A 130,930-nucleotide genomic window follows, 5' to 3' on the forward strand; every position below is an offset into this window, starting at 1 on the left:
TTGGTTTTGTGTAGCTTCTTTTCTTTCTTTTATTTCTTCTTCTAGTTGTTTTGCGGCTAGGTGGGCTGCCTTTCGTAGTTCTTTCCCTACTTTTGCTTCTTCTCTTTTCTTTCGTTGTTCCGTTTCTTTGCGCCACATGCCGATACTGTCGAGCATAGTGGGCGTGGTCTTATTCTTCTGGAGCGCTATTTCTAATGTTTTTATTTTATTTTCGTTAAAGGAACCTATCAGTGGCCACTGACTTTCAGGGTTCTTTTTCGTATATTTATGCCATAGTCTAGTGTAAGCTATAGCGACTAGTCCATACTTAGTGAACATGTCCTTATTAGGGGTGCCCTCCAGTGGAGCTGGATGGTTCATCTCTAATAAGCGGTCCGGGCTAAACAGGCTACCAACCAGTGGGGAGAAGATAGGCATGACGGTTTACACCGGGGACAAAAGTCTGCACTCCCTATCTTATCACAGCGGGCAAAGACTAGGCAGAATATTTCTATTCTCCGTTGTTTGGCGGCGGTGAATACCTCAAACGAACCAATACCGAATAATCGGCCAATCAAACAATTCAGTGGGGAGAATAAGTGGGCACGAAAAGTTATCGCTACCCACTCTTTCTCTACCTGCAAAGAGAGACCTTGTTCTTCTCTGTTTGCAGACAAAGAATCTCCAGACAATAATCCACGAACGACAGTTCGGGAAACAGTGGGGGAGGAAGATAGGCACGACGGATTACAATGGGGACAAAAGTCTGCGTTACCTATCCTTCACTGTTTGCAAAGAGAGAGCCTGTTTGTTTTTCCCCGTTTGCAGACAGCGAATCTCCAGAGGTTTCAACAAAGCGTAATACTAGTATTATCCAAACAAAAACAATTTTCCTCAATTCGTCGTGTTTACACGACCTTACCCGGACCGTATGGACGGTTTCCTGTCCTCTGGATCCAGCGCCCGATCGTCCTCTCTCCTTCGTGATGTTCGCGGCACTCCTGATGGTTCCCAGTCAGGACCGTAGATCACTCGAGAGAGGTCTGTTCAGAACTAGTGAAGGTCGGATGATCGGCTGTCAGACGAGGGTCTATCGGACATGAGCTCTTCCCGATCGTTGCAGTCGTTCACTCTGTCATCGGGACCTCTCCCACTGGATCCACGTGTCGCTGATGGGCCCCACGTTGGGCGCCAAATTGTAGAAAAAGGTAGGGCTAGGACCTTTCTCAAGATTTGCCCGGCGCTAACCGCCCTTGTACCATTCAAATTTACCAAGCAATGAGGCAGGCGCCGGAGACCAGAAGGCAGGAAACAGAAGTTTATTCCGACGGAGCAGAACACATCAGATCAGACAACAAGGTATCGTCTCGAGGTGCTCTAACAGCCTCTCAGAGGCCTGGCCTCTTATACACCGGTTTATGGCATGTGACCTTCCTTTATTACAATCACAACTTTGTAAGGCAAGGAAAAGGCATCCCCGTAATCCTCGTGTTAATCCCACCCCCATATACATTCACAATGGAGGTCCTCAACCTGCTGATAAGAGGGAGGGTCATCACGCAGCTGAGTGTTTCGTCGAGTCTTAGGATGTGTGCGCCTGATCATGTCACAGGGGGTGGGGAGGCCTGGATCAATAGAGGGCCCTTTGAAGGAGAGCGACCTCATACAATAAGGGCAGTAAATGGTATCTCTCGGCTTAGGCAATGGCCTCGGACCTGTGTGGACAGTCGGACACCGGGTGAGGGGCCATCAATGGAGTGGTATTCATGCTGCGTGGACAATCCAGCGCAGAGGGGAGGTTTATCAACAGAGGGGCATTCATGGGAAGAGAGGAGGTGTTGGTCAGGCGCTGGCGTGACTCCTAAGGACAGGGTCATGCAGATGGGTCATGCTCATAAGGAGGAGGGAGGGGGGGAGCCAGGGCGCGCGGAGGATGCTTGCTGGGTCAGAGGGGCGCGCTGGCGATCGGTCGTGGACAGGGAGACCATGATATCTAAGATGGCTGCCGTGCACGTAATACATAGGTGACCCAGAAGGGCTGCCGTGCGCGTAGTGCATAGGTGACAAGCTGGCGCAGATGATGTTCAGATTGCAAACTAAAATTCCACAAACCAGTTTCTACGAAGTGTACTCTCAGTTCCCCAATCCACCCCAACTTTCTCAACCCAGGGTAGCAGCTATAGGGCACTCCATCGGGTGACTCCGGATCTGCTTACGCAGGCTCTGGTAGATCACCCCATGCCTTGTACGGGCGACTTGGAGAAAGATCTGGAGAGCCTGCAATCCTGGCTTATTGACAGATTAATTGAGCTCGCTCCTTTACAGTCACCCAGGTCTGCTGCCCAACGGGTTTCTGCCCCCTGGTTCACGGAGGAACTGGCCCATGCCCGTAGGCAATGTAAAGTTGCAGAGCGGGCTTGGAGAGCCCAGTATGAACCTGAGGCTAAACAACGGTATAAAATCATGATGAAGTCATATCATGATTTAATTCTTCAGGGCAAGAAATGTTACTTTGCCAAAAGGATTGAAGACGCGGCTAACTCCTGTAAGGAGATTTTTTCAATTGTGCGTGAATTCACCAGCCCCCGGTCAATCTCTACTCAGGACGCTCCGGCGGAGACCTGGGCCAACACTATTGCTGATTTTTTCACCACCAAAATCAGGCAAATCCAGGATTCTTTCCCTTTGAGATCTATAGATGACCTGTCTACTATGCCGACTGAGACAGCTCTCCTGTCGCCTTCTGGCCCTGTTCTGCTAGACTTTCCGCCCCTTCCGGTTGCCGCATCCTTAGCCTTGATGAGGAACCTTAAATCGGGCTCACCGTTAGATCCTTGCCCAGCAAAATTCTTGGCGAGAATGGCAGACGCCGTTAACCCCATAGCTAATCCCATCCTTAATCTCTCCCTGAGTCAGGGATTTCTGCCCCAGACCTGGAAGCAGGCCATGGTCATCCCCCTCATCAAAAAGTCTAATCTTGACCCAGAGGTGCCTTCCAACTATAGGCCAATCTCGCTCCTTCCAGCACTGACCAAGATCCTGGAGAAACACGTGCATAGCGTGCTTTCTAACTTCCTGGAGTCTAATGAGTTACTTCATGAATCCCAATCGGGCTTTCGTTCCAACTTAAGCACCGAGACGGCGCTCCTGGAAGTTTCTGAGATCGTTAAGGAGGTGCTGGATACCGGAGGCAGGGTGATGTTAGTCATGTTAGACCTGTCGGCGGCGTTTGACACCGTCCCCCATGAGGATCTCCTCACTAGACTTCATGACATCGGTCTAGGGGGAACGGTGCTCAACTGGTTTCGTTCCTTTCTTGCCAACCGCCGGCAGACGGTCTGGGTCCCACCTGGGTCCGCCGAGATGCCGCCATTGGGAGTCGGAGTGCCTCAGGGCTCTGTACTGAGCCCTACTCTATTTAACATCCTTATGACCCCTCTGGCGACACTGGCGGAGTCCTATGGGGCCCGGATCGTCTCTTATGCTGACGACACCCAGCTTCTGTTCACCTGCCGTAAGAGCGAAGAGTTCGATGGAGAAAGGATCCGCGAGTGCCTTGGGGCTGTTTTTAACTGGACAAATCCGAAATACTATTCTTCGGATGCCCATCGGAACCAGATTGGCATGGATGGTGGCCTGCTGACATGTTCCCTCCCACTCAGTCCTCTAAGTGGGCTAAGAACCTGGGAGTTAAAATTGACAATGAGCTTTCGCTCAAATCCCAGGTTTCGACTCTTACGGGAACATGCTTTGGGATCCTCAGAATGCTACGCAAGTTCTTTCCCCTTCTCTCGGAGGAACATCGGAGGATCACTGTTCAGGCACTTATAGGATCCAGATTGGACTATGCAAATGTCCTATATCTGGGTCTGCCAGAATATCTCCTCCAGCGTCTGCAGGTCACCCAGAACGCTGCCGCTCGTGCAATTTTTGGCCTGCACCGTCACACCAGCGCCTCTAACCTCCTTGTATCCCTCCACTGGCTTCCGGTGCGGAAGAGGATACTGTTCAAGGCCATGACCCTTGCCCATAAGGCCTTGCATGGCAATGGTGCTAAATATCTTCAGAAGAGGTTGGATTTCTACCGACCTACACGATCCCTCAGGTCAGAAACATTGGCTCTGGCTCGGGTACCACGTATCAAAAGGGCTCGGCTAGGCGGCCGGTCCTTTAGATTCCTTGCTCCTCAGCTATGGAATTCCTTACCGGTGTCTCTGCGGAATACCGCGAACCTGCTTGTCTTCAGGAAAGACTTAAAAACTAAGGCTGTTTTCTGGATAGTCCGTCCCCTCTTTCAGGCCCCTGTTCTTTTACTGTTATGTTTTCCAGCTTTTCTTTGGTCTGGAGCACAAAGCGCCGGGACACTCCTTTGGAGTAGCCGTTGCGCTATAAAAGTCCCATTTTAACATAACATAACATAACATAACATAACACAGAACTGGGACTTGGGTATATTTCTGATCGGATCAAAATCGCACCCTTGATTTACTGGCTAAAAATATGGGTGAATGATGAGATCCCTCTGAATCATTCAATAATTAAGGACTGTCAGACACTGGATAATGCACATAAAATCCCCTGGTTGGCATATATAAGAACTGGATTCCAGAGAATAGGGCGCATTGGTTTATTTACATCCCCAGAAACCATAACTAAAAAAGATATCAGCTTAACGAAGAAAGCCCTCTTGAATCTTTTCTCCTTAGAGCGGGAAGGGATAGAGATGGGAAAAATCAGGGTAAGAGAAAATTATGCACTGGTCACCTGCATAGGGCCGGAACCGTATCTGGTCACAGTAAAAAAACCTTATCATCGGTTTCTTTTGACCAGATTCCGGCTCAACCTAATTCATTATACGCTGGGTGTATATCAAAAATGGTGCTCCCCTGAACAAGCAGCCCCTTGCTCTTGCGACAATTTCTCACCTCAAAATACCCTACATTTCCTGATGTTCTGTGAACATTTTATTGAGTGTAGGAGGAAATATTTGTTGCCAATCCTCCGAGAGGCAGGATTTTTACAAGTTAGACCGGCATTAGTGTACCTAAAACAACTTGGTTCACCAAAAATAATGTTTCATGTTGCCTACTTTTTAGTTGCCCGCTATTTCATGTGCCTCCGTTCCCTCCCTGCATCAGCCTGGCCGTGACGTAGACGATGACTGGCGGACTGGAGACCCCGAGCACTGGTGGCCGACTGCGGACGGAAATGAACCCTGTCTCTTTAAGGAATCGGATGCCGCAGTGGTAGTCCCGCCCCTGCGGAGAGACGCGCCGGCGTCCAAAGAGGCCCGGAACCAGGAAGCGACGGACGGCGTTTCCCTGGAGGCGAGGAGAGAAGGCAGAGAGCGAGTGAGCAGTTACAGCGAGGAGACGGAGACCAACCCGAGGACCGGAGAGGAGACAGAGAAGCCAGGAGGCCAACGGAACTACGAGCCGCCCCGCCACGTTCCCACGGGAGGAGCGTGGCTCCAACAGGTACGGGGTCGTGTGGCGGGTTGGATGGGACAGAGAGTCCCGCCTATTGTATGTTTATGTTTATGTTTATGTTTGAGCCATTTTTAGAGTGCACAAATACCCGGGGGTGTCTCAGCGCTAGAATACAGAACCATCGCTGAGGTGATAAGTTATACTGGGAAGAGCCAGGTTTTTAGCTTCTTCCTGAAACTAAGGAGAGTTGGGGCGGTTTTAATGTGGAGGGGCAGTGTGTTCCAGAGTTTGGATGAAGAGATGGTGAAACACCTGTCACCCCAGTTGACCTTTTTTGTTCGAGGGACTTTCAGCATATGTGCCGACGAGGAACGGAGAGTTCTGGGGTGATCAAGCGGGCGGAAAGCTGCTCTAAGGAACTGTGGGCCTACGTCATTGACTGCCTTGTAAGTGATACATAGGGCTTTAAACATTATTCTGTTCCCGACCGGGAGCCAGTGTAGTTGACGGATGTGAGAGGAGATGGTTTTGGATTTGGGGATGTTTAAAAGAACTCTGGCCGAGGCGTTCTGGACTAATTGGAGTTGATTGATAACTTTTTTCTGAGCGTTCAACAGAAGGGCATTACAGTAATCGGTTTTTGAAAAAAACAATGTGCTAACCAAGGTTTTGCCGGCTGATAATGGAAGATAAGGGAGCAGTTTTTTTATTCTTTTTAGGACGTAAAAAGATGAGGAGACCACTGAATTGACATGATGCTGGAATGTCAATTTGTCATCAAATATGACTCCAAGGTTACGAACCTTGGTAACGGGTTGAGGTGGATCTCCTAGTTCCAATGGCCACCAATGGGAGGACCAAATGGGGTCCAACCTCTCGAATGTCATCACCTCTGTTTTATCAGAGTTTATCTTGAGACAATTTGATGACATCCAGGAGCTGATGGCCTTCATTCCCATTTGAAAATTTGCAGCTACTGATGTCCCATTATTGTGTACCGAGAGCACAAGTTGGGTGTCATCAGCATAGGTTGTCAGGGCAATTCCATAAGATTTTATTACTCTCGCTAAGTCCGAAACATAAATGTTAAAAAGTGTCGGACTTAGCGAGGAGCCCTGAGGGACACCACCTGGAAGAGTGAACGTTTGGGAAGTAAAGTTGTCCATTTTGATTGTTTGATGACGATCAGCTAGGAAGGAAGCCAGAAGGTCTTTTGCTTTGTTCTTGACTCCTATAGCTGAGACACGGTCGATCAAAGTGACATGATCGACCGTGTCGAAAGCTGACGAAAGATCTAGCAGTATGAGTACCGCAGCTCCTCCCTTGTCAAAGGTTGTTCTGATTTCGTCTGCTGCTTTGAGTAGCGCGGTTTCAGTTCCGTGGCCCCGTCTGAAGCCGAATTGGGTCTAGTCTAATAAGTTGTTATCATCTATATAATTAGATAATTGTAGATTCATCGCCTTTTCGAATATCTTTGCTGGAAAGGGGAGGCAGACGATGGGGCGGTAACTGGCAGGGAGAAGGGGGTCGAGGGTCGTTTTTTTTTAGAAGCGGCTTAATAATAGCCTCTTTCCATACTGAGGGGTAAATACCGGTTGTGAACATGGAATTACAGATGACGTTAAAATAGGAGAAATGGCTTCAGGAATTCGATTGAGAATGGCAGGGGGACAAGGATCTAGAGGTGAACCTGATTTTGTACCCACAATGAGTCGGTGAACTTGTTCCTCCGTAACTGCTTCGAAGAACGGGAGGGAAGGTGTATCATTATTAAAAGGGGAATTGGTTGAGGTAATGGGGGGTGCAAGGGAAAAGGCTGAGAAAATATCAGTAACTTTTTTCTTGAAAAAAATTGCGAGAGAATCGCAAAGGGATTGGGTTCCATTGAAGCTGGGGGAAGGTGGGTTGGAGAGATGAGTGACTACCTGAAATAGTTCTTTAGCTGAGTTTTTTGCCTGGGTGATCTGAGAAGTGTAGTAGGATGATTTTTCCATAGTAATAAGGTCTTTATATATCGCGAGAGCGCATTTGTAGGTGGCTTTTTCCGATTCGTTATAGTGACGGCGCCAGCGTCTCTCGAGATTTCTACACTGTTGATGCTGCAGTCGAAGGGATTCTGTGAACCATGGGGCTGAGGGGGAAAGTCTAGTGTGATGGCAGGTTTTAGGGGGAGCTAGGGTATGACAAGCCTTGTTTAGGCTGTTCAAGTAGTTGACGGAAGCTAGAGAGGGATCCTGTTCAGTGGTAGTGATACTGTCAAACAGTAAAGCTGAAAGGTGGGAAGGATCGACATTTTTCCAATTTCTTGTCGTAGTAGGAGAGTGAGATGGTAGGTGTGATGGCAGAGAAGTCAGTTTTAATGAAAAACAGACTGCTGAATGGTCCGTCCATAAGAGAGGGGTCGCATTTGATAAAGTCATATGAGGATTACTATTGTAGAGTCGTAGATCTGTACAGACCCGTGTAAAGTTCTCATCCCTAGAAACCCTTAACTCACGAGCACTACCCCACGAACCTTGCTTTGTAAATACACTTGTCACCGTTTTCCTTCACTCCCGGCCCTACAACGTGTAGTCCCTATAACCCGATCCTAATATGTCCTTTGTCTCTTTCTTTGCATACGGTGACACCTGGTCCTAAGGACGATCTGACGCGGCATCCGAGGCAAGCTGGATCCTCCTCGCACCACGGCTTTTGATCCAGCAGCGTTTGCCAGAGAACGCATTACAAGCAGGAGGAGAAAAGCATATACGCAAATAAAGCCTTCATTGAAAAGTCTTTTTAGGTTCTCTGGCTCTACTTCACTTGAGCGTTCACCCAGGGTAGTTCCTACGGTAGAAGAGGCTAGCCCGATCCCCAAGTCCCCACTCACCCCGGGACAACTGGTGTCAGAAGTGGGATCACAAGACTGGACCATCTGTAACAGCGAGATGGACGCCCTAATCCAACATATCATAAAGGGACAAGAGAAGCTCGAGTGGGCAGTAGAACGACAGTTATCATCGGCACAGGCTGACCGAGAGTTGTTTAAATCCACCATCACTGCTCACATCGAGAGTCTGAAAAATGTATCGCCTCCACCTATAACCCCTCTCGGAGAAGTAAGAGTACACACTCCGAACCCCTCAGGCATAGCGCTTCAAAAATACCTCCACGGGGAAGACCTAGACGCCTTCCTGATGAACTTTGAGAGGGCCGCCAGGGCCTTAGGATGGCCCGAAGAAAAATGGCCCTTCTTCCTTGCCCCATTACTCACGGGAGAGGCGCAATCTGCCTATCAGGCCGCAAATCCCGTAGGGAACACGCCCTAAGGTGTAATCAAAGGAGTGATCCTGGACCACTTAGGACTAGACCAAGAAGCATACCGAATGAGGTTCAGGAAGGAGAGAGGCATCCCCAGAGAGATTCCCAAGACCCTCTTCTTTCGCCTCAAAATGGCCACGGATAAATGGTTGACACCTGAAACCTGTACCAAGGAGGAAATTCTGAACAAGATCTATTTGGAGCAATTCATGGACGCTCTTCCCTATGCCTCCCAGAGATGCCAACAATCCGGATTAGGAATCGAACAAGCCATCGAAATGGAGGCAAACTATGCTAGAGCACAGCCCAAGAACACCTCATGGGAAAACGAGAAAGCTTCCAAACATCCGTTACCTCTAAAGACTGATAGAAAAATCAAACCCAGCGTGGAACCAGTGCGAACCAAACCCCCCGGAATGATCTCTCCAATGTTAAGAGGGCCCCAATGTTTCGAGTGCGGGGAATGGGGCCACATTGCACGGATGTGTCCCAGAAAACAACCCCCGAGGAGCCGATGGAGGTTGGGTACCTTCCCAGGACTGTCTTATACTCTGCAGAAATGGGGGCTTCTTTCTATGTAAGTATGAGGATGAATGGCTATAAGGTGGGGGCCCTCTTAGACTGGGTGTCGACAGTCTGTAGTACAAGAGCGCTTTGTCCTACCCAGCCAGTATGTCCCAAGGGCAATAGTACACATACGATGCGTCCATGGGGACATTAAGCCCTACCCCCTGGCCTCTATCACCCTAATACCCAACGACAAGGGTCCCTGTACTGTAAGATTAGGGGTGGTGGATTAATTTCCCGAGGATGTCATCTTAGGGGTAGATAATTCAGACTTCCTTTCCCTGTTTAGGAACACTCTCACACCATCCCAGCCAGAAGACGGTGATCCCATACCTAACTACCTCACCCGAGCCATGGACCCCAGATCATAGCTTCCGGTTTGCTCAGGCTGAAGACCGAACCCTGTTCAACGCCTGGGAAAGTGCTCATGCCCAGCAGGGAACACAGACCCCGATCTACCCTAGATTCCTCATACAGAACGGCCTACTATACAGGCAAACCCAGGAGAAAAGCCAGCCACAGTTACTGGTGCAGCGATTGTTCAGGGAACAAGTGCTCTTCTTCGCTCATACGCATCTCACCGCTGGACACGCCGGTAAAGAAAAAACCACGGACAGCATCCTGAGATATTTCTTTTGGCCGGGTATATATAAAGAAGTGCAAGAGTACTGTGCCAAATGTGAGATGTGTCAGAGACGGAATACGCATCGCCCTAGTGCCGCCCCATTACAACCACTGCCCATCATTGGAGTCCCCTTTGAAAGTGTGGGCATGGATTTGATAGGTCCCCTACCTAAGTCCTCAAAAGGGCATGTGTATGCATTGGTGCTCGTGGACTACGCCACTAGATTTGTCGAAGCATTTCCCTTAAAAGCCCCCACTACCGGCCATTGCGGATCGGTTCGTGGAGTTGTTCTCTAGAGTGGGGTTTCCCAAAGAAGTGTTGACGGATCAAGGAACGCCGTTTACATCCAAGCTGATGAAGGAAATCTGTAAGACTCTGAGCATACGGCATCTGAAAACATCTGTCTACCACCCCCAGACCGACGGGCTGGTAGAAAGGTACAACCAGTCACTGAAAACGATCCTCAAGAAGATGCTGAAGTCCGAAGGGCCGGACTGGGATCGGCTATTGCCATTGGCCCTTTACGTCCTACGAGCCCAAAAACAAAGCAGTCTAGGGTACTCTTCCTTTGAACTATTGTATGGACGCCTCCCTTGGTCCCTATTGGAAATAACCAAAGACTTGTGGGAGTCTGAGGAGATACAAGAACATAAATCTGTCCTCGATTACACGATGCAACTTCGCTTCCTCCAATCTGGAACAGAAACAAGGACAACAAAAGAGGAATTATGACAAGGGCAAGAGATTGCGGCGTCTCTCCATGGGGAAATGGGCCTTAGTGTTGTTACCCTCCATAAGCGGGAAAAACAAGAGTGAATGACAGGGGCCCTACCAGGTTGTAGAAACAATAGGGGATACCACCTATAGGTTGCGCCTGTCTGCAAGGAAAACACAGTGTTACCACATCAACCTTTTCAAGGAGTGGCTAGCACCAGCTCCTAGAGGGGTACACGTAGCAACTTCTTCCACAATACCACCTTCCACATTGAAGAAATTAGTGGTGAACCCCGAATTGTCCCAACAGAAGGAGGAAGCCCTTCACAGAGTCCTGCTCCCATTTTCAACCATCTTCTCGGATCTTCCCGGAAAGACCGGCCTGTTGCGTAAGGAAGTGAGACCCCGAGAACTACATCACCCCTCCCCGGAGGCTCTGGCGGTATTTTCTGATCTCAAGCACTCCATGACCTCTGCCCCCGTTTTGATATCACCAGAATTTGATAAACCCTTTGTTTTGGCCACTGATGCTTCCAATGTAGGAGTGGGGGCTGTCTTGTCCCAGAGAGGTACCGATGGTCTTGAGCACCCGATAATGTATATAAGTAGGAAGCTGTTTCCCAGGGAGACCAGGTATTCCACCATAGAGCGTGAGTGTTTGGCCATCAAATGGGCGGTAGAGAAGTTACATTATTACTTGGAGGGACGGCCATTCATCCTCCATACTGATCATGCACCGTTACGATGGATGCACCGAAATAGCAGTCACAATCCCCGTGCCCTCCGTTGCTTCCTCTCTTTACAACCTTACTCCTTTTCAGTTCTGCACAAAAAGGGGAAAGACAATGGGAATGCGGACTTCTTTGCCCGGGTGTTTCCTCTCCCCGATCAGGAGAGTCCAGGGGGAGAGGTGTGTGACGGGGTGGGCCCCCGGGGCCCCATAAAGGGGATCAAACTATGTACTGGTGGTCCGACCCTGCTATTTCATGTGCCTCCGTTCCCTCCCTGCAGCAGCCTGGCCGTGAAGTAGACGATGACTGGCGGACTGGAGACCCCGAGTACTGGTGGCCAACCACGGACGGAAATGAACCCTGTCTCTTTAAGGAATCGGATGCCGCAGTGGTAGCCCCGCCCCTGTGGGGAGACGCGCCGGCGTCAAAAGAGGCCCGGAACCAGGAAGTGACGGACGGCGTTTCCCTGGAGGCAAGGAGAGAAGGCGGAGAACGAGTAAGCAGTTACAGCGAGGAGACGGAGACCAACCCGAGGACCGGAGAGGAGACGGAGAAGCCAGAAGGCCAACGGAACTACAAGCCGCCCGCCACGTTCCCACGGGAGGAGCGTGGCTCCAACAGGTACGGGGCAGTGTGGCGGGTTGGATGGGACACAGAGTCCCGCCTATTGTAGAGTCGTAGATCTGTACAGACCCGTGTAAAGTTCTCATCCCTAGAAACCCTTAACTCACGAGCACTACCCCACGAACCTTGCTTTGTAAATACACTTGTCACCGTTTTCCCTCACTCCCGGCCCTACAACGTGTAGTCCCTATAACCCGGTCCTAATACGTCCTTTGTCTCTTTCTTTGCATAAGGTGACACCTGGCCCTAAGGACGATCTGACCCGGTATCCGAGGCAAGCTGGATCCTCCTCGCACCATGGCCTTTGATCCAGCAGCGTTTGCCAGAGAACGCATTACAAGCAGGAGAAGAAAAACATATACGCAAATAAAGCCTTCATTGAAAAGTCTTTTTAAGTTCTCTGGCTCTACTTCACTCGAGCGTTCACCCAGGGTCGTTCCTACGGTAGAAGAGGTTAGCCCGATCCCCAAGTCCCCACTCACCCCGGCACAGTAATATTGAATGCAGTTCATAAGTCTTTAGAAGAAATAGGAAATTGCCGCTCCACAGACGAAAGAGTAACTTTACTTCGGTAAAATCAGTCACGAAACAATATCGTCTTTGAAGAAATGTCTAGGTCCATACATGCAGAGATGGCAGCACTCCAGCAACAATCAGATCCACTGAAGAAATTCAGCTGACATCATGCAGAGGATATTCCAGAGTCGATTGTAGCACAATTCAGTATTCAAACTGAGCAACAAGTGAGCAGACAAAACATTTTTGGATTTTTGCACACCAGCAACCTTTGTATGATGTGTTATTAAAGGAAAGCCCATTTAATTCTTTATGGATACTGGTGCTAGTCAATCAGCCTAAATAACCTCTGAATTTCATACTTGTGTCAAAATAATTGTTGCGGTTCAATCAATCCATCAAGTTACTTGTATAGCGCAACTACTCACCTGTAAGGGTCTCAAGGCGCTAGGGGAGGGCTGCTGATCTGTCGAAGGCACTGTGCTTCAGTCGAAGAGCCAGGTCTTGAGGTCCTTCCTGAATTGGGGCAGTGACTATGATTGCCTGAGATGGAGAGGCAGGTGTTCCAGGTCTTTGCTGCAAGGTGGGAGAAGGGTCTTCCTCCAGCTGTGGTCTTGTGGATACGTGGGACAGCGGCCAGGGCCAGTTGACATTTCTGACTCATGTGTCCCCCACACTGTTAGTGATGCTGTGCCTATTGCCGCCGGTCCAATCACAGACCAGCACGGCTTTCTCCTGAATCCCACCTCTCCCACTAACATGCTGAGGAGGGACTGTCCGTGTAAAGTGAACTGTCCTGTATATTGCACTAGTTGTCGTGTCAGTTTGAAGTGGCGTATTCAAAATAAAGATCCTGTTTTAGCAGTATCGTCATTAGTATTCCTCCAAACCTCAGGGTATTGTCAATATTCAGGCTCAAACCATGAGCAGTATTTTAAGGCAAGTCCCGTCCTCCTTGTGGTCTCAACATGCTGGTGATGTGCATCGTATATTAACAACTTGTAGGAATGTGGGTGTATTGCGGGTGTGAGAGCTCAACAGGTAATAATGTCACAACCTCTATCAGGTCCAGTCAGGTCCTTTAACAAAACCCTGAGCCCAATCCTACGGAGCTGCGGCACAGAGCCGGTAGACCCATTCAACGGAATAACTGTAAAGCATTTCGATGAACCAAAACAGTCAATAAGTGAGAAACACAACAAAATAAAAAAACAACACCAATTAATGAAAATAGATTTTTTGTCTTTCAATGGGCAACAAAACTACAAAAATCTATAGAGCTAAACTGGAGATATGATTTATTTTTCCCTGAAGTTCACTTTTAAGAACTGCAATACATGGTTGCAAGTGGCTTAGCAGCACCTGAGCCAGCGGGTTGGATCGGCTACTATTCTTCCCTTTGATGGTCCTCTCAGGTTGGGGTCAGCCACAGGGACACTGAGCCTTGTGAGGGTCGGAACTCAGTCTCTCAGTATCCAGCTGTGGTCAGGCGGTGCAGGTAGACAGCTGGCTCTTAAAGGGGGCAAGTTTCCTTAACTTTTGGTGGTCCAGAAGCTTAACAGGAGGCTAGCCAGCTAGCTCTTGGAGTCACTTCTGCAGTCCTGGCACAAGTGGAGCTCTTTTCTACAAGTGGGTACGACAAGCACAGTTTTCTTTGTCGGTCCCTCGGGTGCAGCAGGTGCAGTTATGACTTTGGTGCATCCTCTCTTTGCTGGGTTCAGGGAGTAGCAGGGCCATCCTTCTTCTGCTCAGTCCAGTAGTGATCTGAGGACTGATTGCCAGGGTGCACCTTTTATGCCATCTTCTTGTTTGTGAGAAAGGGGCAGACTCACTAGCCAAGGGGCAACGGATCCCACTGGGCAAAACTTCCCACTTTACATCACTTCCTGGGGGGTTGGCTCAAAAACTATCCCAGAGTACCCTTCTCTGTCTGAATCCAAGGTGGCTGAGGTCTTCTTCCCATGTGAGGAGCTCAGGGCAAACCTCTATGGTGTACCTAGCACAGATAGCCACTCTGGAGGAGATGCCAGCCTGTCTGCCTACACAAAGGAGTGGGCAGGCTAAGGTGTGATCGCCATTTGCTTCACTAAGGCGGTAGCCTCTTTGAAGCTGGGCCATTTGAAGTCATTTCCCGGTGATCACCCTGCTGGAAGAGGTCACATGTCTTCCCACCAGCAGTTTTCTGTGTTTCCTGTTCTGAGAGCTCTTCACACTTCCTAGTAAAGGGGCGGAGCGGCCAACTTGTAGTCTCAGGTGACAACTGCTGCAGATAGACAGAAAAGGCTACCTTAGATTTGGGCAACAAAGTGGTGACGTCTTAAAGTCCCCTTACCATTTTTTAATTACCTAAAATACAATCTTAGTAATGAGTTGGGTTGAATGTAATTTGCTTTCCTGAAGTAATATGTTTGTGGTCCCATATGGAAGTTAGCGCGGTGGCTAGTGAAACTCCAAGTTAGTTAATGGGTCTACCAGCCTTGCTACATTGAAAACACAATTTCATATTTTCACTAATTTAGAGGTAGCTTATTTGTATTAATAAGGAAGGTTATGCCCTGTGAAAAGGGGTATTTCCTTATATCAAGTTGGCAGCCTGGAAGCTGCCCAACAAGGCTTGCGTTAGCAAACGTAGAGCCATGTTTTCATTTGGTCCTAACAGTGGTGACACAAATGCTTCAGACCACTTAACGTACTAGCCCCGGATCCCTGGAGTACCATACACTAAGAACTTATAGTAAGTTAAGTATACCAATCAGGAATTAGCCAATCGCACACACACACTTTGAGGGATCAGGGCACCTGCATTGGGACACAGACAGTGGGGCCCAGTGCACTACAGGGCTAAAAACCAACACCTAGGGTCAACAGAAAGTAGGGGCAAAAAGTGAACCTGCACAAAGCCATTGGACAGGTCAAAATCAGGATTAGCCAACTAAAGAAACTCTCTTGCATACCTCTAAACCTATTATATTCCAAGGCGAAAGCAGGGATCAGCCAGGCTATTGGTAAAAACACTGTTACATTCCATATTGTCACCCTGATATAGGGCCAGGTAACATCGTAACCCTTCACCTATATTCTTCCCTACATTACACTTATAATGGTTTACAGGGACTGACCTTTTACCAGATACGACACTGCGCTCAGAACGCGGGTTTTCCCTACTTCGAAATCTCATACATTATGCTTGAGGATTCTTGGAAGCACAGCAGGACTGACATCTCTTGTGTGAAATCTATGTATAAAGTTCATGCCCAACGTCATCCTTAGACAGACACAGTAATACAGCGAGGTAGGACACCTGGGGAGACCTATGGGTATATATACACATCACATCTTGCTAAAAGAGACAGAGGGCGACTAGTCTCTCTCTTGTATAGAGCTTTGAGAGAGGATCTCCCTAGGGAGCCTCTAAGTCTTCAGCAGAAATGGGACGACATCCTGGACGAACCCCTAACGGAGGCGGAGTGGCGAAGGATACATGGTCGGGCACACAAATAAGCACAAATCCTCTATTTAAATTACTTACAACATCATACATCAGGTATATTTAACCCCACGCACATTATGTATAATATACCCCGCCCGGGAGGACTGTTGCCCTAGGTGTTCCACACAAGGGACGGATTTCATTCATATGATTTGGCAATGTCCAACATTGCAGTTTTACTGGCAGAGAGTCCTAGAAAGGTTGGGGAGGGCCACGGAGTGGACTATCCCACTGGATATTAGGACAGTGCTACTGAGCCTACTGCCAGACACCCAAAAATAAGAAATGGAGCAGACGCTTAGTAAGTCTGGGGCTGGTGCAGGCCAAAAGACTAATAGTAATTGCCTGGATGTACCCACGACCCCTGATACATGTATGAGGTGTCACCCCAAAAGTGCATTCGGCTTGATCCACCTAGATTGGACGCATAATAGCCCACAGCGGCATGAGGAGTGTGCCCCTAAAGTACACACTGCTTTTTGTAGGTACTATACCTACACATATAGCCAACCACTATTGTATATGTCACTCGAAGGTGCAAATAAATTCCATATGGCACAAACCAAACCTCCATGCATACCTAGCCAGAGTAGCATGTAATAGTCAAGTAGTCCACAACCCAACATACAACACAAAAGGCTGTATGTCACACACAATTTACACATCAAAACACAGCAGTAGACACTGTTGTAGTTCTGGAAAAGATATCTGGAAACCATCCACGTACTGAATTGCAGATCCAAAATGTACAATTGCACAACGCAGCAGGGAAACAACAACCCACACAAGTGTGATAGTACAAAGAGAAAACATGGCAACTTGTTTTGGGATCCTTTCATTACGGGACTGAGGAAGTTTGCAGCAACTTTCTCAGCCTTAGACAATGCTGAAACAATTAAATCTTTGCAGGGAAGCTCTTCGCAGGGGGCACTCCTCCAGTCATACCTTGCAGTAAGGTTCCCAGAATGGACAGGGCAGGAGGAACAATGTCTGTCAGGATGGAGCCATTCTGGAGCCTTCTTCCTCTTAAGAGGATATTCCAGAGGCAGGGGTGGCAGAGGATCTTTCAGGGGAGGACCAAAAGTCCCAGGAGGGTATGCCGGTAAGCAGTTTACATTTTTCCCTTCTAGAACTGGGGGAGGGTGAGAAGGTTCAAAGAAAAGTGGTAAGAAATAACAAGAGACCCATAGGTCCTGGAAACGGTACAGGGTTTCCACATAGAGTTTTATGGATCCCAACACAACCTCTCGGCGCCTATCACTAAGGTTTTCGACCCAAGAGATGGCCCTCATAGGCAAGGAGGTGTCGTAGATAGTAAACAAAGGAGCGATTTACTGGTCGGTATTACATTCCAGAGGCTTCCTAAGCAATATTTTCTTGGTGAGGAAAAAAGACAAAGGGCTCTGATCAATAATAAACCCAAGTTAATTCAATGAATGGCTGACACCGTCATTTGAAGATGGAAGGTGTCCATTCTCTAAAGGGAGTGCTTCTTAAGAGAGACTGGGTTAATAATAATAATAATAATACTGATATTTGTAGAGCGCGAACAGCTAGCTCACGAGGAGGTGTCCCGGCGCTAAGTGAGCAATTAAGCAAAGCAGGAGGCAAGGAGATTGCTTAGGTTTTCTGCATAAAGAGCCAAGTCTTTAGTATCTTCTTAAAGCTAGATTCTGTCGTGGCAGATTGGATGGCAGAAGGCAGGGTGTTCCAAAGTTTCGCCGTGCCAGCAGAAAAGGACCTGCCCCCAAGTCTGGCTTTTGTAGCTCGTGGGACGAGTAGCTGAAGTAGGGAATTAGATCGCAGGTGCCTCTCCTGATGGTAGCGGGGGAGTCTGAGTTTTAAGTAATTAGGGCAGGTCCCTCTTAGCGCTCTAAACGCCAGGGTAAGAACTTTGAATTTTATTCTGCTTGCCACTGGGAGCCAATGCAGTTTGCGCAGATGCGGAGAGACATGCTGTCTGAAAGGAATGTGCTTTATCAGTCTCGCAGCCGCATTCTGCACGATCTGCAGGCGTTGCACCAGATATTTAGGTAAGCCAAGATAGAGGCCGTTCGCATAGTCCAATCAGCCATTCATTGAATTAACTTGGGTTTATTATTGATCAGAGCCCTTTGTCTTTTTTCTTCACCAAGAAAATATTGCTTAGGAAGCCTCTGGAATGTAATACCGACCAGTAAATCGCTCCTTTGTTTACTATCTACGACACCTCCTTGCCTATGAGTGCCATCTCTTGGGTCGAAAACCTTAGTGATAGGCGTCGAGAGGTTGTGTTGGGATCCATAAAACTCTATGTGGAAACCCTGTACCGTTTCCAGGACCTATGGGTCTCTTGTTATTTCTTACCACTTTTCTTTGAACCTTCTCACCCTCCCCCAGTTCTAGAAGGGAAAAAAGTAAACTGCTTACCGGCATACCCTCCTGGGACTTTTGGTCCTCCCCAGAAAGATCCTCTGCCACCCCTGCCTCTGGAATATCCTCTTAAGAGGAAGAAGGCTCCAGAATGGCTCCATCCTGACAGACATTGTTCCTCCTGCTCTGTCCATTCTGGGAACCTTACTGCAAGGTATGACTGGAGGAGTGCCCCCTGCGAAGAGCTTCCCTGCAAAGATTTAATTGTTTGAGCATTGTCTAAGGCTGAGAAAGTTGCTGCAAACTTCCTCAGTCCCATAATGAAAGGATCCCAAAACAAGTTGCCATGTTTTCTCTTTGTACTATCACACTTGTGTGGGTTGTTGTTTCCTGCTGCGTTGTGCAATTGTACATTTTGGATCTGCAATTCAGTACGTGGATGGTTTCCAGATATCTTTTCCAGAACTACAACAGTGTCTACTGCTGTGTTTTGATGTGTAAATTGTGTGTGACATACAGCCTTTTGTGTTGTATGTTGGGTTGTGGACTACTTGACTATTACATGCTACTCTGGCTAGGTATGCATGGAGGTTTGGTTTGTGCCATATGGAATTTATTTGCACCTTCGGGTGACATATACAATAGTGGTTGGCTATATGTGTAGGTATAGTACCTACAAAAAGCAGTGTGTACTTTAGGGGCACACTCCTCATGCCGCTGTGGGCTATTATGCGTCCAATCTAGGTGGATCAAGCCGAATGCACTTTTGGGGTGACACCTCATACATGTATCAGGGGTCGTGGGTGCATCCAGGCAATTACTATTAGTCTTTTGGCCTGCACCAGCCCCAGACTTACTAAGCCTCTGCTCCATTTCTTATTTTTGGGTGTCTGGCAGTAGGCCTAGTAGCACTGTCCTAATATCCAGTGGGATAGTCCACTCCGTGGCCCTCCCCAACCTTTCTAGGACTCCTTGCCAGTAAAACTGCAATGTTGGACATTGCCAAATCATATGAATGAAATCCGTCCCTTGTGTGGAACACCTAGGGCAACAGTCCTCCCGGGCGGGGTATATTATACATAATGTGCGTGGGGTTAAATATACCTGATGTATGATGTTGTAAGTAATTTAAAGAGAGCATTTGTGCTTATTTGTGTGCCCGACCATGTAACCTTCGCCACTCCGCCTCCGTTAGGGGTTCGTCCAGGATGTCGTCCCATTTCTGCTGAAGACTTAGTGCCTCTCTAGGGAGATCCTCTCTCAAAGCTCTATACAAGAGAGAGACTAGTCGCGCTCTGTCTCTTTTAGCAAGATGTGATGTGTATATATACCCATAGGTCTCCCCAGGTGTCCTACCTCGCTGTATTACTGTGTCTGTCTAAGGATGGCGTTGGGCATGAACTTTATACATAGATTTCACACAAGAGATGTCAGTCCTGCTGTGCTTCCAAGAATCCTCAAGCATAATGTATGAGATTTCGAAGTAGGGAAAACCCGCGTTCTGAGCGCAGTGTCGTATCTGGTAAAAGGTCAGTCCCTGTAAACCATTATAAGTGTAATGTAGGGAAGAATATAGGTGAAGGGTCCAATCTTGTTTCAGAAGTCTACTGAAAACATGGTTTTTCACGCAATAAATCTCATCTCTTTGCACTATGGCTCTCACTGTTCACGCCAGCGCCGGGACACTTCCTACGGAGGTAGCTGTATGCGCTCTATAAAACTCAGTATTATTATTATTATTATTATGTAACGGTCGCATGGACTACCATTTTGCGACACTCTTCTGGTAGAAGAGAAAGGAACTTACGGAGGTTCCTGAGTTTGTGAAGACACCCAGAACTGACCTGCTGTATATGAGAGGAAAAAGAGAGACTCTCGTCCCATCTTACTCCCAAATTCTTCGCATTGGTTCCGGGGGATGGTGGTGGGCCCATTTCAGGAGGCCACCACAGGTCCGAAGGAGGATGAGTGTTTTTACCAAAGAATATCACCTCAGTCTTGCTTGCATTCTGTTTTAATTTATTTGCATTCATCCAGCTGGCCACATCTCGAAGGCAGCTTCTCATTTTGCTTAAAGCTGCCTCCGACACATTCAAATAGGGGAAGACTAATTGCGTATCATCTGCATACGAAATTGCCTTGACCCCCCATTTGGCAATCAGGGTAGAAAGTGGGGCTAAATAAACATTAAAAAGTAGAGGGCTGAGTGCCGACCCCTGAGGAACGCCACACCAAAGGCGTTTTGGCTTGGAGGAGAAGGTGCCCAATGCCACTTTCTGGGAACGATCTGTGAGATAAGAGTGGAGCCAGTCCAGTGCCCTATCTTCCAGACCTATGTCCTTCAACCGTAGCAGCAATCTGCCATGATCCATCGTATCAAATGCGGCTGATAGATCCAGGAGCACAAGCATAGCTGATGCTCCTGAATCTAAGGACCACCTAATCGACTTCGCCACCTCAATAAGGGCGGTCTCGGTTGTCAGGTTCGGTCTGCAGGATGCCTGTCTGTTGGTCGCCATTTTCCCCCACAGCAGAGATTTCTTCAGTTCGTATGGTGGGATCATGTGTACGAATTTCTAGCACAAACGATCGGACTATCACTGGCCCCATGGTGCTTCACTGAGCTACAACAGCTGGTGGTGGAGTATTTCAGACGGGCATCAGACTAATAATTTTTTTTAACAACCTGCTGCTGATGTTAGCTAAATCATTAGTCTCTAACTCCTACCTCCCCAGCTTTCAGCCCAACCCTGCCTCTATCAAACCACCTAAACCTCGTAAAACCATTTGTGCCCCAAAGACTCCATCTAACCTAGTCTGCCTCTATTGCAATGCAAGGTCATTGGTCAAACACGCACTACAAATTTGGGCACTCTTAGACTCTGTGAAACCAGACATATTGTTTGTCACAGAAACTTGGCTCCAGGAATCGTCCGCACCAGACATTGCCATAGCCCTTTCCCCGGCCTATAAAATACATAGACTCGACCGCCCTGGAAACAAAAAAGGGGGGGGGAACGGCAATAATCTATAATGCGGCTATAAAAATCTATATAAATGACCCTCATCTCGAATGCTGGGGAGAGCTGCTCATTGCCACTATAACCGTGAACAACAAAGAAGCATGGAAGGTAGCTCTTATTTACAGACCTCCCGGCTCCAAGACAAATTTCTCTGAGAAATTAGTAGAAGCCATAGCACCTTATGCTCTAACCACAGAGAATTTCATCCTCCTGGGAGATGTAAATTACCACCTTGAACTCACCACTGATCCTTGCACCATAGACTTAACCACCAGTCTAGAAGCCTTACAACTCTGTCAACTCCCCACAGGTCCAACCCACATAGCTGGACACACTCTCAACCTCATTTGTACTAATTCCCCTAAGGTCACGATCACACAGAGTGATTTAGTCTTCTGGACGGACCATTTCATTATAGAATTCGCAATAAGCGGATCTCAGATCCCGGCGATCCGCCCAAGTAAGATGAAAAAAAGCAGACCATGGAATAAAATCACCATGCCAGCCTTTAGCAAATCCTTCTCCCCGCCCTCAATCTCCCAATGCACCAATCCTAGTCTAGCCGCCATGGAATTTGAATCAGCCATCACCATTGCGCTAGATGATATAGCACCTATGCGCACCTCCAAGCCTCCAAAAAATAACTCTCCATGGTTTACGCCAGAACTCAAGCAAATAAAACACTCCACTAGGCTGGCAGAGCAAAAATGGCGACAGACAAAAAGCGCCCAAGACAGGTACTCATATAAAGTGGCTCACAGATAGTATATGCAGGACATTGCTGAGGCCAAAAAAGTTTACCTAGGAAATAGGATCGCCCTAGCAGCTAACTCTCAACGAGAACTGTTTAATATCGTGAAGGAGTTCACTACACCCCCAGGTACACAACAGGCACCCCCTGATTCCAAAAATTGGGTGGAATCCGTAGCCTCCTACTTTCATGAGAAAATAACCGAAATTCATAAACGGTTTCCTCAACAAACGACAGAGGATGAGGCCAGCACCCCTCCTATTACAAGGCAAAACTCCCTCAGCATCCACGCCAACACGCTGAAACTGTTCTCACTCCTGACCGAGAAAGATGTGTACCAAGCGCTGTTGAAAATGAAATCTGGAGCACCGGGTGACCCTGCCTCGCCACAAGTCATACACAAAATCTCCCCAGCTTTGATCCCCACCCTGACCAATATTTTCAACCAATCAATACAACATTGTGCTGTCCCTGACCATTGGAAGGAAGCAATAATTAGGCCCATTTTGAAGAAACCTAATGCTGACCCAGAGCAATTTGTAAATTATAGGCCCATCTCCCTTTTACCACTCTTTGGGAAAGTCATGGAGACCATAATCAACAAACAGCTTGTTGCCCACCTGGAGTCAAATAAACTCCTCGACCCATCCCAATCCGGTTTCAGGGCATTCCATAGCACTAAAACGGCCCTGTTGGAGATTGTGGACAACATAAGGCTATCCCTGGACTCAAAAAAATCAGCCATTCTGATACTATTGGACCTATCTGCGGCCTTCGACACCATCTCGCATCGCATTCTGCTAGAGCATCTTGCTGAGATTGGTGTCGAAGGAAACGCTCTCAAATGGATATCAAGCTACCTTGGAAACAGACGATCAAGGGTCCAACTAGGCCACCACACCTCTATCTCCTATAATAATGATAAAGGTGTCCCACAGGGATCTATTCTAAGCCCGACCCTTTTTAATATTTATGTTTCCCCCTTGGCCAAGATCATCAGAGAAAGCGGTTTTGGGACAATATCCTATGCTGACGACACTCAAATCCTCGTCACCATCAGCCAAAACCATGATGACGTTAAAAATAGGTTCAAAAACTGTATGAACAATATACAAGAGTGGATGACCAGAAATTACTTGATGATGAACGCAGGGAAGACCGAAGTCATGCTCTTTGGCAAAGCTGACCAGATCTGGTCATCGGACTGGTGGCCTGATGCTCTTGGTGCCTGCCCCGCCCCTAAACCATACGTCAGGAACCTGGGAGTAATCCTAGACAACAAGCTTACCATGTCTGAACATATAAAAAAAACAGTGGGAAGTAGCTATGGCCAGATACGTAGCCTGAGGAAGATCTTTAAATGGATCCCACTCTCAGCACGCATGCCCCTAGTCCAGGGACTGGTTGTAAACAGGATTGACTATGGGAACGCCCTGTTCTCGGCCATCAACCAAACGCTACTTAACCGATTACAGGTCCTTCAAAATACAGCTGCGAGGCTGGTATTAGATCTACCTCCCCGCACCCCCTCAGCAGCATGTCTCAGATCACTGCACTGGCTCCCCGTAAAAAACGTATAAAGTTCAAGCTCTGCTGCCTAGTCCATAAGGCAGTAAATGGACATGGACCTGCTTATCTGGAACGGAAACTCAAGGCTCATATCCCTAACAGGACCCTACGCTCCTCCAGTAAAGCCTTTCTCTCCGTTCCCAGAGTTCGAACTGTCAGAAACGGGGACAGAGCTTTCAGCAATACCGCCCCAGAAGCATGGAATTCTCTCCCCATCTCACTGAGAGAAGAGCCAGATCATATGAAATTCCGAAAACTACTAAAAACCTGCCTTTTTAATCCCTAGCTAACTGAACCCTCGACCCCCCTGAATCTGTTGAATTTTAAGGATCCTTGTCTGCTCCCAGCGCTCTGAGACCTTCGGGTGATTTACGCGCTATACAAGTGAAATAAAATGGAAATGGAAAATGATGGATCAATGCCAGCAACAACTGAATGTGTCACTCAGAGAGCTGGCCAGAATAGCAAGACTTCTGTTGTCTTCAATTCAGGCTCTATTCCCAGGCCCTCCACACTACAGGCCCTCCAGAGGTTGAGGGATTCTAACCTCAGGAGGGGAGTGAGATACTCTGAGACAGAACAGGTATCTCAGGAAGCCATAATGGAGATCCAGTGGTGGCTGGATCACATGAAGGCAAGGAACGGGATGGCAATTTTTAGAGCTTCCCATGACATGATAATAGACCCAGATGCTGAAGTGTCTCCACGAGGAGAAGATGGGCGGAAGAAGAATCAAGTTTGTTAGTTACTTAAAGCTCCTTTTGGGCTTCTTTGCTATAAAATCCCTCACCAAGAAAAGTGTCTTGCTGTGTGCTCCTAAAGATTAAGAATGTGTTAGCAGTGAGGTATATTCACCGATGGGGGTTAGGTGGGCAGGGGATACAAGAACTTGGCAGAAGTAGCAAAGCCCTTTCTAACATTTAAGCCTCGAGAAGTAGATCTGAGTGACAGAAAAATACTTTCTAGGCAAGTAGAATGCAGACTGACATACTGATTCAGTGGGGCCTCCAGCAATTGGAAGTTAATCGTGGGGTCTTCGAGGAGATGATGTTCAGATGGGGTCCTCAAAAGATGGGCCTCTTTGCTTCCAGCCTGACTAACAACTACCAGAATATTTCAACTGGAAACCAAACACAGGAGCAAGGGCGGTGGACGCATTCCTGCAGGACTGGTTGGGAACGCAGAATTCCCGCGGTTTGCCATGACTGCCAGGATCTTGGCACAAGGGAGACAACAGACAGTGGGTCTGATTTTGGTGACTCCCTGTTGGTGATTGAAGATGTGGTTCCTGAGTCTGCTGGAGATATAACGGGATGCTCCCAATCGTGTTTTCAGTCATACCAAATATTCTGATGGATTGCAGAGGACCATTTCATCCTCTGGTCCTGGAGGGTCATCTCAGGAGGATGCTGTGGAAGATTTCAGGGAATGTTGGACAAACCAAGGAATTTTGGAGATGACTGCAGGCTTTATCCAACAAGCCTAGGCAGAAGTTCTGCTCAAGAGGTATGATCAGCATAAAGGATATGGTTGAGTTGTTGTATGGAGAAGCACCTGGATCCAGTGGGAGGCAGGAGTTTTCTATGTTTTGAATGTTCTGTTGGAACAGGCAGCAGCTGGATTGGCTTAAAGAACAATGAAACCTTCAGGTCAAAGATTTCTGCAGATCATAGTGAGGTGAACAACACCTCCGGTGAGCAAACACCCACGGGTGTGTATACTATCGTGGAATTAGGCTTTAGAGGCCTCCGAAACCTATATATTTTAGTCTGTGGAATGTGGATAAGGTCTTTAAATTGCTGTTATTGTGGCATGACAACAAGTTTCCATCTAAGAAAAAATGTCTGCAAAATTGGCTCTGCGGTTCATATTGTGTAGATGGGTGTCCGATAGCAGTGATGCATTTCTGTCTCCAATGTCAATGCCAGGAACCAACATGAACACCATATCTATTTAATATCCGGCATTAAAAAATAAACCTAAACTGTGTGTGTTTAGATATGACGAACTACGAGAACATGACAGCGTGAATGAGGCCAGCTGGAGACGAGCAATGCTTGAAAACCCTGAAGAAATCTTTCAAGGCAGTCTCATCTCCTTCCATCGCCAGGTGGGTAAGGCGGATTACGCAGGAAGAGATTTTGATGTGTCACATTTCAGGGGACATTTGACTCCAGGTGTAATGGCCTCCAAAGAAGAAGCAGTGGGATGGTGGCTGGAGGACTTTATGAACGTGGCAGACCCATCATCCGAACTGACCTTCAAGAAATGTTATTTTAGGCTCAAATCGGAGGCAGCTTCCCTGGTGGTGAAGTATGCTTTGAACATACATAATGCCTACCTCTGATCCCAAGATGAAGTGTTAAATGTCCTAGCTATCGAAAAGGAATTTTTCCATTCTATTAAGGACATGGAGGTGAAGTTTATCCCACACAAGAATCTTAGGAGTAAGATTCTATTCTCATGAGTATGCGTTATTATAAGTGAAAAAAAAAATCAGGATAATGGTTATTGATGTACATGGAATTATGCTTCACATGATATAAAGCTTTAAAGTTCATGAGTACAGCCAATATTGTGGTATGTAATGATAAAATGACGTGAAAGAACTTAATAACAGATTTGCATTGCCTTTATTACGTACAGAGCAGGAAAATGACCAGTGAAAGGACAAAAGGATAGGATAACCTAAAGCACAGGAAGAAGAAGAGGAAGAAAAGACAAAGGGCCTTACATCAAACTGAACACTGCGAATGATGGACTATACGCTTATTTTGATACATTTGATACACTTATTGTATGGATTTGAAAGTGCAGGGGTTCTGTGCGGAGGGTGCTTTGCCTGCTCAGCTTCTTCTGGCTCGGGACGACCAGAAACACCATTTTTGTTAGTGCGTGCTCTAGTCGTCCGAAGGGGAGGCCTCATAAGTATGTACTCTGAGAGGACGCGTGTAGCGGGCGCCCCGCTCGCGCGCCTAAGGCAACCCTGTCTGCGCCCGGAAGTGGCCATCGCCAGCCATGCTGTCTGGGCAGGGCTCGAGTCGGGGGTCCACGCGGGTGGACGGCGTCCCCCCACTCTTTTCACAGGGTGGACGCCGTCCCCCCTGCCAAGAAGCTGGGCCCCACGGAAAGACACTGGATCTATCCCGGTGTCATTTTCAGACACCGGGACACGTTCAGTACGTGACGTCATGGGTTAATTTGCATATTGTCAGTCCCCCCACTTCTTTTGATATGACTTGAGCCCTGTGTCTGGGTAAACCCCTCAGTAAGCCTGTCCATCAGCCTCATAGCTGGGAAGAACTGCTCTTGTTTCGCCCTCAGACGTGTAATGTTTTAGATAGATGGGAGGTTTTAGATAACTCGTCCTCCGTCTGCAACCACCTTAAGTTTGATTTGTCCCTAGGGTCTATTGACCTGCCCCTTCCTAGTTTGCGCCCTTGTATCAGTCACAAGGCTCTCACTATTGGAGCGGCTGTGATTAATGCTCGCTCGGTCACTGAACACACACAAGATATCTTTGGCCTAATCTCTGACGAGCCTCTAGATATACTCTTCCTAACCGAGACATGGTTTAACCAGCACTCTAATCCAGCGATTGAGTAGGATATCCAAGTAGGGTATAAATGATCGCGTGCAGACCGCAAATCTGGAAGGGGAGTAGGAGTGGCGTTTGTGTTCAAAGAAAAGTGGAATTTGCAGAGAGGTGAGGTGTTGGAGATCGGGGAGGCCGAAGCTCTGGAATTCTGTGCTACCATCTCCCCCCATTTTTCGCTAGGAGGTAACTTGGCTTAGAGACCCCCTGGCCCAGCAGGACCATTTCTCAAATCCCTTGATGAGTTAATTATCCCACAAACTCTGCGCTTTTTGCATTTTATACTTCTAGGGGATTTTAACATCCATTTGGATGATGGTGAAGAAAGGTCCACCCAAGATTTTCTCGACTCTTTGAGTCTTGCCCAGCTCCAACAAGGGGTCAGCTCTCCTACACACCAGGGTGGTCATCTTCTTGATCCTATCTGTTGTAATTTCCCTATTTCAGTTAAGAATCCTCTTTGTGTGTCACAGTATGACCATTTTTTGATTTATTTTTCATGGCAAATCTACAGTAAACACACATGTGACCCTCACTGTCGGAGGTCACAAGAGAAAATCCCTGGTAAAATGGATCCCTCAGATTTCAGTCTTGTCCTAGTAGAGTAATGCCCGACTCTCTCTAATGATCTGACTGCAACCCTTGACAATTTTACCACCTGGATCTACCAGGCGGTATAGAAACTGTCTCATGACATTTGTCGTAGATGTACCAGGGACTCCCCTTCTAAACCTTAGTTCTCGCCTGCTCTCAAAATCAAGAAACAATTGTGCAAAAAACTTTAACGGAAGTGGAGACAGGAGTACTGTCTGATTGATAAGAGGGCCCTTAGAACGGCTCAAAAAGCCAGTTAAACATTGATCACTCAAGGTAAAAGCCTTTATCACGCAGAGCGTATTGCCCAGTCTAGGAACAATGCTAGAGAAATCTTTAGCATGGTTCAGTGTCCTTTCCCCTAGAGCAAAGTCTATTAAGTATCCCGCCTCATCTGCCTGGTGCGAAGAGCTCTCTAGCTTTTTAATTGGGATGTACGTTGTTACCACGCTATGTATTGCATCGCGGTACTTTACAACGCGTCTTTTACAACGCAAGTCGTTACCACGACTTGCGCTGTAGAGGTGCTGGACTTAGGAATAGTTAAATGTACTATTCCAACACCAGCCTACGTACAGTAGGGAAGGTGTTTGAATAGTAAATCTACTATTCCTTAGCCTAGAGCGCCCTACAGCACAAGTCGTGGTTACGACTTGCGTTGTAAAACACGCGTCGTAACTGCACTGCGGGGTAACATCCGCATTGTAGAGGATGTTCCCCTTTTCATTGACAAGATTAGAGTTCTTCAAGCTTATTTTGATGCCGACTATAGGCTTTCAGCTTTGAACTCGCCCACCAATGGGCTGTCCCGTGCTTCGTCACCTATCTTGGTCTCCTTCACTGATATTGCTCTGCCGGACTCGCTGGCGGTCCTTAAATCGCTTCAATCAGGCTCACCAGCTGATCCCTGCCAGCTAAATTGCTGTCTTTGGCTGCAGAAAAGATCAACCCAGTTGTAAATCAGCTGATTAGCCTTTCTCTTACCACAGCCTGTTACATGGAAACATGCCAAAATAGTCCCTTTTGTTGAAAAAACCTTCTCTTGACTCTACCATCTTCTCCAGTTATCGACCTATCTCCCTCCTTCCTGCCGAGGCCAAAGTTTGTGAAAAAATGGTTACCAAGCAACTGTCAGAGTATGTTGAATGGCATGGCTTTCTCCACCTGGCACAATCTGGCTTTATGTTATGTTATGTTACGTTATAAGGTTTATAGAACGCATGGCTGCCCCAGACAAGGGGCGTCCCAGCGCTAAGCTCAGACAGAAGAAGGTGACATGGCCTCAGAACGCCGCAACCAATTATTTAGTAAAACAATTAGTTTTCATGGCCTTGCGGAAAGCAGCATGGTTATGACTGCTTCTGATGCTCACCGGAAGGGAGTTCCAGAGTTTAGGAGCAAAAGCTCGGAAAGAGCGTCCTCCGGCTCTGGCTCTCGCAACTTGCGGGATGGCTGCCACATCCTGGTTGAAGGAGCACGGGAGACGAGTGGGGGTATGCGGTATGAGAAGGTCTGCAAGGATTTCAGGGGATTGGGCATTACGAATACGGTGGGCAATGCACAGTGCTTTAAAAAGAACACCCTTCTCGACTGGGGGCCAATGAAGTCTATTGATGAAATCTGAGGTGTGGCAGGTCCAGAGGGCCCAGCAAGTAGTCGGCCCGCCGCATTCTGTATTCTCTGGAGGCACTGTGTCTCTGCTCTGTTAACACCTAAGTACAGAGCACTGGCATAATCCAGCCTAGATAGTATGGTGGCCTGGATGATAACCTGCCGGGTATTCGCCTCAAAGATGAGGTACCAAGGGCGGAAGGCCACCATTGATCACTCCACAGATGAGTGTTTTTCCCCGCCAGTAGAATTTCCGATTTAGTGGCATTTCGTTGGAGACAGTTCGATGTCATCCAGTCCGCGACCGCTGTTAAATCCTCTTTGATCACTAACTGTGTATTGTCCACGTAGGAGATCACAGTCAGCCCCCCTATCCTTTGCCACAGCTGCCAAAGGTTGAATGTAGATGTTAAAAAGGGTCGGGCTCAGGGCAGAGCTCTGCGGAACCCCTTGGCCCACACTGTGCATCTGAGAGTAAAACGGGGGGCGGTCACATGAAAGAATCTTTCCGAGAGAAAGGAAGAAAGCAACCCCAAGGCCAGGCCACCGATGCCAATGTCCTCGAGGTGCTGCAAAAGATCTGGTGGGACACAGTGTCAAATGCAGCACTCAAGTCCAATAGGATCAGAGCAGAAGTTCCTCCAGAATCCAGAGAGCGACGCAGATGCTCCGTAACCACCAGACAGGCAGATTCCATACCATGACGTGGGCGGAAGCCATTCTGAGAGGGGTCTAGCAAGTTGTTAGTTTTGATATAGCTGGAGAGGATGGAGTTAATGTGGGCTTCGGTGATCTTGGCTGCCAAAGGGAGGAGGGAGATAGCACGGACATTTGCTGGCTTGGAGTAATCCAGTGTGGGTTTCTTGAGGAGTGGGATCACTTTAGCATGTTTCCATGCTAAGGGGACCACAGCAGAAGATAGGGACACATTTATAAGATTGCAAAACACAGGCGTTAACTGCGGTAAAGAATTGTTAAATTGGTCGGGTTTAAGGGTATCAGCCAGAGATCCAGATTTAAGTTTGTCACAGATAAGCTGCATGGCTTCCTGCGAGAGTACCGGAAAGGCGGAAAGTGATGGACCAGTAACGGCTGAGGGGATAGACCGACCTATTGAGGGCATCGTATGAGGAAATGTTTTATAGATATTGTCCACCTTTTTAATGAAAAAGGAAACAAGGATCTCATATTGCTCGTTAGAAGTGAGAGGGGATGAAATAGGTTGCCCAGAGGTTTTAAGATCCTTAAGTAAGGAGAATATGCATTTAGTGGGATTGCTGCTGTTTTTAATATTCTCTGAAAAAAAGTCTGCTCTCAACTTCAGGATAGACTTGTGATATTGTTTAATGGCTGTTTGGTATTGAACTTTCAGGATGGGGTCATACTGTCTTCTCCATGGCCTTTCCAGGGCTTTGCACGCCCTCCTAGCCTGAGCCAGTGTGTCAATAAACAATGGGCCAGATGGAGTTCTACGGCTGTGGGACATCTTAGCAGAGATCAGAGTGTCAGGAGTATGTGAGAGCCAGTCTGACGGGATACTGTTAGCCCCATCCGGATTGTTAAGGAGGTTGCGCCTATGAGTAAGGAGGGGGTCTCAGAAGCGAACGGCATCAAACTTGTGCCAGGGGCATTTTAAAATGGATTTCTGAGGAGCCTCTTGGAAAGGGCCTATACCATGTGGTATCAATGACACAAGATAGTGATTGGACTAGCTCATCTGGAGGGAATAGCTGGCTGTGAGAGCCAATAAATTCCAGAAAAAAGGGTCTAGAAGATGACCAGCCGAATGAGTACTGTTAGAGATATATTTTATAGGTTGGAAGGCTGCAAGGTCCGCTAAGACATTACTAATCTCCCTATCTTGATTAGCTTCCAAGTGCAGATTAAGGTCCCCAACAATGTTATAGTTGGCCCACCTAGTAGCCAACAGCCCCGATATAGTGACAAGGGCTTCCGTAAAACCTTTAGATGGCCCTAGGGGGCGGTAGATCAGGAGGCCCAAAAGGGTAAAATTACCATTAACACACATTTTGAACAGTGCACATTCAGAGTCTGCAATACTTTCTTTGGTCATGATGCAATGCCCCCACCCCTGCCTTCCCTGTTAAGAGTTTTAATGGCATATCCCTGAGGCAGTGCCAGGTTGGGCTCAGCCTCGGTGTTAGTAGTAAGCCAAGGAATAAAAATATCAGGGGCCTCATCCTGAATTAGGTCAAACACTTCAGCGTAGTACTTGACCGGCGAGCAAAAATTAAGGCTGAGAAGTTTAATAGCAGGCGAGGGGCACGCACGGGATTCGCGATTGCCAAAGATTTAAAAACCACAGGTATTGTAAACAAAAGGACCTACCAACAAAGCATAAGGCTGATAAGTGCAATGATGGATACCCTTGCCGATGTCAATAGGAGTGCTCCATGAATAAAGCTGCTGCTGGGCGACCAAAACGGCAGCATGTCTGGCATCTGGCGACGTCCAGGCACGGACGGGCGCAGACGGGTTTGCCTTAGGCGTGCCTTGCATGGTCTTAAGTAGGCAGGGGAGTCAGACCAACTAGACCGCTGCCTGCCCACCCACCCGGTAGTGCCTGTCCAGGAAGGGGGAGGGGCTTGAGTCCTCTGCTCTCCACTCAATCGGCAGCTAACACCGTGGTGGACCGGAGGAGAGGACTGATCAAGTGCGAGTGGCTGCCCAGATCAGGTAAAGTGCAAAAGCAGATAAAAGCACTACAAAAAGTCAGCAAGATGAAAGCACAAAAAAGTTCTGCAATTAAAAACTTAAATTAACACAGTTAGAAATATGAGCAGAATATACAGGAGGGCAAAATAGCATTAGGTTGAAGAAAGCATGAAAGCATGCGGCGTGCAAGGCACCAGTAGACACAATCACTTTACAGCCACTTATAGTACTGAGACTGCTCTGATGGAAGTTTCTGAATCCATCCGGGAAACTTTGGACTCAGGTGGTCGGACAGCCCTGATCTTGTTAGATCTATCTGCGGTGTTCAACACTGTGCCAGACTTGCTGCTTTTGGACCGTCTGTCAGACATTGGTGTTTCAGGGTGTGCGTGGAGATGGCTTAAATCCTTTGTTGAGGGCAGAACACAACAGATTTGGATTCTCCCTTTTTCTTTCTCTCCCCAGTCTGTGACTGCTTAAGTGCCGCAGGGGTCCATTTTCAGCCCTCTTCCTTTTAACATCTTTGTTACTCCCCTGATACAGCTGGCGGAGGAGCTTGGGGCTGAGATCGTCGCTTATGCTGATGATACCCAGCTCCTCTTCACTTGGAAGAAAAATGATTCTGATACCACACTTGCTAAATCCTGTTTGTCAGCGGTCTTTAGATGGCTATTCACTGCTCAGTTGAAATGTAACAAGGAAAAAACTGAGATCCTCCGTTTTGGGAACTTTCCTCCTGAGTGTCGGAAATCGTTCTGGACAGATGATTCATGATTCCTGACTTCAGAAGGCCTTCCCCTCAGAAAATCTGGGTATTTGGTTTAACGAAAAGTTGAACTTTTATCCACAGATCACGAAGCTCACCGTCAATGCTTTAGGGTTTTGAAATACTTAAAAAAATTCTCCTGTTTCTTCCCAGGTCGGCTAGGGAAACGGTGGTCCCGGCGCTGGTATCCTCACGCCTGGATTACGCCAATACCTCATCTGTAGGTTTGCATATATACCGTCGGAGAAAACTACAGGTGGTTCAGAATGCTGCAGCCTTCTTAATGTCCCGTTACGGACCAACGTGACATCCCTTGCGTGATCTTCACTGGCTGCTGGTACCAGAAAGGATCAAGTTTAAATCCCTGGTCCTGGCACATTCAGCTCTCTATGGACACAGCCCTACTTACCTGAGAAAGCTTTGCAGGTTTTATGTTTCTACCAGGCAGCTGTGCTCTGCGATGCAGCTTCTCGCCTATGTCCCGAGATTTCGCTTCAAGAGAATGGGAGGGGGATCACTTGCTTTCAGGGCATCCTCGGCCTGGAACCTTCTTCCCCTGGATCTCCATAGCATTCAAGATTCCAAGCTTTTTAGGAAAAGGCTCAAGACATTTCTTTCCATCTAGCTGTCCTCTTCTGCTTTTCCTTCCTCCACGCTCGTGCCAGGACACTCTTTGAGTAGCTGCGCGTGTTACAACTTTCATAAATATAAATACATTTGACTTTCCCAGTCTTTTTGGGACATGTAATTCCGCACCACAAGCCTCGTTCCCTCATATATTTTCTGACAGGGGTATACAATGCTCCCTCCTGCTTGAAAACACTCTGCCTCCCTTATTCACAATATACCCTTCCTCACCCACAACCCCACCTATATGTACCAGCGTACATTTACTACCTGCTCAGAGCTCAAAGCATTTGCTCTAAATCTCACTGAATTGGGAATTCGATGTGGTTTTACGACTGGAAAAATTGATCTCACATGATAATTTTCTATTTCATGTAGTCTAAATTGCAGTTGTTAGGTACTGCGGCAGATTTACTGCACAGTAATCAAAATACACTGGATATGTGAAGCATAACACAAACCCTTCACAGCCCATATAATAACAAATCAAGTAAGAGGTATTTCATATGAATTCATTTATCCTAAAATTATCATGAAATAGAGCAAATAGAGCAATACAGCAGAGACTGTACATTTGTAAATATATTTAATCAAAATAATTCATTCAAGTTAAGAATAAAACACTTCATTCAAACACAAAAATGTCTTTGTCGCCTTAAATTAGGTATCCCTCACACATCAAAGGCATACTGCTCGTGAACGAATTGGGTCTAGAAAGTTAAAAACATGGTATCTGTTGTGCAGTACCAGTCCTGGAAACAAGGAGGAAAAACCATAAAGTCATCAATTCCTCAAGTCAAGGCAGATAACAGTGGACAGTTAAAAACATTGATGTTTCGGTGATCCTGATACATGCCACCTTCATCAGGACCAAAGATTAGATCATTGATGATAAGCTCGAACATCTTGAATCATTCAGTATAGAATTTAGGGGTCTAACAAAAGAAAATAATTAATACAATAAACTTTTCAATATTACAAGATGCTACAGTATCATTTAATCATCAATTCAACAACTTACAAAAATGCACAAATGATGTATGTATTCAATTATATGTCACTTCCTTATGTACACTAAACTTCATTTATCATGAAAATGACCTTTAAAACAAGTTTAAGAGAGTTATTATGTGCCTTCACGAATAGGGACATTATACAATTCATTCGCTCACATTAATTGATACTCAATAAGCTCAAATCAGAAATTATACATTTATTTTGCAATACAACTTATTTACAGTAACAATAAAATTGCGCGTGATTTTGCTATGTCTCCAGTACCGTTCAAATTGCAATGAGAAGCTAAAAGTCCTAATATGTAGCATTAAACATACCTCTATGTGCAGGGCCAATTAACAGCAGGTTTTCATACTAAGGAAGTCTTTATTTTAGAAGGAGTTATTTACTGCAAACACTCTGTACTGTGTAAAGTGGATTTTTAGGAGCTAACTTATTGCATTCTGAGTAGGTATAGGCCCATGAAAAGGTGGAGGAAGGGCTGCCAGGCATTAAAGGAAAAAGCAAAAGACACACAAGCATTAAAGGGACATTGCACACTGGCAAAGCCAAGTCAGTCGTTCAACAGCGGCAAGAGAAACTGACTTGCTTTATAAATGTTTACTTTTTTGGGGGGCAGTTTTATATAGCATGAACTTGGCCCAATGCATCAGAGCACTTTACACGAGCACCTCATTGCATTACACAAGGCGTACGTGTCAATGTTTTAGAAGGGATAAGTGGGAGATTTTAAAAAAATTATAATCAGGAGGACATAGTTCCCCATTGACTTCTATTAAAGCAGAGGCAACTTCAGATGGGAGACAGTCAAAATAAATCCATTTCTGGCTTCAGAAATCTGGAGCCTCCCATCTGAATTAGATCTTTTGGCATTAATGTGGGTGAAAACACATTTTTTTCAAAACCTCCCTCTTTGCAGTTTTAACACTTACGTATCTCCACCCCTTGTTGAGGTCGAGCCCAGACAGCACAGCTGTCTCTTCGAGACATGTTGTATTACCTTCGGGGGGCTTAGAGTCCGCCCACTGTCTTTAAAAACCCTTGCTTCTAAGTGGCTATTTTCCAATTTGTCCCTTCTTTTTTCGTTCTTTGCTACCGTCCATGGAGCAGACCCCCATTATTTGTAGGCTTCCACTTGTCCTACGTCATTGACTGCTTTTGAAATTTTTTTACATCTCAAAGAGCATTTCTTCCGAGTGGTCGTGTCTTGACTAGCTAGTGAGTTTTCCTGTAAACAGGGCTGTAAATTGATGTCTTACTTTGCAAATTTGCCGTTCTTTTATTTCAAGCTTTAGATGAAATGCCATAGGCTCTTTTCATGAGTGTGTCTGTTTACTTTCGTTGTTGGACTTCAAACTCAGTTAATCAGTGTTTTGAGCTTATGTTCGTGTTTTTTTATGCTAGCCGATATTGTTGAGAAAAGGCCACACGCCTTTCTTTTATCAGCAATGAGGCTCCACGCCTCATTATCTGCTGCTACAGACTCCTACTTCGCTTTGTCTATTTGCTCCACGTGGTCCTGCCTGTCTGTGAGTGGCTGTGGCAGCTTGGCTATAAAACCTCCATTTTGTGACACTATCAGGTTTTCCTGCCTCGCTGGTAGATTTCTTTCTGAGAGCTGTGTTTGTCAGACGAGCTCTCAGGTGCTCGAGGAGCTAACACCATGAACTCTACTCCTCACAGGGTGAGTGTGAACAGTTCTCACTACCAACATTTTAGTAGACATGAAAAGCTCAGGACTCCAGAATAATTTGAGGAATCACTTTTTTGTAAGGAGCAGTGTGAACACCACAGAAGGTCGCTTGATGTCAGTTCGGGAAGAGCTAGGGACAAGAGGGGGCATTAGAGAGGTTAAATAGCCATTGGTGATGGTGATTCACGGTTGCAAAGCGCCCCTATACCTCACACCTTCTGTGGTGCAGCCTTTTTAACAAACAGAAGATGCATTCCAGGACAGGTAGTTCTGGTGTTATTTATGGCCATTTACTAATAAGCCAGAGCTGACTGGAAATGTGGCACCTCAAGCCAGTTGGCAGCTATGCAAGTGAACACGAATTTACACTACAAAAATGTAGAGTACTTAAGAGTAACTGCTGCTGACCCAACAGGTAATGCAGTGGACAGGGGAACCTAAAAATCATACTCCTGCACTAGAAGTCTTATTTGGATGATGAAGAAAGTAGCACAATTTTAGATTGTGTACTTCTGTTCTATAAAATGCATTTTTAACAAGCTTATTTTCAGAGAATGAGGCCAATCTCTCGAGTAGATTTATTCAATCTTACAGTTGTACTGTGTGGTGTCCTGGTCTAGGCCTACAAGATAGGGACACGGGACACATGCGTTACTGTTGGTGGCTAGTAACTTACTGACCACGCCCAGGGCCCTGGGCTCTTTATTAACATTGTAGCGTGTCCACGCTTACGTCTGGGCTCTACCACAGCCCTTTCACGCTTGAGGGGGAAACAATTAGAAACAGTGGGAGGGGGCTGGTGCTGCAGTGGTACACCCCACTGGCAGCAACACTACATTCCTCCTTTACCTAGGGATGAAATGAAAAACAGGAAACAGATACACAGATGCTCAATAGTCTATCAGGCCAGCAAACCTGCTGTGAAAGTTGTGATTGCTGCTCTCAACCAAAGTTCACCAACTGTCTCTGGTTTAGTCTCTGCTCAACAGGTAAAAACCCATAACATTTCGAATATCAAAACAGAAAAGTCTTACTTTATTCTCGGCGGGGTCAGCCATCTTGATTGGTTCAACGCCATCACTGTGCCACAAAGTCACAATACCTCTGGGAAGGCTTTGGACACGGACGCAGGCTGTATCTTGTTTGGCTTCGGCCTTCCCCCGTGGCTGTGGGTGACTCTTCTGTACTTCTGTTCTCGTTGACGTCGGGTTCTTCCGCTGGTTTCTCCGTCACGTGGACACTCGGGTGGTGCCGTCTGGTTGGCCCGTTGCAGTGTCTGTTCTCACCTGTCCTGATGGTCGGCGTTGAGGAGTCGGGTACCACTCATCCGGGTCGGGGTCTGCACTTCCCTCGGGTACTTGCTTGAAGAACGAGACGTTCCTTGTGACAGATTCTCCGTCTCTGACAGCTGTGACCATGGTCCCGTTTACTACCGTCACAGTCCATGGGACCAGTTCGAAGGGCAGACGGAACTTTCCTCCGGGGTGGCGGTCCTTCACCAGAACTGAGTCCCCGACTTGTATGGCGCTGTCTGTCGCTCTTCTCCGTCGGGACGCTTCTTGGTTGGTTTTGGTGCGCTGCTCTATGGATCGGTTTCTGGGGTTTGGAGCGAGTTCCCACGCAGGGTGGTGCGGGATAGTGTCCGCCATGACTCGATTGAAGGAGAGTCGGCTTGGGGAGACTCCCGTGGTGCAATGCGGGGTCAGGCGGTACTCTCGGAGGAATTGGTACATGGCCAGCTCCAGGCACTGGCCGTCGGCAACTGCAATTTGTATTGTTTTGTTCAAAGTCCTCATTAGTCTCTCGACCTCTCCGTTGGCCTGTGGCCATCTTGGCGTTATCCGTCTGTGCTTGATGCTCTGGCTCTGAAGATACTCCGTGAATTCGCTGCCGTTGAACGGGGGTCCGTTGTCAGTACGGACTTCCTTCATGAGCCCGTGGGTGGCAATTATCTTTTCGAGCTTCGGTATTACTTCTGAGGCTGCTGTTGATGACACAAACTCGACTTCCGGGTAGCGAGAGAAATCGTCCACCACCACGAGCATGTACTTGCCCCCAGGGAGACTGCCAAAGTCTGCACTCACTCGCACCCACGGGGAAGTGGGGCCTTCTTCGGTTACCACTGGCGCCGGAGGGTTTGGGAGGCTCGTCGCAAGACACACTGGACACCTATGGATCACCTCTTCAACTGCTCTGTCGAGCCCAGGGAACCACACCTTGCTCCGGAGCCTGTTTTTGGATTTGAAGATCCCTTGGTGCGACCCGTGTGCTAGTAAGGCAGCATGTTGTGTTAGGCTGCTGGGTAGCACCAGGCGGGGGCCTCTCAGGAGGCAGCCTTCGGTTTAGACTGACAGTTCGTGCCTGACTTGGTACAGGGCTTTCAGGATGGCTTGGGCGTCCGAGGTGCGAAAGGATGCTGGGCTCTGGAGTGCCTTCTAGTCCCCGGACTCTATGGCATGGATTGCGATTTGGAGGCAGTCATCGTCCTTAGTGGCCCATGATACTTCTTCCAGAGACATGGGACGTGGCATTGACAGTTCGACGATTAGTCGGACGTACTCTTCTGTGGCGGCTGCTTCGGCTGCTTCCGCGTCGGTGACTGGACGGGCGTGTCTTGACAGATAGTCTGCAGGATTACGCGTGCCGGGGCGGTATTCCACTGTGAATTGGAACTCTTGCAGCTGCAGCACCCATTTCTCAATCCTCGGGGGCGGGCGAGAGGAGGAGCCTTGGAAGAGTGGTATGAGGGGCTTATGATCGGTAACTACTGAAAAAGGGTGTCCATAGAGGTAAATGTGGAAGTGGCGGCACCCCCACAGAATAGCGATGGCCTCCCGCTCAATTTGGGAGTAGCGTTGTTCGGTAGGCGTGAGAGTGCGGCTGGCGTACGCCACGGGTGCCCATTCCCCGCATGGTTGTCGTTGTGACAGGACGGCTCCCAGGCCAGTGGGACTGGCATCAACCAGCAGTTGTGACTCGTTTTGTGGGTTGAAGTATGCCAGTGTAGTGTCAGCTGACAGGGCTGCTTTCGTGTTCACGAAGGACTCCTGTTGCTCCGGGCCCCACACCCAGGTGGCATTTGACTTCGTGAGGTCGCTAAGTGGTCCAGTTAAGTCTGACAGATCTTTTATGAAACGCCCACAGTATGTCACCATGCCCAAAAAACTGCGGACTGCTGTTATAGAGGTGGGTGCTGGCGCGTTGTGGATGTCTCTCACTTTTTCAGGGTCTGGGCCTACTCCTTGATCGGAGAACCTGTATCCGAAGAAACTTATATCTTTGCGCAGAAACTCGCACTTGTCTTTGTGGAGAGTTAGTCCTTTCTCCTTTAGACGGTTGAATACTGCTTGGAGGCGCCTGATGTGTTCTTCCAGAGTCGGGCATGCACTAGGATATCATCGCTCACGTTTAGTACTCCGTCGAGGCCTTGGAGGACGTTGTGGATGATATTTTGAAACACCTCAGCGGCGCTTGAGATGCCAAAGTTGAGCCTCGTGTATCTCCACAGGCCGGCGTGTGTGGAGAAGGTCGTGATTGGACGTGAGTCTGGGTGAAGCGGGATCTGATGGTATCCCGATCTCAGGTCCATTTTGGAGAACCACTTGGACCCTGCGAGTTCCCCGATGATGTCGTCGATGGTTGGCGTCAGATGGCGTTCTCTTTTAATGGCCAGGTTGGGGAGGCGCATATCCACACATATTCTCACCGCTTCGGGTTGCTTCGGTTTTTTGGCCACGACAATGGGGGATACCCACGGGGTGGGTCCAGTCACCCGTTCGATGATTCCGGCTTGTTCTAACATCCTCAGCTCGGTTTCCACTTTGGGCCAGAGGTGGAATGCAATCCGCCTGTGCCGAAGGGCTACCGGGGCCACTGAACGGTCAATGTGGAGTCGGACGGGGGGGCCTCGTAGGCATCCGATCCCTTCGAACAGCGAGCAATGTTCTGCGACCAGATGATCTAGGCCTTGAGCTTGCACAGTCAGGGCAAAGTGGATGAGTCCGAGTTCTCGTGCGGTCTTGCAACCCAGGAGGAACCCTGAACCTTCTTGAGAGACGTAGATCTTTGCCTGCAGCTGCGTGGAATTGTGAGACACGGTTGCTCGGAATACTCCGCACAGGCGCAATGGGCGTCGGGTCCCGTAGGCGAACACTTGCACTCTGGTGGGGTGAAGCGTGGGGGCGTCTTCCAGGCACTGGTACACACTGGCGGCCATGAGATTTATCGTCGCACCAGTGTCGATGAGGGCTCTGACTGTTTGGCCATGGACATGGACGGTGCACATAGGTTCGTTTGACGACGTGGCCGCTAAGGTGTTAAGCATGTACCGGGAATATTTTATTCAGAAGGGCCACTGCTTTAGTTAAAAGCAATTATTCTCTGAGGAGAGTGGTGGAAAATAATGTTTCCAACTGTCATCTAGAATTTTTTATATAGTCCGGTCTATATATAAAAAATTCTAGATGACAGTTGGAAACATTATTTGTTCACAACATCACGTCTACCCTTTTGTTCTGGCCCCACACCCGCACTTCATCCATACGGCTGTTGGAAAAAGATCTCCGCCAAAGAGCCCCTCTATGAGGTGTTGCCCGTTGGGTATTGCACCGCCGACCCAATGAGGAGCAGGCCCAAACGATGAAGCATGACACCTGAAGGGGTGTGTGAGGGCATTAAATCCAACAAAATGGATTCCCAGGGCTACTGCCTGGTTACCGTGCCATAAATCGCCTGCATCATAGACTGTTATTTTCTTCTCTTCCTTAGGAACAACACGACAATTTTTGTTTAGACATACTATTTGGGCACGTCGTGTCTGGACATCCTACTCTTCTAGAGCAGCAATAGCCCATCACTCCTCTCTTTTGATACCAAATACGCTAATTGTGCCATTGAGGAACTGGACTCAACGTAAAGATGTGTTTGGTGTTTGGGCCTCACACAAGCAGTGCCTTACAAGCACACGGGAATCGCAAGCACTAGGTATGAGTAATGTCCTAGTGGCAACGTGTTTAAATGTGTCTGTTCTGCTGGCCAACAATACGGAATCTGTGTAGTGAACTACATTGACGTTGTGACATTTGTCGTCTTTCATTGTTGGTGTCCCTTGAGCCAACATTGCATCAGTGCCAGTTTAACCACCACCTGCCGCTTCAAAAAAACGGAGGGGTGAGTCACATTTACCACGTGCTCACCTACCAGTGTCTTTCTGCCCTGCACTGCTGCCACGGACTCTAAGTGATGTCTCTTCATTTTTGCGGCACAGTTAGCAGTTGTGCAGCGCTTGGCAGCACGCTGTGACCGCAAGCCTCTCGGCGTGCGTCTCCTGTGCATGCAGCCACAACTATACACAGCAATGTACAAATGATGAAAATTGTCCATAAACCCTGGGATGAATGGTAAAACCACATCACAAGAGGGAATACCGACAAAGAACGAAAGAAGAATAAAAAGAAAAAACTAACACCATCCTCCTCCTTTAATAGAGAACAAAAAGAGAAAAAGAAATAAGTGTAAGAACAGCTCAGATACTGCTAGAGCGTGACTCCAAAAATAATTTCTAAATCAACATCACCATTTCCCTGAAACCTCCGAACACACATTCATTCACCAGTGGGGCCCATAAGACTGCACACTTTTTCTATTCATTCAACTCGATTTCAGGGATTGGTGAAAGAACAAAGGAATCCTACCGTAACATTTGGCGGTGTGTCTAAACCTATTTAACTACTTTTTATTTACACCTTATAGTTAAAACAATTTACCATGGTTTTAATCAAACACCAATTTATTCAGACACATCACCATAGTGGCAATGGATCTGCTAGAATGAAAATCAGGCATAGGAAAAAACACAAGACCAGTTTTTTTTTTTAATTAAAGTTTTTATTGATAACAATACAGGACATTCGGCAATCGAGCGATACAGATCATGGATGTGGAAATTGATTACTATACCAAATTGACATTAGGACTCAGTGCAAAACCAGCAGCCGGATGTATAATATAGACAATACATTATTCGAGCCCTGCCTCCTATCCCTTCATCCTCTAAATCACTACCCGCTTCTATTGTAGGTGGCTCACACAAATTACCCCTAAATTGGTTTCAGGCCCCCCATACTTTCTCTCATTTAAGACCAGCTTTTAATCTTCCATCTTCCTAATTTTATTTAAAGCAAACTTTTAGTATGCCAGACATTTTGGCATTAATTTATTCTTTAGTCAATTAATTTATTCTTTATTCAAAAGTGATCATTTTATTTAAAAGCGCGGAAAATAGACATTTATTTCAGAATTAAGTAAAAATTAGCAAAGAACAGATAGTTCCCAACTCATACTATCCTAACATCCCTAACTAAACTCTCATCTTATCCTTCCAGTCCTGCAAAGAAAAACAAGCAAAATCAAACAGTTCTTACATCCAGGATCCAATCTGAAATCCGGCAGCACTTCGAGAGGAAATCGAAAGGAGCGTTACTTCAACACAAAATCAGGGGTTTTTATACTCTAATATCCTAGCTTAATCTATCTAAAAGTATCTAACATCACCAATTCGGGTTCTGATTGGACAATTTTTGGGGTGGATGAGCTTTTCCTCATCATTACAGCATCATATTCACAGTGAATCAGCAGTTTCATAAAGAACTATTGTTTAGGACAGTCTTTGGCCTGGTCACTTCCTTGTCTTGCAACTTTCAGGTCTGTTCCCACGTTCAGAACATTTGAATGTCCATGTTTTTGGCAATCATCCTGTCTTCCAGGCCAAGGTAGCCTTGAACCTCCCATCCGAGCACGGGCAGTTCACTCTCGCTTGCAGGCTTTTGGCGCACATACGCAGTGCAACACTTGCTCACAGTTTACCCAAGCTGCCATATTTCTGTAGGCCTCAGAGGCCACTTTCGGAACTATCATAGAAACAAACACAAATTCATGTTAAATATGGAACTAAAGCCCTTCTGTTTACATCCCGCCATACTAATGTTTCCCCATTAGTTATTACCTAGCAGGTAATCCACATAAATGCGTTTTATACTCACATATCCGGCGACTTTCTGGCACAAAAACGTGTACAATAAGCACATTTAAACAACATTTATTTTATTTAAGCTATGCATTAGTTGACATCACAATTACAACACATATTAGTTATTTATATTGCTTCATGCAGGCAAAACTAGTATTCCCACGTGTATTTATGTGTGCAACTTATTCGATGGTTGATTATCTTATCACAACACACCATTAGTAAAAGACAACGTTATGGAACATTGATTTCATGGTGGGTACACAAAATGTTGCTTTTGCCACCTCGCTCCATCAATACCAAGTGCGCAAGAACCACATAGAAAGTAAAGGGGGAAACTTGCATGACCCAGTGTGTAGTAAAAGTTTATCTCTTCAATCCGTGGCGGCACAGCACCCAGGATAATGTGCTGCGTGACTTAACACTTACAAGTTCCCAAAGGCGAGACCTGTTGGCTTTGCCAAAGCTTGTAGTTTGTTTACAGCATAAGACTTTTAAACAATAACTAAACGTTGGCTATACATGCAGAGCTACTGTTGACATTGTGCTACGATGCAATATTTATGGTTATTCGGAGGCTCTAGACCATCTCGTAATGCAGAAATTTTCTACAATTTTCTACTTGAACCTCCCACCTTAAAGAAGGAAAGATCGATGGCCCAATCCTTTTCAGGCAACGCAGGGAGAATCTGGAACTCACTTCCGCCTCAGCTCCGGACCACCACCTCCTCCGAGGCCTTCAAAACGGACCTCAAAGTTCTCCTCCTTCAAAGACACTTCCAAATTTAATTCACACCCCCTCTATTATCTGAAGGAAGACCTCCCATTACTGAAAATTCTATTCTCCATGACTATGGAAGTGCCTTCCCAGTGTGTTCTTGTGGTTTGAGAGTCTGCCATTTATTGCAGTATTATCCTTCTACCTGTGGTTGGTACTCTTTTGTAGCCTGCACACGTCACTTTTCTCTGTAACACACTGTTGGCTACCTCTTACATTTTGTTTGCTTTGGATACTTGCTCAAGTGCCACCATTGCCTATGTAACGTTTGTTCTTGTGCTTGAGTGTCTGCCATTTACTGCAGTATTATACCTCTACTTGTACTTTGTACGCTTTTGTAACCTGCACAGATGTCACTTTTTCCTCCTTTAATGCACCATTTGCTACCTCTTGTATTTTGTTTGCTCACAATTGTCACTTTTGCCTCATGTAACTTAACGTTTGCTTTTGTAATTTGTTCACTTGTAATTTTCTCCTCATGTATCATTACTGTTCCTATTGTGAAGCGCTCTGACGCCTTCGGGAAAAGTCCGCGCTATATAAAAACTCATAAAATAATAAATAAATAAATAAAAAAGTGTCACGCTATTGAAAGGCATACCTGTTTACTACTATTCACCTGCCTAATAAACAAAACCCTTCAGAGCCTTTAACAGAATCAGCCTCTGTTCACACCTATATAACGGTGTAAATGTGTTTATTGCCCTTTGACCTCAATGGGACACCCTTTTCAACGCCTGATTGACAGGTGTAGGATTACAGGTCTTTAATTAGAAGGCAGCCCCCGTTATTACAACACTTCGCTACATACGTCATTACGCAACTAACGTCTCCCCATCTCAGCTGGCGCTTGGGCGGGGGCTCGCCTTGGCGTCATCCCGCCACAAGCACCGATCTTCGTTATTGGGCACCAGCCAGTGACGCCAGGGCGTGTGCCTGACGTCCGTCCCTGGTCGTCTGTGTGCGCCGCTAGGCTGTGATGTCATGACGCCGTACGTAGTCAGCCCCTCCTCTTAGTCCCCGTAGCACCGCTGCGGCGCTGCCTGGGTTCGCGGCGCTAGACATGGCGGAGGCGACGGTGGCCGACACCCGGCGCCTCAACTCCAAGCCGCAGGACCTGACAGACGCCTACGGGCCGCCCAGCAACTTCCTGGAGATCGACCTCTTCAGCCCGCAGACCGTGGGTGTGGGCAGGGCCCGTTACACCAGCTACGAGCTGCGCATGCGGGTGAGGGGCATGGCAACCGTCAACGGAGGGGGGGAGGGCCTGTCCCCAGGGGTGAGGGGTAAATGTAGGAAACGGAGGTGAGGGCCAGGGGTTCAGCCGTAGGGAACCGCTGCACCAGATCTGCATTGTCCCTGTGTCTCACAGCGCCCTGGGGGCCTGAGAAGGGCAGGGCTGGGAGTGATGGGAAGAGGCCCTGAGAAGAGCGGGGCTGGGAGTGACGGGAAGAGGCACTGAGAAGAGCGGGGCTGGGAGTGACGGGAAGAGGCACTGAGAAGAGCGGGGCTGGGAGTGATGGGAAGAGGCACTGAGAAGAGCGGGGTTGGGAGTGATGGGAAGAGGCCCTGAGAAGAGCGGGGCTGGGAGTGATGGGAAGAGGCCCTGAGAAGAGCGGGGCTGGGAGTGATGGGAAGAGGCCCTGAGAAGAGCAGGGCTGGGAGTGATGGGAAGAGGCCCTGAGAAGAGCAGGGCTGGAAGTGATGGGAAGATGCCTTAAGAGCATGGCTGGCAGTGATGGGAAGAGGCACTGAGAAGAGCGGGGCTGGGAGTGATGGGAAGAGGCCCTGAGAAGAGCGGGGCTGGGAGTGATGGGAAGAGGCCCTGAGAAGAGCGGGGCTGGGAGTGATGGGAAGAGGCCCTGAGAAGAGCAGGGCTGGAAGTGATGGGAAGATGCCTTAAGAGCATGGCTGGCAGTGATGGGAAGAGGCACTGAGAAGAGCGGGGCTGGGAGTGATGGGAAGAGGCCCTGAGAAGAGCGGGGCTGGGAGTGATGGGAAGAGGCCCTGAGAAGAGCAGGGCTGGAAGTGATGGGAAGATGCCTTAAGAGCATGGCTGGCAGTGATGGGAAGAGGCCCTGAGAAGAGCAGGGCTGGAAGTGATAGGAAGAGGCCCTGAGAAGAGCAGGGGATGGGGGTGAAGCTGACAGGAAGGAGTGGGCGATAGTAACTTAACATGTGAAGGGCAGGGGCTGGGTTGACACTAACGGCAAAGGAGTATGTGATAGTAACGTACCATGAGAAGGGCTGGGGTAAAGCTGACAGCAAGGGAGTGAGTGTTAGTAGGCTGCCCTAAGATGAGCAGGGGATGGGGTGAAACTGTCCTGAGAAGAGCAGGGGCGAAGCGGACACCAAAGGAGTATGTGATAGTAACTTACCATGAGATGGGCTGGGGTGAAGCTGATAGACCCCCTAGCCCTTACGGTCAATTCTGTGAAGATCTTTCTTGCACAGCTATTAACTATGCTAGTACTTCTCCCAATTTTACCATTCTGGGGGATTTTAATATCCATGCAGATGAAGTAGATGCACCGGCTTCTATAAAACTGATTACTGGTCTGGAAGTTCTCCATCTAAAACAACTAGTTACCGACCCAACACATTCCGCAGGACACATCCTTGATCATTGTTATACCAAAGTTGAGTCCCTTAGCTATGACGATGCGATTCGGATCCCCTGGTCTGACCATTCACTATTATTGTTCTCCCTGCCCTCTCAGAATCAACCCGAACATACTAAACTCACGAAACAGTAATGTCGGAGATGGTCCAAACTCCCCATCGAAACTTGGGACACCAAGCTTAAAAATACCCTTCTCAAAATCCCATCGGAGCCGGTGGAAGCCGATATTTCCTTCAATCGATGGGTGGAGGCATCCTTGGATCTTTCCCTTCCTAAGGTGGAACTTTCCCACAGAAGTGGTAAGAACAAGAAGGCCTGGTATACCCAGGACTTGAAACTATTGAAGCTCGCCTGCAAGCAACAAGAAAGGAAGTGGAGAAAACACTACTCCGAAAATGACAGTCAACTATAAACTTGCCCTAAAAAAGTATAAGGAGGAGATTAAAATCCCCCAATCTAATTATTTCCAGACCAAAATTAGCATGTCTGCCAATTCACCTAGAGAAATTTTTTTAATTTTTAATTCTTTGGTCACCCCTCCCACCCCTATTGAAGACCCAGGACTTGCCCAGGCACGTTGTGAGGAACTTGCCAAAGTAGCTACCATATATTCCTCTTTTCAGCCTTCTCCCACTGGACCCCCCCTGGCTTCTCATATGGCCCAAATCCAACTTAATGAATTCCTTCCTATAGACCTCTCCACTACTCAGTCTCCTAAGAAACTTAAAATCAGGCTCTCCGAATGACCCTGCACCCCCTACGAAATTAAATCTGGTGTCAGACACTGTGGCTCCAGTCATTCAGGAAGTGATCAATGCCTCGTTGACCTCAGGCTTGGTGCTGCCAACCTGGAAGCAGGCCTAAGTTAAGGCCCTGTTAAAAAAAACCAACCTTAACCCCAAAGATTGGGCAAACTATCGCCCCATCTCTCTTCTGCCCACTGTTGGTAAACTCACAGAGAAGTATGTAAATTCTCTGCTGGCTACCTTTTCTTGAGGATAGCAATCTCTTTCACACGACGCAGACAGGGTTTAGGAGAAATCAAGGCACCGAAACATCGCTCATTGCAGTAGTTGAGGAGGCAAGGAAGATCGTAGACAGTGGGAATCATGCGGCCATACTACTATTAGATCTTAGCGTGGCCTTCGACACAGTCAACCACTCCATTCTACTTCATAGGGTGGAGGAGGTCGGTGTCTCGGGCCGCGCACTACAGTGGCTGCAATCCTTTCTGGCTGATAGGACCTTTGTGGTATTTGAAAATGAAGCCTCCTCCCCTCAAATGTGTCTTAACTGCGGTGTACCCCAGGGCTCATCCCTCAGCCCCACCTTATTTAATATCTATATGAAGCCGTTGGCTGAGGTGGTGCTTCCCTGGGGAATACAACTTGTTACATACGCAGATGACACACAACTGAGCATCTCACTATCTACCAATGATGCCCCTTTTGAAAGACTCTCCAGCTGCCTTAATAAAGTTCAGGAATGGATGGATGAATCCTTCCTTAAACTAAACGGGTCAAAAACTGAGGTGATGATGCTGGGACATAAAGCACCTACCACAGTGGATGGTTGGTGGCCGAATAATCTGGGCCAACCACCCAAACCTAAGACCCAAATTAAGAGCCTTGGGGTATGGATTGACCCAGCTCTTAATTTTTCTGTCCAGGCCCTGAAGGTATCTGCCACATGCTACGCACTTATTAGGCTTTTGAGGAAAATTATTGTTTTTCTCGCCTTTGAAGCCAGACGGATATTAGTGCAGGCGTTGATTTTGTCACGCCTTAACTATTCTAATGCACTTTATCTGGGCTCCCCCCAAGGGACAATCAGGACACTGCAGACTGTTCAGAATTGTGCTGCACGTTTGTTGCTGAACATTCCACGAAGAACATCTGCCAAACCTGCACTCCGCCCGTTGCACTGGCTTCCAGTGCAACAGAGGATCGAATTTAAAACCTTGGTGACGGTCCACAAAGTAATCCATAAAAAAGCACCCCTATTGATACAATCATTTTTTGTCCCTACCTTTCCCTAGCCGGGAATTAAGATCCTCCAACAAGAACCTTCTCTCAATCCCTAAAACTAAAAAGGTGCGGATGGGTGGACGACGTTTCTCCCTACAGGCTTCAAGACTCTGGAACAATCTGCCACTCGATCTGAGAATGGAAAGTAACCATCTTAGTTTCAGGAAGTCGTTGAAAACCCTGCTGTTTGTCTGAATTTGGTGAATGAACGTTGTCCAAAGCCCTGGGATGCCTTCGGGTCGCCATGCGCGATACAAATACGTAATCATTCATTCATTCATTCATTCATAGCAAAGCAGTGGGTGATAGTAAGATGCCCTGAGAAGGGCTAGGGGTGAAGTTGACAGCAAAGGAGTGAGTGATGGTAAGCTGCTCTGAGAAGAGCAGGGGCTGGGGTGAAGCTGACAGGAAAGGAGTGTGTGATGGTAAGCTGCCCTGAGAAGAGCGGGGGCTGGGGTGAAGCTGACTACAAAGGAGCATGTGATAGGAAGATATCCTGAGAAGAGCAGGGGCTGGGGTGAAGCTGACAGGAAAGGAGCGTGTGATAGGAAGATGCCCTGAGAAGAGCAGGGGCTGGGGTGAAGCTGACTACAAAGGAGCATGTGATAGGAAGATATCCTGAGAAGAGCAGGGGCTGGGGTGAAGCTGACAGGAAAGGAGCGTGTGATAGGAAGATGCCCTGAGAAGAGCAGGGGCTGGGGTGAAGCTGACTACAAAGGAGCATGTGATAGGAAGATATCCTGAGAAGAGCAGGGGCTGGGGTGAAGCTGACGGGAAAGGAGCGTGTGATAGGAAGATGCCCTGAGAAGAGTTGGGGGGTGATGCAGACTGCTAAGGAGTGTGTGGTGGTAAGATGCCCTGAAAAGAGTTGGGGCGAAGCTGGCATCAAAGGAGTGTGTGATGGGAAGATGCCTTGAGAAGAGCAGGGGCGAAGCTGACAGCAAAGGAGAGATCTATAGGAAGGTGTCCTAAGAAGGTCAGGTGGTGGGGATGAAGCTGGCAGTAAAGGAGTGGGTGATGGTGACATGCCCTGAGAAGAGCATGTGCTTGAGGCTGACTGGCATCACTGCAAAGCAGAGAAGGGAAGCAGCAGGTGGGGAGGCTGTGAGGTGGAGGTATGTAGTTGTTCAAATGGGGGGGACAAAGTGCAGGTAGTCGCCAAATTGAGTGATACGGGAGTTAATGAAATTCTGGTTTTCTTGGTGCGCGTCAGTGTGTTATCTTTAAATGTTGTGAGGCGCTGTCTCCAAACTATGTTAAGTGTTTCCTCCCCCTAGAAATACAGTTACAAAATTGGGCCTAATAGCACAAGTAGCAGTACATTTTTTCTTTATAAATTTGCAAAAAATACCTAGGTTCTGAAAGTAAACTGGTGCAGTACCTCTCCAGTAGGGCTATAATTTCACCTGCCTCAAAAATAAAATGGTGCATATTTGGCACGGGTACTCAAACAATTCTCTAAAAAGCCGTATGTACCTCAGGTAGATTAGACTGTTTGCAGTATACTTGATCTCGAGTTGAAATCAAGCACACTCTCCAAACGTTCTCCAAAACTGGTGCTGTGGCATTTGGCTATAATTTACTAGTGCTTCATCATGAAGAATGTTTTTTCGCCGTTTCTATTCTAGAACCATACCAGTTAAGCCAGCCTTGCACTAGCAGTAGATTTTTACAAAATGCAATCGTAACATGGTTTAAAGTTACACTCTTAGAAAGCCCTATATGGACTACTATTCGTGATCGTTGGTGGTTCAGTAATTGTTAAATCAAGCTACTTAATCTAGAGCATGCATTTAATTTGCTGCCCCATGAACGAGAACTCTTCTTTTGTCTAATATTCCTTTTCCTGGTCAAAAACAAGAATCGGGTGATTAATTACAGGTCACAATGTCTTACGCCTCTGTCTTGGTTGCTTTTGATTTCTCGAGTATGTGTATGGCATCCAATTTTGTTGATAAATGCTCTTCTTGGCACACTATTATTTGAAAGAAAATCGATATTTAGTCTGGCTTGGGGCGTGGAGGTAATTTTGTCCTGCATCTTGCTGATTAATTGAGAATAATGAGATTGAAAACGTTGGTCTCTTGTACCCACAGCTGACAAGCAAAACATGAGACCACATTTCTTTCTTTACACCAGACGTTTTTTGGCAGATGTACTTTAAATTCTGAATACATATGCTGTGAGAATCGCAGCATATTCTGACATCCCTGTGCATAGAAAAGGTTCATTGGTAATTTGAATTGTCCAACGACATGTTTTTCTAGAAAGAGCATGGAAATTATTTTTGCTCAATAGTCCACTTGAAATTGAGCACATGATTAGTAAATGTGTTTCATCATTTTGGTGCGATAAATGAATCATAAGGCTTTTCCGAATAGGCTCTTGAAGCATACATTTTAAGGAAGCATCCTGAGACACAAACCCTCCCATAATCGAACTAAGATTTCTCTTCAAACCCCAGGTGAAATGAGTAGAAATTAGAGCTCCTCAGAGCATTAATAACAAAAGAAAGGAGAACTGATATAAAAATAGTCTGCGAGGTGGTATGATTTTTAGCAAAACATGTTGTTTCATACTTTTGGAAGGAAGAACTGAGCCGCTCTTCTCGAAGGGCAAGGTGTGTATTCCAGACCCAGGATACTATGGACTAATTGTGGCTATTGCACTCCATCATGCTGTGTGATCACGGGCAACTCGTGTCCCTGTGCTTCAGCTCCCATGTCTGTTAGCAACGTGAGAGCAAACAGTGTGTTAAATGTCGTTATTAAGTGCTATTTAATTAATTAAAGGTAATGCAGTTAGTGTAAATTAATCATTTAAACATAAAGTTAAATTGGCCTCTGTCTGAAAGTAGTTATTGTTGACATGAAGTATCTTGATTCTTTTCAAGGAAAGACCCACATGTCACATTAGCATTGCGCTTGTGCTGCAAGGGAACTGCTCAGGATTAAGATTCCACAGCAAGTCTCACTCCACATGAAGGAAGCAAGTATCTACTGGGCATATAGGATGATCTTTCAATCCTATGTACTTGGGTTGTAGTGAATGTCCACCATGTATTGGTGAAATATCCAGGCTGCAAATATGCTTTTACCCCGAAAAGATTTCAGGTGCAAATGTTGTTCGTAAGACGAAAATTCACTCAATTTATTTTGGTTGATCTACGAAGGCTAATTTTCAGAGCCACTGACATAAACTTGCAAGTTTACATGCATATTGGTGATAGAGGCCTTGCTGATGTAGTTTCAGGAAGAAAACACAACTTTTTCGTGAAAGTTTCATATCTTTATTTTACTGTTGGTGGGCACACAAGTACAAGCATAAACACCCACACAAAAACAAAATACAAACACACAAAAGGCATGCACACACGTACTTGGTACCTGTGAGGGCCGGCCCAATGAAAGCACTGAAGGTATGCAGAGAAGGGACAGGAGAGAAGATTGCCATCAAGGGAACCCAGTGGGATGGGGCAGATCCCGACAATGTGTAGAGTGCAGCAAGGAATGGTAGCCTGGCAGCAAAAAAACGGAATAACTTCTCATAAGGTCTACCCTCATTAATGTATGTGGGTATGTGAACAGAGAGGGAGCAGTCTGGAATGGATGTTGTAGCTTTTTTAGTGATGAGAAACTTCACCAGAAGAATCTGGTCTTCTCCAACCCACGTTGGGCAGCACTGGGCCCAGCCTAGGTTGCCTGATGTCGAGTGCAAGTGACAGGACCGAGGCAACGCACAGCATAGGAACAGCCCTCTTCAGCAGGCGAGCATCCAGTTTGGGCTCCCTTGCAGAATGATTTCCTAATTATTATTCTTGCCTCTGGATCACTCTCAAAGACAATTTTTAAGCCTGGCCATAAAACAGCATAAGCTTTTTGTGGGTGCATATAACCAAGAAGCTAGTATTACATTTGGGGGATGGCAATCATTTGGATTTGCTAGTTCTTGCTTTGTTTTGTCAGGGCTTTTACAAAAAGTCTTTTTTGGAGGAGCAGTTGAGCCCTCGTAAGTATAAAAAGATGACTAAAAGGAACTAAATTCTTGAAAAGCTCACATTTCCTTCGTATCCTATCTCATTAAAGTGTTTATATTGTAGGTGGATGTGTTCCTCCTGAAAGACCACCATCTTGTCACTCAGTAGTGTTAGCAAGTGGCTGAAGTGGGCTGAACCACGGCTCCAAGCTATACAACCATTTTAACAATACATTTTGTTCCCTGTTAGTCTCGTTTTTAGTATATGTATACTTTTTTGTATTGCAAGGTGGAGTACCTGGAACTGGATATGGATTTCAACAAGAAACAGGTGTTTAAAAAACTAGATTTTGAGGTGTTGTATCTGTGTTTTTTTTTTTGTCTGGGAAGGGGCATTTTTATGTCGAACCTACCAGACCATGCAAGCTTTCTAGATTTAAAAGATCCATTGGACTTACCAAGAACTTGTAGGGTTTACCGCCCACCCACTGCAGGCCTTGAAAAATCATAAAAATGTTACTAGACCTGCAGGTCGAGTAACTTGAAGAATCTACTCGACCTAACTGTAATATTCTTGACCCATAAACTGGTCTCAAATTGTGTGATCATTGGCAAATATTTTATTTTAGTCTCCTTTTTCTTCATTCTCACATGACTGCATCTTCAAATATGTGAGTTCAGCATTTCTGCTGTACCAATCTATTTTGTTTGATTAAATAGGCTGAGCATTTGATCCATGTGTAATAAGAATCTAGCCCACATATTGGGGTACAAATGATCCCTGACTTGCCTCTGTTTACTAACAGCGTTGCCATCATGGTGGGGACAGGAGTGCTTCCCAGTTCTTGTTTAAACACTCACCTTTAACACCTTCGACACTCATGACGAGCTCAGCTCGTCATTCAGTGTGCTGCTGGTACACTGATGACGAGCTGAGCTCGTCATGAAACCATTGTTTTGGATATTCCCCAACACAGCAGGGGAAAATGCCTAGCATCGATGTGGCTAATGAATATATTCCTTTGCTAATCTGCTGAATTGCTGCCAGAATCCTCACCTGTTTGCACTCGCTGTTTGGGGACTGCGCCACGGGGTTCTGCCTGGCCACCTCCCGCCGCCTTGCTCCTGACACCACCGCGGAGTTTGGGCGGAGAGCTGGCGGGGCAGAGGACTACAATCCCTAACAGCCCTAGTGGCATCCTGACACCGCTTTGCGCGCCAGGAGGCGCTTAAAAACAACGCCACCCCGTCTCGCGGGACGCCGGGCGAAGCCCGGGCAAAGGGCGGGCCCTCTGAGGACGAGGAGGTCGGGTCGGGTTCACCCCCATAACAACTTTTTATCTACATCTAGTAGGGTTCTCTTGACTTTGTTACTGCTTACCATCTTTGTGTTGGTACCATATTAAGAGGCTATTAGCCTTGTACAATATTGTGCCGTGTCTATTGGGCCCCTGTAACACTTTGTCCCAACTAATAACATCCATCTTATTTTGTCTACCAGAAGTAGTAGAAGCAAGACAGCTGTGGAAGGGACATCTGTGATTGGACCAATAGACAGTTTCATAACAAGGACTAACGATGCAATTTAACTCAGCATCTCACTCCTTGAGCGTAGGGTCTCGCATGATCTAGAGATTGCCAAACGTTCTTCTCTTGGGAGTATTAAATCAGCAAGAACACCAGTCAGCTCTAAGAACTTACACACAAGTTGTACTTGTGAAACCCGAGCTGACCATCATACTCTACCCAATGAGGTTAACCTATCGGCATCCAATCCCCTAATTGACTCCGATTTGAGCAGTGAACTAGAAAGGACACCAGACCTAAACATAGAATCCACACCAGAATCGAGACAAACGCAACAGTCAGGCGAGAGGGTGCTATTCGAAAGCAAACAAAACAAACGATCCAATCTGTTCCCCCTGCCACTAGAAAACGTAATGCACCAAAAGGACAACACAGGAAAGGCATAACCAAGCATCTAAATTCTAATGGGATAAATCCATCCACAGAGATTCTAAGCAAATACACTCAGGGGATCCCCCATGTGCATACGGATAAGCCTGTTGTAATCACAGCAAACGACCAATTAGTCGAAAGATTTGGCGACCTTCTAAGCATCTTTGTCGCCAATCGAATCTAGGCTTGCCCGCATTGAAAAACAACTAGAAGAACTAACAGCCTACAATAAAAAAGTTTTCAGTGCCGCTCCAAAAACTAATATAGGTGTGAAGACAAGCATTAGTAAATCTACACCCTCTTTACCAAAGGCTATCTCGGCTTCAGACAACGTGGCAAAACCAAAACCCACCATCTCTATAAGTAAAGAAACTGCCACAAATAAATCTGTACCAACTAGTAGTTCTACTCCCGCCACTGAGACGAATACTCGCATCACAAACACGCAGACAGGGAAGACACACATAACATCTCAAAGTGGAAGAAAGACACCTAATCAAACTAGTGACATGATGACAACTTTTCAAAGGCCCCGGATGCCTTATGAACAGATGCCTCATGAACAGCCGTATAACTCAAGGCAGATTCCTCCACGCATTACTCTGCCACCTGAGTGTGGGGCCTACGTGTTGGTTTTGGTTAATGTCCCGAAACTTAGGTTTGATCAAGATGAAACCTCCTCCTCATTGAAAAATAAGACCTTACACTGGTTAATAGCCAACTGTAACTTTCCTATGGAATGCTCAGGGGAAATTCACACCCAGAGAGTAGGATGGATAGGTCCGTTGAAGAAAAAGTTTGAGGGGGATTGTATAACTGTTAATTTTAAGAACCCCCCAATGGGCCGAAAAAACATTGGCTAGGGCGCCTCCCCCCTCTACTTGGGAATTCAATACCACCCTTCTCCCTCTGGGCTATTTTTATAGACATCTGATCACAACCCATCCCACCTTGGTAACCAATCCGATTACTCCTTTCCATGATCAATATCTGACATCTGAAAGCAGCTCTCCTTTCTTTCACCAGAACCCTGAATCCAATTATCTAAATGGTCCAGCACAATGGCATTCACGCCAAACTCACTCACACTTGTTAATTCATCCTTACCTGTCCTCAAATCCACACTATGAGCACAGAGACATTAGATGGCGTCAAGTTGCCGCGGCATCAGCCAATTCCTATAGTATCCCCCCCATAATAGATTTAGCGCATTGTCCGGTTTGGACTTCAATGACTGCATCATGTCCAGTTTAATGGGGTAAATGCATACACACCAAATACGGGGGAACCACTAATATGTCAAACCCCAGACACACTGGAGAAAGATATAACACTTACTCCTGGAAAACATACCACTACAGTTCTCTCGCAAGGTAGGACGGGTGATCTGATTATCCAACCACCAGTCCCTCCCAATCCTAGGATAACGGATAATTCAACGAAGATAGTAATTCCTCTTAGTCCTAATTTACCTAGTTCCCAAGTACATTTTACGTTTTGGAATATCGCCGGCCTGTCTGCCAAACAGTCAAACCCTAATTTCCTGAATCAGGTTAATCTGAGTAACATCATCTGCCTTCAGGAAACTTGGGCTATTGATCCAATACACATAATGGGATACAAGACCTTTATTTCTGCAGCCAAAAAATCACCCTCTGGAAGATGTAGTTGTGGTTTAGTGACCTATATTGCAAACACTCTATATAATGAGGACATCCTCCCCGTAAATTGGAAGAGAATTACCAGCTAATTGTCCTAAAGAGCACTAAACAAAAGATATATGCAATAGTACATTTTTACAATAATCTGAATGTAGTTGACCTGATCAACCTTCTTTCAGAGATTTCCCTAGTCCTTCAAGATCTACGAGCACAGTACATCAAGAAGTCATATACAATAGTGTGGGGTGGTGATTTCAACCTTCATCTAAGTAGAAACAACGATACTGATACGTGTGGAATTAATGAGGATGGTGGCAATAGTATTGCACACTTCTTACACTCGATTGAAGGTGAAAAAATGAACGAGATTATGACTGAATTGGAACTGGGATTCGCCAATGAGTTAAAGACCTCCCCAGTAGCCTTTTCGCCAACATTTAACGGCAGGGGTTTAATGACCCTGATGGATTATATACTGATTTCATCTTGTAAAGGCCCAAATATAGAACTATTTGAAGTAATTAAAGATCCATTGAGCGACCACTTCCCAAATACTGTCGCTTTACGCGAATCAAAACCTAAAAAAAAACGATATAATGAGCATCTTAGATCAGCAAGAGCTCGCAATAGGATCCTTGAATGGTTACACATTAAAATTGGAAACATTGATAAAGTAGCTGCAATTGCAAATATAGTCAAGCAAAGCCAGGCAGACATATTAAACTGTCTTGACCATAGGGTAAAACCTAGAGAAGTTTTGAATAGCTTTAACATCATTTCTCAAAACATAAGGAAAGAACTCACTAGATCTCATAAACAAAAAGGTCAGGCGAAAAAAGGCTGGTTATTCCGGCTTGTACAAAAGCATATTCAAAATTAAAGGAAGCCCTAAGTAAGGGAAAGAGACAGAGGGGAGGTTATCAGACTAAGAAAAGAATACGCCTTAGCTTTAAAAACTAGAAAACAAGAGCTAAAAGCTGACTTATGGGAGCGCCTTAGTAGGAGTTCAGAACTAAAAGACAGCGCAACTTTCTGGCAAGTAATTGGATCCCCTTTCTTAACAGACAGAGATGACCTACCATCCATTGATGTTGCAATCTGCGATCGTGAATGGGTGAATTATTTTTCTGAAGTTTTTAGTGACGGGAATAAACGGGATATGGACTACATAGATCCCCTCTCCCCATGTCACTTACCCAATAACATTGCAGTTTTCACATGACGAGGTACAAAAAGCACTAAAATCCTCAATTAGGCAAAGCCCCAGGCCCAGATGGGGTCCCAGTGGACATGTTTAAATATGAAGCAGATCTTTGGTCCCCGTTACTGACAAACGTTTTAAATGCCACTATAGAAGAGGGCTTAATAGAATCCTGGAAAACGTCGATACTGGTCCCTATATTTAAAAAAGGGGACCGAAATAGCCAGTCTTGTTATAGACCTATCTCCCTCCTGGATTCGCTCGGGAAGATGGCAGGTCGGATTCTTCTCGACTGACTCCAGGAGTGAACAACTAGTCAGAACATCATCTCGGCAATACAATACGGGTTCCGAGAGGGGCTAGGTACAGTAGACCAAGCATTAAACCTGTCCTTATTGGCAGGAAAATACATGGAGGCCAAGGGGACTGCGCTGCATATGGGGTACGTTGATTTATCTGCAGCGTTTGACTGTGTAGTACACTCGAGGCTATGGAATATCTCGATTGTAGATTTCCTTCAGGAATTCTACATGGGAACAACAGGAAGAGTGAGATTTGGGACTAAAGGACAACTCGCGGATAGCTTTAAGGTGGAAAAGGGGGTCAGACAGGGATGTGTGCTGGCCCCCTTTCTATTCACCCTGTATACAAATGGGCTAGAGGCCGCAATGCTAGAAGGAAGTAAAGATCTCCCCTCAATGTGTCGTCTGCAGATACCAGCCCTGTTATATGCCGACAACGCGGTTATCCTAGCAAGAACTCCTGTCGAATTGCAGCGAGCACTAGATAGATATTGTGCCTTCATGTCAAGTCTAAACCTGACCCTGAACGTAAAAAAAAATACACCATGCATGCGGGGAACAAAATTGCAAAGACTAGAAGTTTGTTTGTAAAAGGGGAGGTACTGGACAGAACTGAAACATACCCATACCTGGGAATTGTAATTGATGAAAAGTTTAAGTGGTAGGCAGCGATTAATGCAAGGAAACTGGCTTTCCTAAGAGCAACTACAGCATTAAAATCGTTTGCACAAAGACTGGGCCAGAGACCACCATTGGAACTACTAAAAATATATAATGCCAAATGTGTTAGTACTGCCACGTATGGGGCTGGGAGATGGGGTCTCGTGAATGTGGATGAATTACAAAAAGTAGAAAACTCTTTTTTTAAGATACTTACTTGGTGTACCGAAGAGTTCTTCCACATATGCCTGTCACTTAGAGTTGGGCATAGACTATATATCAGACACCATAAAAACCCAACCAGTAATGCTGTGGCGCCGAATTTGGGTAACTGAACAATGTCATCTAACAAGATCAATTATACAAGATATTCTGACACTTGATCATTGTGGCAAGATAAAATGGTTAACATATGTTAAAGCTTTATTAACAGACTTAGGGTATAACATTTTTTTGTAGATCCGCCAACGTTAACAGATCTCTAAGGCGGATTTAAAAAAGCATGCCTGGCACATTTGGGACAGGTACGCCTGTTAAGAGAGAGAGAGAACCCGTCTGTTCAACAGGGCTTATTAGCTCAGACTGTTTTCCATCGAACCTTATTTGATGTACAGATTAACTCAATTAGAAAAATTGTTGCTGACACGCTTTAGACTTAATACGTTTCATCTAATGGTCTCTTTTCCCACCCAAAACGATTGGTCATCAAAATCAATCCCATGCCCTTGTGATTCTATTTCGATACAATCAACCATACATACAACTCTATTCTGTAAATTTTACACAATACCTCGAAGGCGCTGGTTATTGCCCATACTGAAAAACTGGGGCTTGCCCAATGCCGTCCAGCATATCTGGCGCTCCAGTACCTCGAAGATGAAAAAATAGCAAAAGCGATGGTGCGCTTTTTAAAATTCTGTATTAGAAATCTTAATCTTTGAAAAAGATGAATTTTCTTGTTTGCCTAATCAAGGACTGATGAAGATACTGTAAAAACTGCATGTTAAGGTCATAATTTTATTAATTGAGATTTTTATACAAATTGTTTTTTATTGTATAGTATTAACCATATTTTAAACTCTAATCAATTTTTAAACTGTTAAAAATGTATTACATGAACTTTTATGGTATTTCTACAACTATGAAAAACCGAATAAAGTTGGTTTGATTTGAATATATTACAAAAGCATGATGATGTAGCGCGCTGTCATTTAGAGACAGTATATTTCTATGAAATAGTGAACAATCTTTTCACTACCATGCACCTTTACTGATTTAAACTATATAGTGTATGAGTAGTCTGTGAAAACTGGGTTTGGGAAAACATATTTGTCATTTGCACATCACCAGGTAAAGTGTTCTGATTTGTTTTTCATCCTATTAACATATTTTTTTCATCACACAGATGTGCAAAATGGGTTTTCACATGTGCTGAAATATATTTTGAAATGTTTGTACAGTTGCCTTATTACCTATTTAAATGTTAGAAAAACCGGATACCCTACAGCATTTCATTTGACACTTTATACAGCAGGTCAGACCGTTCACTTAACAAAATCCTGGAACTCTGCAGTCCGCTTAAGGAAAAGTAATTGCAAACGGACTTCTGACCTCTATCTGAACACACCGCAAAGGTGACACGATAAAAACAAGATTTAAAGGCATCTTTATTGTTCCTTCACTTTCTGACTGAACAGAACTCCTGTTCTTTGTCAACTCTCCAGATAGGGCAAGTACGTCCTAAATATAGCTCGATCTGATAAAATCTGACTTTCCATAGCGAGTAGGCAAGTAGATTTTCAGAGACCTGCACTCTTTATCATTGGTTGGCTTTGTGAATCCCTTGCTTCTTAATAGAGGACTATCCTTGTCCATTGTGTCTGTCCCTTCCCTGGAGCAAAGCCTCTTTACCATCTCAGACAGACTTTTGTGCTTCAGCTGCTCGTGTTTAGGAAACCAGTTTGTTTTCGCTAAAGCATTCCTCAAAAGTGCGTTTTTTTATCACTCCTGTATTTCTCTCTCCTACATACACACTTTTGCAGTTTCCTTTGTTTTGCAAGTGTACTCTTGTGTGCTTCTTCACCGCTAAACTCCCTGTCTCTCCCCGCTCTTTTTTTCTCACTCATGCGCTTTTCCCTATCTAAATATTACTCTCCCCCATGAGCTGGGTTTCCCCGCTGTCTACCCCAGGCGCACCTTTATTGCCATTGTCTTTTTGTTTTCCAGGGTTGGGGGAGGCACGCTGCAAATTGCTGCTGATCCCATCCAAAAAGAAGCTTTTTTCACTTATTTTTACAAAGTTTATTTTTAACCAATGCATTTCGGAAAGGTGCCTGCATCATTAGTTCTGAGTGCATGCATAATGGTGCATATGCCTGCTTAAGTCATACATGCACACACCTACAAAATGCTGTAACAATTGCACCTTATTTTTTTTATTTTGTTTAAATTAGTCCATGCAGTGTAGCTTCACTGAAATTCATTGTCAATTCCTACAGGTCCCAAAGGCAAGATCTGTTCGCTTTGACAATGCTTGTTTGATGTGAGTTTCTGCATAAAGGCCAATTTTTAATCACTCTGAAATACTTGTCTTACACCTAATGCGTGGTGCTTTGCAAGGCTGGTATCAATTTCATTTTGGGTTATGGTCTGGGAGTCCTAAGAAAACATTCTATCTTTGTGTTGATGTTCCATCTATTGCTGAATCTGTGCTCGCTGTGATGTAAAATTGTTGATGGACTCAAGGGTTTCTTGTAATACAGTAGTGTATCCTCTGAATGCTGGTAGGAGATGTAGAGTTCACCGAATGAAAAGTAAGTGTTGGTGATAGGATGAAAACATATGAAATTTCACAGGGTTCATGGTTGGTGTCAGAAAAAAACTTCACAATTTGAACACGTTTGGGTGTGTCCTGTAGATGGGATTTGGAGACCTACCGTTCCTTTTTTGTGCAAATTGCTATGAGGATATCGTGGTCTAAAATATCGGAGGGTTCTGTTAGGCACACAAATGAGTAGGCATTGGTAGCTTACTTCAAATTTGAAGCAGTCACACTGCAGGATATTGATAATATATTCAATCATATGCCTGTGTCTGACATGAGAATGGAGTGCAAAAACCACAATTGATTGACAGAATGCAGAACAATGTCATACATTCACCCCAGTACAGAGATCTGGGCCTAAATCCATCGTTTTTTTGCACTCCACACCACCCCAGTTCAGACATGGCTATATGCTAATCAGTCTGACCCTGTGCCTCATGGGAACAGTCCAGCCTGAACTGCCAAGCCATGCCTTCCCTGGACCGGAAACAAGCTTCCGAGGACCGGTTTCTGGCATTCCAGCCGTCTTGAGCCCGGCTTGCTTGAATCCAGTGGTGTGGAGAGCATGGGAGAATGGAGTGGTCCTGATAAGTCATGTTTTCTGGATGTGTTCTTTCAGTTTTGGCGCTACATTTTTCACTGATTTTGTCCTTAATTGTAGAGTTCATTTTCAACCAAGTATGTTTCTTGTTGAATTTTATTTACTTATTTGTTTTTTAAGGAGCGGTTTGATGTGACCTGGTTTCAGACATTCAACGACTAGGCAATGTTGTTATGGGCTATTTGTCATAAAGCGTCAGTGTGTGTGGGTGCAAGGGTAGACCGTTTGTTAGCCAGGGTTAGGGTAAGGGACATGTGATCAACGGATAAAACGGAGGGTTTGTTGTCCAAGATAGAATAAACAATTGAGACCTCAGATGAGGGGGACTTCACTGCAGATGCTTACGCTATCGAAGGAAGTTTTCTGATTTTGTTTTTAAATGACTTATTTTCACATCCCTGGTTTACCATGGAAAAACAAGGGATGGAAGTTATTGCGCTTGGGTTCTAACCGGTCCCTGTGTTTGGTTTCTCGTATTTGATTGATTACTTAACTTTTTTTGATCTATTTTTCGGGTAATTTTTCTGAGTTAAGACATGATCTTTTGGATACTGGGACTTCATTTTTGATTTTTTTTTTCCCTTAAATGTAGGGATGTGGTGGAATTGCGTTTTAAAAACGTTTTCTCAACTTATCTCAAAGGTTTCTGTGTAGGCAAAGGCCAGAAGAGAAACAATCAAAAGCTTTGGTTTTGTCTGTGGTTTTTTAGGTCTCTCCTATTCTATTCTGCAAGGAATGAATTGCGAGTCTAATGCCGCTGAACCACTACTTCAGGCCAAGGGATCTCCTCCAGCGGATTTTGGACAGTTCACGTGAATCATAATCACGTGACCTGCTCTCATGCATGAGCCTTCCCCCTGGCAGCAGCATTTCTCCTTTCACGGCTGCCATGCCACATCAAAGGGTTCCGCTGCCCCGCCCCCTGCTTCACAGCCATCTGTTCCCCAGCTCCAGCACCTCCCCTCTCTCTCCCCGCACACAGCCTTACTTGGATTTTTTTTTTTTTTTTGCCATCGCTGGTACCCTTTAGCAATAGCGGCCACGTCTTTTCTTTTTAACTCTGTCTCCTGATCTCGTAGCTTCTCCTTCCTGCTCTGGCTGGGGTTCCAATTGTCCGGTGGACTCCCGATCGTCACCTGATTTTCTCTTGTCTCTGCATTTGCCGGAAATGTGGTTTGCTTGGTCCTGCTCAGTTTTCCTAGCTTCCTGGTTGCGTGTCACTGAGCATCTCCCGGGCGTTGCACCCTACAATCAGCAAAATCTGAAAGTGAAATCACGCGGGCTCTTCCTTCAATGCTGATTTCGGTTCTGAACATCACGTGTGTTTAGTATAAGACAGAGACATCTGCCCGTTAGCACCCTACATAGTCCTGGTCTCGGAGGTTCAAATAGGAATCCTGGTTCTGGTGCTTGAGTGTTTCTCTGCTGGAATCCGAAAGTGCTACTGAACGTGAGAAAAACACTCACAGCGACAGCTGTCTGTCATGAGACTGCCAAAAGGATGCTTGTGCCAGCCCGGACTTGCACCTCTGCATTTTCACTTCGATGATTTTAGTTTCACTTTTAGTAACGCGCACAAGCTTCAAACTCAACAGCCAGACCTACAAAACTCGCCTGTTTTGTGAAGTTTAACATTTTGGAGTTGGCTGAAGTAAAAACCTTGCCTTTGTAAATTCTGGCCCAGATCTGTATACTGCTGTGGTAAAAAAATATATATTGTACCATTCCTTTGTCTTTTTTTCTGCCTATCAGATGCATGGAATTGTCATCACCCGTAGCACAGCCGTTCCTGTTAAAGCCACTTGCTCCCCCACCATCAGCGCAACCCTGGCTACACACCACTCACTACCTGTCCTCTACCACTTGTAAGAAGACTTCAAGGAGGTTGTACAGAAAGATCCGTGGGCATACTAAGGTGCGCCCGTCTGCGACCACTTTCCACTAAGCATCCTCCCGTGGCAGAGCGCTGCTAAACAGTTAACCGTGGCAAGAAGCGCTTTACAAAAAGTGAAATGGATTACAATTTACTTTTTAGTTTGGCAGACTTCCCAAAAGTTAAAATTGACCATGCATTGCAACTGTGTACACTTCAGTAAAAAACACAAATAGACACTGCACACATGCTGAGGAAAATCTTTTCTACATACGCTTACTTTTTAATTTTAAATAAGCATATTTTTTGTCCTTTTTAGGTCGCGCCTATACCAATCCGCAAGGAATGGTATAGTTAGGTCGAGCCTATACCATTCCGCAAGGAATGGTATAGGATCGCATTTTAGTGGGCAAAATAATTGTCAAACCAACGCGGTGGATTTTCAACAGTTCACGTGAACAAGCACGCGCTTTTCCCCCACAGGCACCATCTGAGCGTCCACATCAAAGCAACAATCAGCCTCCCTCCCACTGGCATCTGAAGCTTCCCCCAGCGTGCACTCGGCCTCAGGCAGGCATTTCTTCTCCCCTAATTATTCACTTCACTTTCACGGCCACCAGGCTATGCATTTCTCTCCCTCCCCCCCCCCCCCCCCCCTCCTCCCCACAGCAATGCCAAGAGCTTGTTTCTTTACTTCAGGCTGTCGGAAGGACTTGCTTTAACATGGCCACTGGCAGCTACACACTTACTGGGCGAAGCGCTTTTTAAAAAAAATTGCTGCCACTTAAAAATGCCCCTCCCCCAACAATGATCACCTTTTAAAGAAAGAGCATTCTCTTAATGGCCTCGTCTGGCCGGGTCACAAGAAACTGCGGTGGTTCGGGGTGCAATTAAATCTCTTCCCGTTCACCGCCTCCTGCCTCTGAGGGTGACACAGCTTAAGAGGCAATAGGGCGCATTACCAAGTTGTACCCACGCATAATCTATAGAACTGCCCTTCCATTCTCTCTCACACAAATGTTAATGCTCCCACTGCTCCCACCCAACTAAGGCCTCTCTAGTCTCTACTCCCACTGACACCTATATCAAAATAACGCACACGTCACAGATTTTAATCACAGCAAGTGTACGGTGTGGGTATAAGAATGTGAAAAAAAACACCTACCCTTCCCTTCAACAGTACCCAGCAGGCTGCCCAGAAACATTTCATATCCCCAGGGTCAAGGCAGATTTCTCTCAAAAATGCTCAACAATCGAAGAGTGTGCTGGGCGTTCGCACGGTTGGCTACCCACTGTGATGATGACACGCTCCAACAATCACGAGGCAGAGCAGGGGCTACACAGTACACGGATGTCTGCTCGTTTAATCTCTCTGCCCGCCCCTTCCGCTCTCCATGAATTATTTTAGTTCATACAAGACACTTACATTGTCTAGCCCTGGATATGCCTTCTGCACAGTACTCCACTGAGCAACACCAAGGTCAGTGCTTTAATACTTCATTTGATTGATTTTTTTTTTTTTTTTTTGTCGCGGGAATTCGTTGTATGTTTGAGTGCCGTGGATATTCGGCACGGCGTCCACTTTTAAAAACATTTATTTAATGGTGCACACAAAACTTGTATATATTCGGGCGCCGCGCTTTATATTTAGCAGAGCGCTCACTGTTATGGGCAGTCACAGGGCAGATTTAGATAAGGCCAGCCGTGTCCAGTCCTGCAGCGAAGCACACACAACTTTGCAGAAGCTGGAAGCTTTGGCCCTCACTTCCTGGCACTTCATATTTTCCCTGCCATACTGTACCATTCAACTTGGCAGGCTGCAGCAACGGGGCATGGGGGCGGTGGTTGAGTGGCTCCCAGACTTGGCTGCTGCTAAACAACAAAAGTGGACATTTTAAGGTAATTCTGTTAGCTTCATTTTCGAAGGCACATGCAGTAACTTTCTCTACGTTCGTATTTTGTGTGATGTAATTATTAGTGAAACAGTTTCAGTTTCTGAATGTTAGCCTTTTTTTCAGGTTAAACATCAATGATGTAGTATGTTAGACTGGTGTTTTGTGCCCTTCTGCCCTGTTAGACTCATTTTTCCCTTGTTTTTCTGCCCTTTGTTAGACTGCTTTGTGTGCCTTTCTGCCCTCTGCATCACCACATCATCACTCAGCGCTACTAGTTTGTAATATCAATACATCTAAGTCACGTAAATACAAAACATGTTGCATTACAAATGCTATAGGTGTCACATTTGCGAAAGTTATAACTATTGGCATTGTAAATGACAAAGCTATTAATTTAGCTATTTTTAAAACCAACACATAAATAAAAAAAATTCTCACTTACAAGACCAATAGCTCAAACTTTCCTAATGCGAGACCTATTGCATTGCAAATGCTTGTCTCCTGAGGGGGGCTGCTACTTAACAAATCTTTGTGGGATTGAGTTGTATTCTTTGAAGAGGGTTTGTGTGTGACTGGAAGTGAGTGTGGAATGCAGGGATGAGCCCATCTGGAACTATTTTAATGTTCTGCAGAACGTATTCCACAACATAAGCTAACTGTGCACTGACCGTGTCAGTTGTGCTCATACAGGAGCATAAGGTATGTAGTAGATGTACTGAACCTGTGCAATACAGGAGAATAAGGTATGTAGTAGATGCACTTAACTGGTGCCCGGTCAGTGGGTTGAGTAGCCTAGAAACAGGGATGAATTTCTGCTGTTTTGAGCAGCTCGCAGAGGAAGGGGCAGTCAGCAATCGGGCTGAATCGTTTTCGTCCTGATCCTTTTGGGGATAGCCAATTTTCAGGCAGTAGGTGCCTGCTGGTAGGAACGCATCACTAATGGGTCGGTGGTTCAAAGGAGCAGCAACAGAAGAATGCCATATCTTTAAGATCTAATAATGTTTTTGACAATAATTCATCCAGTCTTGGGCATCTGTTTTGGTATTTCAGCGTCAGGGTACACTAGTCACGAGGCTTGGCAGGGGCACTGGGTTTGTATTAAGCTTGAGAAGCGTAGTTGACTAAATAAATTCTGCGAAGTTAAAGGAGAGATTTCAAAGACGAATTGTTCATGTACCACCTGTGGACTTGTAGGTCACAAACTAGCTGGGGGTCTTAGCTAGGCAGATTATTCAGTTTGCCACTAGTTATTGACTTGGATCCTCATTAGATTGTGGTTACTAAGCTACGCTTTGTACTGTATATTTAAGGTTTGCTACTTTTACCCACAGACCAACTTGCCTATCTTCAAAACGAAAGATTCCTGTGTGCGGAGACGCTACAGCGACTTTGAATGGTTAAAGAATGAACTGGAAAGGGACAGCAAGGTGAGTGACCTATTGTATACTATGGCTAGTGTACTCTCCATTGTTCCTGAACCACTGCTGTATCAAGTAGTAACAATTCCTCTCCTCAGTCCGATAACGGCAGACCAAATCATATGACCAACACTGTATCCTTTTTTTATTCCACTCCAGTTATCATTTAAAAAAAAATTTACATTGTTCTGTGTGCACTCTGCCCATAACTTGTAGTCGAGCTGATACATACCAGTTGCACCCAGACTATGCTATGAAAGGAAGCGAAAGCCTACCTGTAATAGTCCCTTACTAAAACATCGAACTTAACCATTTCTCATGGTGGCATAATCAGTTGTTTGTTTGGGCTGTGACCTGGTTTAACCTAAGATAACATTTCTGTAGCCTCCAGGCTTTCATATTTCCGTATATCCAGGGATATGAAATGTAATAAAATATCTACTTGTCCATGGGGAAGGTTGCTTTATAGATCTACTTGCCTTGTAACAAATTTCACTTGCCCCTTTCGTGCCATGTAGTGCAGTGACAAATTATAGCAGCAATCTCATTATACAAGAGCTCTGAAATTTGCTTCTGATTATGGCTGGACTCATACCATAGGTCTAATACTAGCAATTCCCTTATTTTGTCACCTTTCCGCAGATCAACATACTGGGGCTGAAGGTAGCGTTAAGCAATAGTTCTAGGACTGGAATGCTTTTTTGAGTCTGTGCAAACCTACTAACTTGCATGTTTTAAGGGTTTTCACCAGCTGTTCCCTAATCTTTTCCCTTAATGAAAAAGGTTAGATATTTTCTCATGACAATTGCAGATGTAAAACTTCTTCTAGGGTTGGGAAAAAAGCAGTTGGAGCGAAAGTGTACTTGCAAACACTCAACGGATTTTCGCATGAGCAGATCTACACCTGCATGTTTGCTCATGCTAAAATGCAATTCACAAATATTCACCTATGCAAGAACATATGCAGTGGGTGCACTTTAGAGATTTCTTTAATAATTGGGCCCCTAACTGGGTCTCGTATTAACCAAGACCTTTTGTGTTTGTTAAAATTCTATCTGTCAGTTGGCTGGCTTCACTGAGTGACAGCATTCTGCTCTTTTACAATGAGCATATTGGCACACAAAGCAGTTTTGTAAAGTGCCGGGAACTAATGTGGCAATATAAGCTTTTTGAGACCCAAAAATATATTTTTTGTCAATGTTTATGATGAGGTCCCAGCAGCTCCCACGCCAATAAGGTTTTACAAAAACCCTGCCAAAACAAAACCAAAAGGCTGACCACCAATTTCAGACCTACTGACGTTGCCAATGATTGTTTATTTCTGTTTCCCATAATTTTGTTGAAACTGGTTACACAGATTTACCATTAGCAATATTTTTTGGAACTGGTTAGCATGCCCCAACACATTTTATAAAAGATGCTGCAAAAAAATAGTACCTCCATTTTCCAGTAGATTAGTAACATGTTTTTTTCCTTGTTGCATTTTTTTGTGAACATTTTTTTTTGGAAGCAAATAGTCGTCCTTCTGGCTTTCAAGCTTCTGCCATATTTACAGCGAATCAGAGAGCATTATACATAGCCTCATACAGCTACATTTTGAAAATAAATGTACACATTTATATTGGAGCCGCTGTCAGAAGTGCAGTTCAAGCTTACATTTCCTTAAAATGCTCAACCTAATAACGGCTTTGCATTGATCAGCCATGAATACAAGTTTGAAAAGCATTAACCTACGAACAAAAAAAATAACCTTAAATGCAGACAGTGCCCTTCCCTGATCCATAATTTAGTGCTGTAAACTGGCAGCCAAAGGGTTTGTGCTACAGGAGGCTTGGCCTACTTGTTCAAGGACAAAATACACATGAAAACTGGTTTCACTTAAATGCTCACCATTAAAACGTCCCAATGCTTGATAATGGCAACCTGTGACAATGTGTTTTTAAAAATATATATTTTTGAGTTTGCAATACGTAAAACATTAGTCAAAGAAACCCCCCTCCCACCAATCTGCCTTTGTTGTTCGGACAGGATTTGCGACCAATGTGACATTCCCCTCTCAGGTGAGTACATTTAGCCAACAACCCATAGCAGGGCAGGCGGCGACTTTAAAATGTCCACTGATGTGAACACCAATTAGTTACACCACACCCCTCATACAATGCGTCACCATATCTCATAGTGAAATATTTATTTCTGCCAAGCCCGCCGATGCACCGTCAACCTCCTCCCGGTGGCAATCTAATGTCCCTGGTCCTCCACTGTGGTGTGAGAATCTTTTTTTACTATTAGGTATGTCTGGTATAACCCCCAAAAGTTTTTAGGACGACTAGTGGGAGGCAGCAACTTGCTGTAATTCTCGGACTGTGTACATCAATATAACATCATGTGCCCAGCGTTTAGGTGTAGGTGCGGGCCTCTCATCCAACAGCATGCCACTACCCTTCGGGCTGTGAGCAGTCCCATGTCCACCAATCGCCGTGTGGCTTTGGGTAGCTACTTAGTGTACCCTAGGAGCGCTAGAGTGGGATCAGGTGTGAGATCTATTTCTACTGTTACTTATGTCAGTGAAGATCTTGTCCCAGAAATCCCATACACCTGGGCATTGCCATACCAGGTGTAGAAAGCCTGCGTCTGGGGCACGACATCTCTCACAGTCCGCAGTGTCACGAAGGCCATACCTGTGCAGTCGTGCCGGTGTATGATACACCCTGTTGAGAAACTTGGAAGTGCACTAGCCTATGTCTGCCGTTCAGTGATAGCTTCCTAGTATTAGTACAGCAGTATCTCCACATGTCGTTATCGATTACTATCTGCAAGTCAGTTTGCCATGCCAGCTGCGCTTTCGTGTACGTGTGCTCCCTATGTGCCGGAGACAGCTTATATAGGTTAGACAGTAGTTTTTAGGTCTCAGCTTTTTTTACATACGTGAGTTCCGGAACTTCAGGCGGTTCTGCCATGTCCTCACCCAGCAGCTCTGTAAGAGCACAGCGCACCCTGTGGAACTGGAAGCGGGGCAATAGGGGAGTATCCTCACTACTTGTTGTTGCTTGCTCCCATGTTTTGGCCACCCCGTCCTGGAACAAGTCTCCTGCGACTTTTTTTTTTTTTTTTTTAATTTTTGGAAAACCTTTATTGTGCATTTATAGAAGTACATATACGGGTCTACAACCCTCAGGCTGGCCACGAAAAACTGTTGAAGCACTGTCGCAAGCAATACGATGACACGGTAGCACATAAGGAGCATAGGCAGACATTAAAGAGTTACACTATTGATTAACGTGATATCGCGTCACAGGAGCTGTAAGGTTAAATTTTTTAAAGGTTTTTTTTTTCTGCAACAATTAAAGTCCAACATTGCTGTTTCAATATAAAATACAAGTTAAGGTTAGAGAAATAAAGAAGCAGGGCCCGTGTAGGTGTAAACGTAACAGTGGCGTTATTTCCACCATACAGATAACAATTCAAAAGTCAAAGTCCCGCAGGCGGCATAGGGGTCAAATACGACCAACAGGGGTATCAGGATCAGTAAACTATCTGGTGTGCACCTCCATCCGCCCGCACACAATCCCAACACTGGCCCAAGACAGGAAGAAAGAGAAAAATCATAAAGAGGAAAAACAAGGCACCATAGAAACTGAAAATAAGAAAACCCATCCCCCAACCCACCACCCTACACGCATGCAGAGGCTACGGCCTACCCCCCCCCAGCAGTGTGTCTGTCGCCCAATAAACCCGAAATTTAGCACAAGAAAGAAAAAGGAAAGAAAAAGGAAACACGATAGTGACTGAAATATGAGAGCAAGAGAAGAAAGTCCAATCCAACTCCCATAGAACAGAAGCCCGGAGGAGGGCCAGAAACACTGTTACCCGGGCTCCCAGCCCACACCTAACCTCCAACCCAACAACCACGACCCACAAGAGACCATACCAGTTGTAGCCCAAAACAGGCAATTATAACAACCATGCAGCCGCCCAGTACATTGAGGGATGATACAGTCCAAAATGCAACCAGCCAAATAAAGAAACCATAGTAGGGACCCCTCCTTCTGCACGTACCCCAGGACCGCCCGCACACCGAACCCCCATCTCCTAAACAGAAATCAGCAGCTGTGCCCACCAGTTACAACCCCATGCTGGGTAAAACAAAACGCATTCGGAAGTTCCAAAGTAGTTTGAGAGTCCCGATATCCGTCAGCCAGGCAAGCAAAGTCAGAACAAAGACCCATCACCCCTGGCCTGAGCGTTGCAATCCTCCCAAAAATGGCCACCGCAGGAAACATGCCGAAGGCAGAACAAAGGGACAAGATGGCCGTCCCCAACGAAGAGAAAGCATGAAAGGAAGAAGTGAATGTCCCCGGTCTACAAGGAGTTGATTGGCAAAAAAGGCTAGCATCCCAGCACTCACAGGAGAAAGTACCACCGACTGGGGAAAGGATGAGGCTCCAGAGGCAAGAACAGCAAGGAAGTCTAGCAGCCGGGGAGTCAGCAGACCATGCAGAAGCAATGATGGTGGAGGCTGAGCCTCGGAGTGCGGAGTGGAGAAAGACATTGTATCCACATCCACGTCGGCGGGCAAGTCAACAACACTGTAGCCAGAAATCGTCAGCTTCATGTCAGGCGCCTGCTGAAACATAGTATCCGGGTCAAGGATAGTTGTAGGCAGCTGGGAACCAGAGCGCCACCGGTGTCCCGGCGCAAGAATCGCCTCGTCAATCTTGCGGCACAAATCACTAGTAATTTGCCGACCTGTAGATCTGAGATCCGCGATAGCCGCCAGGATATCCACACAAGTAGGGGCCCGCTGCAGTCCCACACAAGATGGTATTTGGGTCGACATCCCCGGTCTATAGGAGTGGGTTAGAGCAGGCGAGACAATACGTCCAGGGGACAAAGAAGCAGTCATCTCCCCTTCCTTAGAGACCGCCATCTTTACTTCGGCAATCCGGTGACAATGGGGAGAGAGGGGCGATCAAAAATTCGGGATGCATCAGGCGGGGGCGCCGGCAGGGGAGCGGCTCACAGGACAAAATGGCAAACTGTAAGCGACCCTTCGCCGCTGGTCCGAAGGCAGCTCCCGGCACAGGCGGCTCCGCCAGCCGGAGCCGAGTCAGCCCACCAGTCGCACCACACTAAGAAACGAAGGGGGTAGGGGTCCTGTCCCGCCAGCGCCCACCGCATCCAGGTCCGGAGAGCCACAGGTTCAGAAAGTGACCTCACCGTCCCACTCCACCGGCGGCAATTCTGCTGCGAGCAGCGGCGCCTCCACTAGTAGTCTACCCGGTGCATCGGCATCCCACGGCGGTCATCGGAGCAGGGTCCAGGGGGTGCAATGGCGAATGGCTCACGCGACCGTATCTCCGTCCACACGGCTGATAGAGACCTCGGAGGAACGCGGTTGTGATCAGCGCGTTCATGCAATCGTGGCGCCGCAGCAATAACTCAGGATGAGTGGCAGGATACCGGTGCGGGAATAAGAGGCTCGCGGAGCTGGGAGCCTACACGTCCGCCCTGTCGGCCATCTTGGCTCCTCCCGTCTCCTGCGACTTTAACGTTAACCTTTTGGAGCGCATGGATCACCCCTTTCTCTTTGCTGGAAGACAGCCATCGTGCCCAATCTACCGGCATTATTGGAGTGTATAGTAGTGCACCACCCTGCAGCTGCAAAATACTGTGCCACGCATGATTTGTTGCAGCGATTGCGTCCAGTATGCCAGTCCTTCGATTTACCGGTTGGAAAATTGTGGTCGGGAGCGAGAAAGGGCTAGCAAAGAGTATTTACATGCGGAATACAGCCATCACCGTGGAGCCAGGTGTGCAGATGAGCGACCTGGGCTACTCTGTAATAAAGCTCCAGGTCAGGGGCACCGAGCCCACCCATACTATAAGGCAATGTGAGTAGCGTCCACTTGGCTCGGGGTTGTTTCCCTGCCCATGCCAATTTAACCATGAGTTGCGTTAGTCTAATATATATATATATTTTTTGATAGTGCCGCCGCCCAGCATCTCGAGGTAACTAACGCTTTAAAATAGTTTATAGATTCGGGCTGGAAAAAATCGCCCCTCGGCGAATGGTCAAGAGTAAGATCAGGTCTGCCCCATGGTTCACGGAACAGCTAAAAATCGATTAATCACGAACAAGAACTGCCGGAAAAAAAATGGCGCAACAACAAAAATCCAGCAGATCGTAATGCTTATAAAACTGTGCATACTAATTATATGCGGGATATAAGGACGGCAAAGCGAGCGTATTTAATGGAGCGCATAAATAAAGCAGAAAACTCCTCCAAAGAATTGTACCAAATCTTGAGAGAATTTTCCACCCCCAATAATCCATCATCCACTCCCAATTCTAGAGAATGGACTGAATCGCTCTCCAATTTTTTTGAGGATATATAATCACTATATCCAAGTCCTTTTCTCCGTGTCAAATTCTAGGGCAATCTGAAGGGCCAACATCTACCCCCGACAACGTTTCCCACACCTGGGACGAATTTGAAATGCTGGATGAGGACAAGACCCTGTTAATTGGGCAAAAAATTAAGTCCGGCTCCCCTACGGATCAGGTTTCCCCCAAATTGTTCACTACACTGGCCCCTGCCTTGGTAGAATGCCTAACCAGCCTCCTTAATAAATCTCTTCTAGAGGCTGACTTTCCCATTGTATGTAGGCCAATACTGAAGAAGCCTGGAGCTGACCCCAACATTCTGCTAAATTACCGACCAATCTCTCTGCTACTGTACTTCGGAAAGATATTGGAATCTTTTGTTAATGGACAGTTGGTGAACCATCGAGAGTGAGGGACTGTTAGATCCTTCCCAGTCGGGCTTCCGTGCTGCTCACAGTACTGAGACAGCACTGGTCGAGGTCGCAGATATCAGATTGGCCCTGGATAAACATCAATCAATCCTAATCTTCCTTGATTTGTTTGCGGCCTTTCCTCCTTGATTTGTCTGCGGCCTTTGACACCATCTCCCACCGTATTCTTACTCAACAGTTATGGGAGATTGGTGTCAGAGGGAAGGTCCTGGAATTATTTACCAGCTATCTATCCGACCGTACAACAGTCCAAGTCGGCCGGAACACAGCAAGCACTCAGCCTGTCAAGATGGGTATGTAAATGTAAATGTATAGGCATTTATATAGCGCACTACTTACCCGTAGGGTCCCAAGGCGCTTCGACCGCTGCGAAACCCTTCCTGGCTTCCCTGAGAGATGGTCCCTTAATGGGTATCTCCAGGGTGAGACCAGGCATCCCCGGCGGTCTGGTGGGGCCGTTAGTGAAAATGAGGCAAGCTAATGCCCAGAGTTGCCGAGTGTGATCGCTGATCAGAGTGGGCACCGAGGCGAGAGAATTATCGAGTCCGCTGACCCTGGTCCAGAAACCTGCCGCGCCGGGAATCGAACCCTGGTCCCGGGCCGTCCTCTGCTCTCTGGTCTGCCGCCTCTAACCAGTGAGCCACACTACGTGTTCTACAGGGCTCCATCTTGAGCCCTACGCTTTTTTTGTTGTTGTTGTAAGACTTTATTGGCAGCTGTCAAATACACAATAAAACATTTGCGTGTTCAAACTTCAGTTGTCACGCAATAAGTATTTCGATGCTTGTAATACACAGCTATTTAGCCGACAACCTCCCGGTCCGGCAGCATTCAGGAATATTGTGTTCGAGACATTCCATTAGTAGGTAAAGAAATCAATGGTCTTACTTTTATTATTTTATCTAAACAAAACCACAGACTCATTAGGAATAATAAACAATATAGCAAGATATCCATACACGGTCAATCGTTCATATCAGTGGGTTTTCCCGATTCACTATTCTATTTCGAACGTGTGAGCTTCTTAAAGTATCCCACCCTTGAATGCCTATGCTCCTCCCACTATTCCTTTAACGTGTATGTATCACTCCCCCAACTCTTCCTCTCCTTCAGAACTATCATCTTCCTCTTCCGGTTCACATACGTCACCCCTGTATTTATTCCAAGGTGACCATATCCTGTTCCATTTGCGAGGGTTGGCTCTGCTCTTATAAACCGCGCGCTCGGTCACCATCAACTTATCCATGTTTTTGCACCATTGTGTTTATGTCGGTGTGTCCGCTGCCCCCCATTTCTGAGCTATATCACGCTTGGCCACCATTGTTCCTATCACTACCCACTGCTGGCCCTGTCACGTTAGATCAGACGTTCCCAATACATTCAGTAAGCAGACCCTCTGGTCCGGTGTGAGTGACACTTCTAGCGTTTGAGATATAGTCCTCATGATACGTTTCCAGTACTCACTAATGATCGGGCAACCCCAGAGTGTGTGCAGCAGTGTCCCTTCTTCTCCACAGCCTCTCAAGCAGTTTGGTTGATCAGCCCTATGTATTCTATGTAGGGTGGTTCTGGTGTAATACACTGTGTAATATTTTAAATTGTACCAGTCGGAAGCGGGCCGACACTCCTGCTTCCCGCTGGGATGCCAATGCGGCGTTCCAGTCCGTCTCATCCATTTCCCCCAACTCCTCCTCCCATTTGTCCCGTAGTTTAGTTAGTGGATCGGGTAGATAGTTCAGCAACTTTCTATAAGGGAGTGAAGTGGCCCCTGTTTGCATAAAATCAGTGAGTAGGCGGTCCTCTTATGGTGAGGATTCAGGGACCTTTGTCCCCGGCTCGATGGCTGTCATCAATGCATGCCTTATGTGTATATACCTGTAGGTCCTAGGTCATACTGTTGTTGTAGGAGTGAGAAGGGGATCATGCCAGTGTTCGTCCATAAGTCTCCCACCGTGGAAATTCCTATATTGTCCCATTGGGTAAATCCCTTACTGTGTCTCGGACATCCCAGTGATTTAGTGTCCCACAAAGGTGTAAGTTTAGTTATTACATCCCCCCATTTCAGCCTAGTCTGTGCCTTATGCCAGAGTGCTATTGTGTGTTTCGTCGGGCCCATCAGTTTTGTCAGTAGACTTTTATTGTATAGTGGTGCCAGCAGACTGTGTGTGCCTGTCGGCCAAATAAGCTGGGTCTTCCTGTGGTGCGTGGATCCATTGGTTTATCACCTTGAGTTGGGATGCCCAGTAATACAACTGTATGTTCGGCAGCGCTATCCCACAGTCATACCATCCACGGTTGAGTTTTATATGCGCCAGCCGGGCAGTCTCCCCATAGCAAACCTGAAATTACTGCTGTCACCTCTTTAAAATATGAGGGTGGGACTAGGGTTGGTGTATTCTCCAGTACATACAGAAGATGTGGAAGTGCTTTCATTTTAAACAGTGCCGCTCTACCTAAAAGTGTCAACGGCAAAGTTTTCCAATACCTTGCATCTGCCTTTAGACGAGTGAGTGGAGGTAACAGGTTTTTATAATGGATCGAGTCGTCTCGGGCGATGTGGATTCCCACGTATTTAAACGAGGAGTCTGCAATTGTCAACGGGCAATCGCTGGGTAGATATGTCAGAGGACCCTTTAGTTCAGAAATGACTGATTTCGACCAATTTATGGTGTGTCCAGAGTTGATACCATGTGTGTTGCATAAGTCTAATAAGGTAGGGATGCCAGCGGCTGGGTCGGACAAGTATATTAACATGTCATCAGCGTAGAGGGAGACCCTGTCTTCCTAGTGCTCCCCCCCCCCCCCCCCCCCCCCCAACTCCCTTCAGTAATGGAGTGTCTCTAATGACAGTCGCCAATGGCTCCAGGACTAACGCAAACAGCAAGGGGGAGATCGGGCAACCCTGTCTCGTTCCCCTGGCCAACGGTATTTCTCGTGAAATGTGTCCATTGGCCGCCACATGTGCCACAGGCTGTGTGTATAAAAGTTTAATCCATGCGATAAATTTATGGCCGAAGCCCATGTGCGCCAGGACTGCAGAGAGATATGGCCATCCTGGTGTCTAACGATAGAATGACTGCTGGTTCCGTCAATAGGGGGGCCCGTGCCAGTGCGCCATGTACTCGTCGGAGGTTCAGTGCCATACTCCTATGGGGCATAAAACCGGATTGGTCTGGATGGATCAGGCGTGATAGGTGGGGCATTAATCTGGTAGCCAATGTTTTCGCCAATATTTTGGCTTCCGCATTGAGTAGCGAGATTGGGCGGTATGATGTACACTCGGCGGGCGGCTTACCCGGTTTCGGGATGACCACAACAGTTGCCATCCGTTCCACAGGCAGGATCCCACGCTCCAAACTATCCTTAAGCATGGCCAACAACGGCCCACTTAGTGTGTTTGACATTGTTTGGTACCATTCAATCGGGATACCGTTGGGGCCTAGCGCTTTTCCTGTGTGCAGTGTGTTGACTGCTGCCTGTATATCTTCTATCGTCAGGTCTGCCTCTAGTTCATCCACCGCGTCTTGGGATAGTGTTGGGGTGCTCACCTGAAGGGCCAGCGCCGCAACACTTGCCGTGACTTCCATTTCCGGGGTATATACTCCCTGAAAGTGGTCTGCGAGGATATCAATTATTTCCGATGGGTGCGAGTGCGGTTTTCCACATGGATCTGCCAACTGTAGTATGGTCCTGCTACCCTCTTTCTTTTTATCCAGCCATGCCAGTAGCTTACTGGCCTTGTCACCTATATTGTATATTCTGTTCGCAGTCGCTGTAATATTCTCAATCGTTTGCCGCCGCACATGATCACTGTGCAATTGTTGGCATAAATTAAGTGTGTGTAGTGCGTCCTCTGTTGGGTGTGCCATGTGCGCCGCGTTCGCTGCTTCAAGTGGGGGATGATACCGAGCCAGTATTTTCTGCGAAGTAGTGTCGAGTCGCCTTCTTCAATTCTTTCAGGACATGTGGTACCTTAATATAACCCGGGTAGATGGGGTACATTCTTTTGCGAACCCTTCCCGAGCTCGAGAGGTTTAGTGTTAGGGGGGAATGATCAGAGATACCCCTGGGTCTAATCTGTACATCACTGATTGTAAGGTGACCGTCCCCCAGTGTGAGAAAATAATCTATGCGGGACAGACTATTATGAGTTGCAGAGTAGTAAGTGTACTGGCGACCCCTGGGTTGAGATGTCGCCAGACATCCAACAGTCCCTGCGCCTCGAGGAAGTCGTTAAAACGGGACGGGCCAGGTGAATGTGCTCGGGTCGGGAATCTATCTTGTATGTTGTGTGCCACTGCGTTAAAATCCCCTGCCACTATATGGTCACCTTCCGGGAGATCCAACAGTAATTTCCCCAACTCGGGAAGAGAAGTCGTGTGCAATGCTGGAGGAATATACACAGAGACAACATTGATTGGTTTGCCTTCCCATTGCCCGATTGCCACTGCAAAACGGCCATACTCATCGGTTCTCGTGGAATGCAGTATAAAGCGGGACGCTTTTTTCATTAAGATGCCCGTTCCCCGAGACCCGGAGGTAAAGTCCCAGGACCAACCCTCTCTTTATCTTATCTCCTAGGCCCCTCACATTCCAGGACATCAATTGCAATGGAGTTACCGGTCCTGTGCACGCATTCCCATTAAAAGTGGCTGATTGTATGTTGTGTGCCATTGCATGCCTACTAGGTCTAGTTTGTTTATCTCAGTATCTATTTGCCATAGTGTCCGGTATTTACCCATCCGAGTGTTCGATTCGTCGTTCGATTCGTCGTGTTGCATGTTATTTCCTTGAGTCAAACAAAACAAGAAACCCCCCCCTATATCCCAAACATCCCCCCTCCCTGCCCCCTTGCTATACGGACATAGAACCGCCCGCCCCCCCAACTTAGCAGAGTGCCTGACCCATTCCCCACACAAAATACTTGCTCGCGGGGGTGAATGTTCTCCGCAGCCGGCGGCCCCTCATACACTCCTCGGAAGCCCTCAGCCCAGTGTCCTGTGGCCAACCTTCAGGCAGATCGTTACATTATCGTTCAAGTTATTAATTGTCCTCCAGGAGGTTAGTGTTCCTTACTGGCGTCGTCGACCTCTATATCCCCGTCTTGTGAAAGTTCTTATTCTGTTCTGCGAGATGTTTGTGAGCCCTCCGGAAGTCCCGTATTTTTGTCCTTTTTTGATCTGTTCGATCTGCGGGCTGCGTAGTCTGTCTCCATCTATCGAGCCAGTCTCTCGCTAGTTCAGGAGTGTCAAAGAACCAAGTCCTTTTGTCTGATAACACTCTCAACCTAGCCGGAAATAGCATGGAGTAAGGGATCTCTCTCGCTCTTAGTTCCTTCTTGACCTCCAAGAATGTCTTCCTGCGGCGCGCAACTTCTGCTGTATAATCTGGAAAAAAGGCCAATGTGGAGTTGAGGATCTTGACCGGAGGGGACACTCTAGCCACCTGTAAAATGGCGTCTCTGTCCCGAAAGTTGAAGAGACGGGCCAAGATGGGTCTCGGTGTCGCGCCTTATTTAGGTTTACCCCCCGGTACTCGATCTACCATTTCTACGGAGAAAAAGGCAGACAGTCCCTTTGGTTGGAGCTCTTTTTTTAATCCGATCCTCCACATATAGGTCTGTTGCTCTATTGCCTTCAGATTCCGGTGCACCAAGAATTCTAATGTTATTCCTTCTCGAGCGACCTTCTTGATCGTCCAGTTTCTCACGTAGGGCTTTGTTCTCCACCGCCATTTGTTGCATTGCTGTTTGAAGCTCGGAGACGTCCCCCACAAGGGACTTCGTGACCACCTCCATCGATTTCACTTTTTCAGACATTTTTTGAAAGTCGGCCCAGATCAGTGTGATCTCGGTGGATATTGAGCCCACTGTGGCCTGTACTTGAGTTAGCGCTCTCATGATGTCTTCCATCATTGTTTTCTGAGTGTTTGTTCCGTCCACCATCTTGTTGGTTGCGGCCCTTCCGTCGGACGGGGAGGATGACGCTCCACCACTGGCAAATCTATCAATACGGGTCTGCGTAGTGCCTCCTCTTGTGTTTTTTCCAGCCATCCTCGCCCCTACGTACCACAAGATTCCTGTGGGTTATGTCTCCCGATCTTTCGGAGTTCAGTGGATTCTTGAGTGCAGCTGGTCCTCACCTTTCTCTTCGTACAGACAGTAGGCCCATACCACCCGGTATGCGCAGGTCCTCGCAGTGGATTGCTCTGCAAGTTCCTGAGCAAATTGGGAGCAGCTACTATAAGGCCAGAGGTCCCACAGTCAGAAGGTGAATCTTGGTACCGTGGCGATGGTGTTCAAAAGCGATTGATGCATTGAGCACTATGGGTTAAGATGGCGGACCGATCCTTTGTTCTTCTTTGGTTTCGGTTTCACTTGCCCGTCGTTGGAAAGAATTCTCTTCTGATCGCGTTTAGTTTTTCCTCTTATACACGGCCGAGTCTAAATAAGACTTCCCGATCAGGTCTCGCTGTTGTCGAGCTCATGAACTGCTTGGATCACGGTCGTGCGTTCCCGGTGGGGTCTAAGCAAGTTGCCCTGACTGCTTCCCGGTTGATCATGCAGGATAGGTCCCGGCTCGTTGCGGTCGTTCGGGCCTCAGTCGCCACGACATAAGTCTCGCCTCCGGTGTCGGACAGTTATTAAAGTTGCTGCCCTGGGTTCAGCCCGGTCCTAGGCTTCGGGACCTTTTGTTACAGCATCTGTCCTGCACGGATAAGTAGTCGGATATTAGGAGAGGCCGTCCGATCTAAGGAGCTCTTCTTTTAGGCTGCTGCCATGCTCGGCTGCTAGCCACGCCCCCCCAGCCCTACGCTTTTTAATGTCTATATGACCACTCTGGCCAAAGTGATTACAGAATTTGGCTTTGAGGTCCTATCATACGCGGACGATACCCAGATTCTGGTCACCTTAGGCCCTGACCTCGATGAGACACAACTTTGCTTTAAAAACTGTATGATCGAGGTTAGGAATTGGATGTGTATTAACCATCTGCAGCTTAACGTCAATAAAACGGAGATCATGCTGTTTGGCAAAGCTACTGATTATTAGGCTCATGACTGGTGGCCGGTACAGCTTGGCGACTGTCCGACTCCCAAGGAATCAGTGCGGAATTTGGGCTTCCACATGGCCAATAAATTATCCATGAAGACATAAATCAACCATATTGTCGGAACCTGTTTTGGACTTATGCGCAGTCTGCGCTAAGTTTTTAAGTGGATTCCAGCAGAGGCGCGGAAACCCTTGGTCGGGGTCTAATTTTAAATAGGTTAGGCTACGGAAATTCGCTCCTACTAGCGATAAATGAGCACTACCTGAAAAAACGACAGGTTCTTCAGAACTCCGCAGCACGGCTGGTCTTAGACCTTCCCCGAAGATCAGTCTGCCCCATGCCTCAGAAGCCTTCACTGGCTCCCTGTAAAGAAGCGAATTAAGTTTAAAACGTTGTCTTGTTCACAAACATATGTGTGGTAACTGCCCTAAATATTGGTCCCATAAACTTACTTGGTATGTTCCCAGAAGGCAACTCCGATCTAGCACTGAGTCACGGCTTTCCCCGCTGAGAATACAAACCGCCAGAAATGGGGGTCGTGCTTTTTCCTTTCTTGCCCCTTCCCTCTGGAACACGATGCCCCTGAATTTGCGCACGACCTCAGTACACATGTTTCCGCAAGAGGCTGAAGACCTGGCTTTTTGCAAACTAGCTGTCCGTATCTCGTCAGAACCGTCTGCAAGCGCCATGAGACTCTTTTGATGTGATATGTGCGCGTTACAAATGCCGTTGACTTGACTTAGTCGTTGAAAAAAGGACTTGGGAAGCACTATTGGGGTTGTCATGAATAGGAACAGTAATCTAGGCAGCACAACCATTTTCATTATGGATTTCCGTCCTAGGAGGGAAAGTGGGAGCCTACACCAGGCTTCAACATCGTCCTCCAGCTTGCTGAAGGCAGTGCCATAGTTTGCTCCAAGTAGGATCTCCGTATCAGTATGGCGTTGTATACCCAGGTACCTGACTGTGTCTGTAGTCCACTGCAGTGGATATTCCATTTCGATATTCTGCGTTATAGGGGTTAAGCGGAAGGCCAGTGACTTAGTCCAGTTGATCTTCAGGCCCGATAAGGCTCCGAAACGGACCACCTCTCTCAGTACCAAGGTTAAATTGTTGTCTGGGTTGTGGACGTACAGCAAAGTGTTGTCCGCGTACATGGACATCAATATCTTGTATGTGGGGAAGCCTACACCTTCATTGCCATGGTATTCTCGCAGCGCACAGGCTAATGGTTCAGCAACCAGGGCGTACAGGAGGGGCGATAGCGGGCATCTCTGTCTGGCGCCTCTGCTGATGGGGAAGGAGTCAGTGACTAGGTTACAGAGTCTGAGCCTGGCCCGCGGGCAGTTATACAGGGCCCCTGTCATCTGGAGGAATGGCAGCCCTAGGCCCATCCGCTGTAGTAAGTCGAATAAAAGGCCATTCCACTGAGTCAAAGGCCTTTTCCATGTCAATGAACACTGCTAGTGCCTTCCTATCCTGCCAAACATGTTGTATCGTGCCTTGAACCGTGCGAATGTTGTATACCAAGTTCCTACTGGGGATGAAGCTGGCCTGTTCAGGCGCAACTAACCGAGGTGCCAAAAGCGCCAGGCGGTTAGCCAGAACTTTAGCAAATAGTTTAGTGTTGACCTTTAGTAATGAAAGAGGGCTATATGAGCTACTCTCATCTTGTGGCTTGCCTGGCTTTAGTATCGTGACCAGTAGCGCCTCCCTCCTTGATTGCAGCATACTGCCCTCTACGCAGATGTTATCGAAGAGCGCAGAGAGGTGCAGGAGTAATTTATCCTGAAACGCCTTGTAAAATCCCACTGTGAGGCCATCCGCTCCCGGTGCGCTGCCAGCTCGCATGCTCGCCAGAGCGTCCGCTATTTTGTCCTTCTCTATCGGGAGCATCAGGAATTCCCTGGGTGTGTTAGTCAATGTAGGTATATTGATGTGGTCAAGGTAGTTGGTGATATCGTCCTCAAGGTCCCCACGTTTGGACGAGTATAGATCAGTATAAAAGGCCTTGAAGGCTTGTGCTATGTCTGTTTCTTCCGTTAGTACCACACCGTCCCCCGACTTTATTTCCGTGACTTGTTGTCGTCCCCTCTTCCCGCTTAAGGTTCTGGCCAGGACTGAGCTGGGTCTCTCTCTCCCTCCCCATATGTTCTAGCCGTTGCGTACTTTCCTAGGTGCTTCACTTCCCTTTCCCCTCTTTCATGGTATTCAGCTAGAAGTGACTTGATCTCCTCCCCTATCGTGCTGTCCGTTTGTCTGCTCTGTCTATCCTCTAAGGTCGCCAGTTGACGCTCAAGGTCCGCTAGTCTCTGTCTGATGGACTTGAATACTCCCGAGTGTTTAGACATTGCTATGCCCCTGATATATACTTTGAATGTTTCCCATACAACCTGGAAGCTGTCTACAGAGCCACGTTGGTCTCAAAAAGCCTCCACTAGTTCTCCTCTAAATGCCGAGTCTAGGAGGGAATAAGGAGGGAATCTCCATGTGAAGGGCGGGATGGCCTAACCCGGAATGTCCAGCACCAGTAGCACCGGCGAGTGGTCAGACAAGGTCCTAGGAAGCACCTTACAGTCCCTAATCTGCCCTAACCAGGAGGCGGATGCCAACCAGTAGTCTATTCTGGTATGGATATCATGGTAGGCGGAGTAGTGAGTGAACCCACCCCTCTCTGGGTTTCTGATCCGTCAGACATCCTCCAGACTCATACTGGTGATTACACTCCTCAGTGCCAAGGCATCCATCGAGGGTCTACGGGGTGGGCCAGCAGATCTATCTAGTGTAGGATCCAGAACCAAATCGAAGTCCCCTCCCCACAGTATACGATCAGTGTCATATTGTCTGGCCATGGCAGCTAGGGCTTGAAAGAAATCAGGAGAGTCATAGTTTGGGCCATAGGCGTTAATTATCACAAAGTCTATACCAGGTCCGATGCATTTAGAAATGAGATCTGCCTGCTGTGTCTGTCCGTAGAATTTGTAAGGATAGTTTCGATTTTGGGTTCACCCAGGTGATCACTCCCCTGGCGTGTGACGAGAAGCCTGCTGCTGTTCTATTGCCCTCTAGGCCACTGCTGTGTAGCATTCTACTGGTCGTAGGAAGATGGGTTTCCTGCAGCAGTGCCACGTCTATACGTTCGCGCTGCTGGTAACTAATGACCTTTCTAACTTTCCGGTGGTCATTCGCACCCCGCATGTTCCCATGTAAGTGCCCTGAGTTTGGGTGTGCATGTATTGTTGCCATTGCTAGCTGTGTCAGCTATTGAAATAAACTAAGTGGATCCTAAGAGTGAATGTCCTACTTCTGCCCAAAATCTTTAGCATGCCAAAAGTCAGATACAATAACCCTCCTTTATCCTCGGAATAGTCCTAACCCAACATCCCCTTATCCCCCCCTCCCACTGCAGACCATTCCCAACAAGGGCTAGCATGAGTGACCCCCTTTCACCCCACCCCCCGACTTTATACCAAACTGTTGAACCCCCCATTCCCCCCCCCCCCCCCCCCTCGTCTCCCCCCTAGCTTTTTCCATGGCTAAGAGCATGGTTTTAATGTCCGAATAATCTGAATTGCCCGCTCCATTTGTCGAGACGACTTTATCTGCCTCCTGTGATTCCGGGGTCTTGTTGCGGCGTTGCTCGAATGGGAGCTTGCTCTGGGTCTTGTCACCCTTCCCCATGTTGTCTAAGGGGGAGGAGGGGGGACAATAGCACTGACTGCACTCGGGCGGTATCCCTCCAGATGTTGCCAAGTTGGGCCCATGTTGTATGGCTGGGGACTTTTCAATCACACCCTGTCTAGTTCTATCAAAGTATTGTTGTGCAATCTTCCCGGGTGTCAATTTCCGTAATGGCGCCAAGCAGGCCTGGCATTCAATAGGCGACGCCGTCGCTGTGGGCCCTCAAGACGCAAGGTCTCAACTCACCGCAAGACCACACCTAAGCGCTCCGGGCAGTCTCTGACCCTCAACACTAATGCTTGTCAGCGTGACTCACCCCAGGTTTACAGGCGGCAGTAGCGTCTCCACCGTTGCAGTATTTCTCTGGGTGCGCTATCTCACTAGGCATGCCCTGGGGTCCATGGTGCGAGAACAGCCACAGATCAGCTCGCTGTGGGCACGTGTCCCTCTGTATGTAGCGCCGTTTCCGCCACTGACCCTCAGGCTATACTGCACCCAGTCCGGCAGAGCGTCAAGCCTCTAGGTCGTCACCACGCGAAGGCTGCGGTGGTGGTAGGGTCCTGCACTCGTTTTAGGGCTGAGCGCCTGGGGACAGTGTTGCACAAGAAGAAAACAAGCATTGAAAATGCAATAGGTCTCGCCTTTGATTAAGTTAAAGCCATCTGTTTTGCTAATGGTATTTCATAGCATAGAAAATGCCTTTCACATTCATTTTAGCTAAAATGTACATGTGTTGCAGTCATAGATACTGGGGACATTTCCTGCATGGTACCTGTGTAGTTGTAATCACTTGTAGTTGTACTCCAGGTATAACAGAAATGTCCAGTTTTTAAAGTTCCGCCTGTTAAGCCACAATGAAACGAAGGCTCACGGAGATTAAGTGGTGTGCACTGGGATACGCTTGTGAGGTGGCAAAGAATTATTGTCCTGTAGCTCCTCACGATACATGAGGAGACCTCTTTCCTCAATGGAGGATCATATATATAGTGCTGCGTTCAAATTGAAGGCTTTTCTGTTTTCAGAGACCACTTTTGCGGTTACTGAACAGTGCTCTTTTTATTGACCTTGTCCTAGTCAGCCCTACTGAAATTCAAAGCATCTACAACTTGATTTCTGCTGCAGGAGGAATTAAGTTCTGAGCTATTTTTTCCTTTAAATATTTGACTGCTTCATTCCGCTAGTTTGTTAGTTGTCACCACACATACTCATGCTAATTTACCGAAAACTTTCAAACGTGCACTAGTTTCATATTTGAAAGTTTTAATTTACACACACACATGTCCTTGGGTCGTGTGTGTGTAAATTGCACTTAAAGTTAAATTTCAGGGGTTCTGGGAGGTGTTCTTTAACCCCCCCTCCTCCCTGCACCCTTGAAATTGCATTCACTTTTTGTGATTCGCGAAATGAAATTAGCAAAATGTGAATGCCTTCCCATTCATTCCTAATGGGCCTTTTAGCCCATAGGAATCAATGGGAAGGGTTTTCCTTAACCCCTTCCATGCTCATGACGGAACAGTTCCGTCATGAGCATAAGGTGGCCTGTGCTTATGACGGAACCGTTCCGTCACGGTTCCATAGGCCCAATGGAACGTTCAGCACCGGGGGGAAATTAGCGCAGTACAGAAGGGGTTAATTGCGATTCCCAAATTGTGAATCTCAATTGAGGAGAAATACCGAATCGCAAAAATAAATGCGAATTATTCATGCATTGCCGTTTGCGATTTCTAAATTGCGATTCCTTAATTTTCGCAATTTAGAAATCGCAAACGGCAACAATGATGCATATGGCCGTATGTGTTTTAGCCCATTGCACTGTAAGGTCCCAAAAGATCCTATCACCTGCGGAGGCCCCAGGTTTCCATACTGTCTCATTCATCTTCAGCCCTTACATAGAGCCTCTTCGGATTCTACTCATGAGTAACATTTTCAAGATTTACCAGTATACCAATGAGACAACTCTGCCTGAAAATCTTCTGTGCTCCAGACATCGAATTCCTCACACAGCCTGCACCTCATTGAGACTTGGATGTTCAGTTCCTAAAAGCAATCAATCCAGAATTCCTATTTTTGGCGAAGAACAGCAAGCAAGAAGTAGTACAAACCTGCCTCTGTGTCATTAACCTTGATGGCTTTCAGCTTCCACGTTCTTCGAAGGCAAGTTACTTAGACTCGCCAGAGACACCAACACCACCCTCCAGAAACACATTACCACCCAAAAAAACAAAAAACTGCAAAGACTGCCTGGTACCAGCTCTCTCTTCTAAAGAAAATGAAATTGTTTTTTCCAGAAAGCACCTTCAGCAATGCAGTTCAAGCCTTTGTACTCTCGCATTGGATAATGGTTACTCCATGGCCTCCCAGACTCTGCACTTGCACACGATACAGCACATCTCACTGAGGCCCGGAAGAAATGTGACCACATCAGCAAGGCCTTTCCCAAACCCTCCCCACCCCCTCCCCCCGACTAATGGACCTTCAATGGCTACTCTTGACAGCCTGTGCCCTCTTCAAAACTAGCTGCATCGTTTACAAACCCTTCATGATCAATACACCCAATAATCTAGCGGGCAAGTCAACGCGTCTGATGGCTCTTGGCACACTAGCAGCCAGATCATCAGGCTGGAGACTAAGAAGGGTAAAAACTGAAAAAACCCAAGACAGAAGGCCTTTTCTATCTAGGCACCCGGGATTTGGAACAACCCTCCTTAAGGACGACACCATCACTGTTCCATTTGGGGAAAGTTGAAGACGCAGCTCTTTAAAAAAACACTACATCACAATGCACTGCTAATTTGCCCACCTCTTCTATCACTGTATGCATTCCTTTGGGCTTGTACAGCTCTCCGCTGCTTTTTTGGCTAGGTTAGTGCTGTATAAATATAGTGCTGATGAAACTTGGAAGTCAAGTGACGCCAGTGATGCATTAAGATACTACAGAGGTACTCCTCACCAATGTTTTGCCAGTGCAGCCGTAAATCCGAAAAAAGGCCATTCCTGAAGGAATCGGCTGAAAACTGGATGAAGTATGTCCAGCACTCTTTCTAGCACCCCATTGTCCTTCAAGTCATACGTGGCAATACCCTATATAATCACTTTCTATGAAAATTCATCACTCTTTCCTTCATGTCTACATGTCTGTTGTAAAGTTTAGGTTGGGATATGAATTTAAAAGTACATTTGCCTCTCCTTATCCTACATTCTTCCAGGACAACACAATTGAAAGGGAGGATGTTAAATTCCCCTTTGAGTACATTCTAAAAAGGGCAAAACTAGTCCTCCACAAAACATCGATCACAGGTCACCCTAACTTCAAATAAAATTAAATAATCACAGCGCAACCACAAAGAGGAATTGATGGAACAAAGTGGTTTAAACTTGGTAGATCTCACTAAGAGATATGTTGTGCACAGATTTAAACATAGTTAAAATGAGCCTTCTTGTAAACCTTGGTGTCCTTACTTTAGCCTTCTAATTAGCATTGTTCAGATGTGTCCTGTTAATTTTTTTCCTTTTAAAACCTATTTCACCTTCCTGTGGATTGTAGGCTGTGCGGCGAACCTGTGAATGCTCATCTTAAACTGGTGTGCCCAATCACAGGGCCACACTGTATCAGGTGTTGGAGCGAGGACGCCTCAAGTTAGCCGTAAACCAGTCAAAAGGACCAATTCAGCCTGCACCTGATATGAAATATGTACCGATATATGCCCTTTCAGGGCTGACAGAATTTGGCTCTGCATATGCCCCAGATAGGCATCCTGTTAAGGTGTTAGGGAAACACCCAAACCTGATAAATGGTTGGACCTGTTTAGGGCCAGAAAAAGTGAGCGAAAATATGACAAACTGTAATCCAGTACAGAATTAAAGCTTCCCCTGGATGGATAAGATGGCACCAACACTGTTATTCACTAGCGTATCATGCTCGCTATGCATACACCTTTTGCTCTATCCACTCTATAAAAACATATCAAATATGTACCCCAAAATTGAGATATAGCACAACTGTTTATTTTAGTAAGATGAGGGAGTCTGTAAATCGGGATATTAGATAAAATTATAAAACATATACAACAAATCAATAAAATGCATACATAGCATGAAATAGACGACCTAATACAAGTGTTTTATCATAGCACGTGTAGTTTGTCACACCTTCCAATAGGGCTTTTCAATGGCCTCCATTTTTTTGTAACGCCATCTTTTTTGATTGGCATTCTAGGCAGTATGGTACCAGATTATCATTGTCAGATATCACTCAATATAAATATGGTTGTTTTGCTGTATGTATATAAAATCACAAAATATATGTTTATATATGGTGTCCTGAATAAAGTTAAATAAAACCAGCATTAAAAATGCAATAGGTCTCTCCTATTAAGTTAAAGCCATTTTCTATGCTATGAAATACCATTAGCAAAACAGATGGCTTTAGCTTAATCAAAGACGAGACCTATTGCATTTTCAATGCTTGTTTTCTTCTTGTGTCCTGCCCATTGCCCAGCATCCCGTGGATACATGTTGTTGGAATAATATTCAGAGCAACAAGACCTCCCAGTCCATATTTCTAACCACCTCGATGTCGTTTTCATAGTACATCTGTGTGAAATTAAACTCTGAAACCATCTCTCATTTTCAGCCAAAGACATTTTAAATATGGCCAAGCACTAAGGCTTTTAATTTTTAAACTATGCAAATTTGTGATTCTTACAGTAAGTGATGTCGTTAAATAAATTTACAGATTTATATAGCCCAGCTTATCACCTGTGAAGTTATCTAGGCACTGTCCATGGGCAAATGGAGATTAAGTGATCTGCCCAGAATTGTTGGATCTTGAGCCAGCGCAGACACTCTAACCTGGATTCTCAGCTCTTGGGTCGGCCGCTCTGGCCTCTGCACCACATCCTCTCATTATCCAGGTTATGTCCATATAATACAGTCCTTAGCCTCTTCGCCGCTAATGACAAGGGTAACTCGTCATGGACTTTCCATTGATTTCAATGGAAAAACAATGAAGAGTAAAATATTGCCTTAGCAGCCAAGTGGTTAATCTGCTAACCAATTTGGTCTCCCTGTGTCTCAAAAGTGACCATCTCTTCCCCTTGGATTGAATTTGGACGCATCATTAATAAACCTGTTAAAAGAATTTTCCCACACCTTGCAGCCATAATCTTGGTACTGCCAAAGCAGGCCTGAGGCCCACTTGAATGCGCTTTTATCTTTTTTCATGATTTTAGGAAAAGTAATGGCCAATCAACTACGATATTACTAGACCAAATCATCCGTACCATAAGGTTTCTACTTGGTAGACAAACCTCCCCTCATGTGATGCAGCTCCATGTTGTCTGAGACAATTGAAAATGCAGTGGAGAGAGGAGGAGTATCTGTTGGCTTGGAGAACGTCCTTGATTCCACTTCAGTGCTTTAAGTTGGTTGGGCATCAGAAGATGTTCTCGTTTGAATTAGTTATCTTTGCTCTGACTCCCCCCCCCCCTCCCCCCCCCTCCCCTCTGTGCTAAAGAAGGCAGACTGCTATCTGATTAGTGACTGGTGGGCAAATGCTCTCACCAGAGCTGTCATCCATCATTTCTACCGTTATCCTTGGGCTTGTAACCACTGGCAGATCATGTAATATTACTGGTAGGATTCATGGCATCGCATTGGTGAGGAGGTTCATGTTACCGTTCTGTACACCGACAATGTATTCCTGTACATGCGGTATATAAATGCAAGCCTCAAGCCAATATGGCAACTGGAATCATTTAGCAAAAAATCTATTCTCTTCCCAGTCAGCGACCACTGTAAGAGCTGAGAAATGTGACTGCCTGTGAGCTGTATATCGATCATACTCTCGGAGTGAAAATGTATAAAAGGTCCTAGCTGGAAGCGGATCTAAAGCCATCGAAGCAGCTCCTGCTTCTGGAAGCCCCTCCCCGCTCAACTGTGGATGGGATCGCCAGGTCGAAGATGGCGCTCATTCCTCAGCTTTTGTCATATTTCATTTCCATCCGGCATGGCTTAAACAAGGTCTAGTGATCGACCGTTCCTGTGAACGCTGCAGAAGTAGAGTATGGTTCGACAGGATTTTCTGCTGACCGCAGAGGGAGGCCTCTATGCCAAGTCATGGACCGCTAATTACCTCCGACACTAATGACAGTATTCTATGACCTCATTGATGCCATTGACCGCATCGCCTGAAATTACAACCCCCACGGCCGCCCACCCCCAACCCGGTTGACTGGCGAGGATTTTGCATACCCCAACTATGTTCATAACTAAGAAGGTTTCAGAGTGAGTGGCCATAAACCGGATTTAAAACTAAAGACCGAATTTGTGCTATCTCAATGTATATCCTGTAGCAGAAATGGAGCTACAGGATACAAATCCTTCATCAGCTGACCGTTCAGTGAAGGTTTAATGCTGTAACCAACCCACCCTTCCTTCCTCTTACTTGCTGAGCGCAGTCACCCCTTGCTTCCTGTTCTTCGGAGAAAATAAGAACAAGCAGATTTCTGTCGCTTCCCCTCTTTCACTGACAAATGTACATTTTCATTTCCAAAAGTCGTGCATTTGTCACCTCCCTTGCCCCCTCCCTACACACTGCATATTCATCCAAGCAGAACACGACCTTTGGTAGCTTCTCCTGTATAGTTTTTACTTTACTCTTGCCATGCTCGGCAGCACTGAAGGAGAATAGCCTTTCACCTTACCAGTCACCTGTGTAAATACTTTGAACAGTAGGAAATACCTAAACCATACTGAGGATACGGCCATAACTCCAGAGTACATTTTTCCAAGAGCAGGAAACCGTGCATAGTACCCTTTTTTATTTTGCTCACAGTGCATAACTTCAGCCTAAATTACTTACCCCCTCACCCCTTAATGGATTGAACTTTAATACTGCTTTCAGCTGTTGGATAAACCCCTCCACTAAACTAACATGAAAGTATGGGAGACCTGTTCTTGGGTACTAGATCCATCTGTCGTGGGTGTTGTTTACCTTTGGGGTCCAGGCTGAGTGTTACTGCTTTAGATGGTTTCTTCTACTGAAGTCCACCATTCGAAGCTTACTCAAGGCTGAAGTATGTTTATAAACTCAAACCCGGGATGTATTGGGATTTGTAAATACAACTCGGTTGAAATCGAGGCTCTAAAAAAAACAAAAAAGACACCTGTCCCGGGTTAACCAATGGGAAAGAGATCGTGGAAGATGTTGGGGTCATCAGAAGTATCCGCTTGAATACTATGCATCTACCCATACCTTAATGTCTATCTCGGGATGTAAGGCTCGACAGCTCTGATTGTTCGAGTTCCCAGCACATTCAAAACTGAGTCTGAGCAACATCGAAGAGATCTGGGTACCAACAAAGCTAGTTTGTTTCTATTGTTTGGAGCTTCCCTGTATAACTTTGTAAAACTGTGCTTCCCAGTCGTTAAGCGTAACCTGCTCCACACTGTTTATCCTCGTGTGACTTTAGCTGCTTTGTAAGCCCACTGTTAGTGTTTGGTAGTTTGCTCTGTTGTTGGGGAACCCGTTTTTCCGGTAAGGTTTGCTTCTACCCCCCTCAGCCCAAACAATGAGAAGAGTTTTTTGATTATCCAAAAACTTTATTGGGTTTTTCTTTAATATACAACTGTTTTATAACAATCGTATATTGATTATAACAATTAACAGGACATTACAACAGCATGGCTTTGTGGCCATTAAAAAAACTTCTGAATCAAGAAAGCATATGTCCGCCAGCAGAACCTGACGGCTTTAACAGTCTGTCTCTGGCACACGCGCCACAAAACGGTGGGATGGAAAAACAAGCGGACTCGATCCACCCGCTGTGGGACGCAGCGGCGCTTGACGCTGGGGGATACCCAGGATTTGACAAGTGGGATCTAATAGGCCTGTCCAGTATTGGGTATGTAGGGTCAAGAGGCTCACTGGTCCCCTTTGCTGACCTCCATAAAGAATATAACCTGACCATGAGATATTTTGCTACCTGCAGGTCAGACATACCCAACAACGGGGGTGCTGCCTGGCTCCCCCACTCAATGACTGCTTACTAGGCAAACATGACACACGAAGCAACTTAACTCACTTATCTGAAAATGATGAACAACGTATCTGACACACTTCATGACCTGCATGAGAAGTGGGCTCTTAACTTGAAGGGGTGGGGGGTCTAGGAGACTACGAATGAGCAGAGGCCCTGGCCTCACCTACAGAAATTGTGGTCAAGGCAGGATTCAGGCTGATACACCAAGATACTCACAGGGCCTATTACGCTTGCACCACGCTGATGAAAATATGTTGGGCCCCAAGCGATAACTGTTGCCGAGGCTGCACCCAGAAAGCCACCAACTTTCACATTATATTGGAATGCCCTGCAATACAGACCTATTGGGAGCCAGTGGTTATGCATGAATGACATATAGGGCACAGCAATCCCTCCAAAGCCTAAATGGTGCCTTCCAAACATATGGGAGGAATCCGACTTAATTTTAATGAGACGGACCTGGATGATGCTGGGCCTGGCCGTAGCTAAACGAAATATAACCTGTTTCTGGGGAGTATCCAGGACACCAAGCTTGAGCTAATGAGGAAAAGATATGTACATAAATATGGTAGCAGAAAAAACTGTCTATATCAACCGAGGATGTCCAAAGAAATGGGTTGAGGTCTGGGGCAGATGGAATTACTCTCGTGGGTGCCTTTGTAAACACTGTTCTCCCCCTCCCCTTCCTCCCCCCACTACACTTACTGCTAGGCCCCAGCCTCCTAGTTGATATTTGAGATGAACCAGAGCAGGCTAACACTGACATGGCTATGTAGTTTGAATTGAATATTATTTGGCTGCACGACATTATCGATACTGTGGTGTTATTGTTTTTTTTGCAGTTTCTACTTAATTTTGAATAAAGAGATCTAGAAAGAGAGCATATGTCAATACTACCATTGTTGGAGCTGGTGGATTGAGCAATAAGGAGTTGAGGGCAAAGGAGGGTAGGAGCCAGCTCATTCTGAGCTATGCAAAACGGAAATACTGGGATTCACGATTATTAACTCTTTGCAGTATGCTACTTTCTGGGCAGTGATTGTTATAGAAAGCGGGATGACGTCTCATATTGTGGAATCACAATGGCGAGCGTGCCAGTAGGAAAGCCTATATTGGTGGAAACTGGGATTGCTAAACAAGCACCTCAACATGAAATGACATCTTCACGTCCTCCAAGATGGTATCCCAGTCCCTGGCTCTTGGGCTTTTATGGAGACCTCTGGCTTACTCACTATGGTAGACCTTGCTTTCAGTGTTACTCCAAGCCGAAAAGGAAGGTGAGGTTGCTGCCTTCCAGTTACTGGTGATAACCTGCTTTGCAAGAAGAACAAGGTTGGCTAAACATAATTTTTTTGTTATGCTTCTATTTGTGTAGGCTACCAATGCCCAGACATGGGGGACTGGTTGTACAGCAATTGGGGAAGTCAATTCAGGCACCTTAGTCCAGTAGCTCAAATTAGGGGCAGCCCCAGAGTATGCGTTGGAGTTCCGCCTGTTCCACAGAACAGTGAGGACAGGTATCCTTGGTCTGCAGGAAAATCTGTTAATCTCTAGTGTTGAAGAATGGGCCTGATGCAAACCGAAATTGCACAAGTTTAGGCTTGGCATTGAGCAAAACTGGATTGGGATAGGCCAGGGTGCATGGCTGTTCTGTGGAAAACCCTTCCTGTGTCTGCTTCATAAGTGTCCCGAAGTGGAGATAATGGGATAGTGGTAAGTGTAAGGAGAGGTTAGCAGAAACAGGTGATGTCTTTACCCCAATCTCATGGTGTAGGTTACCTGGGTAAGTGGGTGTGAGTCCAGATCGCCACCTGTTAGTGAAACTAATAGAGCAGGGTGATCTGATCTGATAGCCTCCTCCGAGGTTCCCCAATGTTATAGAGTTAGAATTATGGGACTGTGATAGGCTTCCCCGATAGGGCCACAGGTACCAAGAAGACCGAAGAAGGGAATCTCTGGAGCATATGGGAGAACTCTGTTGGTGAGGCGTAAGGCTCAGGTGTAGGACCACACTGTCAGTCAAAGTAGCCGGGGTTTAGGACACTGGCACAGGGAGTCTGCGACCAGTCGCCCATTTAGGTTGTCTGCACAGTTCGGGCGACCCTCTGCACTCATCGCCTCATTGAGAGTTAAGCCATCCACCGACTCAATCACAGGAGATGGGGAGCAAGTTGAGCAACCTTTCAGTTTCAGCCAGGAGGCTTGGTTTGGCAAGAGATGTCCTGCGACAGTCTGCGTGCCATATGAGCTCTCCCAAGAGCACATCTATCCATTGAAAAAATGTGTCGGGCAGCGGAATAGGTGACTTGGTGAAAGTTTAACAAGCGCACTAAAATCACCATCTTAGAAAGGGTGCTACATCCAACAGGGGCCATTGGCTGTGTCTTCCAAAAAGGCACTTGTACAGTATGGGCTGGCACTGTCCTTGTGTGGTTGCCATTCAACAGATCTTGACCTAATATCAAGATGGCAAAAGGTAGTGCCCTCACCTTATGAGGGTTTTCCCGAGTTGTATCTCCCTAGTTGAAACAGTCTAGAAAAATGGGAAAATCCAAGATTTTGAAAATTTTCGTTACTTTATGGTAGATCAAATCATCATCTTACTATATTACTGAGTTGGTCCCGTTGGAAAGTGTAATTCCTCCTGTCACACCCCCTGCCCCAAGGCATACACCAGGTGGCTCAGTACCTAGTGCAAAAAAGAGGGTCATGAGTATCGGGAAAGGAGGCGCTGCATTTTCCAATATGTACTCTGACTATGGGAGAAGTTGACAACACCTTTCTGACAGGGATGTTGCGGAGAACACAAATCTAGAGCACCTCAAAGTTGGCCCTACTGGAGGGTGTAGAATTCATTCTTGAGGTCCAAACTAAGGGATTCTTCCCAAGTCAAGGTCTGGGAGCTGCTTCAAGAAACCTTAAGCCTGCCTATACAGGCACCTAAGGTTCAGGGTTGTGTTTCTGCAGGTGATCAATTCTGATATGGATGAATCCACTGTAGGGATAATTCGCAAGGTTCAGGAGGCACAGACCTTCACAAGAATCTTCTAGTCTTGAGTTCAGGATGGCTATTGCTATGTAGACTTCTGGAGGGAGAGGCAGCCCAGCTTAGGAATGGGGACTATGTGCCCTCCATGAGGGAGTCTGGAAAGATCCAGTCTCTAATGCAGCCTTGAAAAAAATATAAACCTACCCAACTTCCTCTGATAAAGTAGGGTATAACTCCTATAAAGCAACAATACTTTCGGACAGATCCTTCTTAACAAGAAAAAGTGTCCCTTTTTTGTAATTGTTAGTCTTGATGTTGTTCCTTTTATCATAAATACAATGCGTAAATAACATATTCGCGAGCAACAGTGATTCTAAACATAAAACATAAATAACAAACTTGGCTACCCACTCATCACACTTACCAATCACATAGAAGAACAAACCACTAAAGTAAAAAGCAGTACGGTCTCGTGGCAAAACGGGAGACTCTTTTGGACGCACCCGACGCCTAGATAATTGAATTTTTATTCTTGATATAGCTTCTAAAGCCATCCTTTGACCATGTCAACCTACGTTTGTAGGTCTCAGACTGCATAGCCATTTTCTATGAATTAGCCAAGTCCATATGGATGTTTTTCCCTTACCTTTTCTGGTGCATGTCTGTAGGTTTCACTATTGTTCCTCCATATCTGTTTTCGCGAGCGGGCATGACCATTTTTTTTCTATATTGAAGAGGTAAATGTTGGTGTTGCTTTCACAATCTGTTCAATTGACTGGATACTTTTGACTTGATTTATCTTGGATTGCTACCCCTCTATTCCTGGTTTTTACTTTGTGGTTTGTACTACTTTGCCCTGAGGAAGGTGTCACCATGTTCTTGGTAAGACACCAAAATGCACGTTGGCGTTGCCTCGTTTCAAGTGATGGAACAAGATGGACAATGGAAAGAATATGTATTAACTGACTTAGGTCCACAAATTTCAGTAGAGAATCCAAGACATTCATGTTTATATTTAAGATTTACATCTGTATGCTATATATTATTGAGTTTGACAAACGTGGTGTGCAATTTTATTGGTTTTGGTTGGTATGAGAGAGAACGTAGTATGTGCGATTGGTATGTGTGAGTTGGTAGCTAAGTTTATTAGTTATGTTTAGTATCACTGTTGCAAATGTTATTTATGTATTATATTTATGATAAAAAGAATAACATTAAGACTATAACAATAACAAAGTGACTATTTTATTTAGAAGGTGTTTGGCTCTGTCCAAAAGTATTGTTGCTATATAGCAGTTAAAACCTGCCTTTATCGGAGGGAGTTGGGTATGTTTATATTTTTTGAAGTGTTTTTCCTGGTTCCCATCTTCCCAATCCTTTTCAGGGGACCTCTTCTTGTTGTTCTGATGGAGCCTTGTACATCTCCCGAAGCTTGGGGGCCAGGGTCGCCAAACGCGCATGATAGAAGTCTAGTCTTTGACTACTTGTCTTGGGGCTTCAGTTTCATAACTAGAATCAATGGGAACCTGTGGAAGGTACCACAAGATACCAATGTTCATTGCCCATGTATACAGACTGAGATTAAAATTATGGAAGCCAGTTAGAATTTCCTGCTACATACATACCAGTACACCATTTGTATCTCGGAGCGCAGTGACTGGTATCGAGACTTTGTCCCAGGTGGTCAGCCAGGCAAGAAGTCCACCCAGTTTATCTCACTCCGGTTGGACACGCGCAGTATATGTGGTGTGATCAAGGTGCCGTAGTCTCCCCGCTTAGAAGACTTACGAGCCCAAGCAATGAAGAGAGCCTCTCACAGGCTAGGATCCGAGACAATCTGTTGCTCAGCGTGGCCAGAGGTAGCTACTTCCCTTCTAAGATCTTGCCCTACAATCTTGCGAGCACATGCAAAATGACAGATACACACAGATACCTTAAGGGCGCCCCTGCTCGTTACCTTAGATGATGTAGAACCTTCATTAGTTTCAAAGTAATCTTGGATGTAAAATGCAAGGGAGCTGTGAGAAGGTGGGGTCCTCCAGCGCGGTCACTGTAATCGCCAGTGGGGATAGGCAGATAAGTTTGCACCCATGAAAGAAACGTCCTACGGGTCAATGATCTGCGATCGAGTGGCCAGGTAGTCTGAAGACGTGAACTGTGAATAAAGACCAGCTAAAACCAGTATGCGGTCCAGGCACACATTTTAAATTGTGCAGAGGAGAGCAGTGGAGTATAATCTGTGCCCTGGGTTATGTTGTTGACAGACATTTGTCGGTGTCCAATGCTGTAACAAGGCGGTCAGGAACTTTGTCATTGGCAACTACAGGGGCTTGGGGTAAAACTATGAGGAACCCATCAAGGGGTACGTCTAGGGCCTATTAAAGTCTCCAACCAACACCCAGGGAGATGAGCCCATTTGGTTAGTGTGTGTGTGAGAGGCTGGTCAGGAATGTGGATTGCTCAGAATACTAATCTGCACCAATGAAACTCCATCCAAGGAGACCACCGCAATATCAAACCAGCCTTCCAAGTAAATGATAGTGAACCAGGCAGGGACTGGTTTTGGACTTGAAAATCCCAAATCAGTCCAACGACGCAACCCCTACAGCGAGTCGTAACTACTTGTGTGGTAAAGTAATTCATGGTAACGTCACATGCGGGGTGTTGACTTCATTGTAAAGGCTGGTCGTTGTAAAGACTGCACTGTAAAGGATGTTTCCCGAATAGAAGTATTCATTAATGTGTGGTGCGTATTACTTGACGAAAGTATGGCACATGCAGGGTAGAGCGCCCTCACCAGGTGTTGCAGTGTATAAATGAATCGTTCTATTGATACCCTTCCCTGAGGTTCTTAATAAATGTGGGTGCATAAACTGCACCCTCAAAACAGGCACGTTCCCGGATGACTGGAAATGCGCTAAAGTCAAATCCTTCCTCAAGAAGCCCTCCACTGACTTGACGGACCTCAAGAACTACAGGCCCAGCCCTCTTCTCCCCTACGCTGCCTAAGTCATCGAAAAAATAGTCAACACCCAGCTAACACACTTCATAGAAACGAACAACCTCCTTGACTCCTCTCAATCCAGATTCCGCAGAAATCACAGAACCCAGACTGTCCTCCTAGCTGCCAATGACGACATCCGTACCCTCCTTGATCACGGCCACACTGCAACCCTCATTCTACTAGACCGCTCAGCAGCCTTTGACACTGTCTCCCACCGCACACTAGCCACCAGACTCCACGACACCTGCATACAGGGAACTGTCGCCGAGTATATTTGCTCTTTCCTCTCCTGCAGTACACAAAGAATTTGACTCCCGCCCTTACTCTCCGAACCCACAGAGATCAGATGCAGAGTACCCAAGGATCCACCTTCCGCCCCACGAACTTAATCATCTTCATGGCTCCCCCTTGCAACCATCGTCTGAAAACAGATTCTGCATAATGTCCTACGCCGACGACACCCAGCTCATCCTCTTCCCTCAGCAAGGAACCCAACATCACCAGGCTCCGTTTCCAGGAAGGAATGAAGGATGTCTCATCCTGGATGAGCAGCAGCTACCTGAAGCTCAACTCTGGGAAAACAGAAGTCCTCCTCTTGGATCCACACCAGCCGCCTGGGACACTTCCCCCCTCAGCATCAGAAGAATCCCTACACTGCAAGCCTTTAGAAAAGACCTCAAGACCTGGCTCTTCAGATGACCTCAGAGCTGGCCAACCCCACCCCCCACGCCTCCAGTGCCTTGAGACCCTAACGGGTGAGTAGTGCTCTCTATGAATACCTGACGGATTGATTGTGCATAGTCCAGTGATAGGGAAGGATCTCCAGGTAGGGCGAGGAAAGACAAGGGAAGGGAAGGGAGAACCAAACTGAACTGCCAGCAAACCATTGTATCTGCTTCTTGAGCAACCATAGACAGTTTGCACTATACCTTAAGCTGAACTGGTTAATCAGAAGACCCAACATGGTGAGTCAGACTCCTGGCTCGGAGTTGATGCCACCCAGAAAGTCTAGAAAGCAGGGAAGTTAGCAAAAGCATTGCTCATTGCACTTCATGTGGGAACTAAAGTTCGGGCCGCTGGACGGGGAGCACCCCTAGGCTGTGAGATGGCTGATAATGGTGGCAGTGTGATCCTAGTGCAGAGGCATTTTTACCTGTATTTCTGTGGGTAAAGTGCCTATTGGCTCTCCATGGTTGACATCCATCCAGGATCCTTTGCATGAATAACCTCTAGCACATGAAGGAATGATATAGGTTGAGTGGAGGATGTGCACTCTATGGGTGGGCAAGTTATTTGTGTGGTCCATTTGGGCTGGTTTTGTATGCTGCACTAGGCAGTGCGTCTCCTTTGTGCTGACGTGCCCGCTTACACACCTCTTCTCCAAACCTGGTTGATCAGATGGTCTTCAGCACATCTGCTTTGTACAGAGGATATTTCCCCTGCCTGGAGTGAAACTTTCCCTTCTCCCTTGCAAATGGGGACAGTCTCTCAGCACACAGAACACCCAGGTTGGTCATAAGTGTTTCATTGGCGACTCTAGGCACAGACCCTTTGATTAGTTCTACCTTGACCACAAGATGGATATACGTGCCTTCCCCAGGGTTCATTGCCTCTTTGTAATCGGCTACAAAGTAGAGCAGCAGAGAAGCCACTGGACAGGAATACAACCTCTTCAGTTTCTATTCTCCATACAAAGTAGGCCTTGATCTGGGAAGCCTGTGGAATGGCCTTGCCGCTGTGACCTGTTTAGAGAGGTAGAGCCTACTTAACCCAGTATGTCAGCAGGGTCGAGGTAGCTGGTCCATGGATAGATGACCTCCAAGGATACATAGACTCTCCAGGTAGATGGAGTTGCAGGGCCAACAGCAATATAATAAATAAAATCTGGTACTTTAAGGTGGTATAAACTTTGTGACAATAAGGTCCAAGAATTGTTTTGCTTGGTTAATGAATTGTTGTAATTTTAAGATGCTGGATGTTTTTAAATGGCTTTGCACACTGCCTACATTGTTTGTCGTCCAAAGCATTGTTTTCCTGCCATCTAGAGCAATTTTCTTCTATCCGTGCATCTCACCAGGACTGAAAATTTGAAAACTTGTACGGATCCCTTTTGGTCTGAACGCTTAATGACACTTTTAATGTTGTGACCATGACCTAATTCTATCATAGATCAATGTATTTGCCCTCTGTTTTTATTTACTAGTTAAATCGTGTTGGCTGTTTATTCATTTTTTAATTTTTTTATTTTATACAGATTGTAGTACCGCCGCTACCTGGAAAAGCATTAAAGAGACAACTTCCATTCCGAGGCGATGAGGGCATTTTTGAGGATGCCTTTATTGAAGAGAGAAGACAAGGACTAGAACAGTTTATTAACAAGTAAATATTCGACTATTTGTGTTTTTAAATGTCCTTTCTTTAAACTTCATTCACTGTCGGCAGTAGTTCAGTGCCAGTGACTGGAGAGGGACCAGCAGCCATCACGTGCATTACCTTTCAGATGTATAGTTTTCTAGACGTTAATTTGATTTATTTTTATTTAGAACGTTTTATAGAGCGTGAACATGACCCTTGGGGTATCAGAGCACTGTACATACGGCGAAAGCATGAATACACGTCATACAATAGAAGTCAGAAAAGTAACATCAAGGATTACTCAGTCAAGATAGGAACCTGGTAGTGGCCCACATTAGATCCATCTCTCCTAGGGCGTAAAATATTTCCTGTAACAATTATCAAAACAAACAAACAAAAGTGAACTTGACGGTGAAGACGTGATTAAAACTTCATACAGCAGAAGTCCATAAAGTGACAACACAAGGAGTACACAGTCAAGATCAGGGACCTGGTAGTGGGCCACACTAGATCCATTTCTCCTGTGGTGTAACATGAAACCTGTAACATGTAGCAAAACAGGCAAAAGTGAACTTTACCCAACATAGTACAATAATTAACAACCCTGATGGTTGAGGGCCCTCGGAGAAAAAATAACAATTAACAACCAAACCTAAAATAAATTTAGAACAATAAGTTGGGAGAGATGTCGGTCAGCAAGGGGACATGTAAAAAAAGGGCATGATGATGCAGCAGCTAACGAACATTCAGGAAAAACGATTTGGCCTATTTCTTGAAAAAGGCCGTGGAGGGATTGGCTCTCAACTCCGAAGGAAGAGTGTTCCTTCGGAGATGTTAAGCGTCCTGATCTGAGCAGGAATGCTAGAATTGGAGTGTTCTGAGTGGCAGGATGCTTCTTCATGCTGGGTGGTCCTGCTCTATCCCCGGTGGGCAGAGTTAAGTCCCTAGGAGTTTTGAGCTGTGATTATCTGGAAGATGCTGCTTTGCCAACTGCACCGTTGATCCTTTCTGAACATGCATGTCCAAGTTCTCTTCGCGTATAGGAAGTAGTGCTGATGTGGACCCTCTCTTACTCCTGCTTCTATGCAAGGGTCGGAGATCAGGACCTTCCCACAGCTTTCCATCTAGGTTTGAGGACAGCAGCACTATTATCTAACTACATTTATGAAACTCGCCTTACTCTGAGCATCTCAAGCCTGCTGCTAAAAAAAACTGACAGGGACACAGTGGCCCACCTCTTGCCTGGACAAACCCTTTAATGGTTTCACTAATGGCTTATTCGTGCATGTCTACTGGTGGCATTTGAATGTTGTACCTTTACTTCGTGGGAAGAAAAAAAAGTGAAAAAAGCAAGCAGATGGGGACCAAGAACTGCAGGATGAAAGTGTCTTACTGAAGCAGGTGAATCTGCCCGTTTCTTTTGTTTTGAATGTATTGTATTTTCTGTGGGTCATATTGGGGTTATTCCAGAGATGGCTGGATTTTACTGTTAATGTACTAGCCACACCTCCCTTTCCCATTCATGTAAGCTAACGGGAGGCAGTAGTAAAAGTTGAGACCGTATAGCTGTTCCCAAAATGCCAAGAAGGTGGCTAAACCATGCAGCCATTTAAACGCGAACAGAATGAGTTTAAAAATACCCTGGGATATGATTAACTCGTGTGATTAAATGTGAAATAGACCTGTAACTATTAAAGTCAAAACCTATTATTTACATTGGCACACCCTACACCTAAACTGTCCCGGACAAAGAAAGGTTGTCTAGTTTATATTGCTAGTCTCACATAAATAACTAAATATAAAGTCCTATAAGAAATCCTGCAGAGCTGGAGGCTAGAAATGTTCTTCAACCCCTTGAAGAGGAAGCCCCTTTAACCGTAGTCCGCAACTAGGCAAACTGCAGGAGTCTGTGCAGTTGTTTTTTATTGTGGTGAATGTTGAAAATCCCCAAATGTTGTACCACGAGATTAAAATGTTTAGTATCTCCTTGCCAACCCAGTGGCTAGTGACCAGAAAGTACTTTCATCATGGATGGTAGCCAGTATGTACACATCCCTCCGATCTGCAAATTTCACGGCTAGCAGTTCATCACTAAGCAAGGCACTGCACTGTCCCCTCAACCTTTTTACAAGAAAGCTCCTTTGCCTAACCTTTACGGTTGCAGCGGATTGTGCCACAAGCAGCGGTGTCCGCTTTAAACAATTCCCTAAACAATTACACAAAAGTTTAGAAGTTATCTAGGTACAAACGGTGACCTTTGTATAGAAGGCCTCTACCAAGTTCCCACAATTTTCTCACTAACTCCGAAAGTGGACTGTCAACCAGGGGCAGTTCATTAGTGGAATCCCCAGTGTACAGCCACAAATTCTAGACCTATCCTGTACTACTCTCAGACAACATATGCATCTGAATTCCATAACCTGCTCTCTTGCTAAGACCAAAGTGATCAAGGACAGGACGAATCTTAAAAAGACTGTCACAATCTGGGTGATCAGCGTTGCCACGAGAAGTATTATCAACAAAATGCAGCATCTGAAGTAAAAGTAAATACCTATTATGACTCATGATTGCAGGAAATGTGGCCATTGCCATCAATGGATTGATACACCAATATGAAGACAGGGCCACTCCTTATCAAGCCCATCAAAAAAAGCAAAACCCCAAAACTTCATCTTATCCAGGTTTGTGGGAGTCCTCTGGATCGCTCTAGAGCAGTGCCCACGTCTGGCACTGTTATCCCTCAAATACAGTTCATCAGTCTGCTTAACCATCCCATCCAAAAATACATTGTCCATCAAAATCTGAAAAAATTACATAGGCAAAAAATGTTTACACATCTCACTGCACCCTGCAACGCTACTAAAGGCAGGCAACACTGACTGCACCGTGTTTGGGTCAACCCAGAGTCCAGCACTTCCAATGCGAAGCCTTGCAACCCCATGCTGCAATCCATATCCCTCTTGCTGCACTATAAGTATTGAGTGATGTAGGTATCACTGGGACCGCTCTGAACTGGCTTAGCTCTTTCCTTTCCAATCGGACCTTTTCAGTGTTTGAGGATGATATAGTTTCAACCCCAATACAGCTCCAATGTGGTGTTCCCCAGGGGTCATCCCTCAGCCCTACTCTATTTAATATTTACATGAGACCTTTGGCTGAGGTGGTGCAACCTTGGGGAGTACAATTGGTAACATATGCTGATGATACTCAGCTTATCTCCTTGTCTGGGCAGGAGACGACTTATAACAATCTCTCCTCCTGTCTTAGCAAAGTCCAGGAATGGATGAATGACTCTTTTTTGAAGCTTAATGGAGCTAAAACAGAGGTCATGATGCTAGGACATAAACCACCTACCTCTGTGGATATGTGGTGGCCAGACTCCCTGGGGCAGCCTCCAACCCCCAAGGAGCAAATTAAAAGCCTGGGAGTGTGGCTGGATCCAGCCCTTAACTTTCAGGTCCAAGCCCGGAAGGTAGCAGGGACTGGTTATGCCCTCATGAGAGCACTCAGAAAGATCCTAGGACTACTTCCCTTTGAGGCTAGAAGGATCCTAGTACAATCCCTTATACTATCACGATTAGACTATTCCAACGCAGTCTATCTAGGGGCCCCTAAAGGGACAATCAAGATCCTTCAGACCATCCAAAACTGTGCTGCCCGAATGCTACTAAATATCCCACGCAGAACCTCTGCCAAACCAGCATTGAAGCAACTACACTGGTTGCCTGTGCAACAACAAATCGTATTTAAAGCAATGACTATTGCTCATAAAGCCCTGCATAACTCCGGACCAGACATTCTTGCACCCTTGTTTACTCCTTATCAAACATGCAGAACCCTGAGATCCAGTAATCAGAATCTACTGGCAATCCCCAGGATCAGGAGATCGCGCCCCGGGGGCAGACGTTTCTTGGAATAATCTTCCAGACGCTATCCGCTTGGAGGAGAACCATCTCAGGTTTAGAAAAATGCTGAAAACCTTCCTATTCTGCTAAAATTAATGGAGATGACTGGTCCACGTAAGCGCTGGGATGCCTCCGGGTAGCCATGCGCTATAGAAATGTGTAATCATTCATTCATTCATTCATAAGCACATCCGTGTCCTCTACAACAGGCACTACATCCACACTGAGAGTAGCTTCATCCACACTGAGTAGCTTAATCGTCAGATGATTCCTCTTGGACAGAAAATTCACTGCTAGAATCTTGCACTTTCTCATCTGCCTCGGAAGCAGAGTCAGTCTTATTGTCCTGGTCAGAGAAATATTCAGAAAGCATACCAACAACGTGCTGAGAGGTAATCCTGCTGCAACCCATAATCCTTACTAATGAAAGTAACTTTACCAACAAGTCAACAACAACAAACACTTTGTAAAATAAGAAATATAAATAAAATGTGGCTTTATCACAAAAAGCTGCATACTCAAACTATACCACTCACCAGAGACCGCTAGACTTACCACCACCAACTCTGCACAGACAGGACAAGGACCAACTATATCTCACTAAAAAAGAAAGGAAAAAAATACACATCAGTCAACACACTACACATTGTGCATAAATTGAAAAATTTTACACACAATTAAACATAAGCTAAATATGCTGCTATTTTGACACCATTTACAAAAACTCATTCATGCATGACAGTGATACTCCATTTAAAGTAAACAGGACAAACGTTTTTACCAAATACATGCCACTACGCAAAATGCAGATCAACCACTGCCGAAACAGGAAACACGTCAACTGAGTTGAAGCTTTACAGTAGAATAAAAAGGAGAAATAAAACATTACATTCACATGCAAATAATGCGCCAGTCCACACACAATCCACCAGTCCACACACAATCCACCAGCCAAGCTTAGGGATTTGAGGGGGGCAGATGGCCCTTAAAATAGAGCCAAAACATTCACTCCTAGAAGGGGAGCGACCCTTGCCCAAGGGGCCGCACCCTACAACAATATTGCCCAAAAATAGTCACTGGTGTCCAGTTTTTTCACCTCCCTCCTCTTCCTCTTAGAACAGGTGGGCCCTAAAAGCATAAGGCCGATCTGCCCCCAAGGGTGGCAGAAACGGCCAAAATAATCACCCCCCCCCCCCCAAAGGGGAATGACCAGTGCCCAAAGGGCCGCTCCCCACAGTAAAAATATTACCTAAATATAAAATCGCTGGTGTCCAGTGGCTTTTGATGGATCTAAAATAGTATAAGGCAGATCGGTTAGCCCCTCTCTGGGGGCGGGGCAGAAATGGCTAAAATAATCAGCCCCTAAAGGGGAGCGACCCTTGCCTAAGGGCTGCTCACCAACAACTACTTACTGAAAGAAACCTCTCTGGTGTCTAGTGGCTTCTGCCTCCCTTGGGGGCAGGTGGGCCTAAAAGCAGTAGGCCGATCTGACCGCTAAGGGAGCTGAAACTACCAAAATAATTAACCCCTAAAGGGGAGCAACCCGTGCGGAAGGAGCCGCTCCCCAACAACGCAAAAAGTAAAAGTATCCCTGGTGGCCTAGTGGTGCAGACGGGCCTGAAAAAAATAAGCTGATCTTCCCCAGGGGGTGCAGAAACTGCTAAAATACTTGCTCCCTGAAGGGTAGCAACCCTCACCCAACGGCCTGCTCCCCGACATTGCCAAAAACAATAAAATCCCTGGTGTCTTGTGTGCTTTCATGCTGCCTGGACAACATAGCTCCCCGAAACACCAGGGACTCCCAGATGCATATGCTTACGCAAGGAAACCCCCAAATGGATCTTAAAACTATCAGTTGCATCTTACTTAATACAAGATCCATGATGAAACACAAGTATGAGCTTGAGTGTCTGATTCAAGTTGAAAACCTAGAGCTGCTGTTTCTAACAAACATGGGCTAATAACCTCAGAGCCAGACTAGGGAGCTGCAGTGCCGGTGGGATACCTTGTAGCTCATGTAGATAGGTTAGGAGCAAAAGGGTGAGCGTTATCACTGATTCACCAGTCCCACTATATGGTGAAGATTGTACCAGAGCCTGTGCTGGAAGCTGAGGCAATGTCGTTCAGTGTTAAAAGCAAGAACTGTGAACTCTTTCCAGGGCTACTCCTATACAGACCTCCAGGTACGAGAGCTGCTTTTATGAACGCACTGCAGTCTTTTTTAGAACCCTTCTTAGATACGGATACCTTTACAGTCCATGGCGATTTTAATTTAGAAACAAAGGCACTGACACATCATGCCTGACAGACAACCTGGCAGGATATGGCATGAGTCAGTTAATACTAGAGCCTACGCACCAAGCCGGCCATACGTTAGACAGTATTTTTTCCAGTATTCCCCATATTGAAGTAAAGAGTTAACAGTTCACTTCAGTGTCCAGACAGCAGTAACTAGCCGTCGTAGGACTAGTTACTCCTTGACGAAATCACACCCTTTGAAATCAATTCAAAAACACAATCTGATTTCAGCTTTAGTGAAGAATCTCCCAGATATAAGGGACTGTAACCTGGCAGCCATGAATTATGAAAACTGGATAAATCAGGCAGAAAATAAGTTGGTGCCGGAAGAGAAGAGAGGCACCTTAGGAGAAGACCAACTTCATCACCCTGGTATTCCACCAAGCTTAGACAATTAAAAATCAAGTGCAGACGCCAGGAGCGAATCTAGAGATCCAACTATAGCACATAATATAGGACTGGCTAAAACGCAGCATTAGAGGAATACACGTCTGCTATAAAACAAGCCAAAACAGATTACTTCACCGCCAAAATCCAGAAGGCTACTAACTCCTCCAAGGAATTGTTTAAAACTATTACCGTCTTACCTAAATGTCCTCGGATACTGTGTTCACACCGGACCAACAGTTTGTGGACCTAATGGCTGGCTTTTTTTTTTTAAAACAAAGTCCAGTCTGTGTATAACGAAAATAGAAAATAGTACCAAAGCCAGAGGCGAACGGTACTGATGGACTGGAAGATATTGTCCCCCAGTGTAGCCTATCACGGTTTTCAATATTAGGTGAGAAATAAGTGGCAGATTACTTGTGCAAACCAAGTCAGGGTCTCCCTTTGACCTTTGCCCCCGTACATTTTACATCTAGTCCTGGAGGAGATCAGTGCTTCCCTGGCCCCCTTATTAAATAAGATCCCAAATTCGGGTGTCTTTCCAATGTGTTGGAAAAAGGTCTGCATCCGACCCATAAAAAAAACACTTGATCCACTGGAAACTAAAAACTATCGACCAATATCTTGCCTCCCGTTTCCCTCAAAGATACTTGAGAAAGCTCTGAGTAGAGAGCTGACGGAATATCTGAATAAGAAAAACATCCTTGATCCCAATGAAGAGATCAGAAAGGGGATGATGGATGGATGGATGGATGGATGGATGGGGCAGGGCAGGGCCACCCTGATATTGCTCGACCTAAACGCAGCATTCGACACCGTAAATCATGCGGTGTTGCAAAGGTTGAATGTGGCTGGTATCTGGGACAAGGCTCTTGCCCTCTTAGCTTCATACTTGGCCTGCAGGTAACATGTAATCCACTGGGAAGGACTTCAGTCTGGAAAGTTTAATGTGTATGTGGGTCCGTTGGCAAGACTGATAAAAAGCCATGGTCTCACGCTCGTGTCGTATGCAGATGACACCCAATTAGTGGTGTCAGTTATGCTAAGCGTGGACTTGGCGGAAAGGTTACGTAACTATCTAATGGCCTGGATGCATAGAGTTCGGTCAGAAACCCAGTATATGGAGCGAATTGTGATTGCCACCCGAAGCCGGAAAGTGTCCTGCTCCTGTGCCGAAAGCTAGAAATCTAGGTTTCCTGGTTGACAAAGGCCTAACGCTCTCCTCCCAAATAAACCAAGTGTTATCTGCCTGCTTCTTTGCCCTGAAAGTTCTGCGTAAGATTCTTCCGTTTATTCCATCTTCATTAAGCAAAATGGTAGTTGGAGCACTAGTCTTGTCGAGTAGATTACGGAGTATAATCAAGGAGGAGGGAAGGAAAAGCAATGGTCCATTCGGCTTCTAGACGAAGATACAAATAATCAAAGGGGGGAGAATGGACCACTTGTCCTGCGTACCAGGGTCATGGTCATCTTTCTGTAAAAAAAACCCTCATTCACGTACACAAGGCGGGGGTCGGTATATCTTGGTTCTCCGCCTTTGTTTAACGTGACCGCATCATCATATGGTTTATTCTGAAAATTTGCTGACCTCCACCCGGAGGAAGACCAAGAGAGAGGGTCCAGAGATTGAGAGTGAAAGGGAGGAAGGTGTCCTCGTGAGGTGAGTATAAAATTCCCTACACCACCTTGTCTGTAGATACTTTAATGAATTAGGTGGTTTGAGAAAGTAACCGTACTCTGTTCACGGCGTCGTGAACAGACAAAGCACAAGTCTAAGCACGCATCAGTCATCACAGCCGTTCGGCCCCTCGAGGAAACCCGAATCAGGGATAACAGAGGCACAGGTACAATTCACCTGACTCTTCAAAAATGGAGTGGTAAGTTAACCACCCATGGTAGTAGCCACTACGAATCCACCGGTCCTGAAGAAAGCCTCTAGATGAAACACAAGGCTGAAACATGTCAACCACCATCAGTGCGGTAGATTAGTAACTTTATCTACGCAAGCCCTTTTTGTTTTTACTTTCTCAAACGACCTAATTTATTAAAGTATCTACCGACAAGGAGAACCAAGATATACCGCCCCCACCTTGTGTACATGAATGAGTGTTTTTTTTTACAGAAAGTTGAACATGACCCTGGTACGCAGGACAAGTGTTCCATTCTCCCCCCTTTGATTATTTGCAAGAGTAGATTACTGCAATGCTCTATATTTGGGTGCAGGTGCAAGGCAGCTCTCCAAACTTCAATCACTACAAAACGCGGCTGCACGAGTACTGCTTGATCTACCAAAGCATCATCCAACGTCCGCGAGCCTGAAGCACCTTCACTGGCTCCCTGTTCGGAGAGTAATCTTTAAGGCCCTTTACCTAGTGCATAAAGCTCTCTATGGAGGAGGTGCGGAGGACATACAACCCTTACTCCCTCCCTACATTCCTTCACACTGCCTTAGGTCGGCAAACACTGGACTGGTTCTTCCTCCCAGAATAAGAAGAGTCTGGTGGGGTGGAAAGGTATTCTCCTTCCAAGCGGACAAACTGAGGAACTCCCTCCCCACTCACATAAGACTTCAGTCCAGTAGGACTTTCTTTAGAAAAATAATCAAAACCTGGCCCAAGCCTTAGACCCGCTAACTCTCTCTGTTTGCATCTACCTCAGCACCAAGACGCCTCGGCAATGGTGTGCTTTACAAATAGTCAGTCAGTCACGATCGCGGCCCCATGTGTGGTCCAGCAGAAGGAATACTCCGAAGGGACATCGGAGGAAAGGAAACCCCTTTTCTTTCCCTGGTGCTTTTATTGCTACCCCTGAGGAGAAACACTACTTACTCCTCGACGTGTTGGAAGCAAATGGCAGCCTTTAAGAATGTCTGTGCGTGCTGACCTCATTAGATGCCGTGGTGGGTGTGGGCAGCGACCTGGTGGGGGTGTAAATAAGGGCGGCACACGGGGGGAGCCCCAGCTCTTCCCCCATGGGTGGGTGCCAGGATGGCCAGGAGCTGTCCACACGCGCCCACCATGGCGTCAGGCGGTTCCCGACCATCCAATGCACAAAACTGTAATAGAGTGAGGCTACTAAAAATCCTACATGCACACATGTAAAGGGACTTTGGGTACAAGCGGAAGCTGCTCATTTTATCTGAACTTAAATTATTGTACTTGTAATGAGCCAAAAATGTTTTGGTGAGAATGGTGGTTTTGCATTTGCCTTATATTTTTTAATTGTATAGTAACGTCAGAACTGTAGTGGGAGTGCAGATACCTCGATTGTAAACACAGAATTATTAGTAGGTAAAAACCAAGAAGTCCGTTATTTTCCACCAAGTGTTTCTACATTTATTTATTTATTTATTTATGTTGAAAGTTTTATTTAGTGCGCACAAGATCTTTGCAGATATCAGAGCGCTTTTCATAGAAGGGGTACATGAGGGAGCATAGTCAAACAGATAAATCAATCGAGCCAACAGTACAAATAGGTGGATGCGAAGCCAATCATATGAATCAATAAGACAACTAATACAAAATAAGCAAAGGGGTCAAACATGTAGTACAGATCGGTGCAGAGTCTTTAAAGAGTTCGAGATAATAGTTCAAGTGTATTTAGCCATGAGGATAGCTTTTACTTCTTTCTTAAAGAGTGTAGTGGAAGAGATAAGCCTGGTTTCTGGAGGGAGTGAGTTCCAGATCCTAGGCGCCATTCCTGAGAAGGAGCGCTTATAGGTTTTTTCCTTCCGGAATCTTCGAGGTTTCAGCAGAAGATTGATTGTGCCTCTAGTGTTTCTAGCTCCGCCAGAGATTGTCAGCTTCTGAGCGAGGTAGCCGGGTGAGTTCAGGTGTACCGCCTTGTGTGTCATGCAGGCGATTTTCAGATGTATTCTGGCTTCAAAAGGCAGCCAGTTCAGGGATTTCAAGTCGGGGGAAATATGGGAGTGCTTTTTTGACCCAGTGATGAGTCTCGCTGCAGCGTTTAGAGAAGCTCTTAGGGGTGCGGTAGTAGTTAGGGGGAGTCCGCAGAGGGCGATGCTGCCGTATTCTATTCGAGGGATGACTAGTGCTTGTACTGCGGTTTGGAAGTCTTTGGCTGGGAGGAAGGGTTTAAGTTTCCTCAGAGTATTGATTTGGAAGTTCGCTCCCTTGGTTGCCTTGCTGATATGTTGCTACATGTTGAGATTGGTGTTGAGTGTTATACCTAAAGATTTTGCTGATTCCACGATGGTGGGTTGGACATTGAGTGCGGTTCGGTGTTTAAGCCAAATTTGCTTGGTGGAGATCTTCGCTGGGGGTGAGATCAGCAGGAACTCTGTTTTCAGGGCAATGAGTTTGAGATGATTATCGGCAAGCCAGGATTGGGTGCCTCTGATCGTTGAGTTCAGGAGCAAAATGTCTTTGAGGATTGTAATTTGAGATAAAGTTGGGTGCCATCGGCGTACATGTGAAAGTGTACATTGGATGCTTGTAGCAAGGTAGTGAGAGGTTCCATAACTAGGTTGAACAGAGTTGGGGATAGAGGATCCTTGGGGGGGGACGCCTAGCGTGGACATCAGGTTGTTGCTCTTGAATTTCTGCGACCTGTTGTGAAGAAAGGAAGTGAACCACTTGAGAACAGTTCCAGATAAACCCATTCTTGTGTTTAATAGTTCTAGTAAATTCTCATGTTTAACAGTGTCGAATGCTGAAGAGAGATCAAGAAGGATGAGGAGGCAGGTGTCGTTTTGGTCTAGCATTTGAAGTGCGTCGTCAATTATGTGGGTCATAGCAGTTTCTGTACTGTCCTGCTCGGAAGCCTGACTGATGAGGGTTGAGGAGATCAAATTGTTCAATGTGTTTAGTCAATTGTAGTTGTGTGCATTTTTCCAGCAGTTTGGCGAGAGTGGGAATATTGGTAATGGGACGGTAATTGTTGAGATCAGAGGGGTCGGCTGTAGGTTTCTTTAGTAAAGGTGTGACTTGTCCAACTTTGAGGGAGTCAGGTATGCTTCCTTGTTGGAGAGAGCTGTTGATGATTTTAGTCCAGAGTGGGAGAAGCAAAGGGGTAAAGTCTTTTACAGCGGTAGCAGGAAGGGGGTCCGTGAGGTGATTGGATGGTTTCAAGGTGCTGAGCAGTTTGCCAATTTCTTCTTCCGAGTATGTGCCAAAGGTTGACCATGTAGCATTGTTTTTTGGTTCAGTGGGTGCTATGCAGTGGGGTTTGGAGAAGAGGCTTGCGTCAATGAGGAGATCGCTCTTTATGCTGTCAATTTTTTGGATAAAGAAAGCGGAGAAGTCTTCACAGGAGGGTGCTTCACGCACAGTGCTGAGTGGTTGGGGGTTGTTCCTTGGATTGTGATCTGATTAGCTCAAACAGTTTTCTCGGGCGGTTTTTTGCTTGGTCGAGCTGGAGGCTGAAGAATTCTGATTTTGAGCGTTTTATTTTCCTGAAATGGGCGTTTCTCTTTTTCTTCAGAGCTTTTAGGTGCAGTGCAGAGGGAGCTGATCTCCAGGTGCGCTCTGCCATTCGCATGTCTCGTCTATCCTCATTGAGACTCCCGTCGTACCATGGATTGGAGATTTTAGTAGAGACTCTTTTTAGCTTCATAGGTACAGCCTCATTAATTATTGAGGTCATAGCGTTGAGATAGTGGTCAGTCAGGGTTTGAACGTCCGTGGCGCCGGTCGGTGGGAGTAGGAGATTGCATCTGTTAGGAGGCAGAGAGCCTGGTTGAGTTTTTTCATGTCTCTTTTCCAGACTTTGGGCTTGGAAGATTGAGCCGGGTTAAATTTAACTTTTTCATTGATGACGAATGTGACAATATGATGATCTGACCAGTCACAGGGTTGGATGGACTCGAGTTGGATAGAGTCCTCTTTTGAGATGATCAGGTCGAGGATAGAGCCTTTCTCGTGGGTCGGGCTGTTGCATATTTGGGTGAGGTCAAGGGCATCGAGGACATTTTTAAGACTATTTACCAGCGCGTCATTGCGATCGTTCCAATGGAGGTTGAAGTCGCCAAGGTATATTTGGGTGAGCTGCCGACCGGAATTGGTTGAGATCATATCCATGATTTGTTGGGAAATGGTGAGGTTGTCCCTGGGTGGGTGGTAAATGCTGTGAAGAGAGCATATCGGTTTGCCCTCACTAATAATGTCGAGGCAGATGTATTCACAGGATGTTGGGGATGGTAGGGAGGTGGAATTGACTTTCAGAACAGAGAGTTTGTTCCTGTAGATGCATGCGATTCCACCACCTATTTTGCCTGATCTGTCAAGTCTGATGATGTGGTAGTAGGGAGGAACCAGAATGTCCATTATAGGTGACGAAGATTCAGTTAGCCAGGTTTCAGTCAGGATGATTAGGTCAAGGTCCAGCGCTAAGATGAGATCCGCGATGGCGGCGGAATGTTTCGAGGCCGATCTGCAGTTGAGGAGAGTGCATTTGAGACTGGGTGTGTTGAGGGTGGTAGAGGGTTCTAGAGATAGAGGGACTTTTCTAAGGTTATTGGGGATGGAGAATATGCTGTTTAGTGTGGGGGGTCTAAGGGGATTTGAGTGTATCGTGGGAATGGTGAGGTGTGAGGTGGTTGTGTGATTTTGGGGGGCTGGGTCATAGGAGCGGAGAAGGGTGAGTGTGTCGAGGTCCGAAGTAGGGTTGTAGGTGCGACGAGGGCGGTTGTTGCGATTGCGAGCTGGGATTGAGGTCCAGTGTGGGGAGAGTTGAGTGAGAGTCAATCGGAAGGGTGGGGGACAAGTTGGAAGGGGAGGTGTAGTTGGGAGAGGGGTTGCAGGGGCGACGAGGGCGGTTGCTGCGATTTATGAGCAGGGATTGACGCCCGGTGAGGGGTGTGTTGAGTGAGGGAGTCAACCGGAGGGGTAGGGGACAAGTTGCGAGGGGAGGTGGAGGTGGGTGAGGGGTGTATGGGGTGTGTGGAGAGTAGTTCTTTGATGATGTGCATGTCTTCTTTGATCTGAATGAGGGTGGCCATGATGTTGTCCAGCGTGGTGGAGGTGGGGGAGGCAATCGGAGGTAAATGACTGACCATAGAATTCGCGTGCAGGTGGGGGAGTGGGCTGGTATTCGTGCACGGCTGTGTTGTGTTAGTGTACGGGATGGTGTTGGGGAGGAGAGAGGTTTTGGGCGGGAGGGGTGTGGATGAGGTAGGGAGGAGGTTGGTGGTATGAGTGAGGGCATTGATGGTGGTAGGCGGGGAGATCAAGGTGAAGGCTGGGTGTCTGAAAGTATTGGTGGGGGTGCAGGAAGGGTAATGGGGGCTGAGAGTGGGGGGGAAATGGGATTGGAGATGGTCCTGTTGTGGGGAGGGGGAGTTTAACTAACTATGCAGAACACACCTCTCTTAATTTGAGGGTAATGGGGACTGAGAATGTGGGGGGATAAAGGGTGGGATTTGTCGATGTGCGTGTCGTTCTGGTGCTGAACTAGGTTAGATGTGTTCTGGGTGGGAGCTGTGCTGTCAGGGGTGAGAGGAGTGTTAATGGTATGTGTGGAGGTCCGAGGGTTGGTAGGAGGGGTGGGGGTGTGAGTGGTGTATGAGGGGGATCGATCTGTGTCTGTGTTTGAGGCGTGTGTGGCAGCTGTCTGATGCTGAACTGGGATAGAGGGGTTGTGGGTGGGAGATGAGAAGTCAGGGGAGGTAGGTGTGTCTCTGATTGAGGAGTGTGTAGTAGCTACCTGGCACTGAAATAGGTTAGAAGGGTTGTGGGTGGTGGGAGCTGTGAGGTCGTGGGTGGTAGGACTGGAGGAGATATGAGTGTTGGTCCGCGAATTGGAGAGGTGCTCTTTGAAAGTGGGGAACAAGTTGTCTAGTAGTTCCAGGTTCCTGTCTGTGGATTGAGATAGGACAATCCCGTTATTGTAGATAGTGATGGTGGCTCTGCCGGGGAAGAGTTGGGATGGCGTGATGGAGAGAGTTAGGCTGTGAGCGGATTTCGTGGTGGTGGAGACGGTGAGTAAGGTGAGGGACGCTTTTCTCCATTGAGCTCTGCGTGTGGTGTGGAAGATGATATCGTGTTCAGGGATCCATTGACCGGTGAGAAGTAGGTGTCGGCAAAGGGGGTTTCAGGGTGTGACCTAAGGAAGTTGTGTTTAAAGCGTTTAGCGGCTTTTTTAGTGAGTGTGGATGGGTAGTTGATTTTATGTGTGAGATTGCCGATAGGATCCATGTTGGGATGGTGGTTTAGGTGGGTATGGGAGAATGCACTATAGTGGTACACATGTGCAGAAAAACGAATACATACAGTAAATTACAGAGAACAAAAGTGGCACTAGTGATCAACCAGCATAACCAAAATATAAGAGGTAGCAGTTGGTATAATCCAGGAATAAAAAGTGAAATGGGTGCAGCTTACAAATAAATGTACATAAATATGTGAGGTAGCGATCAGTGCAATACAAGAATAAAAAGTGAGATGTGTGCAGCTTATAATAATGTACAGTATACACATAGAAGTATAATATTAATGATATATCTGACCAAAATACAGGTGCAAACAAAAGGCAGCATGAGTCAAAAAATGGCACAAGTGAGCAGCCAGAAATATATGAGGTAGCGGTCGGTGCATTAAATAAAAGTAGAAGTACAATACTGCAATAAAAGGCAGACACTCGGTAGTCGAGATTAGTCTAAAGAGGCCAGTTCTTAGGCATGGTCATATATTGAGAAAGACTAGTCCATGATGGACACCAAAGAGAGAGCGAGACCACTCTAAAATGGCCGCCAAAATAGGGGAGATAGATACGATAGTCCTCTGTTAGTTGCTGTTGCTTTAGGAACAGGGAAGGGCAGATTCAGTTTCTATTTGAGCAAGCCCAGTTCCTATCTTGCTGGGAGGGAGTCTTATCTCTATTTTGGTGGTCTTGTGTGGAGGAGTCAGGCCGGGGAGCATCGTGGGCCTCGTAGATACAGGAGGGGATTTATTGCTACAGTTCATGACCTCAGATGATGATAGAAATGGAAAGCCCCAGATAATTGTCTAATACCAATCTACATTTGACACCTATTCTTCCTCCTTCCCCCAAATCTAATTTTATTACCCCAAAGAGTAGTGCAGAGGAGACGCACCACCACCTTAAAAGTACATGGTTGTCTTCCACTCCATCATCCTAAGGAGAACCTTCCCCGCCACCACCCTGTTAAAAAAAAAAAAAAAGCTTGCTGTGCACTCACCTTGGTAATACCCTCTCTTTAGCTTATCCCTCCTTTGAAGCAAAAAACTGGTGTCTTGACATCAACCTTTCGGCACACCTGCACGCTTCCCCATCAATTCCGAAATGTAGTTGGTTTCCTGTGTCTCACACAACCCTCTGAGCATTGCTGCCTCCTCCCCCCCAACCCCCCCCCCCCCCCCCCCAATATATATCATATTCATTTTGGGAAGAAATGCCACTGGCCTCTATTATGACTCTTGTACTGGCGCCTTGACACCTTCGGGTTTAGTTTGCGCGATACAAATTGCATAATAAATAAATAAATTGTACTGTGCATGTGTACACCACCTCTCACGGTCCATGTTGAAAAGCTAACAAGTGTCAAGTATATAAAGTTTTAGCTAGCCATTTGCCTAGCAGCTGTGCCCAAGATCCTTGGGCACAAGTAGTGAATGACCTTGCCGACCAAGTTTATCCAGTCATCGCTCGCAGTTTAAAGACTCAGCGAAAAGGCCTATCATTTATTTGGATTTATAGCTATGGCATTATATCTCCACCAATGTGGGCTCTATTACCTTTCTTACTTCTCTGACCTTTTCACTACCTTGGTTACTGTATTATTCCGGAGCAAACTTAGTGTGCATGTAAAGTACACTAGCCTTTCCATCGCAAAAATGGCGGTGGTGCTTTCTGGGATAGAATTAGTGATGTAGGTCAATGCTTTCCACCTGTTATTTTGGCTGTTAGCTGTTAAATATTTGGGTGGGTTTATGTAGTTAGAAAGTTGAATGAGAGCTGTACTTTGATGGCTGCACAGTGTCTCTGCTGAATGATGGCTGCGCGGTGTCTCTGCTGAATGATGGCTGCGCGGTCTCTCTGCTGTGTGATGGCTGCGCGGTCTCTCTGCTGTGTGATGGCTGCGCGGTCTCTCTGCTGTGTGATGGCTGCGCGGTCTCTCTGCTGTGTGATGGCTGCGCGGTCTCTCTGCTGTGTGATGGCTGCGCCGTCTCTCTGCTGTGTGATGGCTGCGCCGTCTCTGCTGTGTGATGGCTGCGCCGTCTCTGCTGTGTGATGGCTGCGCGGTCTCTCTGCTGTGTGATGGCTGCGCGGTCTCTCTGCTGTGTGATGGCTGCGCGGTCTCTCTGCTGTGTGATGGCTGCGCGGTCTCTCTGCTGTGTGATGGCTGCGCGGTCTCTCTGCTGTGTGATGGCTGCGCGGTCTCTCTGCTGTGTGGTGGCTGCGCGGTCTCTCTGCTGTGTGGTGGCTGCGCGGTCTCTCTGCTGTGTGGTGGCTGCGCGGTCTCTCTGCTGTGTGGTGGCTGCGCGGTCTCTCTGCTGTGTGGTGGCTGCGTGGTCTCTCTGCTGTGTGGTGGCTGCGTGGTCTCTCTGCTGTGTGGTGGCTGCGCGGTCTCTCTGCTGTGTGATGGCTGCGCGGTCTCTCTGTTGTGTGATGGCTACGCGTTCTCTCTGCGTTCAGTGCTTCTCTTCACACTCTAACTGAGTAGGCTGACCCTCTGCTTTGCTTTCCTTACAGAATCGCAGGGCACCCACTGGCACAGAATGAACGCTGCTTACATATGTTCCTGCAGGACGAGACCATCGATCGGAACTACGTCCCTGGCAAAGTGCGCCAGTAGGCAGTGGCCTGGCACGAGTCTTCCTATACGCCACCTCCTACTCAGCAAAAATGACATTTATTTTTACACTAGGTCTCGATCACCCTGAGCAGGCTTTCATTCCTTCAACTTTTTAATTGTCTACAGCTTTTCTTTTTGTTTTTATAATTTGCCATCAGTATTTTATCGGGGTGTCTCTTCCCTTATGCACGTAAGTCAGGAGAGCTCTGGTCTGAATTGAAGTGTCTGCAGTCTCGCATTCTTGGTGTCTGCTGCTATTTGTGTCCAGGATCAATCAGTTGTTATAGCAGAGTGTCAAAGCTGTAGGACTCCTCCTTCATGAAGGAAAAGCTATGAGGAACTGTAGCTCACTGTTAGGCAATCAAACGTCAATTCTGTATGCTGTGGGACTCGCCAGTAAAGATCATGGAATGCATTGTGTGTTGCAGCCAGGGCTTGATTGGATGCTGTGCTTAGCTTTAACAGTCCCTGGTCCTGACTGTTGTGAGTTACTGGGGGGCACATGCCCTAGACTTCAACATTGGGGTGCCTTATACCTTGCACCGGTCATGTAATGCAGCAACGGCTAGTGGGACTCTTCTCTGCAGAGTGCTGGTGTGTTCTAATCTTTGGGATGTCTTGTGATTCTGGGTTATAGCATTTGGCGTACTAGATTACACAACATTTGTGTCTTCAAGTGGCTCACTCACCTGTTGTATATCTGCTGTGGGGATACGGGGTCATAGCGGGAGCTAGCGGGGTATGTGGCTTAGTATGGCTCAGTTAGGTTGCAAGAGGCAGGTGGAGCAAACTGCATTACAAATTGATTTCAGATTTGCCTCTTTATTGGGTGGGTGTGTGGCTTGTGGTGGGATATGGCGCCCTCTTGTCTGTGTGAAGCTTTCTAAAGCGAGGCTTGTGTGCGCTTCCAGTAACGGCTAGGTTGAACTACTGTCACAATGGCACTAAAAGGGCAAGGAGTGGGGTTAGGAAGTGAGTTGCAAGAGCTGAAAACACTGTTTCACTTTGAGGATTCCTCTCCAGTCAAACCCACCCTACAGTGAATGAGTGGGCCGCGGAGCTAGGAAGTGACATCACACAGATGCTCCCACTGCGGTTCTGCATGCACTTATGATATTCTGTACACTTTTTCACTGCGAGTATCTTTTTATTGTGGTCTTGTCTATCCATGCATTCTTCCTCCACTGGTCTATGGACATTCACTGTGCCATACACAATACCTTCTTCTGTTATCCAAAAGTGTGTTCCGCAGCTGTTTGTGCACCTGCTGTTCAATGACACCGAGCGTATCACACATGCCAAAAAGTGCGCAACGCACACACTTAAGATTTCCATCTTGCAAATTATAGTGGTTTTCAACAGACATTTTTAAATGACCACAACAATAGTTCATAATAGCTCATCTAAATGTGTTCCTCAACTTCTCATAACTGCATTGTGTGTTGCGTAGTGACGTTGTGCGTTTACCTACATACAATACAGAGCAGGTATCTGCAGCAGATTTCATAACTCTCCTTGATGCATTCTGATCACTGGTTAAGAGACCTTTGCTTCTAACATGCAGTGTGCTTGTAAATATCGCATTGTCCGTCGTCTGCAATTTGCGGTCGTACTCGGGACTAAACAGTAGCAGCTAACAAGCATTTTGTATTTATCAACCTAAGTGGGCTCTTTAGCATCTCCAACCTAATGATGACCTGCACAGATTCATGACTTGAATTGCTGAAAATGAAAGCGTTGTTTGCTGCTTCAATCAGGAGGTTGTTGGTGATGCAATGGGACAAGGTTTTGATCATTTTTATACTTCTGTATGTAGCTAATGTAAAAAAGGTGCTCAAGTGTCTGGAATTGCAAAGGACAGCTGTAGTATAAAGAGCATTTCAAGTTGGCCAGTCTAGCTCATCCATCTTTTTCTCACTGTGTCCCTGTCTCTCTGCTTTGATTTCTATTGACCTATCCTTGGACATATTCCCTTTTGAGTCCCTTTCTCGCTCTTAACAAGTGACTCCAAACCAGGCAAGCTGCCCGTGCACGCTATTCTTTGGGCTTGTCATCCTTAAGAGACTCTTTAGGGAGCTGGCAGGAATCTTGGTTCTGTAAGATCTTTGCATGTCTGGTTGCTGTCTGTACTCCGCTCGTCAGGTGATGGATGCAGATGTTTCATTCACACAGTTTGCATGAACAACACAATTTGTGTTCTTGAAAATATGTATTAATGTAAGAAGCCTATAGTTTTACCCTTCCCTGAGGTTTGGCTTCTGGAGAACTGGTAGCCGGAGGATCCCACTGTGTGAGGGTCCCAGTATTGCCAGGAGTTATTGATTTGCAGTGAACAACACTGTAGAAATGACCTCTGACTCCATTCGACACCTGTTCACCTCTTAAGATGTCAATCGTCTAAGGTTTTGGTGCAGTGGTGATGGAGACTGGAAATGTGTGAATGCCAGATTGACTCTTCCCTTAGAACAACTGAGGTTTTGATGGTATCTCCTGACTTCAGGATGTTGGACTTTTGTATTTGGGGGAAGGTCGATAATGCCAAATGTATTGTGGCCTTTGTTCCACCTATGTTGAGGGTTAATGCTCATGGTTTTGACTACAGGTGTTGCCCCCCCTCCTCCCACACAGCATCCCTCAGGTTGTAAATTATTGCACCAACTCTCAAAGCTTGTTTTATTAGCCCAGTCACAGACAGACCATGATTGTGAGGTGCATTCTTATACTCGCTGCTTTTCTATTGTTTGCTTATCCATGTATTTCGCTGCCTTATTCTGTATTCTGAGAGACAGACTGCTGCCTGTATGCTATGTACATATATATATATATATTCCCTTCTTGAGGGGCTTCAAGTTTCCAGAATGCCTTCAGTTTCCTTTGTATCCGTGTCATCTCAAACTTCTGTTCATATTAAACCACTGTGAAATGAAACCACTTGATTGTAGTCCTAGTCTCATGTTTTAATAATGGCTTTCAGCACTACTGACAATGGAAAATATGCCAAATTCATACCTTATGGCTTGTCCTTTTTTTAACTCCTGTTACATTTTTTTATTTATGGCTTTTGTGTGGTTTGGACCAGGCCCAGATGGCGATTGCAAGACACTGGAATTACGATAATTAGACAGGCGTACATATGGTAGCGCAATAGTATTGTGCATTTTGCTTAAATACATAAGTATTTGTATGGGACCGATATCATATGATAGTGCAGAGGTCTTCAAACTTTTGGATGCCAAGAACCCCTGTCAACATTTTGAGGCGTGAGGACCACCTCCTGACAAAAATTTCTAACTTGTAGGCAGGTCTACTGGAATTGAGGCATGGTACATATTCTTTGTAGCAGGCACATTAACCCTCTGCACTGTGTGGGTGACAAGAGTGCCCATGTGATGCACGGTAAGCGATGCAACAGTGTGAGAGTAGGGTAGAGGAGTGACTTCCGGGTGAGTGAGGTGGCCGTACGAATTTGGGTGCGAATAAAAGTTCAGAATGGGACGAATGAATGTATGATTACTGACGGGCTTGTTTGAGTGAGTTGCATATTGAACTGTGAGGGGGACAGGTGAGTGAAGTGTCACATGAGTGCATGGCACTGACTCTCTACCTGGGGAGGTACAGCTTTGGTATCCTTTCTCAAGGGAGGACTCTGCAGTTCTAATTATCCAGTAGAAGACCCAGTTCCTTACAGCATTATTGCTCTTTCTGTAGGATACTCTGTCTGCAGATTCTTCACCTCCTCCCACCTCCCCGTTCTGTGGAATGGCCTCTTTTTTAACATCTGAAAAGGTCACATGTTGGAGATCAGCCCACACCATTGTTCATTCTCCGCATCTGGGGGCGAGGAAAGGGAAATAAGAGACTGGCAGCAGCTCACAGCAGTAGAATTGATGTTAAGAAAACCTTCCGGATCCAGTCCGGCACCCTGAGATTATTCTAAGGTGAAGACTCTGCATTACTGAAGGTAAGTAACTTGTGCCTTCAAACTGCGAATGGCATCTTTCATGGACTTCATGCAACCCTTCCCTCCGCCGAAAAAGCACTTCAACGCCTCGTAAGGGGTAGTAAGCGCTATAAAAATGCAATTACAATACATTACAATATAATTTCCTATCTTCCATTCTTCCTTTTAAAACTAACATATTGGAATTCCCTACTCGCTTCTCATTCTGCGTTCTCTCCCCTACTGTAAACTACCCCGGACTATTCATATTTTTCTAGCCTTTCTTCATTCTCAATTAAGTTAACCCCTATCCCTTACCTTCTGACTTCCTAGTAATCATTTGTTGAATAGCCACTGGGTCATTATATTCTTCTATTGGTAACATTTGGTTAATCTGATTTTCTCTTTGCCACAACACGGGATATTCAGCTCTTCGGTAATGGGCACATTATAAAAATGCAGAATAAAGTGTATACGCCCATTACCTTTGTCAAAGGATATTTGGCATGCATGCAGCGCCTTTGAGCAGGTAAAACTAGGAATGAGAAGATATTAATTCAGTGTAACCCAGCACTGTAAGCGCTGCAGTAAATACCAGCTAATTTCCTACATCTGTCTTGACAACCTATGCAAATGGTCTTTAAAGACCTGTGAAAAACTCGGGCGTGCCGGAGATAAGACACCAGTCACTGCCCTGCTGAGGCCCCAGCAGTGCAAGCTGCACTGCAGCAGCCCGGGCTGACACACAGGCTGGGGGAAGGGGGGGGGCTGAAGCCCTTGGCAGAACTGTGAGACTGGGAGCGCGACCCCCTTTGCATCGCTCCACAGCCCACCTGGGGGTCGCGCCCCACAGTTTGAAGACCCCTGTGATAGTGAGATATGAAGCAGGCTGTATCTGAAATGGATCAGTCATAGGTGTTAAATTGATAGAGGTTATTGACAAACATGAGGTTAAGGACCGGACGTACATAACAGTGGTGATGACCAGGCCAAGAGTGCTATAGCCACTGTGGTGTCGGTGCCAGCCTCCTTGCTACCTTAGACTAGGAAAAGTGAAAACGGCTGAGCATGGAGCTATATACTCCGTTATAAGGCATGTGTAAAATCCGTTAGCCACTAGATAACCGGGCAGTCCACAGTACACAATTTATTTAAAGCGTTCCTTAAAATCCAGAAGTCGATCAGAGTTCCTCAGGGGCTAGCATGTTGGGTGAAGAACCACATAGTACCAGCGAGGTGTGAGTGGAAGAACAGGGTCTACAGTTCTTTCGTGAAGGTGGCCAGAAAGTGGCCTTAACACAATGACCATTATTATTTGCAAAGTGAAAGACCAGACCACCTGGGGTGGCAAAAGCTTCTTTAGGTCTACAGCCCTACTCTGGAGTAGTATGCCATTGGAACTTAAAACAGCACTGTCTGTTTTAAGAAAATCCTTGATTTGGCTTTTTGTACATAAATAGGACATCTAAGTAGTCCTTTTCTTGACCAGTTTAGCACAAGACGCCTCAGGCATTAGTTTGCACTCTATACATTTTTCATTTATTCTTCCAATTGTAAATTTAGGGGTGTATGAGCAGAGATCTTCCTTGATTCATGACTGCTGCATGCCTCTGATGATGGCTACGCTTGCGGTTAGGTATTCAGGTGTTCGAGGCATATGAGCCGTAGATCGTATACTTGTGCATAGATCGCCATCTGGTGTTGGACTCAGATGTTTGCTCCTTGTTTTTGTCTTGGAAGAAGTATTTGTAGTCACGGGGTAGGTGACTCTTCCTTAAGATAATAGTGCTCGTGGGCAACGACTCGATCTCGTTTTTTTCTGCCATCTCGTTCGGATGCGATTTGCTGCGCTCAATGTCGACATCGGTTTCTAACCCCCCCCTTCGACGTGCAAATTCCTCTGCACTCTGCGGTATTGTCACGATCGCGTTTCCCTTTCGACTTGCTACTTTTAAAACAAACTCCTCTAAGTTCGCGCGGGCCGCTGGTCCTATCTCCACCGATCACGCCTGCAGTCAATGTAAAGGACTCACTTTAAAAAATGCCCCGGGCGTGGTGCCAAGTTCCCACACACAGACTTGCACGATGTTTGTAATCTCTACCTCTCCCCGGAGCACGAAGACAGAAACTGTTAGGCCTGTGCATCAATCAGGTCGAAGAAAACCATCCGTGATAGTCTGGCGGAAGCAGCTCGATTCTGGACATCTTCGAAGCAGATCCCAAGTCCAACAGAGGAACAAGGTGATCAAGGCCGCCGACGTCTAAGAGGAAACTGTCACCCCGGCTTAGCGGTCTGCCACTACTGAAACCCCTCTCCCAAAACCCAAATCTAATCCTGTAGTGCCCTCTGGCTCGGGTCGACACCAGCAACATGTTTCAGACACCCCGCCCTCAAGCCCAGCTATGAAACCTACTAGAGCCAGCCCCATTCCGGTGCTGAAAAGTCACCTTCGGTCCGAAGCACAAGATCAAAGATGTGCCACGCCCTACTTTGTCGGCTCCGAAGACAGCCCAGGCGCTGAAAACCTTGGCGTCGAAACATGCCAAAGACAATAGTCTGCGCCAGGAACAAAAATCGTCGGAGCCGAACAGTCTGAGCCACAAACTCCTATAAAACCTAAGGAGCTCAAGCAAAATGCCTCAGACTCCTTTCAAAGAACATTCTGGTCTAAAACCGAAAAGGCAGTCTCTACCTGACTTTTCGGATCCAAAACAAGACTCTTTATCGATCCAAAGACTGGCAAAGTCGTCACCAAACCTCCGAAAAAGAGGATACTGGACACTTCAGAGGAACCTGAAATACCTTTGAAGCTAAAGGAGATGAGTACTAACACCTCGCCACCTCCTTCTCCTGCTGATCCAAATCTTTCAATTTCTCCACCTCACTCCCCACAACATAATTTTTCATCTCAAACACCAGATGAGGATACCAATGGGGTGGGAATATAGATCCTGATGGGGATGATGATGATGATCATCATTCCATCCCACACAAAGTATACCCTTGGGATGACTACAACACAGATCCCGACCCACCTAATGACCCAGACCTCTATCCATCTAGGCCATCACCACCTAGTGACAATATTGGGTTTGCACAACTAATCAATAGGGCTGCCCAATACCATGGGGTACAGTTACATTCTGATCCCTTAGAGAAGGATTTTTACTTGAAACTTTTGCACCCTCGCAAAAATCCACACACACCCTGCCAATGCTAAAGGGCATGCTCAAACATGCTCCAGAAGTGTTTTAAAGACCCTGTCGGGGGCCAGAATTCTCAACACCAGGGTAGACAAAGTATAAGGCAGCTCCCAATGACCCAATTTGCATTAAAGGTCAAGTCGCTTTAGATTCTCTTGTGTCTAATGCACGCTAGAGGGCAAACTCTAAGTACAGGTGACACTCCCCCGCCTGATAGAGTCCAAACTAATAGACGCATCTGGTAAACTTATTGCGTCACAGGCTGGGAATCATTGGCAGATTGCCAATGCCCAAGATTTATTGGCCAGGTACAACATGGCGCACTATGAGGAGCTTGAAAAACCCATGCAACACCTCCCTGACCAGTACAAACAAAAAGCTAACGACCTTATACAAGAGGGGAAATTGATCACAAACACCAGTTAAATGTGCGCTCGACGCGGCTGATACTGCATCTCGTGCCATTTACACTAGTGTTTTGTTGCACAGGCACGCTTGTCTCCGGATTCAAACAAGAGGTGCAATCGGCTATTCTTCTTAATCAGCCCTTTGATCAAGAGCATCTGTACGGACCCTCAGTTGACACATCTTTAGAAAAGATGAAAACCGATACAGACACTGCTAACTACATGAGGGCCTTGCAAATCCCTTCCCCTAGATTCTTTTTGCTGCTTCTTCCACAGGGCTGGCTCCTAAAGCATTGCCTCAGAACATCCCTCTTCTTCCTACAAGAGCCCCACTCAAACGTCCACCAAAGGATACTTTTGCGGAGGCTACAGAGGAAACAATGGTAAGGGAAAGGGTACAGCAACACCCGCAACTCCTCTACCACCAAACAGTGACTTCCCTGCTCTTCCCCCTGATCATTCCACTCCGGTCGGGGGGCGTCTCTCATAGTTCCTACCTGTCTGGAATTCAATCACAACAGACAAGTGGGTAAGATAAATTATTCAGTATGATTATTGCCTGGAGCTCACCTCTACTCTCCCATATATTCCTCCCAGTATGATTATTGCATGGAGCTCACCTCTACTCTCCCATATATTCCTCCCAGACAACGTCCAATGTCCTCGGAAAATCTGACACTTGTCAAACAAGAGGTTCTCTCTCTATTACGAAAACATGCAATAGAACCAGTCCCCTTGCCTTATCAAGGCACAGGGGGTTTACTCCCTCTATTTCCTAATTCCAAAAGAGGACGGCTCTCTCAGGCCCATATTGGACCTCAGACCCCTTAAGCGGCCCATTGTCGGATCACTTCCACATGGTCGCTCTCCAGCAGGTGCTCCCATTGCTTCAACAGGGCGACTTTCTCTCTACTCTGGACTTTTACATCTATTTGTATATTCCCATTCCCCCCACTCACAGGGAATATCTCAGATTTGTCGTAGACCGACAACACAACCAATTCAAAGTCCTCCCATTTGGGGTGACTACAGCACGCAGAGTCTTCATCAAGTGTCTAGCAGTAGTTGCAGCCCACTTATGAAGGCAGCACATTCATGTCTTGCCTTATCTGGGCGAATGGCTCATAAAAGCCAGCTCACACAGCAGCTGTGTGCAACACACACACAAAACAATCCAACTGCTTCACGACTTTGGATTCACGGTAAACCTCACCAAATCCCACCTCCAACCATCCAGCATACAACAATATTGAGGGGCTACCATAAATACTTCAAAAGCTCGAGCATACCCCAGCCCAGTCAGGATAACTGCCATACAAGTTCTATTAACATTCCAGCCTCAACACTCACTGCCAGCTCGAGTGTTCATGCAGCAAATCGGGATGATGGCCTCTTGCATTCTCATCGTCCCTTATGCAAGACTCCAAATGTGTCCCCTACAGGAGTGGTTGGCACATCAGTGGAACCAGGCTCAAGGTCCGCTAACAGATCTGGTAGACACCGGCACCCATCGCCTTTTGCAGTGGTGGAACACACAAAACCTTTCCAAAGGGTGGCTGTTCCTCGACCCAGTTCCACAGATAATGCTAACAGCAGACTTATTGTTCACTGGCTGGGGAGCTCATCTTCAAACCCATACCATTCAGGGCATGTGGACCCCTCAACAGAAACCATTCCACATAAATTACCTGGAATTGTTGGCGATCTTCCTAGCGTTAAAATCTTTTCAACTCCACCTTGTAGGCAAAGCTGTCCTGGTCTGTACAGACATGACGGTAATGTATTACACACACAAACAGGGGGACACACTCCAGCTTTCACACCTAGCTCAAAGCATATGGAGATGGGCCATTCCTCATAACATATATCTCCTTGCAGACCACCTACCAGGAGTGCACAATCAAATTGCAGATCTGCTTAGTCGTCAAAGACCGCAGATTCACTAATTGGACCTTCGTCCTAAAGTTCTCCTTCCATTCTTTCAAAGGTGGGGTCACCCAGAAATAGACCTGTTCGCCACAAAGAAACGCTAAAAATGCCCAAGCTTCGCATCCAGGTATCCACATCCATTGTCCAAAGGCAATGCGTAATGGATGAACTGGTCAGACAAATTTGCTTGCCCTTTTTTGCCTCTCCCACTCATTCCACTAGTGGTTCGGCAGCTCAAACAGCATTTCCTCACAATGATCCTCATTGCTCCCACATGGGCCTGTCAGCCATGGTTCACAATCCTCTTGGAACTATCAATAGTTCCTCATCAAAAGTTATGCCTCTCACCCAAGCTTCTCATTTAGAAACCTGGAGAGAACAGGCATCCAGATCCCAATCAACTCAACCTTGCGATATGGCACCTGAAATCTGTTTGGCTACCTCAATCTCCCGCCAGACTGCATTAACATCATTAAAGATGCTACACGCCATACCACTGGAGCTTGCTATGCCGCAAAGTGGAAACCATTTGTAATTTACTGTACCAATAACCAAATCAACGCACTAGATGCTTCTATTCAAAACATCTGTTACCTTTTGCATCTACATCAATGTAACCTAGCGTATACATTCATTAGACTACTTCTCGCTGCCATAGCAGCTTATCGCCAAAATTGACAACCTAGAGTACCAGCTATCAAAGCTTTTATGGAAGGACTTAAAAGAATAATTGCACCCGCTCCAGTAGGGAACTTAAATGTGGTCCTTACCAGACTCATGGGTCACCCATTTGAATCTATGCATAAATGCGAATTACAGTTTCTCACCTACAAAGTAGCTTTCCTCATTGCCATCACCTTTCTCAGAAGAGTCGGTGAACTCCAAGCATGAACCATTTCTACAAATTCACCAAAACAAAGTGGTTCTTGGGACTAACCCAACATTTCTACCTAAAGTTGTGTCTGCTTTCCACCTTAACCAGTCTGTAGACCTCCCAGCGTTTTTCCCTCTTCCAGACTCAGTAGCAGAACAAGCTCTTCACACGCTAGATATCAAAAGAGCTATACTTTACTGCATTGAAAGAACAAAATCCTTTAGAAAGACTAAACAACTTCTTGTGTCTTTCTCCCCACCTCATAAAGGCAATCCTATCTCAAATGCTATGCTAAAGCAAAAAGCACATTTACCATTCCCCCTAGAGCTCATTCCACATGTAAACTAGGGGCATCTGTTGCATTCTTGGAGAACATTCCCTTGGATGACATCTGTAAAGCAACAACTTGGTCTACACCACACACGTTCACAAAACACTATTGTTTAACAAGCTAGTGTGGGCCAGGCTGTATTAAGAACAACACTTTTTCAAACCACTGCAACAGATACAGGTAGCCACCGCTAAGGGGATAACTGCTGTATAGTCTATGCATAAGCATTTGATCTACAGCTCATATGCCTCGAACGGAAAATGCGACTTACCAGTATGCATCTGTTCTTGGCATGTAGAGCTGTAGATTCGTATACGCCCACCCGGATACCTATATCTGTTCCAGTACTATCTTACTTGGATACATTACTCATGGGCATCTTTTCTAATTCTTAATAACTCCATCTTAACCCTCCATGGCAAAAACAATCTGGGAATGGAGTCTATGCCCCTGCGCACTAGCGTCCTAAGGAGGAGTCTCCTATCTCGTGACTACAAAGACTTCTTCCAAGACAAGACAAAAACAAAGTGCAAACAGCCGAGCCCAACACCAGATGGCGATCTATGCATAAGCATACAAATCTACAGCTCTACATGCTAAGAACAGATGCATACTGGTAAGTATCATTTTCCTTAAGTGTACTGCTTTAGATATCGGATAAGTGAATTTTAATCCGCTTCCAATTACATTTGGCAAGCAGATTTGAGCATGCATCTCGTCGCACTGGGAAGCTAGGTGCAAATGGCCGAACCAGCAATTTCCAGGGGTCAGATACGTAGGTGCATGCAGTACCAGTTAGAGATTCCCCAATATATTTCAGGCATGAAGGAAAATTGGCCTTCTCTGAGGTGGGTGATCAAGACCACTTTCTTTTAAGAAAGGATTTATTAGGATGTGTAACATAGAAATAAGGATAGCTTTTTTTCCCCCCAAAATAATAAATATCACTTACTTTTTTAGGTTTTGCCTAGCTAATGCATGCGTACGAAGTACGCATGCGCTAGGAAAAATCTTATGCGGAGCAATATGGCACAATTTGTGGAAGTATTACTTTATTATTTTGTCATTTTTACAGTGCCTTGGTATTGTTTGCACCTCATTAGTGCCAGTTTGGCACCCGAGGCAGCAGACAGGTGACAGCCAAGCTTTGCATGGGGCCTTCCACGTTGCGGCGACACGTGTGACGTGTCGCTGCATTTTCAGTAACGCTTGATCGATTTTTGTTGTTCAAATCCGCAGATTATGCAGCAGGCGATGGATTGTGTGGCAAATGCGGCAAATATACAAGTATGAGAAAGACGCCACAGCCGTGCAATCCCATATTTTCAGTGGCCTGCTTATAACTAACTGGGTCTCATGACATCCGAGACCTCGGCACAGTATGACACAAGCGGTCCTGTGTCTTGCTGGTTTTGCCATTCATCCTTCTGAGGCCAATCGAATTAGCACATTGGGCTGGCTGATAGAGTGGCGCCTTGCCCCCGCATCCAGCATTCCTCGTCCCAGTAATTACGGAGAGCAGTGCAGGGGAATCGGATAATGAAGCATTTGCAGGCAAACGTCTGGTTCTGGGAGAATGGCGAGGCTAGCACCGCGTCTGGGGTGGCCGGCTCAGCGTTCATCCTGCTGAAAACTATCGAACCAGCACTATTGACGAGGGTGATAACACAGATGTGACACTTCTGCAGGCCAGTGCGCTGGAACGGCAGTGCTGGGAGAAGGCTGCATAATGAAAGAAGTGTCAGCGCCATTCCATGCCGGTGCCTCTGAAAGGGGTTCGGTGCTGGGGTACAGTTCTTTCTGAAAGGTCGGGAGAGCTGGGTTGGAGTCAGTCTAATGTTAGGCCGGGGCCTCCCAAAGGTACCG

General features: G+C 46.3%; 1 protein-coding gene across 1 annotated transcript; it reads left to right on the plus strand.

Moving 5' to 3' along the window:
• Nucleotides 1-45,033: 45,033 nt before the first annotated feature.
• Nucleotides 45,034-121,308, plus strand: SNX12 (sorting nexin 12). Its single transcript, XM_086918292.1, has 4 exons — nucleotides 45,034-45,285; nucleotides 66,990-67,085; nucleotides 100,915-101,039; nucleotides 118,277-121,308. The coding sequence occupies exons 1-4, from the start codon at nucleotides 45,121-45,123 to the stop codon at nucleotides 118,377-118,379; spliced, it is 489 nt and encodes a 162-aa protein (XP_086774418.1). The 5' UTR covers nucleotides 45,034-45,120; the 3' UTR covers nucleotides 118,380-121,308.
• The last annotated feature ends 9,622 nt before the right edge of the window (nucleotides 121,309-130,930 follow it).

Source organism: Lissotriton vulgaris, chromosome 4_1, assembly GCF_964263255.1.
Source record: "Lissotriton vulgaris chromosome 4_1, aLisVul1.2, whole genome shotgun sequence".
Lineage (NCBI taxonomy): Eukaryota > Metazoa > Chordata > Amphibia > Caudata > Salamandridae > Lissotriton > Lissotriton vulgaris.

What these genes read in the sequence shown, in the direction of transcription:
- SNX12 (XM_086918292.1), top strand. Translation starts at nt 45,121, where the DNA reads ATGGCGGAGGCGACGGTGGCCGACACCCGGCGCCTCAACTCCAAGCCG. An exon ending in AACTGGAAAGGGACAGCAAG is followed by an intron (nt 67,086 to 100,914) that starts GTGAGTGACCTA and finishes TATTTTATACAG; the next exon opens with ATTGTAGTACCGCCGCTACC. An exon ending in CTAGAACAGTTTATTAACAA is followed by an intron (nt 101,040 to 118,276) that starts GTAAATATTCGA and finishes CTTTCCTTACAG; the next exon opens with AATCGCAGGGCACCCACTGG.